The sequence below is a fragment of the Lagenorhynchus albirostris genome, chromosome 4 (genome assembly GCF_949774975.1).
Source record: "Lagenorhynchus albirostris chromosome 4, mLagAlb1.1, whole genome shotgun sequence".
NCBI classification, from domain to species: Eukaryota; Metazoa; Chordata; class Mammalia; order Artiodactyla; family Delphinidae; genus Lagenorhynchus; species Lagenorhynchus albirostris.
In genome coordinates, this window is record NC_083098.1 from 53,949,641 (window position 1) to 54,093,819 (window position 144,179).

Genomic DNA, 144,179 nt, shown 5'->3' on the forward strand with positions numbered 1-144,179 from the left:
ATTTTATACATATAAATGTATACATGCCAATCCCAGTCTCTCAACTCCTCCCACCACCCCCCCCAACAGCTTTCCCCCCTTGTTGTCCATACGTTTGTTGTCTACATCTGTTGCTCTATTTATGCCTCACAAAATGGTTAATCTGTACAGGTTTTCTAGGTTCCACATATATGCATGAATATACAAGATTTGTTTTTCTCTTTCTGACTTACTTCACTCTGTATGACAGTCTCTAGATGCATCGACGTCTCTACAAATGACCCAATTTCATTCCTTTTCATGGCTTAGTAATATTCCGTTTTATATATGTACCACGGCTTTATGCATTCGTCTGTCTGTGGGCATTTAGGTTGCTTCCATTACCTCGATATTGTAAATAGTGATGCAATGAACATTGCGGTGAATGTCTCTTTTTGATTTATGGTTTTGTCTGGGTATATGTCCAGTACTGGGATTGCTGTATCATATGGTAATTCTATTGTTAGTTTCTTAAGAAATTCCATATTGTTCTCCATAGTGACTGTATCAATTTATATTCCCAACAATAGTGGAAGAGGGTTCCTTTTCTCCACACCCTTTCCAGCATTTTTTGCTTGTAGATTTTCTATGATGCCTATTCTACCAGGTGTGAGGTGATACCTCATTGTTGAATCCATTTCGTTGAGCAAGGGGTAGGTCTTGTCTATTCCATATTTGGCTTATGGAACGGTATCTGTGCTAATTTCAAACTCTGGTTTAATGCAGCACCCCAACTCACCTTCCCCCTTAAGCAAGCATAAGTTAGTTTTCTAAACTTGAGACCCTGTTCTGTTTTGGAATTCAGTTCATGTGTAGCCAAGTTCCATTCCGTGTATTAGTGATACCTTATGATGTTTCTTTTTCTGTGTGACTTATTTCAGTTAGAATCATCGTGCCTCAATCCACTCATTATGCTGGTACGGGCCTGGTGACATAGATTTCATTGCTGAGTGGTATTCTGTTGTACATAAGTACCGCAACTTCTTTATCCATTATTTGCTCTCTGGGATATTTAACTTGTGCCGTAGAAGAGATTCCAGTAAAAAGAACCGTCCCAACCTTTGGGGTGGCTGTGTCTTTTTGATTTTAAATTAACTAAGCTATAGGACCATAAGTGGAAGTGCCCTAGGCTCTGTTGCTTTGTTTTTTAGATGTTTCAGGAAACACCATACACTTCTCCCGAGTGGCTGTTGGCAATTTACATCCCGCCCATCAGCATAACAAGGCTCCCAGTTCTCCATGGCCTGTCCTGCCTTTCTGGATTTTACACTTTTTTCAGATGGCCCTTTTGACCGGGGGGAAGTGAGACTTCATTGTAGTGCAGATTTCCTTTGCAAGCTTGCTTGGTTGGCCAAAAAGGGCGTATGCGTTTTTTCCTGAATATATTCAGGAAAAAACGCATACGCCCTTTTTGGCCAAGTGCATCATTGTGGACGTTCTGCCTCTTTTCCTATGCTTTCAATGCAATTCCAGTCTACCTCCTGAAATCGGTTTCCTGCAATTCTGCCCCGCTTTCAAGTCCTCTTGGCAGCCTTACTTCAGTATATTTTTGGACGATAGCTGTCATTTATAACTCTGCAGGTTTGTGAATTACAGTGCCCCTGAGCTCCTTTCTTCAACTCGCTTTCTCGTGAGCTGGCCGCAACACCGCAGGATGGCTTCAGGCCCTAATCTGATTCCGGCACGGCACGCTGAGCCTTTGGTTAATTCCTCTTCCTGGTGCGAAATGAGAGTTAAATTTGCCCGTCCAGACACCTCCAGCTAGTCTGTCATTGGTTCTCCCTATTCCTGTTCATCTTCCGCAGAAATTGCAAACTGGGCCAAACAGGAGGTTAAAGGCACTGACTCTCCAAGTAGGGAGAGTGTTAGTAAAGCGTCTGGAATGTTGCACCCGAGTACCAGGGGACGAAAACTGAGACATATTGGAACACGTCTCCCGATCACACGGTTGATCATACTCTGGGTTCCACGTGCATGTTTAGCTGAAGGAAGAATACCTTAAACCTGGAGAGTTGAGACCCGTGGAATGGGTACCATGCAATATGACTTCAAAGGGTCTTCATTTGCTCACCGAACCTCTCCAATCCTATCACTGCTGCGTTTATGGCCCTGTACACACGCTTGATTCTCTTTCGGAGACATAGCAATCCATAGGTTTTAAGATACTTCCTAGTCAGGTACATTCTTAGGCCTTTAATATGGGGTGTTGAGTCCATTTCGTTGAGCAAGGAGTAGCTCTTGTCTATTCCATATTTGGCTTAAGGAACTTTATCTGTGCTCATTTCAATCTCTGGTTTTATGCAGCACCCCAACTCACCTTTCCCCTTAAGCAAGCATAAGTTGGGTTTCTAAATTTGAGACCCTGTTCTGTTTTGGAATTCAGTTCCTGTGTAGCCAAGGTTACATTCCGTGTATTAGTGATATCTTATGATGTTTCTTTTTCTGTGTGACTTATTTCAGCTAGAATCATCATACCTGAATCCACTCATTATGCTGCTACGGGCCTGATGACATAGATTTCATTGCTGAGTGATACTGCATTGTACGTAAGTACCACAACTTCTTTATCCATTTTTCACTTTCTGCGATATTGAACTTGTACCGTAAACCAGGTTCTTGTAAACAGAGCCGTCCCAACCTTTGGGGTGGCTGTGTCTTTTTGATTTTAATTTCCCTAAGCTATAGGACCATAAGTGGAAGTGCCCTAGGCTCTGTTGCTTTGTTTTTTAGATGTTTCAGGAAACACCATACACTTCTCCAGAGTGGCTGTTGGCAATTTACATCCCGCCCATCAGCATAACAAGGCTCCCAGTTCTCCATGGCCTGTCCTGCCTTTCTGGATTTTACACTTTTTTCAGATGGCCCTTTTGACCGGGGGGAAGTGAGACTTCATTGTAGTGCAGATTTCCTTTGCAAGCTTGCTTGGTTGGCCAAAAAGGGCGTATGCGTTTTTTCCTGAATATATTCAGGAAAAAACGCATACGCCCTTTTTGGGCAAGTCAGGTTTTTGAATTGCAGTGGCCCTTAGCTCCATTTTTCAGCTCTTAGTTTTGTGATCTTGCCCCATAACCACAGGATTCCTTGAAGCCCTATTCTTCTTCCGGGGCACCTTGCTGTGCCTTTGGTTCATTCTTCTTACTGATGTGAAATTAGAGTGACATGTGCCCATTGAAACCGCTACAGCTAGTTTCTCACTGGTTCCCCCTATTCCCATTCATCCTCCGCACTAACTGAAGACTGTGCGATACCAGAACTTAAAGGCATTGACTCTCCTTGTGGGGATGTTGTTAGTAAAGCGGCTGGAATGTCGATCCGGAGCCCCAGGAGAGGAAAAATGTGGTGCGTTTTAGAAACCTTTCCCGATCATATGGTATACCAGTCGCTGGGTTTCCCAAGCATGGTTTAGCTGTAGGAAGATTCCCTTCAACCTGGAGTGTTGGGACCCTTGGAATGAGTAGCATGAAGTATTGCATTAAACTTTCGGCAGTTGCTCACCGAAGCTCACCAATCCTCTCAGCCCCAAGTGTCCAGCCTTATGTCTTATCCAGCTGTGGGTTTATATGTGGTCAATCCAGGTTGCATCACAGCCCCTGAGCGAATTTTGTAAGAATTTTTCTCTCTTTCATTGTTTCTGCGTTTTGTTTTTAAAATTTATTTCTATAATGGGGTTTAGCTCATTTTCACTGCTGTGTTTGTGCCGCTCTGCACACACTTGATTCCCTTATGGAGATATATCAATACATGGGTTTTAAGATTCTTATTACTCAGATATATTTCTCTGCGGTGTATAGGGTGTGTTGAGGCCAGTTCATTGAGCAAGGTGTAGATCTTGTCTAATACCTATTTGGTTTCTTGAACGGTATCTGTGCTAATTTCAAACTCTGGTTTTATGCATCACCCCACCTCTCCTTTCCCCTTAAGCTGACATAAGTGTGTTTTCTAAATGTGAGACACTGTTCTGTTCTGTAATTCATTTCTTGTGCAGCCATATTTACCCTCCCTCTATAAGTGATATCTTATGATATGTTTCTTTTTCTGTTTGACTTATTTCAAGTAGTATTATCGGACCTAAATCCACTCTTTATCCTTCTACTAGCCTTATTACATTGATTTCATGGTGAAGAGATATTCCATTGTACATAAGTACCACATCTTCTTTATCCATTGTTCTCTTTCCTGGGATATTTAAGGTGTACTGAAGTTGAGGTTCTTGTAAACAGAGTAGCCCTAAACTGTGGTGTGCTTGTGTCTTGTTGATTTTTAGACTTCCCTAGATATACTCCCATGATTGGAAGTGTCCTATGCTCTGTAGCTCTGTTTTTAGATGATTTAGGAACCACCATACACTTCTCCAGAGTGGCTCTCGGCAGTTCACACACTGCCCATCAGCGTATAAAGGCTCCCTGTTCTCCATGGCCTGTCCTGCATTTCTGGTTTTTACAATTTTTTAGGATGGCCCTTTTGACCGGTGGGAAATGAGACTTCTTTGTTGTGCACATTTGCATTGCTTGCTTGCTTCGTTGCCCATAAAGTGCGTATGCGTTTTTTCCTGGATATAATCAGGAAAAATCGCATACGCCCTTTTGGGCCAACTGCATCATTGTCGAAATTCTGCCGCTTTTCATGTGCGTTAAAGACGAGTCCAATCTATCTCTTGAAATCTGTTTCTTGCAATTCTGTCTTGCATTCAGATCCTCTTCTTTGCCTTACCTCAACATATTTTTGGACGTTAGTTTTCATTTATAACTCTGCAGGTTTGTGAATTGCAGTGACCCTGAGCTCCATGTTTTAAGTTGCTCTTTTGTGAGCTGGCCTCAAACCCGCAGGATTGCTTCAGGCCCTATTTTGGCTCCGGCGAGGCAGGCTGAGCCTTTTTTTAATTCTTATTCTTAATGGGAAATTAGAGTGATATGTGCCCGTCCAAACCCCTACAACTCTTCTCTCATTGGTTCCCCCTCTTCCCGTTCATCCTCCTCACAATTTGCAAAATGTGTGAAACAGAAGTTTAAATGTGCTGATTCTCCAAGTGGGGAGCTTCTAAGTAACGTGGCTGGAATGGTGAACAGGAGCACCAGGAGAGGATAAATGAGGTGCATTTTAGACACATCTCCCGATCACATGGTGTACAGTCCTCTGGGTTTTCCATGCATGTTTTAGCTGTAGGAAGATCCCTTGAACCTGCAGATTTGGGACCCATTGAATGGGTACCAGGTAGTATTACTTTAAAGGGTGTGCATTTCCTCACCCAACCTCACATTTCTCTTAGCGCAAACAGTTTCCAGCCTTATGTCTCATCCTGCTGTGGGTCTAGATGTGTTCAATCCATGTTGCATCACCGTCCCTGAGGAAAAGTTGTAAGAGGTTTTCTCTGTCTCTCTGTCGTTTATTTTTTTCAATTTATTACTACATTGGTTACAGCTGATTTTCAAAGCTCTGTTTCTTGCTGCTGTACATCCACTTGATTCACGTACAGAGAGACATCAATAAATTCTTTTTCAGATTCTTACCAGTCGTATATATTCTTTTCCGGTGACTTGAGTGTGCTGAGTGCAGTTCTTTTAGCTACCGTGTAGGCCTTGTTGATTATCAGTTTGGTATTTGGAATGGTATCTTTGCTAATTTCAACCTCCTGGATGATGCCTCACCCCTCCCCACCTTTCCCGTTTAGCAGCCTTATGTGTGTTTTCTACATATTTGACTATGTTTTTGTTTTGTAATTTATTTCATGTGTAGCCATTTTGGATTCCACCTTTAAGTGATATCTTATGATATGTGTCTTCTTCTTTTTGAATTCTGTCACTTAGAATGATCATACGTAACTCCTCCGGAGTTGTTACAGCTGGCCATATTTCATTGATTTCCAGGCTGAATAATATTCCACTCTACCTAAGTACCACATCTCTATCCATTTTTTCCCTCCAGAGACATTTAAGTTATATCCTAGTCGAGGATCTTTTAAACAGAGAGGGGGTAAACATTGGGGTGCCTGTGTCCTCTCGATTTTTGTTTTTCCCAAGATATACGCCCATGAGTGCAAGTGCCCTATGCTCTGTAGCTCATTGTTTAGATGCTTTAGTAAACACAATACACTTCTCCAGAATGGCCGTTGGCAATATACATTTCCACTATAAGTCTCACAGGGCTCCCTCTTCTCCTTGCCCTGTCCTGCATTTCTGTTGTTTACGCTTTATGAGGATGGCTCTTCTGACTGATGCGAAGTGATGTCTTTTGTAGTATTGACTTCCAGTGCCCACCTGTTTGGTTGGCTAAAAAGGTGTACGCTCTTTTCTTGAATATATACACAAAAAAACGCATACACCCTTTTTGGCCAACTGCAATGTTGGCAATGTTCAGCTCCTTTTCTTGTGCTTAATGGCGAGTCCTTTCTACCTCCTCAAATCCCTTTCCTGCCATTCTCCCTTGCTTACAAGTCCTTTTCTCTGACTTTCCTCAAGACATTTTTCAGTGATGGATATTTTCAACTCTGCAGTTTTGTGAATTTTACTGCCCCTGAGTTCTATTGTTCAACTTGTGTTTATGGGAACTGGCCACAAAGCAGCGGGATTTCCTCAAGCCCTATACTGTTTCCATGGGCAACCCTAGCCTTTGGTCAATTCGTCTTCCTGATTGGAAATTAGAGTGACATGTGCCTGTCTGAACACGTAGGACCTGCCTCTCATTGTTCCTCATCCTTCCGCTTCATCCTCTGGACAAATTCCAAACTGTACGCAACAGGATGTTGACAGTGCTGACATCTCCAAGTGGGGAGACTGTTAGTAAAGACGCTGGAGGGGTGAACCCGAGCACCAGGAGATGAGGAGATGAGATGCCTTTTCCAAACTCTTCCCGATCAGACGGTATACCATCCTCTGGGTGTGACAGACATGTTTTAGCAGTAGGAAGAGTCCCATTCATGTAAGGAGAACACCAGGGCTTTTTCAAAATCAGTGTCTCCCCGAAACCCAAACTGGGGAATTTTTTAAGCTACGGCTACACATATGTTCATTAAGGGCCTTGGGAAGTAGGCAGAGTCCAAACTTTAGATGATTGAAGTCTTCAGGGTCAGAAGCACTCACCACCAGCTTCCCTTAGGTTACACTTTAACTGTCATTGATAGATGATGTCAATAAAAATATCTATTCTTTTTCAGATTATTTCCCCTTATAGGTTATTGCAAAATGTTGAGTGTAGTTCCCTGTGCTATACAGTAGTTCCTTGTTGATGATCTATTTTATACATAGCAGTGTGTATGTGTTAATCCCAAACTGTTAATTTATCCCTCCTCCCACCTTTCCCCTTTGGTAATAATAAATTATAAGATTTTATACTTCTCAGAAATGGGGGAGCTGAAAGAGAGGTATCATTTTCAATGGAAAAGCATTTAAAACAAGATTGAAGGTTTAACCAAGATTATTAGATGTACATCCTTGGAAAGAAATCACTTCATTTCTCTAATATTGAGCTGACAAATAAGACAAACCTTTTCACTGAACTTGCTTATAATAAAGTGATGGAAATATCCAATGGAAGTGTTAGAAACATCTTATTTTACCCGAGCCTTATACACTGTTCTATGTTAACTACACTTTGGCTCACACATCTGTTCATTGAGGTTACAATAGTCTCAATTTCTGTTACTGATCCTCCAGAGTGGACCCCAACAAGTGTCCCCCTGCCCAGTGTCATTGGGGCCAACAGATCGAGACTGAGTTTGGTTCACAAGCAAAGGAAACTTTATATTTTGATCAGAGAATGGAGAGGTGAGAGCATGTACTACCCCGTGGGCTGTGGGCTGGGCTGCTGTGTAGAGATCCTGTCAGAGTCAGTGGGAGGGAGGGGGCGGAGCTCTCGAGGGCCGGGTTGGCTGTAGCTCAGGCTCTATATCGCGGAGTCTGCACTGGGCCCCAGGAGCTGAGGTGTCGACCCAGCCATTCTGCACTAGGAAATCTGGTCTGAAGTGCCGGGTGTGGAACCTCTGCATGCGGGACCCTAGGAGCACGTGAAATTAGACAAAGCACAAAGGATAAAAAAGGTTAGACTTGACTTTATTGCCCAGATTCTATTTTTATCTCCCAGGGATTTTTAATGGGCTTTGCTGGGGACAAACCCCCCCCTCTGCCTTTTGTCCCGTTCCTCATTCTTGGAGTGCTGAGGGTGCAGACCCTTCTTCTGTAACTGCTGAGTGCTGAGTTGGGAGCCCTCATACCCTGGGGCGAGGGTCAGAGCTTCTCCCCAGCAGCCTCCAGGTGACGTTGATTGTCCCCAGGCCCCCTGCCTCCCTGCTCGTCCACCTGAGCACCAGCATTGGAAGTGTTATAGATTCTAATGACCTTCAAGGGTCCAGGAAAGAGATGTGCAGAGACGCTGTGGGGGCCGGTTTCACCCCGCCCCACATTTGTTCGGCCACCTTAGGCCGACCGTTTCTGCCAGCCTAGATGCTCTGACCAGTAGTCTGCGCTTTCTTCAATTAGGCCCCTGAATTAACGTACAAACAGCACCAGGTGTCAGAGCCCTGCCCGCTCAACTCCCAGACAGTCCAGGGTCAGTGGTGATCAAGGACCATGATGGCCACTGAGTCAACAGCCTTTTGAAGTAAACAAGAGTCCAGCCGGTCTTACTGGCCACCATCATCACGGTGTCTGTAGGCTTTTCTATGGTGACAGTGTGATATACGGTTCCCCCGCCAAGATTATTAGCTCCCCTCTGGGTGCAGTAAGTCCTGCAAGCAGTAGTCTACTCTTTTGGGACACACTCTTGTTGTTTTATGAGAGAAAGTCCAGGTCAAGTGATGTTCACACGAGTCGTCATGGTGCCCTGTTGCCCCCGGTTATCTCTCTGGATGTTGGAGTTGGAGGGCCTCCTCACTCGAGGTCGGTGTGCCCACGGAGCGAACCCTGCAACTTCAGGGCATGGTTGGTGGTTAGGATCACCACGTGGGGTCCTTTTCCCTTAGGAGGGAGGTGGCCTTTTGGGCTGCTGATTTCCAGGTTTTTAGATACCGCCAGTATCTTGGCCAGATGTGGCAGTGGGCCAAGCCCCTTGGTGACCATAGTTTATCCTACCTGGATGGCATTCTTGCATTGTTCCATTTCAAGTGGTCCCAGGTTTTGCACTAATTCTCCAATGGCGATTCACCTTTCACCGGGAATGTAAAGGTCAAAGGGTTTAGCTAAATTAGGGAGTTCCAGGGCAAGGGTCTGAATTGACTGCTCTTTCCATTCTTGAAAGGCCACTTCTGGATTCTATTCAAAAGGATCATCATCTTTTCCTTTCAGTGTTTCATATAGAGGCCCAGCTAGTAGACTGTAGTTAGGGATCCAGAAGCAGCAAACCCTGGCCTCCCCAGGAACCCCTAAGCTGTCTTCTAGTTTTAGAAAGGGGTAAGGCTGAAAATGGTTTCTTCCCTTTCCTGGGATGGACTTCTCCAACCTTCTGTGAGAATGAAGCCCAGGCAGGTCACGGCAGTCTGTGATATTTGAGCTTTTTCTTGGACAACTTCTATCCTTTATTGGCTTGGTAGTTCAGAGGCCTCCTTAGTAGGGCTGGCGATCAGAATGTCGTCTGCATATTGAAGGAGGGTTTCCTTTTCCAGAGGTAGAACTTTTAGGTCTTTAGCTAAGCTTTCCCCAAAGATGGTGTGGGAATTTTTGCACCCTTGGGGCCAGACGGCCCGGAAGTATTGTTTTCGTTGTATGTTGAGTCCTGCCACTCACAAGCCAAAATTTCTTGTGACTCTGGGACTAATGGAATACAAAAGAAGGCATCATTGAAGACTAATACAGAATACCATGTCCTGGTGGTTGGTAGAATGACCAGCAGGGTGTAGGAATTAGGAGCAACTGGAGGTATATCCTCGGTGGCTTCACTGACTGTCCTGACATCCTTTACCAGGTCCCCAGCAGCCCATGGGGCTCTCGTGGTCAGACCAATCCCAGAATATGGAGCTCACCTGGGCAGGTACCCCACCCCCACCCCAGGCCACAGGGCTCTCGTGGTCAGGCCCCTCCCAGGATACAGAGCTACCCTTGCAGGTACTGTGGCAGGGCTGGGCACACAGGAACCGTGCACATAGCCCTCATTGCAGAGCACCCCCAGCTCACCTGTCGCTCAGAGCTGACACAGAGCACCTCAGAGCAGGACTTGAACTAACAAACAGCAGCTGCGACAGGTCTGTGACCCTGGGCATCACTCCGTGAGGCCTCCCTCCACCTGGTCTTCCAGAGACTTCCACTGCACCCGGGGCACCAGGCCTCTGTCTCCAACCACCACCCACCCCTCCTCTCCCTGACTCCTGGGTTCCTCTCATTAGGAGAGGGTTTTCTTGAAGTTGTCTCCCACTCATGGGCCAGATAAAATGATTAGAAAACAAGCCAAAGCTGCAGCCCCTTGTCTATCCTGACTCTCAGGAGCCCACACCTGTTCCTTGGACCTGGCCAGTTCAGCAAGTTCCATTTTCTGCAACTGTGAGCCCCTGAGGGGTGATGATTGGCTGACCTGGGCAGCCTTACCGTGCCGGCCAGCCCTCCCCAGGTGTGCCTGGGTTGAGATCACTATAAATACCACTCCAGGCAGCAAGAGCCCCTGCAGCCGTGCCTGACGCCATTTTCTCTGCCCTGTCAGCAGTCTCGGGGCTGGGCTGGTGGGAGGGAGTGAGAGGCCACGGCTTTGTGGGTGGCCCAGTGTGAGTGGGGCTCTGCTGGACTTTCTGCAGCAGTTGCCAGGCTGCCACCTGCTAAAGAAGAAGATGTGTCACCCATACCTGCTGCTGGAATTTCTCCCTGGGCAGAGGTGAGGAAGGAAAAAAGCAGTGGGGGCAGGGACAGGACGGGTATCTCAGGCAGGGAAATGGAAATCTTCCAGAAGAGCACCCAGGGCCAGGACCATCCTGGCTGGCCTGCAGGCACCAAGTCGGCCGGCATGCTGTCACTCGTGTGGCTCTATGGCCCTCCCTCTAGGCTTTCAAGTCCTTGTATATATTCAGGTGTTTTACCTGGGATGGGTGGGAATAGTTCAGCAGCAACTGGCCTGGGGCTCAGCTCACGTTTACTCACAGATGCCTCGGCACGGTGCCCCAGCTTTGCAATGAGGACGCTTGTTGCGTGGGGGCTGCTGGCTGAATGGGAGACGATTCCCCACCACTGACCAACTTCAGAATTGTTTACAACTGGAGCAAGTGCCCTGATACGGTTTTCCTCTGTGGAACTGGTGGGTTCTGTGTTTTTTTTCTCTTTTTCGTTTTGGGTTCAAGGTAGATTTTATTCCTCTTTTTTGTATTTACAGATATAAGCATGGAAATAATTTATTCATATAAATACATGTATGTGAAGGGAATAATTGTTTTTTCTATTGTTTAAATTTTATTTCTTTTTAATTTTGAATTTTATTTTATATTTTTATACAGCAGGTTCTTATTGGTTATCTATTTTATACATATAAATGTATACATGCCAATCCCAGTCTCTCAACTCCTCCCACCACCCCCCCCAACAGCTTTCCCCCCTTGTTGTCCATACGTTTGTTGTCTACATCTGTTGCTCTATTTATGCCTCGCAAAATGGTTAATCTGTACAGGTTTTCTAGGTTCCACATATATGCATGAATATACAAGATTTGTTTTTCTCTTTCTGACTTACTTCACTCTGTATGACAGTCTCTAGATGCATCGACGTCTCTACAAATGACCCAATTTCATTCCTTTTCATGGCTTAGTAATATTCCGTTTTATATATGTACCACGGCTTTATGCATTCGTCTGTCTGTGGGCATTTAGGTTGCTTCCATTACCTCGATATTGTAAATAGTGATGCAATGAACATTGCGGTGAATGTCTCTTTTTGATTTATGGTTTTGTCTGGGTATATGTCCAGTACTGGGATTGCTGTATCATATGGTAATTCTATTGTTAGTTTCTTAAGAAATTCCATATTGTTCTCCATAGTGACTGTATCAATTTATATTCCCAACAATAGTGGAAGAGGGTTCCTTTTCTCCACACCCTTTCCAGCATTTTTTGCTTGTAGATTTTCTATGATGCCTATTCTACCAGGTGTGAGGTGATACCTCATTGTTGAATCCATTTCGTTGAGCAAGGGGTAGGTCTTGTCTATTCCATATTTGGCTTATGGAACGGTATCTGTGCTAATTTCAAACTCTGGTTTAATGCAGCACCCCAACTCACCTTCCCCCTTAAGCAAGCATAAGTTAGTTTTCTAAACTTGAGACCCTGTTCTGTTTTGGAATTCAGTTCATGTGTAGCCAAGTTCCATTCCGTGTATTAGTGATACCTTATGATGTTTCTTTTTCTGTGTGACTTATTTCAGTTAGAATCATCGTGCCTCAATCCACTCATTATGCTGGTACGGGCCTGGTGACATAGATTTCATTGCTGAGTGGTATTCTGTTGTACATAAGTACCGCAACTTCTTTATCCATTATTTGCTCTCTGGGATATTTAACTTGTGCCGTAGAAGAGATTCCAGTAAAAAGAACCGTCCCAACCTTTGGGGTGGCTGTGTCTTTTTGATTTTAAATTAACTAAGCTATAGGACCATAAGTGGAAGTGCCCTAGGCTCTGTTGCTTTGTTTTTTAGATGTTTCAGGAAACACCATACACTTCTCCCGAGTGGCTGTTGGCAATTTACATCCCGCCCATCAGCATAACAAGGCTCCCAGTTCTCCATGGCCTGTCCTGCCTTTCTGGATTTTACACTTTTTTCAGATGGCCCTTTTGACCGGGGGGAAGTGAGACTTCATTGTAGTGCAGATTTCCTTTGCAAGCTTGCTTGGTTGGCCAAAAAGGGCGTATGCGTTTTTTCCTGAATATATTCAGGAAAAAACGCATACGCCCTTTTTGGCCAAGTGCATCATTGTGGACGTTCTGCCTCTTTTCCTATGCTTTCAATGCAATTCCAGTCTACCTCCTGAAATCGGTTTCCTGCAATTCTGCCCCGCTTTCAAGTCCTCTTGGCAGCCTTACTTCAGTATATTTTTGGACGATAGCTGTCATTTATAACTCTGCAGGTTTGTGAATTACAGTGCCCCTGAGCTCCTTTCTTCAACTCGCTTTCTCGTGAGCTGGCCGCAACACCGCAGGATGGCTTCAGGCCCTAATCTGATTCCGGCACGGCACGCTGAGCCTTTGGTTAATTCCTCTTCCTGGTGCGAAATGAGAGTTAAATTTGCCCGTCCAGACACCTCCAGCTAGTCTCTCATTGGTTCTCCCTATTCCTGTTCATCTTCCGCAGAAATTGCAAACTGGGCCAAACAGGAGGTTAAAGGCACTGACTCTCCAAGTAGGGAGAGTGTTAGTAAAGCGTCTGGAATGTTGCACCCGAGTACCAGGGGACGAAAACTGACACATATTGGAACACGTCTCCCGATCACACGGTTGATCATACTCTGGGTTCCACGTGCATGTTTAGCTGAAGGAAGAATACCTTAAACCTGGAGAGTTGAGACCCGTGGAATGGGTACCATGCAATATGACTTCAAAGGGTCTTCATTTGCTCACCGAACCTCTCCAATCCTATCACTGCTGCGTTTATGCCCCTGTACACACGCTTGATTCTCTTTCGGAGACATAGCAATCCATAGGTTTTAAGATACTTCCTAGTCAGGTACATTCTTAGGCCTTTAATATGGGGTGTTGAGTCCATTTCGTTGAGCAAGGAGTAGCTCTTGTCTATTCCATATTTGGCTTAAGGAACTTTATCTGTGCTCATTTCAATCTCTGGTTTTATGCAGCACCCCAACTCACCTTTCCCCTTAAGCAAGCATAAGTTGGGTTTCTAAATTTGAGACCCTGTTCTGTTTTGGAATTCAGTTCCTGTGTAGCCAAGGTTACATTCCGTGTATTAGTGATATCTTATGATGTTTCTTTTTCTGTGTGACTTATTTCAGTTAGAATCATCATACCTGAATCCACTCATTATGCTGCTACGGGCCTGATGACATAGATTTCATTGCTGAATGATACTGCATTGTACGTAAGTACCACAACTTCTTTATCCATTTTTCACTTTCTGCGACTTTGAACTTGTACCGTAAACCAGGTTCTTGTAAACAGAGCTGTCCCAACTTTTGGGGTGGCTGTGTCTTTTTGATTTTAATTTCCCTAAGCTATAGGACCATAAGTGGAAGTGCCCTAGGCTCTGTTGCTTTGTTTTTTAGATGTTTCAGGAAACACCATACACTTCTCCCGAGTGGCTGTTGGCAATTGACATCCCGCCCATCAGCATAACAAGGCTCCCAGTTCTCCATGGCCTGTCCTGCCTTTCTGGATTTTACACTTTTTTCAGATGGCCCTTTTGACCGGGGGGAAGTGAGACTTCATTGTAGTGCAGATTTCCTTTGCAAGCTTGCTTGGTTGGCCAAAAAGGGCGTATGCGTTTTTTCCTGAATATATTCAGGAAAAAACGCATACGCCCTTTTTGGCCAAGTGCATCATTGTGGACGTTCTGCCTCTTTTCCTATGCTTTAAATGCAATTCCAGTCTACCTCCTGAAATCAGTTTCCTGCAATTCTGCCCCGCTTTCAAGTCCTCTTGGCAGCCTTACTTCAGTATATTTTTGGACGATAGCTGTCATTTATAACTCTGCAGCTTTGTGAATTACAGTGCCCCTGAGCTCCTTTCTTCAACTCGCTTTCTCGTGAGCTGGCCGCAACACCGCAGGATGGCTTCAGGCCCTAATCTGGTTCCGGCACGGCACGCTGAGCCTTTGGTTAATTCCTCTTCCTGGTGGGAAATGAGAGTTAAATTTGCCCGTCCAGACACCTCCAGCTAGTCTCTCATTGGTTCTCCCTATTCCTGTTCATCTTCCGCAGAAATTGCAAACTGGGCCAAACAGGAGGTTAAAGGCACTGACTCTCCAAGTCGGGAGAGTGTTAGTAATGCGTCTGGCATGTTGCACCCGAGTACCAGGGAACGAAAAGTGAGACACATTTGAACATTTTTCTCGATCACATGGTGGATCATACTCTGGGTTCCACATGCATGTTTTAGCTGAAGGAAGTATCCCTTAAACCTGGAGAGTTGAGACCCATGGAATGGGTACCATGCAATATGACTTCAAAGGTCTTCATTTGCTCACCGAACCTCACCAATCTTATGAGCCCCAAGTGTCCAGCCTTATGTGTCATCCAGCTCTGGGTGTAGATGTGGTAAATGCAGGTTGCATCAGAAGCCTTGAATGAATTACTTAAGTATTTCTCTCTATTTCACTGTCATTGTGTTTTGTTTAAGAAATTTATTTTTATTATGGGATTTACCTGATTTTCACTGCTTTAATGCCGCTGTACACACTCTTGATTCTCTTACAGAGATATATAAATCCATAGGTTTTATGATTCTTACTAGTCAGGTATATTCCTAGGCGTTGAATATGGTGTGTTGAGTCCATTTCGTTGAGCAAGGAGTAGCTCTTGTCTATTCCATATTTGGCTTAAGGAACTTTATCTGTGCTCATTTCAATCTCTGGTTTTATGCAGCACCCCAACTCACCTTTCCCCTTAAGCAAGCATAAGTTGGTTTTCTAAATTTGAGACCCTGTTCTGTTTTGGAATTCAGTTCCTGTGTAGCCAAGTTTACATTCCGTGTATTAGTGATACCTTATGATGTTTCTTTTTCTGTGTGACTTATTTCAGTTAGATTCATCGTACTTAGTCCACTCATTATGCTGCTACGGGCCTGATGACATAGATTTCATTGCTGAGTGATATTGCATTGTACGTAAGTACCACAACTTCTTTATCCATTTTTCACTTTCTGCGATATTGAACTTGTACCGTATATGAGGTTCTTGTAAACAGAGCCGTCCCAACCTTTGGGGTGGCTGTGTCTTTTTGATTTTAATTGTCCTAAACTATAGTACCATAAGTGGAAGTGCCCTAGGCTCTGTTGCTTTGTTTTTTAGATGTTTCAGGAAACACCAAACACTTCTCCAGAGTGGCTGTTGGCAATTTACATCCTGCCCATCAGCATAAGATGGCTCCCAGTTCTCCATGGCCTGTCATGCCTTTATGGATTTTACACTTTTTTCAGATGGCCCTTTTGAGCAGGGGGAATTGAGACTTCATTGTAGTGCAGATTTCCTTTGCAAGCTTGCTTGGTTGGCCAAAAAGGGCGTATGCGTTTTTTCCTGAATATATTCAGGAAAAAACACATACGCCCTTTTTGGGCAAGTCAGGTTTTTGAATTGCAGTGGCCCTTAGCTCCATTTTTCAGCTCTTAGTTTTGTGATCTTGCCCCATAACCACAGGATTCCTTGAAGCCCTATTCTTCTTCTGGGGCACCTTGCTGTGCCTTTGGTTCATTCTTCTTACTGATGTGAAATTAGAGTGACATCTGCCCATTGAAACCGCTACAGCTAGTTTCTCACTGGTTCCCCCTATTCCCATTCATCCTCCGCACTAACTGAAGACTGTGCGATACCAGGACTTAAAGGCATTGACTCTCCATGTGGGGATGTTGTTAGTAAAGCGGCTGGAATGTCGATCCGGAGCCCCAGGAGAGGAAAAATGTGGTGCGTTTTAGAAACCTTTCCCGATCATATGGTATACCAGTCGCTGGGTTTCCCAAGCATGGTTTAGCTGTAGGAAGATTCCCTTCAACCTGGAGTGTTGGGACCCTTGGAATGAGTAGCATGAAGTATTGCATTAAACTTTCGGCAGTTGCTCACCGAAGCTCACCAATCCTCTCAGCCCCAAGTGTCCAGCCTTATGTCTTATCCAGCTGTGGGTTTATATGTGGTCAATCCAGGTTGCATCACAGCCCCTGAGCGAATTTTGTAAGAATTTTTCTCTCTTTCATTGTTTCTGCGTTTTGTTTTTAAAATTTATTTCTATAATGGGGTTTAGCTCATTTTCACTGCTGTGTTTGTGCCGCTCTGCACACACTTGATTCCCTTATGGAGATATATCAATACATGGGTTTTAAGATTCTTATTACTCAGATATATTTCTCTGCGGTGTATAGGGTGTGTTGAGGCCAGTTCATTGAGCAAGGTGTAGATCTTGTCTAATACTTATTTGGTTTCTTGAACGGTATCTGTGCTAATTTCAAACTCTGGTTTTATGCATCACCCCACCTCTCCTTTCCCCTTAAGCTGACATAAGTGTGTTTTCTAAATGTGAGACACTGTTCTGTTCTGTAATTCATTTCTTGTGCAGCCATATTTACCCTCCCTCTATAAGTGATATCTTATGATATGTTTCTTTTTCTGTTTGACTTATTTCAAGTAGTATTATCGGACCTAAGTCCACTCTTTATCCTTCTACTAGCCTTATTACATTGATTTCATGGTGAAGAGATATTCCATTGTACATAAGTACCACATCTTCTTTATCCATTGTTCTCTTTCCTGGGATATTTAAGGTGTACTGAAGTTGAGGTTCTTGTAAACAGAGTAGCCCTAAACTGTGGTGTGCTTGTGTCTTGTTGATTTTTAGACTTCCCTAGATATACTCCCATGATTGGAAGTGTCCTATGCTCTGTAGCTCTGTTTTTAGATGATTTAGGAACCACCATACACTTCTCCAGAGTGGCTCTCGGCAGTTCACACACTGCCCATCAGCGTATAAAGGCTCCCTGTTCTCCATGGCCTGTCCTGCATTTCTGGTTTTTACAATTTTTTAGGATGGCCCTTTTGACCGGTGGGAAATGAGACTTCTTTGTTGTGCACATTTGCATTGCTTGCTTGCTTCGTTGCCCATAAAGTGCGTATGCGTTTTTTCCTGGATATAATCAGGAAAAATCGCATACGCCCTTTTGGGCCAACTGCATCATTGTCGAAATTCTGCCGCTTTTCATGTGCGTTAAAGACGAGTCCAATCTATCTCTTGAAATCTGTTTCTTGCAATTCTGTCTTGCATTCAGATCCTCTTCTTTGCCTTACCTCAACATATTTTTGGACGTTAGTTTTCATTTATAACTCTGCAGGTTTGTGAATTGCAGTGACCCTGAGCTCCATGTTTTAAGTTGCTCTTTTGTGAGCTGGCCTCAAACCCGCAGGATTGCTTCAGGCCCTATTTTGGCTCCGGCGAGGCAGGCTGAGCCTTTTTTTAATTCTTATTCTTAATGGGAAATTAGAGTGATATGTGCCCGTCCAAACCCCTACAACTCTTCTCTCATTGGTTCCCCCTCTTCCCGTTCATCCTCCTCACAATTTGCAAAATGTGTGAAACAGAAGTTTAAATGTGCTGATTCTCCAAGTGGGGAGCTTCTAAGTAACGTGGCTGGAATGGTGAACAGGAGCACCAGGAGAGGATAAATGAGGTGCATTTTAGACACATCTCCCGATCACATGGTGTACAGTCCTCTGGGTTTTCCATGCATGTTTTAGCTGTAGGAAGATCCCTTGAACCTGCAGATTTGGGACCCATTGAATGGGTACCAGGTAGTATTACTTTAAAGGGTGTGCATTTCCTCACCCAACCTCACATTTCTCTTAGCGCAAACAGTTTCCAGCCTTATGTCTCATCCTGCTGTGGGTCTAGATGTGTTCAATCCATGTTGCATCACCGTCCCTGAGGAAAAGTTGTAAGAGGTTTTCTCTGTCTCTCTGTCGTTTATTTTTTTCAATTTATTACTATATTGGTTACAGCTGATTTTCAAAGCTCTGTTTCTTGCTGCTGTACATCCACTTGATTCACGTACAGAGAGACATCAATAAATTCTTTTTCAGATTCTTACCAGTCGTATATATTCTTTTCCGGTGACTTGAGTGTGCTGAGTGCAGTTCTTTTAGCTACCGTGTAGGCCTTGTTGATTATCAGTTTGGTATTTGGAATGGTATCTTTGCTAATTTCAACCTCCTGGATGATGCCTCACCCCTCCCCACCTTTCCCGTTTAGCAGCCTTATGTGTGTTTTCTACATATTTGACTATGTTTTTGTTTTGTAATTTATTTCATGTGTAGCCATTTTGGATTCCACCTTTAAGTGATATCTTATGATATGTGTCTTCTTCTTTTTGAATTCTGTCACTTAGAATGATCATACGTAACTCCTCCGGAGTTGTTACAGCTGGCCATATTTCATTGATTTCCAGGCTGAATAATATTCCACTCTACCTAAGTACCACATCTCTATCCATTTTTTCCCTCCAGAGACATTTAAGTTATATCCTAGTCGAGGATCTTTTAAACAGAGAGGGGGTAAACATTGGGGTGCCTGTGTCCTCTCGATTTTTGTTTTTCCCAAGATATACGCCCATGAGTGCAAGTGCCCTATGCTCTGTAGCTCATTGTTTAGATGCTTTAGTAAACACAATACACTTCTCCAGAATGGCCGTTGGCAATATACATTTCCACTATAAGTCTCACAGGGCTCCCTCTTCTCCTTGCCCTGTCCTGCATTTCTGTTGTTTACGCTTTATGAGGATGGCTCTTCTGACTGATGCGAAGTGATGTCTTTTGTAGTATTGACTTCCAGTGCCCACCTGTTTGGTTGGCTAAAAAGGTGTACGCTCTTTTCTTGAATATATACACAAAAAAAACGCATACACCCTTTTTGGCCAACTGCAATGTTGGCAATGTTCAGCTCCTTTTCTTGTGCTTAATGGCGAGTCCTTTCTACCTCCTCAAATCCCTTTCCTGCCATTCTCCCTTGCTTACAAGTCCTTTTCTCTGACTTTCCTCAAGACATTTTTCAGTGATGGATATTTTCAACTCTGCAGTTTTGTGAATTTTACTGCCCCTGAGTTCTATTGTTCAACTTGTGTTTATGGGAACTGGCCACAAAGCAGCGGGATTTCCTCAAGCCCTATACTGTTTCCATGGGCAACCCTAGCCTTTGGTCAATTCGTCTTCCTGATTGGAAATTAGAGTGACATGTGCCTGTCTGAACACGTAGGACCTGCCTCTCATTGTTCCTCATCCTTCCGCTTCATCCTCTGGACAAATTCCAAACTGTACGCAACAGGATGTTGACAGTGCTGACATCTCCAAGTGGGGAGACTGTTAGTAAAGACGCTGGAGGGGTGAACCCGAGCACCAGGAGATGAGGAGATGAGATGCCTTTTCCAAACTCTTCCCGATCAGACGGTATACCATCCTCTGGGTGTGACAGACATGTTTTAGCAGTAGGAAGAGTCCCATTCATGTAAGGAGAACACCAGGGCTTTTTCAAAATCAGTGTCTCCCCGAAACCCAAACTGGGGAATTTTTTAAGCTACGGCTACACATATGTTCATTAAGGGCCTTGGGAAGTAGGCAGAGTCCAAACTTTAGATGATTGAAGTCTTCAGGGTCAGAAGCACTCACCACCAGCTTCCCTTAGGTTACACTTTAACTGTCATTGATAGATGATGTCAATAAAAATATCTATTCTTTTTCAGATTATTTCCCCTTATAGGTTATTGCAAAATGTTGAGTGTAGTTCCCTGTGCTATACAGTAGTTCCTTGTTGATGATCTATTTTATACATAGCAGTGTGTATGTGTTAATCCCAAACTGTTAATTTATCCCTCCTCCCACCTTTCCCCTTTGGTAATAATAAATTATAAGATTTTATACTTCTCAGAAATGGGGGAGCTGAAAGAGAGGTATCATTTTCAATGGAAAAGCATTTAAAACAAGATTGAAGGTTTAACCAAGATTATTAGATGTACATCCTTGGAAAGAAATCACTTCGTTTCTCTAATATTGAGCTGACAAATAAGACAAACCTTTTCACTGAACTTGCTTATAATAAAGTGATGGAAATATCCAATGGAAGTGTTAGAAACATCTTATTTTACCCGAGCCTTATACACTGTTCTATGTTAACTACACTTTGGCTCACACATCTGTTCATTGAGGTTACAATAGTCTCAATTTCTGTTACTGATCCTCCAGAGTGGACCCCAACAAGTGTCCCCCTGCCCAGTGTCATTGGGGCCAACAGATCGAGACTGAGTTTGGTTCACAAGCAAAGGAAACTTTATATTTTGATCAGAGAATGGAGAGGTGAGAGCATGTACTACCCCGTGGGCTGTGGGCTGGGCTGCTGTGTAGAGATCCTGTCAGAGTCAGTGGGAGGGAGGGGGCGGAGCTCTCGAGGGCCGGGTTGGCTGTAGCTCAGGCTCTATATCGCGGAGTCTGCACTGGGCCCCAGGAGCTGAGGTGTCGACCCAGCCATTCTGCACTAGGAAATCTGGTCTGAAGTGCCGGGTGTGGAACCTCTGCATGCGGGACCCTAGGAGCACGTGAAATTAGACAAAGCACAAAGGATAAAAAAGGTTAGACTTGACTTTATTGCCCAGATTCTATTTTTATCTCCCAGGGATTTTTAATGGGCTTTGCTGGGGACAAACCCCCCCTCTGCCTTTTGTCCCGTTCCTCATTCTTGGAGTGCTGAGGGTGCAGACCCTTCTTCTGTAACTGCTGAGTGCTGAGTTGGGAGCCCTCATACCCTGGGGCGAGGGTCAGAGCTTCTCCCCAGCAGCCTCCAGGTGACGTTGATTGTCCCCAGGCCCCCTGCCTCCCTGCTCGTCCACCTGAGCACCAGCATTGGAAGTGTTATAGATTCTAATGACCTTCAAGGGTCCAGGAAAGAGATGTGCAGAGACGCTGTGGGGGCCGGTTTCACCCCGCCCCACATTTGTTCGGCCACCTTAGGCCGACCGTTTCTGCCAGCCTAGATGCTCTGACCAGTAGTCTGCGCTTTCTTCAATTAGGCCCCTGAATTAACGTACAAACAGCACCAGGTGTCAGAGCCCTGCCCGCTCAACTCCCAGACAGTCCAGGGTCAGTGGTGATCAAGGACCATGATGGCCACTGAGTCAACAGCCTTTTGAAGTAAACAAGAGTCCAGCCGGTCTTACTGGCCACCATCATCACGGTGTCTGTAGGCTTTTCTATGGTGACAGTGTGATATACGGTTCCCCCGCCAAGATTATTAGCTCCCCTCTGGGTGCAGTAAGTCCTGCAAGCAGTAGTCTACTCTTTTGGGACACACTCTTGTTGTTTTATGAGAGAAAGTCCAGGTCAAGTGATGTTCACACGAGTCGTCATGGTGCCCTGTTGCCCCCGGTTATCTCTCTGGATGTTGGAGTTGGAGGGCCTCCTCACTCGAGGTCGGTGTGCCCACGGAGCGAACCCTGCAACTTCAGGGCATGGTTGGTGGTTAGGATCACCACGTGGGGTCCTTTTCCCTTAGGAGGGAGGTGGCCTTTTGGGCTGCTGATTTCCAGGTTTTTAGATACCGCCAGTATCTTGGCCAGATGTGGCAGTGGGCCAAGCCCCTTGGTGACCATAGTTTATCCTACCTGGATGGCATTCTTGCATTGTTCCATTTCAAGTGGTCCCAGGTTTTGCACTAATTCTCCAATGGCGATTCACCTTTCACCGGGAATGTAAAGGTCAAAGGGTTTAGCTAAATTAGGGAGTTCCAGGGCAAGGGTCTGAATTGACTGCTCTTTCCATTCTTGAAAGGCCACTTCTGGATTCTATTCAAAAGGATCATCATCTTTTCCTTTCAGTGTTTCATATAGAGGCCCAGCTAGTAGACTGTAGTTAGGGATCCAGAAGCAGCAAACCCTGGCCTCCCCAGGAACCCCTAAGCTGTCTTCTAGTTTTAGAAAGGGGTAAGGCTGAAAATGGTTTCTTCCCTTTCCTGGGATGGACTTCTCCAACCTTCTGTGAGAATGAAGCCCAGGCAGGTCACGGCAGTCTGTGATATTTGAGCTTTTTCTTGGACAACTTCTATCCTTTATTGGCTTGGTAGTTCAGAGGCCTCCTTAGTAGGGCTGGCGATCAGAATGTCGTCTGCATATTGAAGGAGGGTTTCCTTTTCCAGAGGTAGAACTTTTAGGTCTTTAGCTAAGCTTTCCCCAAAGATGGTGTGGGAATTTTTGCACCCTTGGGGCCAGACGGCCCGGAAGTATTGTTTTCGTTGTATGTTGAGTCCTGCCACTCACAAGCCAAAATTTCTTGTGACTCTGGGACTAATGGAATACAAAAGAAGGCATCATTGAAGACTAATACAGAATACCATGTCCTGGTGGTTGGTAGAATGACCAGCAGGGTGTAGGAATTAGGAGCAACTGGAGGTATATCCTCGGTGGCTTCACTGACTGTCCTGACATCCTTTACCAGGTCCCCAGCAGCCCATGGGGCTCTCGTGGTCAGACCAATCCCAGAATATGGAGCTCACCTGGGCAGGTACCCCACCCCCACCCCAGGCCACAGGGCTCTCGTGGTCAGGCCCCTCCCAGGATACAGAGCTACCCTTGCAGGTACTGTGGCAGGGCTGGGCACACAGGAACCGTGCACATAGCCCTCATTGCAGAGCACCCCCAGCTCACCTGTCGCTCAGAGCTGACACAGAGCACCTCAGAGCAGGACTTGAACTAACAAACAGCAGCTGCGACAGGTCTGTGACCCTGGGCATCACTCCGTGAGGCCTCCCTCCACCTGGTCTTCCAGAGACTTCCACTGCACCCGGGGCACCAGGCCTCTGTCTCCAACCACCACCCACCCCTCCTCTCCCTGACTCCTGGGTTCCTCTCATTAGGAGAGGGTTTTCTTGAAGTTGTCTCCCACTCATGGGCCAGATAAAATGATTAGAAAACAAGCCAAAGCTGCAGCCCCTTGTCTATCCTGACTCTCAGGAGCCCACACCTGTTCCTTGGACCTGGCCAGTTCAGCAAGTTCCATTTTCTGCAACTGTGAGCCCCTGAGGGGTGATGATTGGCTGACCTGGGCAGCCTTACCGTGCTGGCCAGCCCTCCCCAGGTGTGCCTGGGTTGAGATCACTATAAATACCACTCCAGGCAGCAAGAGCCCCTGCAGCCGTGCCTGACGCCATTTTCTCTGCCCTGTCAGCAGTCTCGGGGCTGGGCTGGTGGGAGGGAGTGAGAGGCCACGGCTTTGTGGGTGGCCCAGTGTGAGTGGGGCTCTGCTGGACTTTCTGCAGCAGTTGCCAGGCTGCCACCTGCTAAAGAAGAAGATGTGTCACCCATACCTGCTGCTGGAATTTCTCCCTGGGCAGAGGTGAGGAAGGAAAAAAGCAGTGGGGGCAGGGACAGGACGGGTATCTCAGGCAGGGAAATGGAAATCTTCCAGAAGAGCACCCAGGGCCAGGACCATCCTGGCTGGCCTGCAGGCACCAAGTCGGCCGGCATGCTGTCACTCGTGTGGCTCTATGGCCCTCCCTCTAGGCTTTCAAGTCCTTGTCTATATTCAGGTGTTTTACCTGGGATGGGTGGGAATAGTTCAGCAGCAACTGGCCTGGGGCTCAGCTCACGTTTACTCACAGATGCCTCGGCACGGTGCCCCAGCTTTGCAATGAGGACGCTTGTTGCGTGGGGGCTGCTGGCTGAATGGGAGACGATTCCCCACCACTGACCAACTTCAGAATTGTTTACAACTGGAGCAAGTGCCCTGATACGGTTTTCCTCTGTGGAACTGGTGGGTTCTGTGTTTTTTTTCTCTTTTTCGTTTTGGGTTCAAGGTAGATTTTATTCCTCTTTTTTGTATTTACAGATATAAGCATGGAAATAATTTATTCATATAAATACATGTATGTGAAGGGAATAATTGTTTTTTCTATTGTTTAAATTTTATTTCTTTTTAATTTTGAATTTTATTTTATATTTTTATACAGCAGGTTCTTATTGGTTATCTATTTTATACATATAAATGTATACATGCCAATCCCAGTCTCTCAACTCCTCCCACCACCCCCCCCAACAGCTTTCCCCCCTTGTTGTCCATACGTTTGTTGTCTACATCTGTTGCTCTATTTATGCCTCGCAAAATGGTTAATCTGTACAGGTTTTCTAGGTTCCACATATATGCATGAATATACAAGATTTGTTTTTCTCTTTCTGACTTACTTCACTCTGTATGACAGTCTCTAGATGCATCGACGTCTCTACAAATGACCCAATTTCATTCCTTTTCATGGCTTAGTAATATTCCATTTTATATATGTACCACGGCTTTATGCATTCGTCTGTCTGTGGGCATTTAGGTTGCTTCCATTACCTCGATATTGTAAATAGTGATGCAATGAACATTGCGGTGAATGTCTCTTTTTGATTTATGGTTTTGTCTGGGTATATGTCCAGTACTGGGATTGCTGTATCATATGGTAATTCTATTGTTAGTTTCTTAAGAAATTCCATATTGTTCTCCATAGTGACTGTATCAATTTATATTCCCAACAATAGTGGAAGAGGGTTCCTTTTCTCCACACCCTTTCCAGCATTTTTTGCTTGTAGATTTTCTATGATGCCTATTCTACCAGGTGTGAGGTGATACCTCATTGTTGAATCCATTTCGTTGAGCAAGGGGTAGGTCTTGTCTATTCCATATTTGGCTTATGGAACGGTATCTGTGCTAATTTCAAACTCTGGTTTAATGCAGCACCCCAACTCACCTTCCCCCTTAAGCAAGCATAAGTTAGTTTTCTAAACTTGAGACCCTGTTCTGTTTTGGAATTCAGTTCATGTGTAGCCAAGTTCCATTCCGTGTATTAGTGATACCTTATGATGTTTCTTTTTCTGTGTGACTTATTTCAGTTAGAATCATCGTGCCTCAATCCACTCATTATGCTGGTACGGGCCTGGTGACATAGATTTCATTGCTGAGTGGTATTCTGTTGTACATAAGTACCGCAACTTCTTTATCCATTATTTGCTCTCTGGGATATTTAACTTGTGCCGTAGAAGAGATTCCAGTAAAAAGAACCGTCCCAACCTTTGGGGTGGCTGTGTCTTTTTGATTTTAAATTAACTAAGCTATAGGACCATAAGTGGAAGTGCCCTAGGCTCTGTTGCTTTGTTTTTTAGATGTTTCAGGAAACACCATACACTTCTCCCGAGTGGCTGTTGGCAATTTACATCCCGCCCATCAGCATAACAAGGCTCCCAGTTCTCCATGGCCTGTCCTGCCTTTCTGGATTTTACACTTTTTTCAGATGGCCCTTTTGACCGGGGGGAAGTGAGACTTCATTGTAGTGCAGATTTCCTTTGCAAGCTTGCTTGGTTGGCCAAAAAGGGCGTATGCGTTTTTTCCTGAATATATTCAGGAAAAAACGCATACGCCCTTTTTGGCCAAGTGCATCATTGTGGACGTTCTGCCTCTTTTCCTATGCTTTCAATGCAATTCCAGTCTACCTCCTGAAATCGGTTTCCTGCAATTCTGCCCCGCTTTCAAGTCCTCTTGGCAGCCTTACTTCAGTATATTTTTGGACGATAGCTGTCATTTATAACTCTGCAGGTTTGTGAATTACAGTGCCCCTGAGCTCCTTTCTTCAACTCGCTTTCTCGTGAGCTGGCCGCAACACCGCAGGATGGCTTCAGGCCCTAATCTGATTCCGGCACGGCACGCTGAGCCTTTGGTTAATTCCTCTTCCTGGTGCGAAATGAGAGTTAAATTTGCCCGTCCAGACACCTCCAGCTAGTCTGTCATTGGTTCTCCCTATTCCTGTTCATCTTCCGCAGAAATTGCAAACTGGGCCAAACAGGAGGTTAAAGGCACTGACTCTCCAAGTAGGGAGAGTGTTAGTAAAGCGTCTGGAATGTTGCACCCGAGTACCAGGGGACGAAAACTGAGACATATTGGAACACGTCTCCCGATCACACGGTTGATCATACTCTGGGTTCCACGTGCATGTTTAGCTGAAGGAAGAATACCTTAAACCTGGAGAGTTGAGACCCGTGGAATGGGTACCATGCAATATGACTTCAAAGGGTCTTCATTTGCTCACCGAACCTCTCCAATCCTATCACTGCTGCGTTTATGGCCCTGTACACACGCTTGATTCTCTTTCGGAGACATAGCAATCCATAGGTTTTAAGATACTTCCTAGTCAGGTACATTCTTAGGCCTTTAATATGGGGTGTTGAGTCCATTTCGTTGAGCAAGGAGTAGCTCTTGTCTATTCCATATTTGGCTTAAGGAACTTTATCTGTGCTCATTTCAATCTCTGGTTTTATGCAGCACCCCAACTCACCTTTCCCCTTAAGCAAGCATAAGTTGGGTTTCTAAATTTGAGACCCTGTTCTGTTTTGGAATTCAGTTCCTGTGTAGCCAAGGTTACATTCCGTGTATTAGTGATATCTTATGATGTTTCTTTTTCTGTGTGACTTATTTCAGCTAGAATCATCATACCTGAATCCACTCATTATGCTGCTACGGGCCTGATGACATAGATTTCATTGCTGAGTGATACTGCATTGTACGTAAGTACCACAACTTCTTTATCCATTTTTCACTTTCTGCGATATTGAACTTGTACCGTAAACCAGGTTCTTGTAAACAGAGCCGTCCCAACCTTTGGGGTGGCTGTGTCTTTTTGATTTTAATTTCCCTAAGCTATAGGACCATAAGTGGAAGTGCCCTAGGCTCTGTTGCTTTGTTTTTTAGATGTTTCAGGAAACACCATACACTTCTCCAGAGTGGCTGTTGGCAATTTACATCCCGCCCATCAGCATAACAAGGCTCCCAGTTCTCCATGGCCTGTCCTGCCTTTCTGGATTTTACACTTTTTTCAGATGGCCCTTTTGACCGGGGGGAAGTGAGACTTCATTGTAGTGCAGATTTCCTTTGCAAGCTTGCTTGGTTGGCCAAAAAGGGCGTATGCGTTTTTTCCTGAATATATTCAGGAAAAAACGCATACGCCCTTTTTGGGCAAGTCAGGTTTTTGAATTGCAGTGGCCCTTAGCTCCATTTTTCAGCTCTTAGTTTTGTGATCTTGCCCCATAACCACAGGATTCCTTGAAGCCCTATTCTTCTTCCGGGGCACCTTGCTGTGCCTTTGGTTCATTCTTCTTACTGATGTGAAATTAGAGTGACATGTGCCCATTGAAACCGCTACAGCTAGTTTCTCACTGGTTCCCCCTATTCCCATTCATCCTCCGCACTAACTGAAGACTGTGCGATACCAGAACTTAAAGGCATTGACTCTCCTTGTGGGGATGTTGTTAGTAAAGCGGCTGGAATGTCGATCCGGAGCCCCAGGAGAGGAAAAATGTGGTGCGTTTTAGAAACCTTTCCCGATCATATGGTATACCAGTCGCTGGGTTTCCCAAGCATGGTTTAGCTGTAGGAAGATTCCCTTCAACCTGGAGTGTTGGGACCCTTGGAATGAGTAGCATGAAGTATTGCATTAAACTTTCGGCAGTTGCTCACCGAAGCTCACCAATCCTCTCAGCCCCAAGTGTCCAGCCTTATGTCTTATCCAGCTGTGGGTTTATATGTGGTCAATCCAGGTTGCATCACAGCCCCTGAGCGAATTTTGTAAGAATTTTTCTCTCTTTCATTGTTTCTGCGTTTTGTTTTTAAAATTTATTTCTATAATGGGGTTTAGCTCATTTTCACTGCTGTGTTTGTGCCGCTCTGCACACACTTGATTCCCTTATGGAGATATATCAATACATGGGTTTTAAGATTCTTATTACTCAGATATATTTCTCTGCGGTGTATAGGGTGTGTTGAGGCCAGTTCATTGAGCAAGGTGTAGATCTTGTCTAATACCTATTTGGTTTCTTGAACGGTATCTGTGCTAATTTCAAACTCTGGTTTTATGCATCACCCCACCTCTCCTTTCCCCTTAAGCTGACATAAGTGTGTTTTCTAAATGTGAGACACTGTTCTGTTCTGTAATTCATTTCTTGTGCAGCCATATTTACCCTCCCTCTATAAGTGATATCTTATGATATGTTTCTTTTTCTGTTTGACTTATTTCAAGTAGTATTATCGGACCTAAATCCACTCTTTATCCTTCTACTAGCCTTATTACATTGATTTCATGGTGAAGAGATATTCCATTGTACATAAGTACCACATCTTCTTTATCCATTGTTCTCTTTCCTGGGATATTTAAGGTGTACTGAAGTTGAGGTTCTTGTAAACAGAGTAGCCCTAAACTGTGGTGTGCTTGTGTCTTGTTGATTTTTAGACTTCCCTAGATATACTCCCATGATTGGAAGTGTCCTATGCTCTGTAGCTCTGTTTTTAGATGATTTAGGAACCACCATACACTTCTCCAGAGTGGCTCTCGGCAGTTCACACACTGCCCATCAGCGTATAAAGGCTCCCTGTTCTCCATGGCCTGTCCTGCATTTCTGGTTTTTACAATTTTTTAGGATGGCCCTTTTGACCGGTGGGAAATGAGACTTCTTTGTTGTGCACATTTGCATTGCTTGCTTGCTTCGTTGCCCATAAAGTGCGTATGCGTTTTTTCCTGGATATAATCAGGAAAAATCGCATACGCCCTTTTGGGCCAACTGCATCATTGTCGAAATTCTGCCGCTTTTCATGTGCGTTAAAGACGAGTCCAATCTATCTCTTGAAATCTGTTTCTTGCAATTCTGTCTTGCATTCAGATCCTCTTCTTTGCCTTACCTCAACATATTTTTGGACGTTAGTTTTCATTTATAACTCTGCAGGTTTGTGAATTGCAGTGACCCTGAGCTCCATGTTTTAAGTTGCTCTTTTGTGAGCTGGCCTCAAACCCGCAGGATTGCTTCAGGCCCTATTTTGGCTCCGGCGAGGCAGGCTGAGCCTTTTTTTAATTCTTATTCTTAATGGGAAATTAGAGTGATATGTGCCCGTCCAAACCCCTACAACTCTTCTCTCATTGGTTCCCCCTCTTCCCGTTCATCCTCCTCACAATTTGCAAAATGTGTGAAACAGAAGTTTAAATGTGCTGATTCTCCAAGTGGGGAGCTTCTAAGTAACGTGGCTGGAATGGTGAACAGGAGCACCAGGAGAGGATAAATGAGGTGCATTTTAGACACATCTCCCGATCACATGGTGTACAGTCCTCTGGGTTTTCCATGCATGTTTTAGCTGTAGGAAGATCCCTTGAACCTGCAGATTTGGGACCCATTGAATGGGTACCAGGTAGTATTACTTTAAAGGGTGTGCATTTCCTCACCCAACCTCACATTTCTCTTAGCGCAAACAGTTTCCAGCCTTATGTCTCATCCTGCTGTGGGTCTAGATGTGTTCAATCCATGTTGCATCACCGTCCCTGAGGAAAAGTTGTAAGAGGTTTTCTCTGTCTCTCTGTCGTTTATTTTTTTCAATTTATTACTACATTGGTTACAGCTGATTTTCAAAGCTCTGTTTCTTGCTGCTGTACATCCACTTGATTCACGTACAGAGAGACATCAATAAATTCTTTTTCAGATTCTTACCAGTCGTATATATTCTTTTCCGGTGACTTGAGTGTGCTGAGTGCAGTTCTTTTAGCTACCGTGTAGGCCTTGTTGATTATCAGTTTGGTATTTGGAATGGTATCTTTGCTAATTTCAACCTCCTGGATGATGCCTCACCCCTCCCCACCTTTCCCGTTTAGCAGCCTTATGTGTGTTTTCTACATATTTGACTATGTTTTTGTTTTGTAATTTATTTCATGTGTAGCCATTTTGGATTCCACCTTTAAGTGATATCTTATGATATGTGTCTTCTTCTTTTTGAATTCTGTCACTTAGAATGATCATACGTAACTCCTCCGGAGTTGTTACAGCTGGCCATATTTCATTGATTTCCAGGCTGAATAATATTCCACTCTACCTAAGTACCACATCTCTATCCATTTTTTCCCTCCAGAGACATTTAAGTTATATCCTAGTCGAGGATCTTTTAAACAGAGAGGGGGTAAACATTGGGGTGCCTGTGTCCTCTCGATTTTTGTTTTTCCCAAGATATACGCCCATGAGTGCAAGTGCCCTATGCTCTGTAGCTCATTGTTTAGATGCTTTAGTAAACACAATACACTTCTCCAGAATGGCCGTTGGCAATATACATTTCCACTATAAGTCTCACAGGGCTCCCTCTTCTCCTTGCCCTGTCCTGCATTTCTGTTGTTTACGCTTTATGAGGATGGCTCTTCTGACTGATGCGAAGTGATGTCTTTTGTAGTATTGACTTCCAGTGCCCACCTGTTTGGTTGGCTAAAAAGGTGTACGCTCTTTTCTTGAATATATACACAAAAAAACGCATACACCCTTTTTGGCCAACTGCAATGTTGGCAATGTTCAGCTCCTTTTCTTGTGCTTAATGGCGAGTCCTTTCTACCTCCTCAAATCCCTTTCCTGCCATTCTCCCTTGCTTACAAGTCCTTTTCTCTGACTTTCCTCAAGACATTTTTCAGTGATGGATATTTTCAACTCTGCAGTTTTGTGAATTTTACTGCCCCTGAGTTCTATTGTTCAACTTGTGTTTATGGGAACTGGCCACAAAGCAGCGGGATTTCCTCAAGCCCTATACTGTTTCCATGGGCAACCCTAGCCTTTGGTCAATTCGTCTTCCTGATTGGAAATTAGAGTGACATGTGCCTGTCTGAACACGTAGGACCTGCCTCTCATTGTTCCTCATCCTTCCGCTTCATCCTCTGGACAAATTCCAAACTGTACGCAACAGGATGTTGACAGTGCTGACATCTCCAAGTGGGGAGACTGTTAGTAAAGACGCTGGAGGGGTGAACCCGAGCACCAGGAGATGAGGAGATGAGATGCCTTTTCCAAACTCTTCCCGATCAGACGGTATACCATCCTCTGGGTGTGACAGACATGTTTTAGCAGTAGGAAGAGTCCCATTCATGTAAGGAGAACACCAGGGCTTTTTCAAAATCAGTGTCTCCCCGAAACCCAAACTGGGGAATTTTTTAAGCTACGGCTACACATATGTTCATTAAGGGCCTTGGGAAGTAGGCAGAGTCCAAACTTTAGATGATTGAAGTCTTCAGGGTCAGAAGCACTCACCACCAGCTTCCCTTAGGTTACACTTTAACTGTCATTGATAGATGATGTCAATAAAAATATCTATTCTTTTTCAGATTATTTCCCCTTATAGGTTATTGCAAAATGTTGAGTGTAGTTCCCTGTGCTATACAGTAGTTCCTTGTTGATGATCTATTTTATACATAGCAGTGTGTATGTGTTAATCCCAAACTGTTAATTTATCCCTCCTCCCACCTTTCCCCTTTGGTAATAATAAATTATAAGATTTTATACTTCTCAGAAATGGGGGAGCTGAAAGAGAGGTATCATTTTCAATGGAAAAGCATTTAAAACAAGATTGAAGGTTTAACCAAGATTATTAGATGTACATCCTTGGAAAGAAATCACTTCATTTCTCTAATATTGAGCTGACAAATAAGACAAACCTTTTCACTGAACTTGCTTATAATAAAGTGATGGAAATATCCAATGGAAGTGTTAGAAACATCTTATTTTACCCGAGCCTTATACACTGTTCTATGTTAACTACACTTTGGCTCACACATCTGTTCATTGAGGTTACAATAGTCTCAATTTCTGTTACTGATCCTCCAGAGTGGACCCCAACAAGTGTCCCCCTGCCCAGTGTCATTGGGGCCAACAGATCGAGACTGAGTTTGGTTCACAAGCAAAGGAAACTTTATATTTTGATCAGAGAATGGAGAGGTGAGAGCATGTACTACCCCGTGGGCTGTGGGCTGGGCTGCTGTGTAGAGATCCTGTCAGAGTCAGTGGGAGGGAGGGGGCGGAGCTCTCGAGGGCCGGGTTGGCTGTAGCTCAGGCTCTATATCGCGGAGTCTGCACTGGGCCCCAGGAGCTGAGGTGTCGACCCAGCCATTCTGCACTAGGAAATCTGGTCTGAAGTGCCGGGTGTGGAACCTCTGCATGCGGGACCCTAGGAGCACGTGAAATTAGACAAAGCACAAAGGATAAAAAAGGTTAGACTTGACTTTATTGCCCAGATTCTATTTTTATCTCCCAGGGATTTTTAATGGGCTTTGCTGGGGACAAACCCCCCCTCTGCCTTTTGTCCCGTTCCTCATTCTTGGAGTGCTGAGGGTGCAGACCCTTCTTCTGTAACTGCTGAGTGCTGAGTTGGGAGCCCTCATACCCTGGGGCGAGGGTCAGAGCTTCTGCCCAGCAGCCTCCAGGTGACGTTGATTGTCCCCAGGCCCCCTGCCTCCCTGCTCGTCCACCTGAGCACCAGCATTGGAAGTGTTATAGATTCTAATGACCTTCAAGGGTCCAGGAGAGAGATGTGCAGAGACGCTGTGGGGGCCGGTTTCACCCCGCCCCACATTTGTTCGGCCACCTTAGGCCGACCGTTTCTGCCAGCCTAGATGCTCTGACCAGTAGTCTGCGCTTTCTTCAATTAGGCCCCTGAATTAACGTACAAACAGCACCAGGTGTCAGAGCCCTGCCCGCTCAACTCCCAGACAGTCCAGGGTCAGTGGTGATCAAGGACCATGATGGCCACTGAGTCAACAGCCTTTTGAAGTAAACAAGAGTCCAGCCGGTCTTACTGGCCACCATCATCACGGTGTCTGTAGGCTTTTCTATGGTGACAGTGTGATATACGGTTCCCCCGCCAAGATTATTAGCTCCCCTCTGGGTGCAGTAAGTCCTGCAAGCAGTAGTCTACTCTTTTGGGACACACTCTTGTTGTTTTATGAGAGAAAGTCCAGGTCAAGTGATGTTCACACGAGTCGTCATGGTGCCCTGTTGCCCCCGGTTATCTCTCTGGATGTTGGAGTTGGAGGGCCTCCTCACTCGAGGTCGGTGTGCCCACGGAGCGAACCCTGCAACTTCAGGGCATGGTTGGTGGTTAGGATCACCACGTGGGGTCCTTTTCCCTTAGGAGGGAGGTGGCCTTTTGGGCTGCTGATTTCCAGGTTTTTAGATACCGCCAGTATCTTGGCCAGATGTGGCAGTGGGCCAAGCCCCTTGGTGACCATAGTTTATCCTACCTGGATGGCATTCTTGCATTGTTCCATTTCAAGTGGTCCCAGGTTTTGCACTAATTCTCCAATGGCGATTCACCTTTCACCGGGAATGTAAAGGTCAAAGGGTTTAGCTAAATTAGGGAGTTCCAGGGCAAGGGTCTGAATTGACTGCTCTTTCCATTCTTGAAAGGCCACTTCTGGATTCTATTCAAAAGGATCATCATCTTTTCCTTTCAGTGTTTCATATAGAGGCCCAGCTAGTAGACTGTAGTTAGGGATCCAGAAGCAGCAAACCCTGGCCTCCCCAGGAACCCCTAAGCTGTCTTCTAGTTTTAGAAAGGGGTAAGGCTGAAAATGGTTTCTTCCCTTTCCTGGGATGGACTTCTCCAACCTTCTGTGAGAATGAAGCCCAGGCAGGTCACGGCAGTCTGTGATATTTGAGCTTTTTCTTGGACAACTTCTATCCTTTATTGGCTTGGTAGTTCAGAGGCCTCCTTAGTAGGGCTGGCGATCAGAATGTCGTCTGCATATTGAAGGAGGGTTTCCTTTTCCAGAGGTAGAACTTTTAGGTCTTTAGCTAAGCTTTCCCCAAAGATGGTGTGGGAATTTTTGCACCCTTGGGGCCAGACGGCCCGGAAGTATTGTTTTCGTTGTATGTTGAGTCCTGCCACTCACAAGCCAAAATTTCTTGTGACTCTGGGACTAATGGAATACAAAAGAAGGCATCATTGAAGACTAATACAGAATACCATGTCCTGGTGGTTGGTAGAATGACCAGCAGGGTGTAGGAATTAGGAGCAACTGGAGGTATATCCTCGGTGGCTTCACTGACTGTCCTGACATCCTTTACCAGGTCCCCAGCAGCCCATGGGGCTCTCGTGGTCAGACCAATCCCAGAATATGGAGCTCACCTGGGCAGGTACCCCACCCCCACCCCAGGCCACAGGGCTCTCGTGGTCAGGCCCCTCCCAGGATACAGAGCTACCCTTGCAGGTACCGTGGCAGGGCTGGGCACACAGGAACCGTGCACATAGCCCTCATTGCAGAGCACCCCCAGCTCACCTGTCGCTCAGAGCTGACACAGAGCACCTCAGAGCAGGACTTGAACTAACAAACAGCAGCTGCGACAGGTCTGTGACCCTGGGCATCACTCCGTGAGGCCTCCCTCCACCTGGTCTTCCAGAGACTTCCACTGCACCCGGGGCACCAGGCCTCTGTCTCCAACCACCACCCACCCCTCCTCTCCCTGACTCCTGGGTTCCTCTCATTAGGAGAGGGTTTTCTTGAAGTTGTCTCCCACTCATGGGCCAGATAAAATGATTAGAAAACAAGCCAAAGCTGCAGCCCCTTGTCTATCCTGACTCTCAGGAGCCCACACCTGTTCCTTGGACCTGGCCAGTTCAGCAAGTTCCATTTTCTGCAACTGTGAGCCCCTGAGGGGTGATGATTGGCTGACCTGGGCAGCCTTACCGTGCCGGCCAGCCCTCCCCAGGTGTGCCTGGGTTGAGATCACTATAAATACCACTCCAGGCAGCAAGAGCCCCTGCAGCCGTGCCTGACGCCATTTTCTCTGCCCTGTCAGCAGTCTCGGGGCTGGGCTGGTGGGAGGGAGTGAGAGGCCACGGCTTTGTGGGTGGCCCAGTGTGAGTGGGGCTCTGCTGGACTTTCTGCAGCAGTTGCCAGGCTGCCACCTGCTAAAGAAGAAGATGTGTCACCCATACCTGCTGCTGGAATTTCTCCCTGGGCAGAGGTGAGGAAGGAAAAAAGCAGTGGGGGCAGGGACAGGACGGGTATCTCAGGCAGGGAAATGGAAATCTTCCAGAAGAGCACCCAGGGCCAGGACCATCCTGGCTGGCCTGCAGGCACCAAGTCGGCCGGCATGCTGTCACTCGTGTGGCTCTATGGCCCTCCCTCTAGGCTTTCAAGTCCTTGTATATATTCAGGTGTTTTACCTGGGATGGGTGGGAATAGTTCAGCAGCAACTGGCCTGGGGCTCAGCTCACGTTTACTCACAGATGCCTCGGCACGGTGCCCCAGCTTTGCAATGAGGACGCTTGTTGCGTGGGGGCTGCTGGCTGAATGGGAGACGATTCCCCACCACTGACCAACTTCAGAATTGTTTACAACTGGAGCAAGTGCCCTGATACGGTTTTCCTCTGTGGAACTGGTGGGTTCTGTGTTTTTTTTCTCTTTTTCGTTTTGGGTTCAAGGTAGATTTTATTCCTCTTTTTTGTATTTACAGATATAAGCATGGAAATAATTTATTCATATAAATACATGTATGTGAAGGGAATAATTGTTTTTTCTATTGTTTAAATTTTATTTCTTTTTAATTTTGAATTTTATTTTATATTTTTATACAGCAGGTTCTTATTGGTTATCTATTTTATACATATAAATGTATACATGCCAATCCCAGTCTCTCAACTCCTCCCACCACCCCCCCCAACAGCTTTCCCCCCTTGTTGTCCATACGTTTGTTGTCTACATCTGTTGCTCTATTTATGCCTCGCAAAATGGTTAATCTGTACAGGTTTTCTAGGTTCCACATATATGCATGAATATACAAGATTTGTTTTTCTCTTTCTGACTTACTTCACTCTGTATGACAGTCTCTAGATGCATCGACGTCTCTACAAATGACCCAATTTCATTCCTTTTCATGGCTTAGTAATATTCCGTTTTATATATGTACCACGGCTTTATGCATTCGTCTGTCTGTGGGCATTTAGGTTGCTTCCATTACCTCGATATTGTAAATAGTGATGCAATGAACATTGCGGTGAATGTCTCTTTTTGATTTATGGTTTTGTCTGGGTATATGTCCAGTACTGGGATTGCTGTATCATATGGTAATTCTATTGTTAGTTTCTTAAGAAATTCCATATTGTTCTCCATAGTGACTGTATCAATTTATATTCCCAACAATAGTGGAAGAGGGTTCCTTTTCTCCACACCCTTTCCAGCATTTTTTGCTTGTAGATTTTCTATGATGCCTATTCTACCAGGTGTGAGGTGATACCTCATTGTTGAATCCATTTCGTTGAGCAAGGGGTAGGTCTTGTCTATTCCATATTTGGCTTATGGAACGGTATCTGTGCTAATTTCAAACTCTGGTTTAATGCAGCACCCCAACTCACCTTCCCCCTTAAGCAAGCATAAGTTAGTTTTCTAAACTTGAGACCCTGTTCTGTTTTGGAATTCAGTTCATGTGTAGCCAAGTTCCATTCCGTGTATTAGTGATACCTTATGATGTTTCTTTTTCTGTGTGACTTATTTCAGTTAGAATCATCGTGCCTCAATCCACTCATTATGCTGGTACGGGCCTGGTGACATAGATTTCATTGCTGAGTGGTATTCTGTTGTACATAAGTACCGCAACTTCTTTATCCATTATTTGCTCTCTGGGATATTTAACTTGTGCCGTAGAAGAGATTCCAGTAAAAAGAACCGTCCCAACCTTTGGGGTGGCTGTGTCTTTTTGATTTTAAATTAACTAAGCTATAGGACCATAAGTGGAAGTGCCCTAGGCTCTGTTGCTTTGTTTTTTAGATGTTTCAGGAAACACCATACACTTCTCCCGAGTGGCTGTTGGCAATTTACATCCCGCCCATCAGCATAACAAGGCTCCCAGTTCTCCATGGCCTGTCCTGCCTTTCTGGATTTTACACTTTTTTCAGATGGCCCTTTTGACCGGGGGGAAGTGAGACTTCATTGTAGTGCAGATTTCCTTTGCAAGCTTGCTTGGTTGGCCAAAAAGGGCGTATGCGTTTTTTCCTGAATATATTCAGGAAAAAACGCATACGCCCTTTTTGGCCAAGTGCATCATTGTGGACGTTCTGCCTCTTTTCCTATGCTTTCAATGCAATTCCAGTCTACCTCCTGAAATCGGTTTCCTGCACTTCTGCCCCGCTTTCAAGTCCTCTTGGCAGCCTTACTTCAGTATATTTTTGGACGATAGCTGTCATTTATAACTCTGCAGGTTTGTGAATTACAGTGCCCCTGAGCTCCTTTCTTCAACTCGCTTTCTCGTGAGCTGGCCGCAACACCGCAGGATGGCTTCAGGCCCTAATCTGATTCCGGCACGGCACGCTGAGCCTTTGGTTAATTCCTCTTCCTGGTGCGAAATGAGAGTTAAATTTGCCCGTCCAGACACCTCCAGCTAGTCTGTCATTGGTTCTCCCTATTCCTGTTCATCTTCCGCAGAAATTGCAAACTGGGCCAAACAGGAGGTTAAAGGCACTGACTCTCCAAGTAGGGAGAGTGTTAGTAAAGCGTCTGGAATGTTGCACCCGAGTACCAGGGGACGAAAACTGACACATATTGGAACACGTCTCCCGATCACACGGTTGATCATACTCTGGGTTCCACATGCATGTTTTAGCTGAAGGAAGAATGCCTTAAACCTGGAGAGTTGAGACCCGTGGAATGGGTACCATGCAATATGACTTCAAAGGGTCTTCATTTGCTCACCGAACTTCTCCAATCCTATCACTGCTGCGTTTATGACCCTGTACACGCTTGATTCTCTTTCGGAGACATAGCAATCCATAGGTTTTAAGATACTTCCTAGTCAGGTATATTCTTAGGTGTTTAATATGGGGTGTTGAGTCCATTTCGTTGAGCAAGGAGTAGCTCTTGTCTATTCCATATTTGGCTTAAGGAACTTTATCTGTGCTCATTTCAATCTCTGGTTTTATGCAGCACCCCAACTCACCTTTCCCCTTAAGCAAGCATAAGTTGGGTTTCTAAATTTGAGACCCTGTTCTGTTTTGTAATTCAGTTCCTATGTAGCCAAGTTTACATTCCTTGTATTAGTGATATCTTATGATGTTTCTTTTTCTGTGTGACTTATTTCAGTTAGAATCATCATACCTGAATCCACTCATTATGCTGCTACGGGCCTGATGACATAGATTTCATTGCTGAGTGATACTGCATTGTACGTAAGTACCACAACTTCTTTATCCATTTTTCACTTTCTGCAATATAGAACTTGTACCGTAAACCAGGTTCTTGTAAACAGAGCCGTCCCAACTTTTGGGGTGGCTGTGTCTTTTTGATTTTAATTTCCCTAAGCTATAGGACCATAAGTGGAAGTGCCCTAGGCTCTGTTGCTTTGTTTTTTAGATGTTTCAGGAAACACCATACACTTCTCCCGAGTGGCTGTTGGCAATTTACATCCCGCCCATCAGCATAACAAGGCTCCCAGTTCTCCATGGCCTGTCCTGCCTTTCTGGATTTTACACTTTTTTCAGATGGCCCTTTTGACCGGGGGGAAGTGAGACTTCATTGTAGTGCAGATTTCCTTTGCAAGCTTGCTTGGTTGGCCAAAAAGGGCGTATGCGTTTTTTCCTGAATATATTCAGGAAAAAACGCATACGCCCTTTTTGGCCAAGTGCATCATTGTGGACGTTCTGCCTCTTTTCCTATGCTTTAAATGCAATCCCAGTCTACCTCCTGAAATCGGTTTCCTGCAATTCTGCCCCGCTTTCAAGTCCTCTTGGCAGCCTTACTTCAGTATATTTTTGGACGATAGCTGTCATTTATAACTCTGCAGGTTTGTGAATTACAGTGCCCCTGAGCTCCTTTCTTCAACTCGCTTTCTCGTGAGATGGCCGCAACACCGCAGGATGGCTTCAGGCCCTAATCTGGTTCCGGCACGGCACGCTGAGCCTTTGGTTAATTCCTCTTCCTGGTGCGAAATGAGAGTTAAATTTGCCCGTCCAGACACCTCCATCTAGTCTGTCATTGGTTCTCCCTATTCCTGTTCATCTTCCGCAGAAATTGCAAACTGGGCAAAACAGGAGGTTAAAGGCACTGACTCTCCAAGTTGGGAGAGTGTTAGTAAAGCGTCTGGAATGTTGCACCCGAGTACCAGGGGACGAAAACTGAGACATATTGGAACACGTCTCCCGATCACACGGTTGATCATACTCTGGGTTCCACATGCATGTTTTAGCTGAAGGAAGTATACCTTAAACCTGGAGAGTTGAGACCCGTGGAATGGGTACCATGCAATATGACTTCAAAGGGTCTTCATTTGCTCACCGAACTTCTCCAATCCTATCACTGCTGCGTTTATGCCCCTGCACACACGCTTGATTCTCTTTCGGAGACATAGCAATCCATAGGTTTTAAGATACTTCCTAGTCAAGTATATTCTTAGGCGTTTAATATGGGGTGTTGAATACATTTCGTTGAGCAAGGAGTAGCTCTTGTCTATTCCATATTTGTCTTAAGGAACTTTATCTGTGCTCATTTCAATCTCTGGTTTTATGCAGCACACCAACTCACCTTTCCCCTTAAGCAAGCATAAGTTGGGTTTCTAAATATGAGACCCTGTTCTGTTTTGTAATTCAGTTCCTATGTACCCAAGTTTACATTCCGTGTATTAGTGATATCTTATGATGTTTCTTTTTCTGTGTGACTTATTTCAGTTAGAATCATCATACCTGAATCCACTCATTATGGTGCTACGGGCCTGATGACATAGATTTCCTTGCTGAGTGATATTGCATTGTACGTAAGTACCACAACTTCTTTATCCATTTTTCACTTTCTGCGATATAGAACTTGTACCGTAAACCAGGTTCTTGTAAACAGAGACGTCCCAACCTTTGGGGTGGCTGTGTCTTTTTGATTTTAATTTCCCTAAGCTATAGGACCATAAGTGGAAGTGCCCTAGGCTCTGTTGCTTTGTTTTTTAGATGTTTCAGGAAACACCATACACTTCTCCCGAGTGGCTGTTGGCAATTGACATCCCGCCCATCAGCATAACAAGGCTCCCAGTTCTCCATGGCCTGTCCTGCCTTTCTGGATTTTACACTTTTTTCAGATGGCCCTTTTGACCGGGGGGAAGTGAGACTTCATTGTAGTGCAGATTTCCTTTGCAAGCTTGCTTGGTTGGCCAAAAAGGGCGTATGCGTTTTTTCCTGAATATATTCAGGAAAAAACGCATACGCCCTTTTTGGCCAAGTGCATCATTGTGGACGTTCTGCCTCTTTTCCTATGCTTTAAATGCAATCCCAGTCTACCTCCTGAAATCGGTTTCCTGCAATTCTGCCCCGCTTTCAAGTCCTCTTGGCAGCCTTACTTCAGTATATTTTTGGACGATAGCTGTCATTTATAACTCTGCAGGTTTGTGAATTACAGTGCCCCTGAGCTCCTTTCTTCAACTCGCTTTCTCGTGAGATGGCCGCAACACCGCAGGATTGCTTCAGGCCCTAATCTGGTTCCGGCACGGCACGCTGAGCCTTTGGTTAATTCCTCTTCCTGGTGCGAAATGAGAGTTAAATTTGCCCATCCAGACACCTCCATCTAGTCTGTCATTGGTTCTCCCTATTCCTGTTCATCTTCCGCAGAAATGGCAAACTGGGCCAAACAGGAGGTTAAAGGCACTGACTCTCCAAGTCGGGAGAGTGTTAGTAAAGCGTCTGGAATGTTGCACCCGAGTACCAGGGGACGAAAACTGACACATATTGGAACACGTCTCCCGATCACACGGTTGATCATACTCTGGGTTCCACATGCATGTTTTAGCTGAAGGAAGAATACCTTAAACCTGGAGAGTTGAGACCCGTGGAATGGGTACCATGCAATATGACTTCAAAGGGTCTTCATTTGCTCACCGAACCTCTCCAATCCTATCACTCCTGCGTTTATGCCCCTGCACACACGCTTGATTCTCTTTCAGAGACATAGCAATCCATAGGTTTTAAGATACTTCCTAGTCAAGTATATTCTTAGGTGTTTAATATGGGGTGTTGAGTCCATTTCGTTGAGCAAGGAGTAGCTCTTGTCTATTCCATATTTGGCTTAAGGAACTTTATCTGTGCTCATTTCAATCTCTGGTTTTATGCAGCACCCCAACTCACCTTTCCCCTTAAGCAAGCATAAGTTGGGTTTCTAAATTTGAGACCCTGTTCTGTTTTGTAATTCAGTTCCTCTGTAGCCAAGTTTACATTCCGTGTATTAGTGATATCTTATGAGGTTTCTTTTTCTGTGTGACTTATTTCAGTTAGAATCATCATACCTGAATCCACTCATTATGCTGCTACGGGCCTGATGACATAGATTTCATTGCTGTGTGATACTGCATTGTACGTAATACCACAACTTCTTTATCCATTTTTCACTTTCTGCGATATAGAACTTGTACCGTAAACCAGGTTCTTGTAAACAGAGCCGTCCCAACTTTTGGGGTGGCTGTGTCTTTTTGATTTTAATTTCCCTAAGCTATAGGACCATAAGTGGAAGTGCCCTAGGCTCTGTTGCTTTGTTTTTTAGATGTTTCAGGAAACACCATACACTTCTCCCGAGTGGCTGTTGGCAATTTACATCCCGCCCATCAGCATAACAAGGCTCCCAGTTCTCCATGGCCTGTCCTGCCTTTCTGGATTTTACACTTTTTTCAGATGGCCCTTTTGACCGGGGGGAAGTGAGACTTCATTGTAGTGCAGATTTCCTTTGCAAGCTTGCTTGGTTGGCCAGAAAGGGCGTATGCGTTTTTTCCTGAATATATTCAGGAAAAAACGCATACGCCCTTTTTGGCCAAGTGCATCATTGTGGACGTTCTGCCTCTTTTCCTATGCTTTAAATGCAATCCCAGTCTACCTCCTGAAATCGGTTTCCTGCAATTCTGCCCCGCTTTCAAGTCCTCTTGGCAGCCTTACTTCAGTATATTTTTGGACGATAGCTGTCATTTATAACTCTGCAGGTTTGTGAATTACAGTGCCCCTGAGCTCCTTTCTTCAACTCGCTTTCTCGTGAGCTGGCCGCAACACCGCAGGATGGCTTCAGGCCCTAATCTGGTTCCGGCACGGCACGCTGAGCCTTTGGTTAATTCCTCTTCCTGGTGGGAAATGAGAGTTCAATTTGCCCGTCCAGACACCTCCAGCTAGTCTGTCATTGGTTCTCCCTATTCCTGTTCATCTTCCTCAGAAATTGCAAACTGGGCCAAACAGGAGGTTAAAGGCACTGCCTCTCCAAGTCGGGAGAGTGTTAGTAAAGCGTCTGGAATGTTGCACCCGAGTACCAGGGGACGAAAACTGACACATATTGGAACACGTCTCCCGATCACACGGTTGATCATACTCTGGGTTCCACATGCATGTTTTAGCTGAATGAAGAATACCTTAAACCTGGAGAGTTGAGACCCGTGGAATGGGTACCATGCAATATGACTTCAAAGGGTCTTCATTTGCTCACCGAACTTCTCCAATCCTATCACTGCTGCGTTTATGCCCCAGTACACACGCTTGATTCTCTTTCGGAGACATAGCAATCCATAGGTTTTAAGATACTTCCTAGTCAGGTACACTCTTAGGCATTTAATATGGGGTGTTGAGTCCATTTCGTTGAGCAAGGAGTAGCTCTTGTCTATTCCATATTTGGCTTAAGGAACTTTATCTGTGCTCATTTCAATCTCTGGTTTTATGCAGCACCCCAACTCACCTTTCCCCTTAAGCAAGCATAAGTTGGGTTTCTAAATTTGAGACCCTGTTCTGTTTTGTAATTCAGTTCCTGTGTAGCCAAGTTTACATTCCGTGTATTAGTGATATCTTATGATGTTTCTTTTTCTGTGTGACTTATTTCAGTTAGAATCATCATACCTGAATCCACTCATTATGCTGCTACGGGCCTGATGACATAGATTTCATTGCTGAGTGATACTGCATTGTACGTAAGTACCAAAACTTCTTTATCCATTTTTCACTTTCTGCGATATAGAACTTGTACCGTAAACCAGGTTCTTGTAAACAGAGCCGTCCCAACCTTTGGGGTGGCTGTGTCTTTTTGATTTTAATTTCCCTAAGCTATAGGACCATAAGTGGAAGTGCCCTAGGCTCTGTTGCTTTGTTTTTTAGATGTTTCAGGAAACACCATACACTTCTCCCGAGTGGCTGTTGGCAATTGACATCCCGCCCATCAGCATAACAAGGCTCCCAGTTCTCCATGGCCTGTCCTGCCTTTCTGGATTTTACACTTTTTTCAGATGGCCCTTTTGACCGGGGGGAAGTGAGACTTCATTGTAGTGCAGATTTCCTTTGCAAGCTTGCTTGGTTGGCCAAAAAGGGCGTATGCGTTTTTTCCTGAATATATTCAGGAAAAAACGCATACGCCCTTTTTGGCCAAGTGCATCATTGTGGACGTTCTGCCTCTTTTCCTATGCTTTAAATGCAATTCCAGTCTACCTCCTGAAATCGGTTTCCTGCAATTCTGCCCCGCTTTCAAGTCCTCTTGGCAGCCTTACTTCAGTATATTTTTGGACGATAGCTGTCATTTATAACTCTGCAGGTTTGTGAATTACAGTGCCCCTGAGCTCCTTTTTTCAACTCGCTTTCTCGTGAGATGGCCGCAACACCGCAGGATTGCTTCAGGCCCTAATCTGGTTCCGGCACGGCACGCTGAGCCTTTGGTTAATTCCTCTTCCTGGTGCGAAATGAGAGTTAAATTTGCCCATCCAGACACCTCCATCTGGTCTGTCATTGGTTCTCCCTATTCCTGTTCATCTTCCGCAGAAATTGCAAACTGGGCCAAACAGGAGGTTAAAGGCACTGACTCTCCAAGTCGGGAGAGTGTTAGTAAAGCGTCTGGAATGTTGCACCCGAGTACCAGGGGACGAAAACTGAGACATATTGGAACACGTCTCCCGATCACACGGTTGATCATACTCTGGGTTCCACATGCATGTTTTAGCTGAAGGAAGAATACCTTAAACCTGGAGAGTTGAGACCCGTGGAATGGGTACCATGCAATATGACTTCAAAGGGTCTTCATTTGCTCACCGAACTTCTCCAATCCTATCACTGCTGCGTTTATGCCCCAGTACACACGCTTGATTCTCTTTCGGAGACATAGCAATCCATAGGTTTTAAGATACTTCCTAGTCAGGTACACTCTTAGGCATTTAATATGGGGTGTTGAGTCCATTTCGTTGAGCAAGGAGTAGCTCTTGTCTATGCCATATTTGGCTTAAGGAACTTTATCTGTGCTCATTTCAATCTCTGGTTTTATGCAGCACCCCAACTCACCTTTCCCCTTAAGCCAGCATATGTTGATTTTCTACATTTGAGACCCTGTTCTGTTTTGTAATTCAGTTCCTATGTAGCCAAGTTTACATTCCGTGTATTAGTGATATCTTATGAGGTTTCTTTTTCTGTGTGACTTATTTCAATTAGAATCATCATACCTGAATCCACTCATTATGCTGCTACGGGCCTGATGACATAGATTTTATTGCTGAGTGATATTGCATGGTACGTAAGTACCACAACTTCGTTATCCATTTTTCACTTTCTGCGATATTGAACTTGTACCGTAAACCAGGTTCTTGTAAACAGAGCCGTCCCAACTTTTGGGGTGGCTGTGTCTTTTTGATTTTAATTTCCCTAAGCTATAGGACCATAAGTGGAAGTGCCCTAGGCTCTGTTGCTTTGTTTTTTAGATGTTTCAGGAAACACCATACACTTCTCCAGAGTGGCTGTTGGCAATTTACATCCCACCCATCAGCATAACAAGGCTCCCAGTTTTCCATGGCCTGTCCTGCCTTTCTGGATTTTACACTTTTTTCAGATGGCCCTTTTGACCGGGGGGAAGTGAGACTTCATTGTAGTGCAGATTTCCTTTGCAAGCTTGCTTGGTTGGCCAAAAAGGGCGTATGCGTTTTTTCCTGAATATATTCAGGAAAAAACGCATACGCCCTTTTTGGCCAAGTGCATCATTGTGGACGTTCTGCCTCTTTTCCTATGCTTTAAATGCAATTCCAGTCTACCTCCTGAAATCGGTTTCCTGCAATTCTGCCCCGCTTTCAAGTCCTCTTGGCAGCCTTACTTCAGTATATTTTTGGACGATAGCTGTCATTTATAACTCTGCAGGTTTGTGAATTACAGTGCCCCTGAGCTCCTTTCTTCAACTCGCTTTCTCGTGAGCTGGCCGTAACACCGCAAGATGGCTTCAGGCCCTAATCTGGTTCCGATACGGCACACTGAGCCTTTGGTTAATTCCTCTTCCTGGTGGGAAATGAGAGTTAAATTTGCCCGTCCAGACACCTCCAGCTAGTCTGTCATTGGTTCTCCCTATTCCTGTTCATCTTCCGCAGAAATTGCAAACTGGGCCAAACAGGAGGTTAAAGGCACTGACTCTCCAAGTCGGGAGAGTGTTAGTAAAGCGTCTGGAATGTTGCACCCGAGTACCAGGGGACGAAAACTGACACATATTGGAACACGTCTCCCGATCACACGGTTGATCATACTCTGGGTTCCACATGCATGTTTTAGCTGAAGGAAGAATGCCTTAAACCTGGAGAGTTGAGACCCGTGGAATGGGTACCATGCAATATGACTTCAAAGGGTCTTCATTTGCTCACCGAACTTCTCCAATCCTATCACTGCTGCGCTTATGACCCTGTACACACGCTTGATTCTCTTTCGGAGACATAGCAATCCATAGGTTTTAAGATACTTCCTAGTCAGGTATATTCTTAGGTGTTTAATATGGGGTGTTGAGTCCATTTCGTTGAGCAAGGAGTAGCTCTTGTCTATTCCATATTTGGCTTAAGGAAATTTATCTGTGCTCATTTCAATCTCTGGTTTTATGCAGCACCCCAACTCAACTTTCCCCTTAAGCAAGCATAAGTTGGGTTTCTAAATTTGAGACCCTGTTCTGTTTTGTAATTCAGTTCCTATGTAGCCAAGTTTACATTCCTTGTATTAGTGATATCTTATGATGTTCCTTTTTCTGTGTGACTTATTTCAGTTAGAATCATCATACCTGAATCCACTCATTATGCTGCTACAGGCCTGATGACATAGATTTCATTGCTGAGTGATACTGCATTGTACGTAAGTACCACAACTTCTTTATCCATTTTTCACTTTCTGCGATATAGAACTTGTACCGTAAACCAGGTTCTTGTAAACAGAGCCGTCCCAACTTTTGGGGTGGCTGTGTCTTTTTGATTTTAATTTCCCTAAGCTATAGGACCATAAGTGGAAGTGCCCTAGGCTCTGTTGCTTTGTTTTTTAGATGTTTCAGGAAACACCATACACTTCTCCCGAGTGGCTGTTGGCAATTTACATCCCGCCCATCAGCATAACAAGGCTCCCAGTTCTCCATGGCCTGTCCTGCCTTTCTGGATTTTACACTTTTTTCAGATGGCCCTTTTGACCGGGGGGAAGTGAGACTTCATTGTAGTGCAGATTTCCTTTGCAAGCTTGCTTGGTTGGCCAGAAAGGGCGTATGCGTTTTTTCCTGAATATATTCAGGAAAAAACGCATACGCCCTTTTTGGCCAAGTGCATCATTGTGGACGTTCTGCCTCTTTTCCTATGCTTTAAATGCAATTCCAGTCTACCTCCTGAAATCGGTTTCCTGCAATTCTGCCCCGCTTTCAAGTCCTCTTGGCAGCCTTACTTCAGTATATTTTTGGACGATAGCTGTCATTTATAACTCTGCAGGTTTGTGAATTACAGTGCCCCTGAGCTCCTTTCTTCAACTCGCTTTCTCGTGAGATGGCCGCAACACCGCAGGATGGCTTCAGGCCCTAATCTGGTTCCGGCACGGCACGCTGAGCCTTTGGTTAATTCCTCTTCCTGGTGCGAAATGAGAGTTAAATTTGCCCGTCCAGACACCTCCATCTAGTCTGTCATTGGTTCTCCCTATTCCTGTTCATCTTCCGCAGAAATTGCAAACTGGGCCAAACAGGAGGTTAAAGGCACTGACTCTCCAAGTTGGGAGAGTGTTAGTAAAGCGTCTGGAATGTTGCACCCGAGTACCAGGGGACGAAAACTGAGACATATTGGAACACGTCTCCCGATCACACGGTTGATCATACTCTGGGTTCCACATGCATGTTTTAGCTGAAGGAAGTATACCTTAAACCTGGAGAGTTGAGACCCGTGGAATGGGTACCATGCAATATGACTTCAAAGGGTCTTCATTTGCTCACCGAACTTCTCCAATCCTATCACTGCTGCGTTTATGCCCCTGCACACACGCTTGATTCTCTTTCGGAGACATAGCAATCCATAGGTTTTAAGATACTTCCTAGTCAAGTATATTCTTAGGCGTTTAATATGGGGTGTTGAATACATTTCGTTGAGCAAGGAGTAGCTCTTGTCTATTCCATATTTGTCTTAAGGAACTTTATCTGTGCTCATTTCAATCTCTGGTTTTATGCAGCACCCCAACTCACCTTTCCCCTTAAGCAAGCATAAGTTGGGTTTCTAAATATGAGACCCTGTTCTGTTTTGTAATTCAGTTCCTATGTACCCAAGTTTACATTCCGTGTATTAGTGATATCTTATGATGTTTCTTTTTCTGTGTGACTTATTTCAGTTAGAATCATCATACCTGAATCCACTCATTATGGTGCTACGGGCCTGATGACATAGATTTCCTTGCTGAGTGATATTGCATTGTACGTAAGTACCACAACTTCTTTATCCATTTTTCACTTTCTGCGATATAGAACTTGTACCGTAAACCAGGTTCTTGTAAACAGAGACGTCCCAACCTTTGGGGTGGCTGTGTCTTTTTGATTTTAATTTCCCTAAGCTATAGGACCATAAGTGGAAGTGCCCTAGGCTCTGTTGCTTTGTTTTTTAGATGTTTCAGGAAACACCATACACTTCTCCCGAGTGGCTGTTGGCAATTGACATCCCGCCCATCAGCATAACAAGGCTCCCAGTTCTCCATGGCCTGTCCTGCCTTTCTGGATTTTACACTTTTTTCAGATGGCCCTTTTGACCGGGGGGAAGTGAGACTTCATTGTAGTGCAGATTTCCTTTGCAAGCTTGCTTGGTTGGCCAAAAAGGGCGTATGCGTTTTTTCCTGAATATATTCAGGAAAAAACGCATACGCCCTTTTTGGCCAAGTGCATCATTGTGGACGTTCTGCCTCTTTTCCTATGCTTTAAATGCAATCCCAGTCTACCTCCTGAAATCGGTTTCCTGCAATTCTGCCCCGCTTTCAAGTCCTCTTGGCAGCCTTACTTCAGTATATTTTTGGACGATAGCTGTCATTTATATCTCTGCAGGTTTGTGAATTACAGTGCCCCTGAGCTCCTTTCTTCAACTCGCTTTCTCGTGAGCTGGCCGCAACACCGCAGGATGGCTTCAGGCCCTAATCTGGTTCCGGCACGGCACGCTGAGCCTTTGGTTAATTCCTCTTCCTGGTGGGAAATGAGAGTTAAATTTGCCCGTCCAGACACCTCCAGCTAGTCTCTCATTTGTTCTCCGTATTCCTGTTCATCTTCCGCAGAAATTGCAAACTGGGCCAAACAGGAGGTTAAAGGCACTGACTCTCCAAGTCGGGAGAGTGTTAGTAAAGCGTCTGGAATGTTGCACCCGAGTACCAGGGGACGAAAACTGACACATATTGGAACACGTCTCCCGATCACACGGTTGATCATACTCTGGGTTCCACATGCATGTTTTAGCTGAAGGAAGAATACCTTAAACCTGGAGAGTTGAGACCCGTGGAATGGGTACCATGCAATATGACTTCAAAGGGTCTTCATTTGCTCACCGAACTTCTCCAATCCTATCACTGCTGCATTTATGCCCCTGTACACCCGCTTGATTCTCTTTCGGAGACATAGCAATCCATAGGTTTTAAGATACTTCCTAGTCAGGTATATTCTTAGGTGTTTAATATGGGGTGTTGAGTCCATTTCGTTGAGCAAGGAGTAGCTCTTGTCTATTCCATATTTGGCTGAAGGAACTTTATCTGTGCTCATTTCAATCTCTGGTTTTATGCAGCACCCCAACTCACCTTTCCCCTTAAGCAAGCATAAGTTTGTTTTCTAAATTTGAGAACCTGTTCTGTTTTGTAATTCAGTTCCTATGTAGCCAAGTTTACATTCCGTGTATTAGTGATATCTTATGATGTTTCTTTTTCTGTGTGACTTATTTCAGTTAGAATCATCATACCTGAATCCACTCATTATGCTGCTACGGGCCTGATGACATAGATTTCATTGCTGAGTGATACTGCATTGTACGTAAGTACCACAACTTCTTTATCCATTTTTCACTTTCTGCGATATAGAACTTGTACCGTAAACCAGGTTCTTGTAAACAGAGCCGTCCCAACCTTTGGGGTGGCTGTGTCTTTTTGATTTTAATTTCCCTAAGCTATAGGACCATAAGTGGAAGTGCCCTAGGCTCTGTTGCTTTGTTTTTTAGATGTTTCAGGAAACACCATACACTTCTCCCGAGTGGCTGTTGGCAATTGACATCCCGCCCATCAGCATAACAAGGCTCCCAGTTCTCCATGGCCTGTCCTGCCTTTCTGGATTTTACACTTTTTTCAGATGGCCCTTTTGACCGGGGGGAAGTGAGACTTCATTGTAGTGCAGATTTCCTTTCCCAGCTTGCTTGGTTGGCCAAAAAGGGCGTATGCGTTTTTTCCTGAATATATTCAGGAAAAAACGCATACGCCCTTTTTGGCCAAGTGCATCATTGTGGACGTTCTGCCTCTTTTCCTATGCTTTAAATGCAATTCCAGTCTACCTCCTGAAATCGGTTTCCTGCAATTCTGCCCCGCTTTCAAGTCCTCTTGGCAGCCTTACTTCAGTATATTTTTGGACGATAGCTGTCATTTATAACTCTGCAGGTTTGTGAATTACAGTGCCCCTGAGCTCCTTTCTTCAACTCGCTTTCTCGTGAGATGGCCGCAACACCGCAGGATTGCTTCAGGCCCTAATCTGGTTCCGGCACGGCACGCTGAGCCTTTGGTTAATTCCTCTTCCTGGTGCGAAATGAGAGTTAAATTTGCCCATCCAGACACCTCCATCTAGTCTGTCATTGGTTCTGCCTATTCCTGTTCATCTTCCGCAGAAATGGCAAACTGGGCCAAACAGGAGGTTAAAGGCACTGACTCTCCAAGTCGGGAGAGTGTTAGTAAAGCGTCTGGAATGTTGCACCCGAGTACCAGGGGACGAAAACTGACACATATTGGAACACGTCTCCCGATCACACGGTTGATCATACTCTGGGTTCCACATGCATGTTTTAGCTGAAGGAAGAATACCTTAAACCTGGAGAGTTGAGACCCGTGGAATGGGTACCATGCAATATGACTTCAAAGGGTCTTCATTTGCTCACCGAACCTCTCCAATCCTATCACTCCTGCGTTTATGCCCCTGCACACACGCTTGATTCTCTTTCAGAGACATAGCAATCCATAGGTTTTAAGATACTTCCTAGTCAAGTATATTCTTAGGTGTTTAATATGGGGTGTTGAGTCCATTTCGTTGAGCAAGGAGTAGCTCTTGTCTATTCCATATTTGGCTTAAGGAACTTTATCTGTGCTCATTTCAATCTCTGGTTTTATGCAGCACCCCAACTCACCTTTCCCCTTAAGCAAGCATAAGTTGGGTTTCTAAATTTGAGACCCTGTTCTGTTTTGTAATTCAGTTCCTCTGTAGCCAAGTTTACATTCCGTGTATTAGTGATATCTTATGAGGTTTCTTTTTCTGTGTGACTTATTTCAGTTAGAATCATCATACCTGAATCCACTCATTATGCTGCTACGGGCCTGATGACATAGATTTCATTGCTGTGTGATACTGCATTGTACGTAAGTACCACAACTTCTTTATCCATTTTTCACTTTCTGCGATATAGAACTTGTACCGTAAACCAGGTTCTTGTAAACAGAGCCGTCCCAACTTTTGGGGTGGCTGTGTCTTTTTGATTTTAATTTCCCTAAGCTATAGGACCATAAGTGGAAGTGCCCTAGGCTCTGTTGCTTTGTTTTTTAGATGTTTCAGGAAACACCATACACTTCTCCCGAGTGGCTGTTGGCAATTTACATCCCGCCCATCAGCATAACAAGGCTCCCAGTTCTCCATGGCCTGTCCTGCCTTTCTGGATTTTACACTTTTTTCAGATGGCCCTTTTGACCGGGGGGAAGTGAGACTTCATTGTAGTGCAGATTTCCTTTGCAAGCTTGCTTGGTTGGCCAGAAAGGGCGTATGCGTTTTTTCCTGAATATATTCAGGAAAAAACGCATACGCCCTTTTTGGCCAAGTGCATCATTGTGGACGTTCTGCCTCTTTTCCTATGCTTTAAATGCAATCCCAGTCTACCTCCTGAAATCGGTTTCCTGCAATTCTGCCCCGCTTTCAAGTCCTCTTGGCAGCCTTACTTCAGTATATTTTTGGACGATAGCTGTCATTTATAACTCTGCAGGTTTTGTGAATTACAGTGCCCCTGAGCTCCTTTCTTCAACTCGCTTTCTCGTGAGCTGGCCGCAACACCGCAGGATGGCTTCAGGCCCTAATCTGGTTCCGGCACGGCACGCTGAGCCTTTGGTTAATTCCTCTTCCTGGTGGGAAATGAGAGTTAAATTTGCCCGTCCAGACACCTCCAGCTAGTCTGTCATTGGTTCTCCCTATTCCTGTTCATCTTCCTCAGAAATTGCAAACTGGGCCAAACAGGAGGTTAAAGGCACTGCCTCTCCAAGTCGGGAGAGTGTTAGTAAAGCGTGTGGAATGTTGCACCCGAGTACAAGGGGACGAAAACTGACACATATTGGAACACGTCTCCCGATCACACGGTTGATCATACTCTGGGTTCCACATGCATGTTTTAGCTGAATGAAGAATACCTTAAACCTGGAGAGTTGAGACCCGTGGAATGGGTACCATGCAATATGACTTCAAAGGGTCTTCATTTGCTCACCGAACTTCTCCAATCCTATCACTGCTGCGTTTATGCCCCAGTACACACGCTTGATTCTCTTTCGGAGACATAGCAATCCATAGGTTTTAAGATACTTCCTAGTCAGGTACACTCTTAGGCATTTAATATGGGGTGTTGAGTCCATTTCGTTGAGCAAGGAGTAGCTCTTGTCTATTCCATATTTGGCTTAAGGAACTTTATCTGTGCTCATTTCAATCTCTGGTTTTATGCAGCACCCCAACTCACCTTTCCCCTTAAGCAAGCATAAGTTGGGTTTCTAAATTTGAGACCCTGTTCTGTTTTGTAATTCAGTTCCTCTGTAGCCAAGTTTACATTCCGTGTATTAGTGATATCTTATGAGGTTTCTTTTTCTGTGTGACTTATTTCAGTTAGAATCATCATACCTGAATCCACTCATTATGCTGCTACGGGCCTGATGACATAGATTTCATTGCTGTGTGATACTGCATTGTACGTAAGTACCACAACTTCTTTATCCATTTTTCACTTTCTGCGATATAGAACTTGTACCGTAAACCAGGTTCTTGTAAACAGAGCCGTCCCAACCTTTGGGGTGGCTGTGTCTTTTTGATTTTAATTTCCCTAAGCTATAGGACCATAAGTGGAAGTGCCCTAGGCTCTGTTGCTTTGTTTTTTAGATGTTTCAGGAAACACCATACACTTCTCCCGAGTGGCTGTTGGCAATTGACATCCCGCCCATCAGCATAACAAGGCTCCCAGTTCTCCATGGCCTGTCCTGCCTTTCTGGATTTTACACTTTTTTCAGATGGCCCTTTTGACCGGGGGGAAGTGAGACTTCATTGTAGTGCAGATTTCCTTTGCAAGCTTGCTTGGTTGGCCAAAAAGGGCGTATGCGTTTTTTCCTGAATATATTCAGGAAAAAACGCATACGCCCTTTTTGGCCAAGTGCATCATTGTGGACGTTCTGCCTCTTTTCCTATGCTTTAAATGCAATTCCAGTCTACCTCCTGAAATCGGTTTCCTGCAATTCTGCCCCGCTTTCAAGTCCTCTTGGCAGCCTTACTTCAGTATATTTTTGGACGATAGCTGTCATTTATAACTCTGCAGGTTTGTGAATTACAGTGCCCCTGAGCTCCTTTTTTCAACTCGCTTTCTCGTGAGATGGCCGCAACACCGCAGGATTGCTTCAGGCCCTAATCTGGTTCCGGCACGGCACGCTGAGCCTTTGGTTAATTCCTCTTCCTGGTGCGAAATGAGAGTTAAATTTGCCCATCCAGACACCTCCATCTGGTCTGTCATTGGTTCTCCCTATTCCTGTTCATCTTCCGCAGAAATTGCAAACTGGGCCAAACAGGAGGTTAAAGGCACTGACTCTCCAAGTCGGGAGAGTGTTAGTAAAGCGTCTGGAATGTTGCACCCGAGTACCAGGGGACGAAAACTGAGACATATTGGAACACGTCTCCCGATCACACGGTTGATCATACTCTGGGTTCCACATGCATGTTTTAGCTGAAGGAAGAATACCTTAAACCTGGAGAGTTGAGACCCGTGGAATGGGTACCATGCAATATGACTTCAAAGGGTCTTCATTTGCTAACCGAACCTCTCCAATCCTATCACTGCTGCGTTTATGCCCCAGTACACACGCTTGATTCTCTTTCGGAGACATAGCAATCCATAGGTTTTAAGATACTTCCTAGTCAGGTACACTCTTAGGCATTTAATATGGGGTGTTGAGTCCATTTCGTTGAGCAAGGAGTAGCTCTTGTCTATGCCATATTTGGCTTAAGGAACTTTATCTGTGCTCATTTCAATCTCTGGTTTTATGCAGCACCCCAACTCACCTTTCCCCTTAAGCCAGCATATGTTGATTTTCTACATTTGAGACCCTGTTCTGTTTTGTAATTCAGTTCCTATGTAGCCAAGTTTACATTCCGTGTATTAGTGATATCTTATGATGTTTCTTTTTCTGTGTGACTTATTTCAATTAGAATCATCATACCTGAATCCACTCATTATGCTGCTACGGGCCTGATGACATAGATTTTATTGCTGAGTGATATTGCATGGTACGTAAGTACCACAACTTCGTTATCCATTTTTCACTTTCTGCGATATTGAACTTGTACCGTAAACCAGGTTCTTGTAAACAGAGCCGTCCCAACTTTTGGGGTGGCTGTGTCTTTTTGATTTTAATTTCCCTAAGCTATAGGACCATAAGTGGAAGTGCCCTAGGCTCTGTTGCTTTGTTTTTTAGATGTTTCAGGAAACACCATACACTTCTCCAGAGTGGCTGTTGGCAATTTACATCCCGCCCATCAGCATAACAAGGCTCCCAGTTTTCCATGGCCTGTCCTGCCTTTCTGGATTTTACACTTTTTTCAGATGGCCCTTTTGACCGGGGGGAAGTGAGACTTCATTGTAGTGCAGATTTCCTTTGCAAGCTTGCTTGGTTGGCCAAAAAGGGCGTATGCGTTTTTTCCTGAATATATTCAGGAAAAAACGCATACGCCCTTTTTGGCCAAGTGCATCATTGTGGACGTTCTGCCTCTTTTCCTATGCTTTCAATGCAATTCCAGTCTACCTCCTGAAATCGGTTTCCTGCAATTCTGCCCCGCTTTCAAGTCCTCTTGGCAGCCTTACTTCAGTATATTTTTGGACGATAGCTGTCATTTATAACTCTGCAGGTTTGTGAATTACAGTGCCCCTGAGCTCCTTTCTTCAACTCGCTTTCTCGTGAGCTGGCCGTAACACCGCAAGATGGCTTCAGGCCCTAATCTGGTTCCGGTACGGCACGCTGAGCCTTTGGTTAATTCCTCTTCCTGGTGGGAAATGAGAGTTAAATTTGCCCGTCCAGACACCTCCAGCTAGTCTGTCATTGGTTCTCCCTATTCCTGTTCATCTTCCGCAGAAATTGCAAACTGGGCCAAACAGGAGGTTAAAGGCACTGACTCTCCAAGTCGGGAGAGTGTTAGTAAAGCGTCTGGAATGTTGCACCCGAGTACCAGGGGACGAAAACTGACACATATTGGAACACGTCTCCCGATCACACGGTTGATCATACTCTGGGTTCCACATGCATGTTTTAGCTGAAGGAAGAATGCCTTAAACCTGGAGAGTTGAGACCCGTGGAATGGGTACCATGCAATATGACTTCAAAGGGTCTTCATTTGCTCACCGAACTTCTCCAATCCTATCACTGCTGCGCTTATGACCCTGTACACACGCTTGATTCTCTTTCGGAGACATAGCAATCCATAGGTTTTAAGATACTTCCTAGTCAGGTATATTCTTAGGTGTTTAATATGGGGTGTTGAGTCCATTTCGTTGAGCAAGGAGTAGCTCTTGTCTATTCCATATTTGGCTTAAGGAAATTTATCTGTGCTCATTTCAATCTCTGGTTTTATGCAGCACCCCAACTCAACTTTCCCCTTAAGCAAGCATAAGTTGGGTTTCTAAATTTGAGACCCTGTTCTGTTTTGTAATTCAGTTCCTATGTAGCCAAGTTTACATTCCTTGTATTAGTGATATCTTATGATGTTCCTTTTTCTGTGTGACTTATTTCAGTTAGAATCATCATACCTGAATCCACTCATTATGCTGCTACAGGCCTGATGACATAGATTTCATTGCTGAGTGATACTGCATTGTACGTAAGTACCACAACTTCTTTATCCATTTTTCACTTTCTGCGATATAGAACTTGTACCGTAAACCAGGTTCTTGTAAACAGAGCCGTCCCAACTTTTGGGGTGGCTGTGTCTTTTTGATTTTAATTTCCCTAAGCTATAGGACCATAAGTGGAAGTGCCCTAGGCTCTGTTGCTTTGTTTTTTAGATGTTTCAGGAAACACCATACACTTCTCCCGAGTGGCTGTTGGCAATTTACATCCCGCCCATCAGCATAACAAGGCTCCCAGTTCTCCATGGCCTGTCCTGCCTTTCTGGATTTTACACTTTTTTCAGATGGCCCTTTTGACCGGGGGGAAGTGAGACTTCATTGTAGTGCAGATTTCCTTTGCAAGCTTGCTTGGTTGGCCAGAAAGGGCGTATGCGTTTTTTCCTGAATATATTCAGGAAAAAACGCATACGCCCTTTTTGGCCAAGTGCATCATTGTGGACGTTCTGCCTCTTTTCCTATGCTTTAAATGCAATCCCAGTCTACCTCCTGAAATCGGTTTCCTGCAATTCTGCCCCGCTTTCAAGTCCTCTTGGCAGCCTTACTTCAGTATATTTTTGGACGATAGCTGTCATTTATAACTCTGCAGGTTTGTGAATTACAGTGCCCCTGAGCTCCTTTCTTCAACTCGCTTTCTCGTGAGATGGCCGCAACACCGCAGGATGGCTTCAGGCCCTAATCTGGTTCCGGCACGGCACGCTGAGCCTTTGGTTAATTCCTCTTCCTGGTGCGAAATGAGAGTTAAATTTGCCCGTCCAGACACCTCCATCTAGTCTGTCATTGGTTCTCCCTATTCCTGTTCATCTTCCGCAGAAATTGCAAACTGGGCCAAACAGGAGGTTAAAGGCACTGACTCTCCAAGTTGGGAGAGTGTTAGTAAAGCGTCTGGAATGTTGCACCCGAGTACCAGGGGACGAAAACTGAGACATATTGGAACACGTCTCCCGATCACACGGTTGATCATACTCTGGGTTCCACATGCATGTTTTAGCTGAAGGAAGTATACCTTAAACCTGGAGAGTTGAGACCCGTGGAATGGGTACCATGCAATATGACTTCAAAGGGTCTTCATTTGCTAACCGAACCTCTCCAATCCTATCACTGCTGCGTTTATGCCCCAGTACACACGCTTGATTCTCTTTCGGAGACATAGCAATCCATAGGTTTTAAGATACTTCCTAGTCAGGTACACTCTTAGGCATTTAATATGGGGTGTTGAGTCCATTTCGTTGAGCAAGGAGTAGCTCTTGTCTATGCCATATTTGGCTTAAGGAACTTTATCTGTGCTCATTTCAATCTCTGGTTTTATGCAGCACCCCAACTCACCTTTCCCCTTAAGCCAGCATATGTTGATTTTCTACATTTGAGACCCTGTTCTGTTTTGTAATTCAGTTCCTATGTAGCCAAGTTTACATTCCGTGTATTAGTGATATCTTATGATGTTTCTTTTTCTGTGTGACTTATTTCAATTAGAATCATCATACCTGAATCCACTCATTATGCTGCTACGGGCCTGATGACATAGATTTTATTGCTGAGTGATATTGCATGGTACGTAAGTACCACAACTTCGTTATCCATTTTTCACTTTCTGCGATATTGAACTTGTACCGTAAACCAGGTTCTTGTAAACAGAGCCGTCCCAACTTTTGGGGTGGCTGTGTCTTTTTGATTTTAATTTCCCTAAGCTATAGGACCATAAGTGGAAGTGCCCTAGGCTCTGTTGCTTTGTTTTTTAGATGTTTCAGGAAACACCATACACTTCTCCAGAGTGGCTGTTGGCAATTTACATCCCGCCCATCAGCATAACAAGGCTCCCAGTTTTCCATGGCCTGTCCTGCCTTTCTGGATTTTACACTTTTTTCAGATGGCCCTTTTGACCGGGGGGAAGTGAGACTTCATTGTAGTGCAGATTTCCTTTGCAAGCTTGCTTGGTTGGCCAAAAAGGGCGTATGCGTTTTTTCCTGAATATATTCAGGAAAAAACGCATACGCCCTTTTTGGCCAAGTGCATCATTGTGGACGTTCTGCCTCTTTTCCTATGCTTTCAATGCAATTCCAGTCTACCTCCTGAAATCGGTTTCCTGCAATTCTGCCCCGCTTTCAAGTCCTCTTGGCAGCCTTACTTCAGTATATTTTTGGACGATAGCTGTCATTTATAACTCTGCAGGTTTGTGAATTACAGTGCCCCTGAGCTCCTTTCTTCAACTCGCTTTCTCGTGAGCTGGCCGTAACACCGCAAGATGGCTTCAGGCCCTAATCTGGTTCCGGTACGGCACACTGAGCCTTTGGTTAATTCCTCTTCCTGGTGGGAAATGAGAGTTAAATTTGCCCGTCCAGACACCTCCAGCTAGTCTGTCATTGGTTCTCCCTATTCCTGTTCATCTTCCGCAGAAATTGCAAACTGGGCCAAACAGGAGGTTAAAGGCACTGACTCTCCAAGTCGGGAGAGTGTTAGTAAAGCGTCTGGAATGTTGCACCCGAGTACCAGGGGACGAAAACTGACACATATTGGAACACGTCTCCCGATCACACGGTTGATCATACTCTGGGTTCCACATGCATGTTTTAGCTGAAGGAAGAATGCCTTAAACCTGGAGAGTTGAGACCCGTGGAATGGGTACCATGCAATATGACTTCAAAGGGTCTTCATTTGCTCACCGAACTTCTCCAATCCTATCACTGCTGCGCTTATGACCCTGTACACACGCTTGATTCTCTTTCGGAGACATAGCAATCCATAGGTTTTAAGATACTTCCTAGTCAGGTATATTCTTAGGTGTTTAATATGGGGTGTTGAGTCCATTTCGTTGAGCAAGGAGTAGCTCTTGTCTATTCCATATTTGGCTTAAGGAAATTTATCTGTGCTCATTTCAATCTCTGGTTTTATGCAGCACCCCAACTCAACTTTCCCCTTAAGCAAGCATAAGTTGGGTTTCTAAATTTGAGACCCTGTTCTGTTTTGTAATTCAGTTCCTATGTAGCCAAGTTTACATTCCTTGTATTAGTGATATCTTATGATGTTCCTTTTTCTGTGTGACTTATTTCAGTTAGAATCATCATACCTGAATCCACTCATTATGCTGCTACAGGCCTGATGACATAGATTTCATTGCTGAGTGATACTGCATTGTACGTAAGTACCACAACTTCTTTATCCATTTTTCACTTTCTGCGATATAGAACTTGTACCGTAAACCAGGTTCTTGTAAACAGAGCCGTCCCAACTTTTGGGGTGGCTGTGTCTTTTTGATTTTAATTTCCCTAAGCTATAGGACCATAAGTGGAAGTGCCCTAGGCTCTGTTGCTTTGTTTTTTAGATGTTTCAGGAAACACCATACACTTCTCCCGAGTGGCTGTTGGCAATTTACATCCCGCCCATCAGCATAACAAGGCTCCCAGTTCTCCATGGCCTGTCCTGCCTTTCTGGATTTTACACTTTTTTCAGATGGCCCTTTTGACCGGGGGGAAGTGAGACTTCATTGTAGTGCAGATTTCCTTTGCAAGCTTGCTTGGTTGGCCAGAAAGGGCGTATGCGTTTTTTCCTGAATATATTCAGGAAAAAACGCATACGCCCTTTTTGGCCAAGTGCATCATTGTGGACGTTCTGCCTCTTTTCCTATGCTTTAAATGCAATCCCAGTCTACCTCCTGAAATCGGTTTCCTGCAATTCTGCCCCGCTTTCAAGTCCTCTTGGCAGCCTTACTTCAGTATATTTTTGGACGATAGCTGTCATTTATAACTCTGCAGGTTTGTGAATTACAGTGCCCCTGAGCTCCTTTCTTCAACTCGCTTTCTCGTGAGATGGCCGCAACACCGCAGGATGGCTTCAGGCCCTAATCTGGTTCCGGCACGGCACGCTGAGCCTTTGGTTAATTCCTCTTCCTGGTGCGAAATGAGAGTTAAATTTGCCCGTCCAGACACCTCCATCTAGTCTGTCATTGGTTCTCCCTATTCCTGTTCATCTTCCGCAGAAATTGCAAACTGGGCCAAACAGGAGGTTAAAGGCACTGACTCTCCAAGTTGGGAGAGTGTTAGTAAAGCGTCTGGAATGTTGCACCCGAGTACCAGGGGACGAAAACTGAGACATATTGGAACACGTCTCCCGATCACACGGTTGATCATACTCTGGGTTCCACATGCATGTTTTAGCTGAAGGAAGTATACCTTAAACCTGGAGAGTTGAGACCCGTGGAATGGGTACCATGCAATATGACTTCAAAGGGTCTTCATTTGCTCACCGAACTTCTCCAATCCTATCACTGCTGCGTTTATGCCCCTGCACACACGCTTGATTCTCTTTCGGAGACATAGCAATCCATAGGTTTTAAGATACTTCCTAGTCAAGTATATTCTTAGGCGTTTAATATGGGGTGTTGATTACATTTCGTTGAGCAAGGAGTAGCTCTTGTCTATTCCATATTTGTCTTAAGGAACTTTATCTGTGCTCATTTCAATCTCTGGTTTTATGCAGCACCCCAACTCACCTTTCCCCTTAAGCAAGCATAAGTTGGGTTTCTAAATATGAGACCCTGTTCTGTTTTGTAATTCAGTTCCTATGTACCCAAGATTACATTCCGTGTATTAGTGATATCTTATGATGTTTCTTTTTCTGTGTGACTTATTTCAGTTAGAATCATCATACCTGAATCCACTCATTATGGTGCTACGGGCCTGATGACATAGATTTCCTTGCTGAGTGATATTGCATTGTACGTAAGTACCACAACTTCTTTATCCATTTTTCACTTTCTGCGATATAGAACTTGTACCGTAAACCAGGTTCTTGTAAACAGAGACGTCCCAACCTTTGGGGTGGCTGTGTCTTTTTGATTTTAATTTCCCTAAGCTATAGGACCATAAGTGGAAGTGCCCTAGGCTCTGTTGCTTTGTTTTTTAGATGTTTCAGGAAACACCATACACTTCTCCCGAGTGGCTGTTGGCAATTGACATCCCGCCCATCAGCATAACAAGGCTCCCAGTTCTCCATGGCCTGTCCTGCCTTTCTGGATTTTACACTTTTTTCAGATGGCCCTTTTGACCGGGGGGAAGTGAGACTTCATTGTAGTGCAGATTTCCTTTGCAAGCTTGCTTGGTTGGCCAAAAAGGGCGTATGCGTTTTTTCCTGAATATATTCAGGAAAAAACGCATACGCCCTTTTTGGCCAAGTGCATCATTGTGGACGTTCTGCCTCTTTTCCTATGCTTTAAATGCAATCCCAGTCTACCTCCTGAAATCGGTTTCCTGCAATTCTGCCCCGCTTTCAAGTCCTCTTGGCAGCCTTACTTCAGTATATTTTTGGACGATAGCTGTCATTTATATCTCTGCAGGTTTGTGAATTACAGTGCCCCTGAGCTCCTTTCTTCAACTCGCTTTCTCGTGAGCTGGCCGCAACACCGCAGGATGGCTTCAGGCCCTAATCTGGTTCCGGCACGGCACGCTGAGCCTTTGGTTAATTCCTCTTCCTGGTGGGAAATGAGAGTTAAATTTGCCCGTCCAGACACCTCCAGCTAGTCTGTCATTGGTTCTCCCTATTCCTGTTCATCTTCCGCAGAAATTGCAAACTGGGCCAAACAGGAGGTTAAAGGCACTGACTCTCCAAGTCGGGAGAGTGTTAGTAAAGCGTCTGGAATGTTGCACCCGAGTACCAGGGGACGAAAACTGACACATATTGGAACACGTCTCCCGATCACACGGTTGATCATACTCTGGGTTCCACATGCATGTTTTAGCTGAAGGAAGAATGCCTTAAACCTGGAGAGTTGAGACCCGTGGAATGGGTACCATGCAATATGACTTCAAAGGGTCTTCATTTGCTCACCGAACTTCTCCAATCCTATCACTGCTGCGCTTATGACCCTGTACACACGCTTGATTCTCTTTCGGAGACATAGCAATCCATAGGTTTTAAGATACTTCCTAGTCAGGTATATTCTTAGGTGTTTAATATGGGGTGTTGAGTCCATTTCGTTGAGCAAGGAGTAGCTCTTGTCTATTCCATATTTGGCTTAAGGAAATTTATCTGTGCTCATTTCAATCTCTGGTTTTATGCAGCACCCCAACTCAACTTTCCCCTTAAGCAAGCATAAGTTGGGTTTCTAAATTTGAGACCCTGTTCTGTTTTGTAATTCAGTTCCTATGTAGCCAAGTTTACATTCCTTGTATTAGTGATATCTTATGATGTTCCTTTTTCTGTGTGACTTATTTCAGTTAGAATCATCATACCTGAATCCACTCATTATGCTGCTACAGGCCTGATGACATAGATTTCATTGCTGAGTGATACTGCATTGTACGTAAGTACCACAACTTCTTTATCCATTTTTCACTTTCTGCGATATAGAACTTGTACCGTAAACCAGGTTCTTGTAAACAGAGCCGTCCCAACTTTTGGGGTGGCTGTGTCTTTTTGATTTTAATTTCCCTAAGCTATAGGACCATAAGTGGAAGTGCCCTAGGCTCTGTTGCTTTGTTTTTTAGATGTTTCAGGAAACACCATACACTTCTCCCGAGTGGCTGTTGGCAATTTACATCCCGCCCATCAGCATAACAAGGCTCCCAGTTCTCCATGGCCTGTCCTGCCTTTCTGGATTTTACACTTTTTTCAGATGGCCCTTTTGACCGGGGGGAAGTGAGACTTCATTGTAGTGCAGATTTCCTTTGCAAGCTTGCTTGGTTGGCCAGAAAGGGCGTATGCGTTTTTTCCTGAATATATTCAGGAAAAAACGCATACGCCCTTTTTGGCCAAGTGCATCATTGTGGACGTTCTGCCTCTTTTCCTATGCTTTAAATGCAATCCCAGTCTACCTCCTGAAATCGGTTTCCTGCAATTCTGCCCCGCTTTCAAGTCCTCTTGGCAGCCTTACTTCAGTATATTTTTGGACGATAGCTGTCATTTATAACTCTGCAGGTTTGTGAATTACAGTGCCCCTGAGCTCCTTTCTTCAACTCGCTTTCTCGTGAGATGGCCGCAACACCGCAGGATGGCTTCAGGCCCTAATCTGGTTCCGGCACGGCACGCTGAGCCTTTGGTTAATTCCTCTTCCTGGTGCGAAATGAGAGTTAAATTTGCCCGTCCAGACACCTCCATCTAGTCTGTCATTGGTTCTCCCTATTCCTGTTCATCTTCCGCAGAAATTGCAAACTGGGCCAAACAGGAGGTTAAAGGCACTGACTCTCCAAGTTGGGAGAGTGTTAGTAAAGCGTCTGGAATGTTGCACCCGAGTACCAGGGGACGAAAACTGAGACATATTGGAACACGTCTCCCGATCACACGGTTGATCATACTCTGGGTTCCACATGCATGTTTTAGCTGAAGGAAGTATACCTTAAACCTGGAGAGTTGAGACCCGTGGAATGGGTACCATGCAATATGACTTCAAAGGGTCTTCATTTGCTCACCGAACTTCTCCAATCCTATCACTGCTGCGTTTATGCCCCTGCACACACGCTTGATTCTCTTTCGGAGACATAGCAATCCATAGGTTTTAAGATACTTCCTAGTCAAGTATATTCTTAGGCGTTTAATATGGGGTGTTGATTACATTTCGTTGAGCAAGGAGTAGCTCTTGTCTATTCCATATTTGTCTTAAGGAACTTTATCTGTGCTCATTTCAATCTCTGGTTTTATGCAGCACCCCAACTCACCTTTCCCCTTAAGCAAGCATAAGTTGGGTTTCTAAATATGAGACCCTGTTCTGTTTTGTAATTCAGTTCCTATGTACCCAAGATTACATTCCGTGTATTAGTGATATCTTATGATGTTTCTTTTTCTGTGTGACTTATTTCAGTTAGAATCATCATACCTGAATCCACTCATTATGGTGCTACGGGCCTGATGACATAGATTTCCTTGCTGAGTGATATTGCATTGTACGTAAGTACCACAACTTCTTTATCCATTTTTCACTTTCTGCGATATAGAACTTGTACCGTAAACCAGGTTCTTGTAAACAGAGACGTCCCAACCTTTGGGGTGGCTGTGTCTTTTTGATTTTAATTTCCCTAAGCTATAGGACCATAAGTGGAAGTGCCCTAGGCTCTGTTGCTTTGTTTTTTAGATGTTTCAGGAAACACCATACACTTCTCCCGAGTGGCTGTTGGCAATTGACATCCCGCCCATCAGCATAACAAGGCTCCCAGTTCTCCATGGCCTGTCCTGCCTTTCTGGATTTTACACTTTTTTCAGATGGCCCTTTTGACCGGGGGGAAGTGAGACTTCATTGTAGTGCAGATTTCCTTTGCAAGCTTGCTTGGTTGGCCAAAAAGGGCGTATGCGTTTTTTCCTGAATATATTCAGGAAAAAACGCATACGCCCTTTTTGGCCAAGTGCATCATTGTGGACGTTCTGCCTCTTTTCCTATGCTTTAAATGCAATCCCAGTCTACCTCCTGAAATCGGTTTCCTGCAATTCTGCCCCGCTTTCAAGTCCTCTTGGCAGCCTTACTTCAGTATATTTTTGGACGATAGCTGTCATTTATATCTCTGCAGGTTTGTGAATTACAGTGCCCCTGAGCTCCTTTCTTCAACTCGCTTTCTCGTGAGCTGGCCGCAACACCGCAGGATGGCTTCAGGCCCTAATCTGGTTCCGGCACGGCACGCTGAGCCTTTGGTTAATTCCTCTTCCTGGTGGGAAATGAGAGTTAAATTTGCCCGTCCAGACACCTCCAGCTAGTCTCTCATTTGTTCTCCCTATTCCTGTTCATCTTCCGCAGAAATTGCAAACTGGGCCAAACAGGAGGTTAAAGGCACTGACTCTCCAAGTCGGGAGAGTGTTAGTAAAGCGTCTGGAATGTTGCACCCGAGTACCAGGGGACGAAAACTGACACATATTGGAACACGTCTCCCGATCACACGGTTGATCATACTCTGGGTTCCACATGCATGTTTTAGCTGAAGGAAGAATACCTTAAACCTGGAGAGTTGAGACCCGTGGAATGGGTACCATGCAATATGACTTCAAAGGGTCTTCATTTGCTCACCGAACTTCTCCAATCCTATCACTGCTGCGTTTATGCCCCTGTACACCCGCTTGATTCTCTTTCGGAGACATAGCAATCCATAGGTTTTAAGATACTTCCTAGTCAGGTATATTCTTAGGTGTTTAATATGGGGTGTTGAGTCCATTTCGTTGAGCAAGGAGTAGCTCTTGTCTATTCCATATTTGGCTGAAGGAACTTTATCTGTGCTCATTTCAATCTCTGGTTTTATGCAGCACCCCAACTCACCTTTCCCCTTAAGCAAGCATAAGTTTGTTTTCTAAATTTGAGAACCTGTTCTGTTTTGTAATTCAGTTCCTATGTAGCCAAGTTTACATTCCGTGTATTAGTGATATCTTATGATGTTTCTTTTTCTGTGTGACTTATTTCAGTTAGAATCATCATACCTGAATCCACTCATTATGCTGCTACGGGCCTGATGACATAGATTTCATTGCTGAGTGATACTGCATTGTACGTAAGTACCACAACTTCTTTATCCATTTTTCACTTTCTGCGATATAGAACTTGTACCATAAACCAGGTTCTTGTAAACAGAGCCGTCCCAACCTTTGGGGTGGCTGTGTCTTTTTGATTTTAATTTCCCTAAGCTATAGGACCATAAGTGGAAGTGCCCTAGGCTCTGTTGCTTTGTTTTTTAGATGTTTCAGGAAACACCATACACTTCTCCCGAGTGGCTGTTGGCAATTGACATCCCGCCCATCAGCATAACAAGGCTCCCAGTTCTCCATGGCCTGTCCTGCCTTTCTGGATTTTACACTTTTTTCAGATGGCCCTTTTGACCGGGGGGAAGTGAGACTTCATTGTAGTGCAGATTTCCTTTCCCAGCTTGCTTTGTTGGCCAAAAAGGGCGTATGCGTTTTTTCCTGAATATATTCAGGAAAAAACGCATACGCCCTTTTTGGCCAAGTGCATCATTGTGGACGTTCTGCCTCTTTTCCTATGCTTTAAATGCAATTCCAGTCTACCTCCTGAAATCGGTTTCCTGCAATTCTGCCCCGCTTTCAAGTCCTCTTGGCAGCCTTACTTCAGTATATTTTTGGACGATAGCTGTCATTTATAACTCTGCAGGTTTGTGAATTACAGTGCCCCTGAGCTCCTTTCTTCAACTCGCTTTCTCGTGAGCTGGCCGCAACACCGCAGGATTGCTTCAGGCCCTAATCTGGTTCCGGCACGGCACGCTGAGCCTTTGGTTAATTCCTCTTCCTGGTGCGAAATGAGAGTTAAATTTGCCCATCCAGACACCTCCATCTAGTCTGTCATTGGTTCTCCCTATTCCTGTTCATCTTCCGCAGAAATGGCAAACTGGGCCAAACAGGAGGTTAAAGGCACTGACTCTCCAAGTCGGGAGAGTGTTAGTAAAGCGTCTGGAATGTTGCACCCGAGTACCAGGGGACGAAAACTGACACATATTGGAACACGTCTCCCGATCACACGGTTGATCATACTCTGGGTTCCACATGCATGTTTTAGCTGAAGGAAGAATACCTTAAACCTGGAGAGTTGAGACCCGTGGAATGGGTACCATGCAATATGACTTCAAAGGGTCTTCATTTGCTCACCGAACCTCTCCAATCCTATCACTCCTGCGTTTATGCCCCTGCACACACGCTTGATTCTCTTTCAGAGACATAGCAATCCATAGGTTTTAAGATACTTCCTAGTCAAGTATATTCTTAGGTGTTTAATATGGGGTGTTGAGTCCATTTCGTTGAGCAAGGAGTAGCTCTTGTCTATTCCATATTTGGCTTAAGGAACTTTATCTGTGCTCATTTCAATCTCTGGTTTTATGCAGCACCCCAACTCACCTTTCCCCTTAAGCAAGCATAAGTTGGGTTTCTAAATTTGAGACCCTGTTCTGTTTTGTAATTCAGTTCCTCTGTAGCCAAGTTTACATTCCGTGTATTAGTGATATCTTATGAGGTTTCTTTTTCTGTGTGACTTATTTCAGTTAGAATCATCATACCTGAATCCACTCATTATGCTGCTACGGGCCTGATGACATAGATTTCATTGCTGTGTGATACTGCATTGTACGTAAGTACCACAACTTCTTTATCCATTTTTCACTTTCTGCGATATAGAACTTGTACCGTAAACCAGGTTCTTGTAAACAGAGCCGTCCCAACTTTTGGGGTGGCTGTGTCTTTTTGATTTTAATTTCCCTAAGCTATAGGACCATAAGTGGAAGTGCCCTAGGCTCTGTTGCTTTGTTTTTTAGATGTTTCAGGAAACACCATACACTTCTCCCGAGTGGCTGTTGGCAATTTACATCCCGCCCATCAGCATAACAAGGCTCCCAGTTCTCCATGGCCTGTCCTGCCTTTCTGGATTTTACACTTTTTTCAGATGGCCCTTTTGACCGGGGGGAAGTGAGACTTCATTGTAGTGCAGATTTCCTTTGCAAGCTTGCTTGGTTGGCCAGAAAGGGCGTATGCGTTTTTTCCTGAATATATTCAGGAAAAAACGCATACGCCCTTTTTGGCCAAGTGCATCATTGTGGACGTTCTGCCTCTTTTCCTATGCTTTAAATGCAATCCCAGTCTACCTCCTGAAATCGGTTTCCTGCAATTCTGCCCCGTTTTCAAGTCCTCTTGGCAGCCTTACTTCAGTATATTTTTGGACGATAGCTGTCATTTATAACTCTGCAGGTTTTGTGAATTACAGTGCCCCTGAGCTCCTTTCTTCAACTCGCTTTCTCGTGAGCTGGCCGCAACACCGCAGGATGGCTTCAGGCCCTAATCTGGTTCCGGCACGGCACGCTGAGCCTTTGGTTAATTCCTCTTCCTGGTGGGAAATGAGAGTTAAATTTGCCCGTCCAGACACCTCCAGCTAGTCTGTCATTGGTTCTCCCTATTCCTGTTCATCTTCCTCAGAAATTGCAAACTGGGCCAAACAGGAGGTTAAAGGCACTGCCTCTCCAAGTCGGGAGAGTGTTAGTAAAGCGTCTGGAATGTTGCACCCGAGTACCAGGGGACGAAAACTGACACATATTGGAACACGTCTCCCGATCACACGGTTGATCATACTCTGGGTTCCACATGCATGTTTTAGCTGAATGAAGAATACCTTAAACCTGGAGAGTTGAGACCCGTGGAATGGGTACCATGCAATATGACTTCAAAGGGTCTTCATTTGCTCACCGAACTTCTCCAATCCTATCACTGCTGCGTTTATGCCCCAGTACACACGCTTGATTCTCTTTCGGAGACATAGCAATCCATAGGTTTTAAGATACTTCCTAGTCAGGTACACTCTTAGGCATTTAATATGGGGTGTTGAGTCCATTTCGTTGAGCAAGGAGTAGCTCTTGTCTATTCCATATTTGGCTTAAGGAACTTTATCTGTGCTCATTTCAATCTCTGGTTTTATGCAGCACCCCAACTCACCTTTCCCCTTAAGCAAGCATAAGTTGGGTTTCTAAATATGAGACCCTGTTCTGTTTTGTAATTCAGTTCCTGTGTAGCCAAGTTTACATTCCGTGTATTAGTGATATCTTATGATGTTTCTTTTTCTGTGTGACTTATTTCAGTTAGAATCATCATACCTGAATCCACTCATTATGCTGCTACGGGCCTGATGACATAGATTTCATTGCTGAGTGATACTGCATTGTACGTAAGTACCACAACTTCTTTATCCATTTTTCACTTTCTGCGATATTGAACTTGTACCGTAAACCAGGTTCTTGTAAACAGAGCCGTCCCAACCTTTGGGGTGGCTGTGTCTTTTTGATTTTAATTTCCCTAAGCTATAGGACCATAAGTGGAAGTGCCCTAGGCTCTGTTGCTTTGTTTTTTAGATGTTTCAGGAAACACCATACACTTCTCCCGAGTGGCTGTTGGCAATTGACATCCCGCCCATCAGCATAACAAGGCTCCCAGTTCTCCATGGCCTGTCCTGCCTTTCTGGATTTTACACTTTTTTCAGATGGCCCTTTTGACCGGGGGGAAGTGAGACTTCATTGTAGTGCAGATTTCTTTTGCAAGCTTGCTTGGTTGGCCAAAAAGGGCGTATGCGTTTTTTCCTGAATATATTCAGGAAAAAACGCATACGCCCTTTTTGGCCAAGTGCATCATTGTGGACGTTCTGCCTCTTTTCCTATGCTTTAAATGCAATTCCAGTCTACCTCCTGAAATCGGTTTCCTGCAATTCTGCCCCGCTTTCAAGTCCTCTTGGCAGCCTTACTTCAGTATATTTTTGGACGATAGCTGTCATTTATAACTCTGCAGGTTTGTGAATTACAGTGCCCCTGAGCTCCTTTTTTCAACTCGCTTTCTCGTGAGATGGCCGCAACACCGCAGGATTGCTTCAGGCCCTAATCTGGTTCCGGCACGGCACGCTGAGCCTTTGGTTAATTCCTCTTCCTGGTGCGAAATGAGAGTTAAATTTGCCCATCCAGACACCTCCATCTGGTCTGTCATTGGTTCTCCCTATTCCTGTTCATCTTCCGCAGAAATTGCAAACTGGGCCAAACAGGAGGTTAAAGGCACTGACTCTCCAAGTCGGGAGAGTGTTAGTAAAGCGTCTGGAATGTTGCACCCGAGTACCAGGGGACGAAAACTGAGACATATTGGAACACGTCTCCCGATCACACGGTTGATCATACTCTGGGTTCCACATGCATGTTTTAGCTGAAGGAAGAATACCTTAAACCTGGAGAGTTGAGACCCGTGGAATGGGTACCATGCAATATGACTTCAAAGGGTCTTCATTTGCTCACCGAACCTCTCCAATCCTATCACTGCTGCGTTTATGCCCCAGTACACACGCTTGATTCTCTTTCGGAGACATAGCAATCCATAGGTTTTAAGATACTTCCTAGTCAGGTACACTCTTAGGCATTTAATATGGGGTGTTGAGTCCATTTCGTTGAGCAAGGAGTAGCTCTTGTCTATGCCATATTTGGCTTAAGGAACTTTATCTGTGCTCATTTCAATCTCTGGTTTTATGCAGCACCCCAACTCACCTTTCCCCTTAAGCCAGCATATGTTGATTTTCTACATTTGAGACCCTGTTCTGTTTTGTAATTCAGTTCCTATGTAGCCAAGTTTACATTCCGTGTATTAGTGATATCTTATGATGTTTCTTTTTCTGTGTGACTTATTTCAATTAGAATCATCATACCTGAATCCACTCATTATGCTGCTACGGGCCTGATGACATAGATTTTATTGCTGAGTGATATTGCATGGTACGTAAGTACCACAACTTCGTTATCCATTTTTCACTTTCTGCGATATTGAACTTGTACCGTAAACCAGGTTCTTGTAAACAGAGCCGTCCCAACTTTTGGGGTGGCTGTGTCTTTTTGATTTTAATTTCCCTAAGCTATAGGACCATAAGTGGAAGTGCCCTAGGCTCTGTTGCTTTGTTTTTTAGATGTTTCAGGAAACACCATACACTTCTCCAGAGTGGCTGTTGGCAATTTACATCCCGCCCATCAGCATAACAAGGCTCCCAGTTTTCCATGGCCTGTCCTGCCTTTCTGGATTTTACACTTTTTTCAGATGGCCCTTTTGACCGGGGGGAAGTGAGACTTCATTGTAGTGCAGATTTCCTTTGCAAGCTTGCTTGGTTGGCCAAAAAGGGCGTATGCGTTTTTTCCTGAATATATTCAGGAAAAAACGCATACGCCCTTTTTGGCCAAGTGCATCATTGTGGACGTTCTGCCTCTTTTCCTATGCTTTCAATGCAATTCCAGTCTACCTCCTGAAATCGGTTTCCTGCAATTCTGCCCCGCTTTCAAGTCCTCTTGGCAGCCTTACTTCAGTATATTTTTGGACGATAGCTGTCATTTATAACTCTGCAGGTTTGTGAATTACAGTGCCCCTGAGCTCCTTTCTTCAACTCGCTTTCTCGTGAGCTGGCCGTAACACCGCAAGATGGCTTCAGGCCCTAATCTGGTTCCGGTACGGCACACTGAGCCTTTGGTTAATTCCTCTTCCTGGTGGGAAATGAGAGTTAAATTTGCCCGTCCAGACACCTCCAGCTAGTCTGTCATTGGTTCTCCCTATTCCTGTTCATCTTCCGCAGAAATTGCAAACTGGGCCAAACAGGAGGTTAAAGGCACTGACTCTCCAAGTCGGGAGAGTGTTAGTAAAGCGTCTGGAATGTTGCACCCGAGTACCAGGGGACGAAAACTGACACATATTGGAACACGTCTCCCGATCACACGGTTGATCATACTCTGGGTTCCACATGCATGTTTTAGCTGAAGGAAGAATGCCTTAAACCTGGAGAGTTGAGACCCGTGGAATGGGTACCATGCAATATGACTTCAAAGGGTCTTCATTTGCTCACCGAACTTCTCCAATCCTATCACTGCTGCGCTTATGACCCTGTACACACGCTTGATTCTCTTTCGGAGACATAGCAATCCATAGGTTTTAAGATACTTCCTAGTCAGGTATATTCTTAGGTGTTTAATATGGGGTGTTGAGTCCATTTCGTTGAGCAAGGAGTAGCTCTTGTCTATTCCATATTTGGCTTAAGGAAATTTATCTGTGCTCATTTCAATCTCTGGTTTTATGCAGCACCCCAACTCACCTTTCCCCTTAAGCAAGCATAAGTTGGGTTTCTAAATTTGAGACCCTGTTCTGTTTTGTAATTCAGTTCCTCTGTAGCCAAGTTTACATTCCTTGTATTAGTGATATCTTATGATGTTCCTTTTTCTGTGTGACTTATTTCAGTTAGAATCATCATACCTGAATCCACTCATTATGCTGCTACGGGCCTGATGACATAGATTTCATTGCTGAGTGATACTGCATTGTACGTAAGTACCACAACTTCTTTATCCATTTTTCACTTTCTGCGATATAGAACTTGTACCGTAAACCAGGTTCTTGTAAACAGAGCCGTCCCAACTTTTGGGGTGGCTGTGTCTTTTTGATTTTAATTTCCCTAAGCTATAGGACCATAAGTGGAAGTGCCCTAGGCTCTGTTGCTTTGTTTTTTAGATGTTTCAGGAAACACCATACACTTCTCCCGAGTGGCTGTTGGCAATTTACATCCCGCCCATCAGCATAACAAGGCTCCCAGTTCTCCATGGCCTGTCCTGCCTTTCTGGATTTTACACTTTTTTCAGATGGCCCTTTTGACCGGGGGGAAGTGAGACTTCATTGTAGTGCAGATTTCCTTTGCAAGCTTGCTTGGTTGGCCAGAAAGGGCGTATGCGTTTTTTCCTGAATATATTCAGGAAAAAACGCATACGCCCTTTTTGGCCAAGTGCATCATTGTGGACGTTCTGCCTCTTTTCCTATGCTTTAAATGCAATCCCAGTCTACCTCCTGAAATCGGTTTCCTGCAATTCTGCCCCGCTTTCAAGTCCTCTTGGCAGCCTTACTTCAGTATATTTTTGGACGATAGCTGTCATTTATAACTCTGCAGGTTTTGTGAATTACAGTGCCCCTGAGCTCCTTTCTTCAACTCGCTTTCTCGTGAGCTGGCCGCAACACCGCAGGATGGCTTCAGGCCCTAATCTGGTTCCGGCACGGCACGCTGAGCCTTTGGTTAATTCCTCTTCCTGGTGGGAAATGAGAGTTAAATTTGCCCGTCCAGACACCTCCAGCTAGTCTGTCATTGGTTCTCCCTATTCCTGTTCATCTTCCTCAGAAATTGCAAACTGGGCCAAACAGGAGGTTAAAGGCACTGCCTCTCCAAGTCGGGAGAGTGTTAGTAAAGCGTGTGGAATGTTGCACCCGAGTACAAGGGGACGAAAACTGACACATATTGGAACACGTCTCCCGATCACACGGTTGATCATACTCTGGGTTCCACATGCATGTTTTAGCTGAATGAAGAATACCTTAAACCTGGAGAGTTGAGACCCGTGGAATGGGTACCATGCAATATGACTTCAAAGGGTCTTCATTTGCTCACCGAACTTCTCCAATCCTATCACTGCTGCGTTTATGCCCCAGTACACACGCTTGATTCTCTTTCGGAGACATAGCAATCCATAGGTTTTAAGATACTTCCTAGTCAGGTACACTCTTAGGCATTTAATATGGGGTGTTGAGTCCATTTCGTTGAGCAAGGAGTAGCTCTTGTCTATTCCATATTTGGCTTAAGGAACTTTATCTGTGCTCATTTCAATCTCTGGTTTTATGCAGCACCCCAACTCACCTTTCCCCTTAAGCAAGCATAAGTTGGGTTTCTAAATTTGAGACCCTGTTCTGTTTTGTAATTCAGTTCCTGTGTAGCCAAGTTTACATTCCGTGTATTAGTGATATCTTATGATGTTTCTTTTTCTGTGTGACTTATTTCAGTTAGAATCATCATACCTGAATCCACTCATTATGCTGCTACGGGCCTGATGACATAGATTTCATTGCTGAGTGATACTGCATTGTACGTAAGTACCAAAACTTCTTTATCCATTTTTCACTTTCTGCGATATAGAACTTGTACCGTAAACCAGGTTCTTGTAAACAGAGCCGTCCCAACCTTTGGGGTGGCTGTGTCTTTTTGATTTTAATTTCCCTAAGCTATAGGACCATAAGTGGAAGTGCCCTAGGCTCTGTTGCTTTGTTTTTTAGATGTTTCAGGAAACACCATACACTTCTCCCGAGTGGCTGTTGGCAATTGACATCCCGCCCATCAACATAACAAGGCTCCCAGTTCTCCATGGCCTGTCCTGCCTTTCTGGATTTTACACTTTTTTCAGATGGCCCTTTTGACCGGGGGGAAGTGAGACTTCATTGTAGTGCAGATTTCCTTTGCAAGCTTGCTTGGTTGGCCAAAAAGGGTGTATGCGTTTTTTCCTGAATATATTCAGGAAAAAACGCATACGCCCTTTTTGGCCAAGTGCATCATTGTGGACGTTCTGCCTCTTTTCCTATGCTTTAAATGCAATCCCAGTCTACCTCCTGAAATCGGTTTCCTGCAATTCTGCCCCGCTTTCAAGTCCTCTTGGCAGCCTTACTTCAGTATATTTTTGGACGATAGCTGTCATTTATAACTCTGCAGGTTTTGTGAATTACAGTGCCCCTGAGCTCCTTTCTTCAACTCGCTTTCTCGTGAGCTGGCCGCAACACCGCAGGATGGCTTCAGGCCCTAATCTGGTTCCGGCACGGCACGCTGAGCCTTTGGTTAATTCCTCTTCCTGGTGGGAAATGAGAGTTAAATTTGCCCGTCCAGACACCTCCAGCTAGTCTGTCATTGGTTCTCCCTATTCCTGTTCATCTTCCTCAGAAATTGCAAACTGGGCCAAACAGGAGGTTAAAGGCACTGCCTCTCCAAGTCGGGAGAGTGTTAGTAAAGCGTCTGGAATGTTGCACCCGAGTACCAGGGGACGAAAACTGACACATATTGGAACACGTCTCCCGATCACACGGTTGATCATACTCTGGGTTCCACATGCATGTTTTAGCTGAATGAAGAATACCTTAAACCTGGAGAGTTGAGACCCGTGGAATGGGTACCATGCAATATGACTTCAAAGGGTCTTCATTTGCTCACCGAACTTCTCCAATCCTATCACTGCTGCGTTTATGCCCCAGTACACACGCTTGATTCTCTTTCGGAGACATAGCAATCCATAGGTTTTAAGATACTTCCTAGTCAGGTACACTCTTAGGCATTTAATATGGGGTGTTGAGTCCATTTCGTTGAGCAAGGAGTAGCTCTTGTCTATTCCATATTTGGCTTAAGGAACTTTATCTGTGCTCATTTCAATCTCTGGTTTTATGCAGCACCCCAACTCACCTTTCCCCTTAAGCAAGCATAAGTTGGGTTTCTAAATTTGAGACCCTGTTCTGTTTTGTAATTCAGTTCCTGTGTAGCCAAGTTTACATTCCGTGTATTAGTGATATCTTATGATGTTTCTTTTTCTGTGTGACTTATTTCAGTTAGAATCATCATACCTGAATCCACTCATTATGCTGCTACGGGCCTGATGACATAGATTTCATTGCTGAGTGATACTGCATTGTACGTAAGTACCAAAACTTCTTTATCCATTTTTCACTTTCTGCGATATAGAACTTGTACCGTAAACCAGGTTCTTGTAAACAGAGCCGTCCCAACCTTTGGGGTGGCTGTGTCTTTTTGATTTTAATTTCCCTAAGCTATAGGACCATAAGTGGAAGTGCCCTAGGCTCTGTTGCTTTGTTTTTTAGATGTTTCAGGAAACACCATACACTTCTCCCGAGTGGCTGTTGGCAATTGACATCCCGCCCATCAGCATAACAAGGCTCCCAGTTCTCCATGGCCTGTCCTGCCTTTCTGGATTTTACACTTTTTTCAGATGGCCCTTTTGACCGGGGGGAAGTGAGACTTCATTGTAGTGCAGATTTCCTTTGCAAGCTTGCTTGGTTGGCCAAAAAGGGCGTATGCGTTTTTTCCTGAATATATTCAGGAAAAAACGCATACGCCCTTTTTGGCCAAGTGCATCATTGTGGACGTTCTGCCTCTTTTCCTATGCTTTAAATGCAATTCCAGTCTACCTCCTGAAATCGGTTTCCTGCAATTCTGCCCCGCTTTCAAGTCCTCTTGGCAGCCTTACTTCAGTATATTTTTGGACGATAGCTGTCATTTATAACTCTGCAGGTTTGTGAATTACAGTGCCCCTGAGCTCCTTTTTTCAACTCGCTTTCTCGTGAGATGGCCGCAACACCGCAGGATTGCTTCAGGCCCTAATCTGGTTCCGGCACGGCACGCTGAGCCTTTGGTTAATTCCTCTTCCTGGTGCGAAATGAGAGTTAAATTTGCCCATCCAGACACCTCCATCTGGTCTGTCATTGGTTCTCCCTATTCCTGTTCATCTTCCGCAGAAATTGCAAACTGGGCCAAACAGGAGGTTAAAGGCACTGACTCTCCAAGTCGGGAGAGTGTTAGTAAAGCGTCTGGAATGTTGCACCCGAGTACCAGGGGACGAAAACTGAGACATATTGGAACACGTCTCCCGATCACACGGTTGATCATACTCTGGGTTCCACATGCATGTTTTAGCTGAAGGAAGAATACCTTAAACCTGGAGAGTTGAGACCCGTGGAATGGGTACCATGCAATATGACTTCAAAGGGTCTTCATTTGCTCACCGAACCTCTCCAATCCTATCACTGCTGCGTTTATGCCCCAGTACACACGCTTGATTCTCTTTCGGAGACATAGCAATCCATAGGTTTTAAGATACTTCCTAGTCAGGTACACTCTTAGGCATTTAATATGGGGTGTTGAGTCCATTTCGTTGAGCAAGGAGTAGCTCTTGTCTATGCCATATTTGGCTTAAGGAACTTTATCTGTGCTCATTTCAATCTCTGGTTTTATGCAGCACCCCAACTCACCTTTCCCCTTAAGCCAGCATATGTTGATTTTCTACATTTGAGACCCTGTTCTGTTTTGTAATTCAGTTCCTATGTAGCCAAGTTTACATTCCGTGTATTAGTGATATCTTATGATGTTTCTTTTTCTGTGTGACTTATTTCAATTAGAATCATCATACCTGAATCCACTCATTATGCTGCTACGGGCCTGATGACATAGATTTTATTGCTGAGTGATATTGCATGGTACGTAAGTACCACAACTTCGTTATCCATTTTTCACTTTCTGCGATATTGAACTTGTACCGTAAACCAGGTTCTTGTAAACAGAGCCGTCCCAACTTTTGGGGTGGCTGTGTCTTTTTGATTTTAATTTCCCTAAGCTATAGGACCATAAGTGGAAGTGCCCTAGGCTCTGTTGCTTTGTTTTTTAGATGTTTCAGGAAACACCATACACTTCTCCAGAGTGGCTGTTGGCAATTTACATCCCGCCCATCAGCATAACAAGGCTCCCAGTTTTCCATGGCCTGTCCTGCCTTTCTGGATTTTACACTTTTTTCAGATGGCCCTTTTGACCGGGGGGAAGTGAGACTTCATTGTAGTGCAGATTTCCTTTGCAAGCTTGCTTGGTTGGCCAAAAAGGGCGTATGCGTTTTTTCCTGAATATATTCAGGAAAAAACGCATACGCCCTTTTTGGCCAAGTGCATCATTGTGGACGTTCTGCCTCTTTTCCTATGCTTTCAATGCAATTCCAGTCTACCTCCTGAAATCGGTTTCCTGCAATTCTGCCCCGCTTTCAAGTCCTCTTGGCAGCCTTACTTCAGTATATTTTTGGACGATAGCTGTCATTTATAACTCTGCAGGTTTGTGAATTACAGTGCCCCTGAGCTCCTTTCTTCAACTCGCTTTCTCGTGAGCTGGCCGTAACACCGCAAGATGGCTTCAGGCCCTAATCTGGTTCCGGTACGGCACACTGAGCCTTTGGTTAATTCCTCTTCCTGGTGGGAAATGAGAGTTAAATTTGCCCGTCCAGACACCTCCAGCTAGTCTGTCATTGGTTCTCCCTATTCCTGTTCATCTTCCGCAGAAATTGCAAACTGGGCCAAACAGGAGGTTAAAGGCACTGACTCTCCAAGTCGGGAGAGTGTTAGTAAAGCGTCTGGAATGTTGCACCCGAGTACCAGGGGACGAAAACTGACACATATTGGAACACGTCTCCCGATCACACGGTTGATCATACTCTGGGTTCCACATGCATGTTTTAGCTGAAGGAAGAATGCCTTAAACCTGGAGAGTTGAGACCCGTGGAATGGGTACCATGCAATATGACTTCAAAGGGTCTTCATTTGCTCACCGAACTTCTCCAATCCTATCACTGCTGCGCTTATGACCCTGTACACACGCTTGATTCTCTTTCGGAGACATAGCAATCCATAGGTTTTAAGATACTTCCTAGTCAGGTATATTCTTAGGTGTTTAATATGGGGTGTTGAGTCCATTTCGTTGAGCAAGGAGTAGCTCTTGTCTATTCCATATTTGGCTTAAGGAACTTTATCTGTGCTCATTTCAATCTCTGGTTTTATGCAGCACCCCAACTCAACTTTCCCCTTAAGCAAGCATAAGTTGGGTTTCTAAATTTGAGACCCTGTTCTGTTTTGTAATTCAGTTCCTATGTAGCCAAGTTTACATTCCTTGTATTAGTGATATCTTATGATGTTCCTTTTTCTGTGTGACTTATTTCAGTTAGAATCATCATACCTGAATCCACTCATTATGCTGCTACAGGCCTGATGACATAGATTTCATTGCTGAGTGATACTGCATTGTACGTAAGTACCACAACTTCTTTATCCATTTTTCACTTTCTGCGATATAGAACTTGTACCGTAAACCAGGTTCTTGTAAACAGAGCCGTCCCAACTTTTGGGGTGGCTGTGTCTTTTTGATTTTAATTTCCCTAAGCTATAGGACCATAAGTGGAAGTGCCCTAGGCTCTGTTGCTTTGTTTTTTAGATGTTTCAGGAAACACCATACACTTCTCCCGAGTGGCTGTTGGCAATTTACATCCCGCCCATCAGCATAACAAGGCTCCCAGTTCTCCATGGCCTGTCCTGCCTTTCTGGATTTTACACTTTTTTCAGATGGCCCTTTTGACCGGGGGGAAGTGAGACTTCATTGTAGTGCAGATTTCCTTTGCAAGCTTGCTTGGTTGGCCAGAAAGGGCGTATGCGTTTTTTCCTGAATATATTCAGGAAAAAACGCATACGCCCTTTTTGGCCAAGTGCATCATTGTGGACGTTCTGCCTCTTTTCCTATGCTTTAAATGCAATCCCAGTCTACCTCCTGAAATCGGTTTCCTGCAATTCTGCCCCGCTTTCAAGTCCTCTTGGCAGCCTTACTTCAGTATATTTTTGGACGATAGCTGTCATTTATAACTCTGCAGGTTTGTGAATTACAGTGCCCCTGAGCTCCTTTCTTCAACTCGCTTTCTCGTGAGATGGCCGCAACACCGCAGGATGGCTTCAGGCCCTAATCTGGTTCCGGCACGGCACGCTGAGCCTTTGGTTAATTCCTCTTCCTGGTGCGAAATGAGAGTTAAATTTGCCCGTCCAGACACCTCCATCTAGTCTGTCATTGGTTCTCCCTATTCCTGTTCATCTTCCGCAGAAATTGCAAACTGGGCCAAACAGGAGGTTAAAGGCACTGACTCTCCAAGTTGGGAGAGTGTTAGTAAAGCGTCTGGAATGTTGCACCCGAGTACCAGGGGACGAAAACTGAGACATATTGGAACACGTCTCCCGATCACACGGTTGATCATACTCTGGGTTCCACATGCATGTTTTAGCTGAAGGAAGTATACCTTAAACCTGGAGAGTTGAGACCCGTGGAATGGGTACCATGCAATATGACTTCAAAGGGTCTTCATTTGCTCACCGAACTTCTCCAATCCTATCGCTGCTGCGTTTATGCCCCTGCACACACGCTTGATTCTCTTTCGGAGACATAGCAATCCATAGGTTTTAAGATACTTCCTAGTCAAGTATATTCTTAGGCGTTTAATATGGGGTGTTGAATACATTTCGTTGAGCAAGGAGTAGCTCTTGTCTATTCCATATTTGTCTTAAGGAACTTTATCTGTGCTCATTTCAATCTCTGGTTTTATGCAGCACCCCAACTCACCTTTCCCCTTAAGCAAGCATAAGTTGGGTTTCTAAATATGAGACCCTGTTCTGTTTTGTAATTCAGTTCCTATGTACCCAAGTTTACATTCCGTGTATTAGTGATATCTTATGATGTTTCTTTTTCTGTGTGACTTATTTCAGTTAGAATCATCATACCTGAATCCACTCATTATGGTGCTACGGGCCTGATGACATAGATTTCCTTGCTGAGTGATATTGCATTGTACGTAAGTACCACAACTTCTTTATCCATTTTTCACTTTCTGCGATATAGAACTTGTACCGTAAACCAGGTTCTTGTAAACAGAGACGTCCCAACCTTTGGGGTGGCTGTGTCTTTTTGATTTTAATTTCCCTAAGCTATAGGACCATAAGTGGAAGTGCCCTAGGCTCTGTTGCTTTGTTTTTTAGATGTTTCAGGAAACACCATACACTTCTCCCGAGTGGCTGTTGGCAATTGACATCCCGCCCATCAGCATAACAAGGCTCCCAGTTCTCCATGGCCTGTCCTGCCTTTCTGGATTTTACACTTTTTTCAGATGGCCCTTTTGACCGGGGGGAAGTGAGACTTCATTGTAGTGCAGATTTCCTTTGCAAGCTTGCTTGGTTGGCCAAAAAGGGCGTATGCGTTTTTTCCTGAATATATTCAGGAAAAAACGCATACGCCCTTTTTGGCCAAGTGCATCATTGTGGACGTTCTGCCTCTTTTCCTATGCTTTAAATGCAATCCCAGTCTACCTCCTGAAATCGGTTTCCTGCAATTCTGCCCCGCTTTCAAGTCCTCTTGGCAGCCTTACTTCAGTATATTTTTGGACGATAGCTGTCATTTATATCTCTGCAGGTTTGTGAATTACAGTGCCCCTGAGCTCCTTTCTTCAACTCGCTTTCTCGTGAGCTGGCCGCAACACCGCAGGATGGCTTCAGGCCCTAATCTGGTTCCGGCACGGCACGCTGAGCCTTTGGTTAATTCCTCTTCCTGGTGGGAAATGAGAGTTAAATTTGCCCGTCCAGACACCTCCAGCTAGTCTCTCATTTGTTCTCCCTATTCCTGTTCATCTTCCGCAGAAATTGCAAACTGGGCCAAACAGGAGGTTAAAGGCACTGACTCTCCAAGTCGGGAGAGTGTTAGTAAAGCGTCTGGAATGTTGCACCCGAGTACCAGGGGACGAAAACTGACACATATTGGAACACGTCTCCCGATCACACGGTTGATCATACTCTGGGTTCCACATGCATGTTTTAGCTGAAGGAAGAATACCTTAAACCTGGAGAGTTGAGACCCGTGGAATGGGTACCATGCAATATGACTTCAAAGGGTCTTCATTTGCTCACCGAACTTCTCCAATCCTATCACTGCTGCGTTTATGCCCCTGTACACCCGCTTGATTCTCTTTCGGAGACATAGCAATCCATAGGTTTTAAGATACTTCCTAGTCAGGTATATTCTTAGGTGTTTAATATGGGGTGTTGAGTCCATTTCGTTGAGCAAGGAGTAGCTCTTGTCTATTCCATATTTGGCTGAAGGAACTTTATCTGTGCTCATTTCAATCTCTGGTTTTATGCAGCACCCCAACTCACCTTTCCCCTTAAGCAAGCATAAGTTTGTTTTCTAAATTTGAGAACCTGTTCTGTTTTGTAATTCAGTTCCTATGTAGCCAAGTTTACATTCCGTGTATTAGTGATATCTTATGATGTTTCTTTTTCTGTGTGACTTATTTCAGTTAGAATCATCATACCTGAATCCACTCATTATGCTGCTACGGGCCTGATGACATAGATTTCATTGCTGAGTGATACTGCATTGTACGTAAGTACCACAACTTCTTTATCCATTTTTCACTTTCTGCGATATAGAACTTGTACCATAAACCAGGTTCTTGTAAACAGAGCCGTCCCAACCTTTGGGGTGGCTGTGTCTTTTTGATTTTAATTTCCCTAAGCTATAGGACCATAAGTGGAAGTGCCCTAGGCTCTGTTGCTTTGTTTTTTAGATGTTTCAGGAAACACCATACACTTCTCCCGAGTGGCTGTTGGCAATTTACATCCCGCCCATCAGCATAACAAGGCTCCCAGTTCTCCATGGCCTGTCCTGCCTTTCTGGATTTTACACTTTTTTCAGATGGCCCTTTTGACCGGGGGGAAGTGAGACTTCATTGTAGTGCAGATTTCCTTTCCCAGCTTGCTTGGTTGGCCAAAAAGGGCGTATGCGTTTTTTCCTGAATATATTCAGGAAAAAACGCATACGCCCTTTTTGGCCAAGTGCATCATTGTGGACGTTCTGCCTCTTTTCCTATGCTTTAAATGCAATTCCAGTCTACCTCCTGAAATCGGTTTCCTGCAATTCTGCCCCGCTTTCAAGTCCTCTTGGCAGCCTTACTTCAGTATATTTTTGGACGATAGCTGTCATTTATAACTCTGCAGGTTTGTGAATTACAGTGCCCCTGAGCTCCTTTCTTCAACTCGCTTTCTCGTGAGATGGCCGCAACACCGCAGGATTGCTTCAGGCCCTAATCTGGTTCCGGCACGGCACGCTGAGCCTTTGGTTAATTCCTCTTCCTGGTGCGAAATGAGAGTTAAATTTGCCCATCCAGACACCTCCATCTAGTCTGTCATTGGTTCTCCCTATTCCTGTTCATCTTCCGCAGAAATGGCAAACTGGGCCAAACAGGAGGTTAAAGGCACTGACTCTCCAAGTCGGGAGAGTGTTAGTAAAGCGTCTGGAATGTTGCACCCGAGTACCAGGGGACGAAAACTGACACATATTGGAACACGTCTCCCGATCACACGGTTGATCATACTCTGGATTCCACATGCATGTTTTAGCTGAAGGAAGAATACCTTAAACCTGGAGAGTTGAGACCCGTGGAATGGGTACCATGCAATATGACTTCAAAGGGTCTTCATTTGCTCACCGAACCTCTCCAATCCTATCACTCCTGCGTTTATGCCCCTGCACACACGCTTGATTCTCTTTCAGAGACATAGCAATCCATAGGTTTTAAGATACTTCCTAGTCAAGTATATTCTTAGGTGTTTAATATGGGGTGTTGAGTCCATTTCGTTGAGCAAGGAGTAGCTCTTGTCTATTCCATATTTGGCTTAAGGAACTTTATCTGTGCTCATTTCAATCTCTGGTTTTATGCAGCACCCCAACTCACCTTTCCCCTTAAGCAAGCATAAGTTGGGTTTCTAAATTTGAGACCCTGTTCTGTTTTGTAATTCAGTTCCTCTGTAGCCAAGTTTACATTCCGTGTATTAGTGATATCTTATGAGGTTTCTTTTTCTGTGTGACTTATTTCAGTTAGAATCATCATACCTGAATCCACTCATTATGCTGCTACGGGCCTGATGACATAGATTTCATTGCTGTGTGATACTGCATTGTACGTAAGTACCACAACTTCTTTATCCATTTTTCACTTTCTGCGATATAGAACTTGTACCGTAAACCAGGTTCTTGTAAACAGAGCCGTCCCAACTTTTGGGGTGGCTGTGTCTTTTTGATTTTAATTTCCCTAAGCTATAGGACCATAAGTGGAAGTGCCCTAGGCTCTGTTGCTTTGTTTTTTAGATGTTTCAGGAAACACCATACACTTCTCCCGAGTGGCTGTTGGCAATTTACATCCCGCCCATCAGCATAACAAGGCTCCCAGTTCTCCATGGCCTGTCCTGCCTTTCTGGATTTTACACTTTTTTCAGATGGCCCTTTTGACCGGGGGGAAGTGAGACTTCATTGTAGTGCAGATTTCCTTTGCAAGCTTGCTTGGTTGGCCAGAAAGGGCGTATGCGTTTTTTCCTGAATATATTCAGGAAAAAACGCATACGCCCTTTTTGGCCAAGTGCATCATTGTGGACGTTCTGCCTCTTTTCCTATGCTTTAAATGCAATCCCAGTCTACCTCCTGAAATCGGTTTCCTGCAATTCTGCCCCGCTTTCAAGTCCTCTTGGCAGCCTTACTTCAGTATATTTTTGGACGATAGCTGTCATTTATAACTCTGCAGGTTTTGTGAATTACAGTGCCCCTGAACTCCTTTCTTCAACTCGCTTTCTCGTGAGCTGGCCGCAACACCGCAGGATGGCTTCAGGCCCTAATCTGGTTCCGGCATGGCACGCTGAGCCTTTGGTTAATTCCTCTTCCTGGTGGGAAATGAGAGTTAAATTTGCCCGTCCAGACACCTCCAGCTAGTCTGTCATTGGTTCTCCCTATTCCTGTTCATCTTCCGCAGAAATTGCAAACTGGGCCAAACAGGAGGTTAAAGGCACTGACTCTCCAAGTCGGGAGAGTGTTAGTAAAGCGTCTGGAATGTTGCACCCGAGTACCAGGGGACGAAAACTGACACATATTGGAACACGTCTCCCGATCACACGGTTGATCATACTCTGGGTTCCACATGCATGTTTTAGCTGAATGAAGAATACCTTAAACCTGGAGAGTTGAGACCCGTGGAATGGGTACCATGCAATATGACTTCAAAGGGTCTTCATTTGCTCACCGAACTTCTCCAATCCTATCACTGCTGCGTTTATGCCCCAGTACACACGCTTGATTCTCTTTCGGAGACATAGCAATCCATAGGTTTTAAGATACTTCCTAGTCAGGTACACTCTTAGGCATTTAATATGGGGTGTTGAGTCCATTTCGTTGAGCAAGGAGTAGCTCTTGTCTATTCCATATTTGGCTTAAGGAACTTTATCTGTGCTCATTTCAATCTCTGGTTTTATGCAGCACCCCAACTCACCTTTCCCCTTAAGCAAGCATAAGTTGGGTTTCTAAATTTGAGACCCTGTTCTGTTTTGTAATTCAGTTCCTGTGTAGCCAAGTTTACATTCCGTGTATTAGTGATATCTTATGATGTTTCTTTTTCTGTGTGACTTATTTCAGTTAGAATCATCATACCTGAATCCACTCATTATGCTGCTACGGGCCTGATGACATAGATTTCATTGCTGAGTGATACTGCATTGTACGTAAGTACCAAAACTTCTTTATCCATTTTTCACTTTCTGCGATATAGAACTTGTACCGTAAACCAGGTTCTTGTAAACAGAGCCGTCCCAACCTTTGGGGTGGCTGTGTCTTTTTGATTTTAATTTCCCTAAGCTATAGGACCATAAGTGGAAGTGCCCTAGGCTCTGTTGCTTTGTTTTTTAGATGTTTCAGGAAACACCATACACTTCTCCCGAGTGGCTGTTGGCAATTGACATCCCGCCCATCAGCATAACAAGGCTCCCAGTTCTCCATGGCCTGTCCTGCCTTTCTGGATTTTACACTTTTTTCAGATGGCCCTTTTGACCGGGGGGAAGTGAGACTTCATTGTAGTGCAGATTTCTTTTGCAAGCTTGCTTGGTTGGCCAAAAAGGGCGTATGCGTTTTTTCCTGAATATATTCAGGAAAAAACGCATACGCCCTTTTTGGCCAAGTGCATCATTGTGGACGTTCTGCCTCTTTTCCTATGCTTTAAATGCAATTCCAGTCTACCTCCTGAAATCGGTTTCCTGCAATTCTGCCCCGCTTTCAAGTCCTCTTGGCAGCCTTACTTCAGTATATTTTTGGACGATAGCTGTCATTTATAACTCTGCAGGTTTGTGAATTACAGTGCCCCTGAGCTCCTTTTTTCAACTCGCTTTCTCGTGAGATGGCCGCAACACCGCAGGATTGCTTCAGGCCCTAATCTGGTTCCGGCACGGCACGCTGAGCCTTTGGTTAATTCCTCTTCCTGGTGCGAAATGAGAGTTAAATTTGCCCATCCAGACACCTCCATCTGGTCTGTCATTGGTTCTCCCTATTCCTGTTCATCTTCCGCATAAATTGCAAACTGGGCCAAACAGGAGGTTAAAGGCACTGACTCTCCAAGTCGGGAGAGTGTTAGTAAAGCGTCTGGAATGTTGCACCCGAGTACCAGGGGACGAAAACTGAGACATATTGGAACACGTCTCCCGATCACACGGTTGATCATACTCTGGGTTCCACATGCATGTTTTAGCTGAAGGAAGAATACCTTAAACCTGGAGAGTTGAGACCCGTGGAATGGGTACCATGCAATATGACTTCAAAGGGTCTTCATTTGCTCACCGAACCTCTCCAATCCTATCACTCCTGCGTTTATGCCCCAGTACACACGCTTGATTCTCTTTCGGAGACATAGCAATCCATAGGTTTTAAGATACTTCCTAGTCAGGTACACTCTTAGGCATTTAATATGGGGTGTTGAGTCCATTTCGTTGAGCAAGGAGTAGCTCTTGTCTATGCCATATTTGGCTTAAGGAACTTTATCTGTGCTCATTTCAATCTCTGGTTTTATGCAGCACCCCAACTCACCTTTCCCCTTAAGCCAGCATATGTTGATTTTCTACATTTGAGACCCTGTTCTGTTTTGTAATTCAGTTCCTATGTAGCCAAGTTTACATTCCGTGTATTAGTGATATCTTATGATGTTTCTTTTTCTGTGTGACTTATTTCAATTATAATCATCATACCTGAATCCACTCATTATGCTGCTACGGGCCTGATGACATAGATTTTATTGCTGAGTGATATTGCATGGTACGTAAGTACCACAACTTCGTTATCCATTTTTCACTTTCTGCGATATTGAACTTGTACCGTAAACCAGGTTCTTGTAAACAGAGCCGTCCCAACTTTTGGGGTGGCTGTGTCTTTTTGATTTTAATTTCCCTAAGCTATAGGACCATAAGTGGAAGTGCCCTAGGCTCTGTTGCTTTGTTTTTTAGATGTTTCAGGAAACACCATACACTTCTCCAGAGTGGCTGTTGGCAATTTACATCCCGCCCATCAGCATAACAAGGCTCCCAGTTTTCCATGGCCTGTCCTGCCTTTCTGGATTTTACACTTTTTTCAGATGGCCCTTTTGACCGGGGGGAAGTGAGACTTCATTGTAGTGCAGATTTCCTTTGCAAGCTTGCTTGGTTGGCCAAAAAGGGCGTATGCGTTTTTTCCTGAATATATTCAGGAAAAAACGCATACGCCCTTTTTGGCCAAGTGCATCATTGTGGACGTTCTGCCTCTTTTCCTATGCTTTCAATGCAATTCCAGTCTACCTCCTGAAATCGGTTTCCTGCAATTCTGCCCCGCTTTCAAGTCCTCTTGGCAGCCTTACTTCAGTATATTTTTGGACGATAGCTGTCATTTATAACTCTGCAGGTTTGTGAATTACAGTGCCCCTGAGCTCCTTTCTTCAACTCGCTTTCTCGTGAGCTGGCCGTAACACCGCAAGATGGCTTCAGGCCCTAATCTGGTTCCGGTACGGCACACTGAGCCTTTGGTTAATTCCTCTTCCTGGTGGGAAATGAGAGTTAAATTTGCCCGTCCAGACACCTCCAGCTAGTCTGTCATTGGTTCTCCCTATTCCTGTTCATCTTCCGCAGAAATTGCAAACTGGGCCAAACAGGAGGTTAAAGGCACTGACTCTCCAAGTCGGGAGAGTGTTAGTAAAGCGTCTGGAATGTTGCACCCGAGTACCAGGGGACGAAAACTGACACATATTGGAACACGTCTCCCGATCACACGGTTGATCATACTCTGGGTTCCACATGCATGTTTTAGCTGAAGGAAGAATGCCTTAAACCTGGAGAGTTGAGACCCGTGGAATGGGTACCATGCAATATGACTTCAAAGGGTCTTCATTTGCTCACCGAACTTCTCCAATCCTATCACTGCTGCGCTTATGACCCTGTACACACGCTTGATTCTCTTTCGGAGACATAGCAATCCATAGGTTTTAAGATACTTCCTAGTCAGGTATATTCTTAGGTGTTTAATATGGGGTGTTGAGTCCATTTCGTTGAGCAAGGAGTAGCTCTTGTCTATTCCATATTTGGCTTAAGGAACTTTATCTGTGCTCATTTCAATCTCTGGTTTTATGCAGCACCCCAACTCAACTTTCCCCTTAAGCAAGCATAAGTTGGGTTTCTAAATTTGAGACCCTGTTCTGTTTTGTAATTCAGTTCCTATGTAGCCAAGTTTACATTCCTTGTATTAGTGATATCTTATGATGTTCCTTTTTCTGTGTGACTTATTTCAGTTAGAATCATCATACCTGAATCCACTCATTATGCTGCTACGGGCCTGATGACATAGATTTCATTGCTGAGTGATACTGCATTGTACGTAAGTACCACAACTTCTTTATCCATTTTTCACTTTCTGCGATATAGAACTTGTACCGTAAACCAGGTTCTTGTAAACAGAGCCGTCCCAACTTTTGGGGTGGCTGTGTCTTTTTGATTTTAATTTCCCTAAGCTATAGGACCATAAGTGGAAGTGCCCTAGGCTCTGTTGCTTTGTTTTTTAGATGTTTCAGGAAACACCATACACTTCTCCCGAGTGGCTGTTGGCAATTTACATCCCGCCCATCAGCATAACAAGGCTCCCAGTTCTCCATGGCCTGTCCTGCCTTTCTGGATTTTACACTTTTTTCAGATGGCCCTTTTGACCGGGGGGAAGTGAGACTTCATTGTAGTGCAGATTTCCTTTGCAAGCTTGCTTGGTTGGCCAGAAAGGGCGTATGCGTTTTTTCCTGAATATATTCAGGAAAAAACGCATACGCCCTTTTTGGCCAAGTGCATCATTGTGGACGTTCTGCCTCTTTTCCTATGCTTTAAATGCAATCCCAGTCTACCTCCTGAAATCGGTTTCCTGCAATTCTGCCCCGCTTTCAAGTCCTCTTGGCAGCCTTACTTCAGTATATTTTTGGACGATAGCTGTCATTTATAACTCTGCAGGTTTTGTGAATTACAGTGCCCCTGAGCTCCTTTCTTCAACTCGCTTTCTCGTGAGCTGGCCGCAACACCGCAGGATGGCTTCAGGCCCTAATCTGGTTCCGGCACGGCACGCTGAGCCTTTGGTTAATTCCTCTTCCTGGTGGGAAATGAGAGTTAAATTTGCCCGTCCAGACACCTCCAGCTAGTCTGTCATTGGTTCTCCCTATTCCTGTTCATCTTCCTCAGAAATTGCAAACTGGGCCAAACAGGAGGTTAAAGGCACTGCCTCTCCAAGTCGGGAGAGTGTTAGTAAAGCGTGTGGAATGTTGCACCCGAGTACAAGGGGACGAAAACTGACACATATTGGAACACGTCTCCCGATCACACGGTTGATCATACTCTGGGTTCCACATGCATGTTTTAGCTGAATGAAGAATACCTTAAACCTGGAGAGTTGAGACCCGTGGAATGGGTACCATGCAATATGACTTCAAAGGGTCTTCATTTGCTCACCGAACTTCTCCAATCCTATCACTGCTGCGTTTATGCCCCAGTGCACACGCTTGATTCTCTTTCGGAGACATAGCAATCCATAGGTTTTAAGATACTTCCTAGTCAGGTACACTCTTAGGCATTTAATATGGGGTGTTGAGTCCATTTCGTTGAGCAAGGAGTAGCTCTTGTCTATTCCATATTTGGCTTAAGGAACTTTATCTGTGCTCATTTCAATCTCTGGTTTTATGCAGCACCCCAACTCACCTTTCCCCTTAAGCAAGCATAAGTTGGGTTTCTAAATTTGAGACCCTGTTCTGTTTTGTAATTCAGTTCCTGTGTAGCCAAGTTTACATTCCGTGTATTAGTGATATCTTATGATGTTTCTTTTTCTGTGTGACTTATTTCAGTTAGAATCATCATACCTGAATCCACTCATTATGCTGCTACGGGCCTGATGACATAGATTTCATTGCTGAGTGATACTGCATTGTACGTAAGTACCAAAACTTCTTTATCCATTTTTCACTTTCTGCGATATAGAACTTGTACCGTAAACCAGGTTCTTGTAAACAGAGCCGTCCCAACCTTTGGGGTGGCTGTGTCTTTTTGATTTTAATTTCCCTAAGCTATAGGACCATAAGTGGAAGTGCCCTAGGCTCTGTTGCTTTGTTTTTTAGATGTTTCAGGAAACACCATACACTTCTCCCGAGTGGCTGTTGGCAATTGACATCCCGCCCATCAACATAACAAGGCTCCCAGTTCTCCATGGCCTGTCCTGCCTTTCTGGATTTTACACTTTTTTCAGATGGCCCTTTTGACCGGGGGGAAGTGAGACTTCATTGTAGTGCAGATTTCCTTTGCAAGCTTGCTTGGTTGGCCAAAAAGGGTGTATGCGTTTTTTCCTGAATATATTCAGGAAAAAACGCATACGCCCTTTTTGGCCAAGTGCATCATTGTGGACGTTCTGCCTCTTTTCCTATGCTTTCAATGCAATTCCAGTCTACCTCCTGAAATCGGTTTCCTGCAATTCTGCCCCGCTTTCAAGTCCTCTTGGCAGCCTTACTTCAGTATATTTTTGGACGATAGCTGTCATTTATAACTCTGCAGGTTTGTGAATTACAGTGCCCCTGAGCTCCTTTCTTCAACTCGCTTTCTCGTGAGATGGCCGCAACACCGCAGGATTGCTTCAGGCCCTAATCTGGTTCCGGCACGGCACGCTGAGCCTTTGGTTAATTCCTCTTCCTGGTGCGAAATGAGAGTTAAATTTGCCCATCCAGACACCTCCATCTGGTCTGTCATTGGTTCTCCCTATTCCTGTTCATCTTCCGCAGAAATTGCAAACTGGGCCAAACAGGAGGTTAAAGGCACTGACTCTCCAAGTCGGGAGAGTGTTAGTAAAGCGTCTGGAATGTTGCACCCGAGTACCAGGGGACGAAAACTGACACATATTGGAACACGTCTCCCGATCACACGGTTGATCATACTCTGGGTTCCACATGCATGTTTTAGCTGAAGGAAGAATACCTTAAACCTGGAGAGTTGAGACCCGTGGAATGGGTACCATGCAATATGACTTCAAAGGGTCTTCATTTGCTCACCGAACCTCTCCAATCCTATCACTGCTGCGTTTATGCCCCAGTACACACGCTTGATTCTCTTTCGGAGACATAGCAATCCATAGGTTTTAAGATACTTCCTAGTCAGGTACACTCTTAGGCATTTAATATGGGGTGTTGAGTCCATTTCGTTGAGCAAGGAGTAGCTCTTGTCTATGCCATATTTGGCTTAAGGAACTTTATCTGTGCTCATTTCAATCTCTGGTTTTATGCAGCACCCCAACTCACCTTTCCCCTTAAGCAAGCATAAGTTGGTTTTCTAAATTTGAGACCCTGTTCTGTTTTCTAATTCAGTTCCTGTGTAGCCAAGTTTACATTCCGTGTATTAGTGATATGTTATGATGTTTCTTTTTCTGTGTGACTTATTTCAGTTAGAATCATCATACCTGAATCCACTCATTATGCTGCTACGGGCCTGATGACATAGATTTCATTGCTGAGTGATACTGCATTGTACGTAAGTACCAAAACTTCTTTATCCATTTTTCACTTTCTGCGATATAGAACTTGTACCGTAAACCAGGTTCTTGTAAACAGAGCTGTCCCAACATTTGGGGTGGCTGTGTCTTTTTGATTTTAATTTCCCTAAGCTATAGGACCATAAGTGGAAGTGCCCTAGGCTCTGTTGCTTTGTTTTTTAGATGTTTCAGGAAACACCATACACTTCTCCCGAGTGGCTGTTGGCAATTGACATCCCGCCCATCAGCATAACAAGGCTCCCAGTTCTCCATGGCCTGTCCTGCCTTTCTGGATTTTACACTTTTTTCAGATGGCCCTTTTGACCGGGGGGAAGTGAGACTTCATTGTAGTGCAGATTTCCTTTGCAAGCTTGCTTGGTTGGCCAAAAAGTGCGTATGCGTTTTTTCCTGAATATATTCAGGAAAAAACGCATACGCCCTTTTTGGCCAAGTGCATCATTGTGGACGTTCTGCCTCTTTTCCTATGCTTTAAATGCAATTCCAGTCTACCTCCTGAAATCGGTTTCCTGCAATTCTGCCCCGCTTTCAAGTCCTCTTGGCAGCCTTACTTCAGTATATTTTTGGACGATAGCTGTCATTTATAACTCTGCAGGTTTGTGAATTACAGTGCCCCTGAGCTCCTTTCTTCAACTCGCTTTCTTGTGAGCTGGCTGCAACACCGCAGGATGGCTTCAGGCCCTAATCTGGTTCCGGCACGGCACGCTGAGCCTTTGGTTAATTCCTCTTCCTGGTGGGAAATGAGAGTTAAATTTGCCCGTCCAGACACCTCCATCTGGTCTGTCATTGGTTCTCCCTATTCCTGTTCATCTTCCGCAGAAATTGCAAACTGGGCCAAACAGGAGGTTAAAGGCACTGACTCTCCAAGTCGGGAGAGTGTTAGTAAAGCGTCTGGAATGTTGCACCCGAGTACCAGGGGACGAAAACTGACACATATTGGAACACGTCTCCCGATCACACGGTTGATCATACTCTGGGTTCCACATGCATGTTTTAGCTGAAGGAAGAATGCCTTAAACCTGGAGAGTTGAGACCCGTGGAATGGGTACCATGCAATATGACTTCAAAGGGTCTTCATTTGCTCACCGAACTTCTCCAATCCTATCACTACTGTGTTTATGCCCCTGTACACACGCTTGATTCTCTTTCGGAGACATAGCAATCCATAGGTTTTAAGATACTTCCTAGTCAGGTACACTCTTAGGCATTTAATATGGGGTGTTGAGTCCATTTCGTTGAGCAAGGAGTAGCTCTTGTCTAATCCATATTTGGCTTAAGGAACTTTATCTGTGCTCATTTCAATCTCTGGTTTTATGCAGCACCCCAACTCACCTTTCCCCTTAAGCAAGCATAAGTTGGTTTTCTAAATTTGAGACCCTGTTCTTTTTTGTAATTCAGTTCCTATGTAGCCAAGTTTACATTCCGTGTATTAGTGATATCTTATGATGTTTCTTTTCCTGTGTGACTTATTTCAGTTAGAATCATCATACCTGAATCCACTCATTATGGTGCTACGGGCCTGATGACATAGATTTCATTGCTGAGTGATATTGCATTGTACGTAAGTACCACAACTTCTTTATCCATTTTTCACTTTCTGCGATATTGAACTTGTACCGTAAACCAGGTTCTTGTAAACAGAGCCGTCCCAACTTTTGGGGTGGCTGTGTCTTTTTGATTTTAATTTCCCTAAGCTATAGGACCATAAGTGGAAGTGCCCTAGGCTCTGTTGCTTTGTTTTTTAGATGTTTCAGGAAACACCATACACTTCTCCCGAGTGGCTGTTGGCAATTTACATCCCGCCCATCAGCATAACAAGGCTCCCAGTTCTCCATGGCCTGTCCTGCCTTTCTGGATTTTACACTTTTTTCAGATGGCCCTTTTGACCGGGGGGAAGTGAGACTTCATTGTAGTGCAGATTTCCTTTGCAAGCTTGCTTGGTTGGCCAAAAAGGGCGTATGCGTTTTTTCCTGAATATATTCAGGAAAAAACGCATACGCCCTTTTTGGCCAAGTGCATCATTGTGGACGTTCTGCCTCTTTTCCTATGCTTTCAATGCAATTCCAGTCTACCTCCTGAAATCGGTTTCCTGCAATTCTGCCCCGCTTTCAAGTCCTCTTGGCAGCCTTACTTCAGTATATTTTTGGAAGATAGCTGTCATTTATAACTCTGCAGGTTTGTGAATTACAGTGCCCCTGAGCTCCTTTCTTCAACTCGCTTTCTCGTGAGATGGCCGCAACACCGCAGGATTGCTTCAGGCCCTAATCTGGTTCCGGCACGGCACGCTGAGCCTTTGGTTAATTCCTCTTCCTGGTGCGAAATGAGAGTTAAATTTGCCCATCCAGACACCTCCATCTACTCTGTCATTGGTTCTCCCTATTCCTGTTCATCTTCCGCAGAAATTGCAAACTGGGCCAAACAGGAGGTTAAAGGCACTGACTCTCCAAGTCGGGAGAGTGTTAGTAAAGCGTCTGGAATGTTGCACCCGAGTACCAGGGGACGAAAACTGACACATATTGGAACACGTCTCCCGATCACACGGTTGATCATACTCTGGGTTCCACATGCATGTTTTAGCTGAATGAAGAATACCTTAAACCTGGAGAGTTGAGACCCGTGGAATGGGTACCATGCAATATGACTTCAAAGGGTCTTCATTTGCTCACCGAACTTCTCCAATCCTATCACTGCTGCGTTTATGCCCCTGTACACACGCTTGATTCTCTTTCGGAGACATAGCAATCCATAGGTTTTAAGATACTTCCTAGTCAGGTATATTCTTAGGTGTTTAATATGGGATGTTGAGTCCATTTCGTTGAGCAAGGAGTAGCTCTTGTCTATTCCATATTTGGCTTAAGGAACTTTATCTGTGCTCATTTCAATCTCTGGTTTTATGCAGCACCCCAACTCACCTTTCCCCTTAAGCAAGCATAAGTTGGGTTTCTAAATTTGAGACCCTGTTCTGTTTTGTAATTCAGTTCCTATGTAGCCAAGTTTACATTCCGTGTATTAGTGATATCTTATGATGTTTCTTTTCCTGTGTGACTTATTTCAGTTAGAATCATCATACCTGAATCCAGTCATTATGCTGCTACGGGCCTGATGACATAGATTTCATTGCTGAGTGATACTGCATTGTACGTAAGTACCACAACTTCTTTATCCATTTTTCACTTTCTGCGATATTGAACTTGTACCGTAAACCAGGTTCTTGTAAACAGAGCCGTCCCAACTTTTGGGGTGGCTGTGTCTTTTGATTTTAATTTCCCTAAGCTATAGGACCATAAGTGGAAGTGCCCTAGGCTCTGTTGCTTTGATTTTTAGATGTTTCAGGAAACACCATACACTTCTCCCGAGTGGCTGTTGGCAATTTACATCCCGCCATCAGCATAACAAGGCTCCCAGTTCTCCATGGCCTGTCCTGCCTTTCTGGATTTTACACTTTTTTCAGATGGCCCTTTTGACCGGGGGGAAGTGAGACTTCATTGTAGTGCAGATTTATTTGCAAGCTTGCTTGGTTGGCCAAAAAGGGCGTATGCGTTTTTTCCTGAATATATTCAGGAAAAAACGCATACACCCTTTTTGGCCAAGTGCATCATTGTGGACGTTCTGCCTCTTTTCCTATGCTTTAAATGCAATTCCAGTCTACCTCCTGAAATCGGTTTCCTGCAATTCTGCCCCGCTTTCAAGTCCTCTTGGCAGCCTTACTTCAGTATATTTTTGGAAGATAGCTGTCATTTATAACTCTGCAGGTTTGTGAATTACAGTGCCCCTGAGCTCCTTTCTTCAACTCGCTTTCTCGGGAGCTGGCTGCAACACCGCAGGATGGCTTCAGGCCCTAATCTGGTTCCGGCACGGCACGCTGAGCCTTTGGTTAATTCCTCTTCCTGGTGGGAAATGAGAGTTAAATTTGCCCGTCCAGACACCTCCAGCTAGTCTCTCATTGGTTCTCCCTATTCCTGTTCATCTTCTGCAGAAATTGCAAACTGGGCCAAACAGGAGGTTAAAGGCACTGACTCTCCAAGTCGGAAGAGTGTTAGTAAAGCGTCTGGAATGTTGCACCCGAGTAACTAGGGACGAAAACTGACACATATTGGAACACGTCTCCCGATCACACTGTTGATCATACTCTGGGTTCCACATGCATGTTTTAGCTGAAGGAAGAATACCTTAAACCTGGAGAGTTGAGACCCATGGAATGGGTACCATGCAATATGACTTCAAAGGGTCTTCATTTGCTCACCGAACTTCTCCAATCCTATCACTGCTGCGTTTATGCCCCTGTACACACGCTTGATTCTCTTTCGGAGACATAGCAATCCATAGGTTTTAAGATACTTCCTATCAGGTACACTCTTAGGCATTTAATATGGGGTGTTGAGTCCATTTCGTTGAGCAAGGAGTAGCTCTTGTCTATTCCATATTTGGCTTAAGGAACTTTATCTGTGCTCATTTCAATCTCTGGTTTTATGCAGCACCCCAACTCACCTTTCCCCTTAAGCAAGCATAAGTTGATTTTCTAAATTTGAGACCCTGTTCTGTTTTGTAATTCAGTTCCTAAGTAGCCAAGGTTACATTCCGTGTATTAGTGATATCTTATGATGTTTCTTTTCCTGTGTGACTTATTTCAGTTAGAATCATCATACCTGAATCCACTCATTATGCTGCTACGGGCCTGATGACATAGATTTCATTGCTGAGTGATACTACATTGTACGTAAGTACCACAACTTCTTTATCCATTTTTCACTTTCTGCGATATTGAACTTGTACCATAAACCAGGTTCTTGTAAACAGAGCCGTCCCAACCTTTGGGGTGGCTGTGTCTTTTTGATTTTAATTTCCCTAAGCTATAGGACCATAAGTGGAAGTGCCCTAGGCTCTGTTGCTTTGTTTTTTAGATGTTTCAGGAAACACCATACACTTCTCCCGAGTGGCTGTTGGCAATTGACATCCCGCCCATCAGCATAACAAGGCTCCCAGTTCTCCATGGCCTGTCCTGCCTTTCTGGATTTTACACTTTTTTCAGATGGCCCTTTTGACCGGGGGGAAGTGAGACTTCATTGTAGTGCAGATTTCCTTTGCAAGCTTGCTTGGTTGGCCAAAAAGGGCGTATGCGTTTTTTCCTGAATATATTCAGGAAAAAATGCATACGCCCTTTTTGGCCAAGTGTATCATTGTGGACGTTCTGCCTCTTTTCCTATGCTTTCAATGCAATTCCAGTCTACCTCCTGAAATCGGTTTCCTGCAATTCTGCCCCGCTTTCAAGTCCTCTTGGCAGCCTTACTTCAGTATATTTTTGGACGATAGCTGTCATTTATAACTCTGCATGTTTGTGAATTACAGTGCCCCTGAGCTCCTTTCTTCAACTCGCTTTCTCGTGAGCTGGCCGCAACACCGCAGGATGGCTTCAGGCCCTAATCTGGTTCCGGCACGGCACGCTGAGCCTTTGGTTAATTCCTCTTCCTGGTGGGAAATGAGAGTTAAATTTGCCCGTCCAGACACCTCCAGCTAGTCTGTCATTGGTTCTCCCTATTCCTGTTCATCTTCCGCAGAAATTGCAAACTGGGCCAAACAGGAGGTTAAAGGCACTGACTCTCCAAGTCGGGAGAGTGTTAGTAAAGCGTCTGGAATGTTGCACCCGAGTACCAGGGGACGAAAACTGACACATATTGGAACACGTCTCCCGATCACACGGTTGATCATATTCTGGGTTCCACATGCATGTTTTAGCTGAAGGAAGTATACCTTAAACCTGGAGAGTTGAGACCCGTGGAATGGGTACCATGCAATATGACTTCAAAGGGTCTTCATTTGCTCACCGAACCTCTCCAATCCTATCACTGCTGCGTTTATGCCCCTGCACACACGCTTGATTCTCTTTCGGAGACATAGCAATCCATAGGTTTTAAGATACTTCCTAGTCAAGTATATTCTTAGGCGTTTAATATGGGGTGTTGAATCCATTTCGTTGAGCAAGGAGTAGCTCTTGTCTATTCCATATTTGGCTTAAGGAACTTTATCTGTGCTCATTTCAATCTCTGGTTTTATGCAACACCCCAACTCACCTTTCCCCTTAAGGAAGCATAAGTTGGTTTTCTAAATTTGAGACCCTGTTCTGTTTTGTAATTCAGTTCCTATGTAGCCAAGTTTACATTCCGTGTATTAGTGATATCTTATGATGTTTCTTTTTCTGTGTGACTTATTTCAGTTAGAATCATCATACCTGAATCCACTCATTATGGTGCTACGGGCCTGATGACATAGATTTCCTTGCTGAGTGATATTGCATTGTACGTAAGTACCACAACTTCTTTATCCATTTTTCACTTTCTGCGATATAGAACTTGTACCGTAAACCAGGTTCTTGTAAACAGAGCCGTCCCAACCTTTGGGGTGGCTGTGTCTTTTTGATTTTAATTTCCCTAAGCTATAGGACCATAAGTGGAAGTGCCCTAGGCTCTGTTGCTTTGTTTTTTAGATGTTTCAGGAAACACCATACACTTCTCCCGAGTGGCTGTTGGCAATTTACATCCCGCCCATCAGCATAACAAGGCTCCCAGTTCTCCATGGCCTGGCCTGCCTTTCTGGATTTTACACTTTTTTCAGATGGCCCTTTTGACCGGGGGGAAGTGAGACTTCATTGTTGTGCGGATTTCCTTTCCCAGCTTGCTTGGTTGGCCAAAAAGGGCGTATGCGTTTTTTCCTGAATATATTCAGGAAAAAACGCATACGCCCTTTTTGGCCAAGTGCATCATTGTGGACGTTCTGCCTCTTTTCCTATGCTTTAAATGCAATTCCAGTCTACCTCCTGAAATTGGTTTCCTGCAATTCTGCCCCGCTTTCAAGTCCTCTTGGCAGCCTTACTTCAGTATATTTTTGGACGATAGCTGTCTTTTATAACTCTGCAGGTTTGTGAATTACAGTGCCCCTGAGCTCCTTTCTTCAACTCGCTTTCTCGTGAGCTGGCCGCAACACCGCAGGATGGCTTCAGGCCCTAATCTGGTTCCGGCACGGCACGCTGAGCCTTTGGTTAATTCCTCTTCCTGGTGGGAAATGAGAGTTAAATTTGCCCGTCCAGACACCTCCAGCTAGTCTCTCATTGGTTCTCCCTATTCCTGTTCATCTTCCGCAGAAATTGCAAACTGGGCCAAACAGGAGGTTAAAGGCACTGACTCTCCAAGTCGGGAGAGTGTTAGTAAAGCGTGTGGAATCTTGCACCCGAGTACCAGGGGACGAAAACTGACACATATTGGAACACGTCTCCCGATCACACGGTTGATCATACTCTGGGTTCCACATGCATGTTTTAGCTGAAGGAAGAATACCTTAAACCTGGAGAGTTGAGACCCGTGGAGTGGGTACCATGCAATATGACTTCAAAGGGTCTTCATTTGCTCACCGAACTTCTCCAATCCTATCACTGCTGCGTTTATGCCCCAGTACACACGCTTGATTCTCTTTCGGAGACATAGCAATCCATAGGTTTTAAGATACTTCCTATCAGGTACACTCTTAGGCATTTAATATGGGGTGTTGAGTCCATTTCGTTGAGCAAGGAGTAGCTCTTGTCTATTCCATATTTGGCTTAAGGAACTTTATCTGTGCTCATTTCAATCTCTGGTTTTAGGCAGCACCCCAACTCACCTTTCCCCTTAAGCAAGCATAAGTTGGTTTTCTAAATTTGAGACCCTGTTCTGTTTTGTAATTCAGTTCCTGTGTAGCCAAGTTTACATTCCGTGTATTAGTGATATGTTATGATGTTTCTTTTTCTGTGTGACTTATTTCAGTTAGAATCATCATACCTGAATCCACTCATTATGCTGCTACGGGCCTGATGACATAGATTTCATTGCTGAGTGATACTGCATTGTACGTAAGTACCACAACTTCTTTATCCATTTTTCACTTTCTGCGATATAGAACTTGTACCGTAAACCAGGTTCTTGTAAACAGAGCCGTCCCAACCTTTGGGGTGGCTGTGTCTTTTTGATTTTAATTTCCCTAAGCTATAGGACCATAAGTGGAAGTGCCCTAGGCTCTGTTGTTTTGTTTTTTAGATGTTTCAGGAAACACCATACACTTCTCCCGAGTGGCTCTTGGCAATTTACATCCCGCCCATCAGCATAACAAGGCTCCCAGTTCTCCATGGCCTGTCCTGCCTTTCTGGATTTTACACTTTTTTCAGATGGCCCTTTTGACCGGGGGGAAGTGAGACTTCATTGTAGTGCAGATTTTCTTTCCCAGCTTGCTTGGTTGGCCAAAAAGGGCGTATGCGTTTTTTCCTGAATATATTCAGGAAAAAACGCATACGCCCTTTTTGGCCAAGTGCATCATTGTGGACGTTCTGCCTCTTTTCCTATGCTTTAAATGCAATCCCAGTCTACCTCCTGAAATCGGTTTCCTGCAATTCTGCCCCGCTTTCAAGTCCTCTTGGCAGCCTTACTTCAGTATATTTTTGGACGATAGCTGTCATTTATAACTCTGCAGGTTTGTGAATTACAGTGCCCCTGAGCTCCTTTCTTCAACTCGCTTTCTTGTGAGCTGGCTGCAACACCGCAGGATGGCTTCAGGCCCTAATCTGGTTCCGGCACGGCACGCTGAGCCTTTGGTTAATTCCTCTTCCTGGTGCGAAATGAGAGTTAAATTTGCCCGTCCAGACACCTCCATCTGGTCTGTCATTGGTTCTCCCTGTTCCTGTTCATCTTCCGCAGAAATTGCAAACTGGGCCAAACAGGAGGTTAAAGGCACTGACTCTCCAAGTCGGGAGAGTGTTAGTAAAGTGTCTGGAATGTTGCACCCGAGTACCAGGGGACGAAAACTGACACATATTGGAACACGTCTCCCGATCACACGGTTGATCATACTCTGGGTTCCACATGCATGTTTTAGCTGAAGGAAGAATGCCTTAAACCTGGAGAGTTGAGACCCGTGGAATGGGTACCATGCAATATGACTTCAAAGGGTCTTCATTTGCTCACCGAACTTCTCCAATCCTATCACTGCTGTGTTTATGCCCCTGTACACACGCTTGATTCTCTTTCGGAGACATAGCAATCCATAGGTTTTAAGATACTTCCTAGTCAGGTACACTCTTAGGCATTTAATATGCGGTGTTGAGTCCATTTCGTTGAGCAAGGAGTAGCTCTTGTCTAATCCATATTTGGCTTAAGGAAGTTTATCTGTGCTCATTTCAATCTCTGGTTTTATGCAGCACCCCAACTCACCTTTCCCCTTAAGCAAGCATAAGTTGGTTTTCTAAATTTGAGACCCTGTTCTTTTTTGTAATTCAGTTCCTATGTAGCCAAGTTTACATTCCGTGTATTAGTGATATCTTATGATGTTTCTTTTCCTGTGTGACTTATTTCAGTTAGAATCATCATACCTGAATCCACTCATTATGCTGCTACGGGCCTGATGACATAGATTTCATTGCTGAGTGATATTGCATTGTACGTAAGTACCACAACTTCTTTATCCATTTTTCACTTTCTGCGATATTGAACTTGTACCGTAAACCAGGTTCTTGTAAACAGAGCCGTCCCAACTTTTGGGGTGGCTGTGTCTTTTTGATTTTAATTTCCCTAAGCTATAGGACCCTAAGTGGAAGTGCCCTAGGCTCTGTTGCTTTGTTTTTTAGATGTTTCAGGAAACACCATACACTTCTCCCGAGTGGCTGTTGGCAATTTACATCCCGCCCATCAGCATAACAAGGCTCCCAGTTCTCCATGGCCTGGCCTGCCTTTCTGGATTTTACACTTTTTTCAGATGGCCCTTTTGACCGGGGGGAAGTGAGACTTCATTGTATTGCAGATTTCCTTTGCAAGCTTGCTTGGTTGGCCAAAAAGGGCGTATGCGTTTTTTCCTGAATATATTCAGGAAAAAACGCATACGCCCTTTTTGGCCAAGTGCATCATTGTGGACGTTCTGCCTCTTTTCCTATGCTTTCAATGCAATTCCAGTCTACCTCCTGAAATCGGTTTCCTGCAATTCTGCCCCGCTTTCAAGTCCTCTTGGCAGCCTTACTTCAGTATATTTTTGGACGATAGCTGTCATTTATAACTCTGCAGGTTTGTGAATTACAGTGCCCCTGAGCTCCTTTCTTCAACTCGCTTTCTCGTGAGATGGCCGCAACACCGCAGGATTGCTTCAGGCCCTAATCTGGTTCCGGCACGGCACGCTGAGCCTTTGGTTAATTCCTCTTCCTGGTGCGAAATGAGAGTTAAATTTGCCCATCCAGAAACCTCCATCTACTCTGTCATTGGTTCTCCCTATTCCTGTTCATCTTCCGCAGAAATTGCAAACTGGGCCAAACAGGAGGTTAAAGGCACTGACTCTCCAAGTCGGGAGAGTGTTAGTAAAGCGTCTGGAATGTTGCACCCGAGTACCAGGGGACGAAAACTGACACATATTGGAACACGTCTCCCGATCACACGGTTGATCATACTCTGGGTTCCACATGCATGTTTTAGCTGAAGGAAGAATACCTTAAACCTGGAGAGTTGAGACCCGTGGAATGGGTACCATGCAATATGATTTCAAAGGGTCTTCATTTGCTCACCGAACCTCTCCAATCCTATCACTGCTGCATTTATGCCCCTGCACACACGCTTGATTCTCTTTCGGAGACATAGCAATCCATAGGTTTTAAGATACTTCCTAGTCAGATATATTCTTAGGTGTTTAATATGGGGTGTTGAGTCCATTTCGTTGAGCAAGGAGTAGCTCTTGTCTATTCCATATTTGGCTTAAGGAACTTTATCTGTGCTCATTTCAATCTCTGGTTTTATGCAGCACCCCAACTCACCTTTCCCCTTAAGCAAGCATAAGTTGGGTTTCTAAATTTGAGACCCTGTTCTGTTTTGTAATTCAGTTCCTCTGTAGCCAAGTTTACATTCCGTGTATTAGTGATATCTTATGAGGTTTCTTTTTCTGTGTGACTTATTTCAGTTAGAATCATCATACCTGAATCCACTCATTATGCTGCTACGGGCCTGATGACATAGATTTCATTGCTGAGTGATATTGCATTGTACGTAAGTACCACAACTTCTTTATCCATTTTTCACTTTCTGCGATATTGAACTTGTACCGTAAACCAGGTTCTTGTAAACAGAGCCGTCCCAACCTTTGGGGTGGCTGTGTCTTTTTGATTTTAATTTCCCTAAGCTATAGGACCATAAGTGGAAGTGCCCTAGGCTCTGTTGCTTTGTTTTTTAGATGTTTCAGGAAACACCATACACTTCTCCCGAGTGGCTGTTGGCAATTTACATCCCGCCCATCAGCATAACAAGGCTCCCAGTTCTCCATGGCCTGTCCTGCCTTTCTGGATTTTACACTTTTTTCAGATGGCCCTTTTGACCGGGGGGAAGTGAGACTTCATTGTAGTGCAGATTTCCTTTGCAAGCTTGCTTGGTTGTCCAAAAAGTGCGTATGCTTTTTTTCCTGAATATATTCAGGAAAAAACGCATATGCCCTTTTTGGCCAAGTGCATCATTGTGGACGTTCTGCCTCTTTTCCTATGCTTTCAATGCAATTCCAGTCTACCTCCTGAAATCGGTTTCCTGCAATTCTGCCCCGCTTTCAAGTCCTCTTGGCAGCCTTACTTCAGTATATTTTTGGACGATAGCTGTCATTTATAACTCTGCAGGTTTGTGAATTACAGTGCCCCTGAGCTCCTTTCTTCAACTCGCTTTCTCGTGAGCTGGCCGTAACACCGCAAGATGGCTTCAGGCCCTAATCTGGTTCCGGCACGGCACGCTGAGCCTTTGGTTAATTCCTCTTCCTGGTGGGAAATGAGAGTTAAATTTGCCCGTCCAGACACCTCCAGCTAGTCTGTCATTGGTTCTCCCTATTCCTGTTCATCTTCTGCAGAAATTGCAAACTGGGCCAAACAGGAGGTTAAAGGCACTGACTCTCCAAGTCGGGAGAGTGTTAGTAAAGCGTCTGGAATGTTGCACCCGAGTACCAGGGGACGAAAACTGACACATATTGGAACACGTCTCCCGATCACACGGTTGATCATACTCTGGGTTCCACATGCATGTTTTAGCTGAAGGAAGAATGCCTTAAACCTGGAGAGTTGAGACCCGTGGAATGGGTACCATGCAATATGACTTCAAAGGGTCTTCATTTGCTCACCGAACTTCTCCAATGCTATCACTGCTGCGTTTATGCCCCTGTACACACGCTTGATTCTCTTTCGGAGACATAGCAATCCATAGGTTTTAAGATACTTCCTAGTCAGGTATATTCTTAGGTGTTTAATATGGGGTGTTGAGTCCATTTCGTTGAGCAAGGAGTAGCTCTTGTCTATTCCATATTTGGCTTAAGGAACTTTATCTGTGCTCATTTCAATCTCTGGTTTTATGCAGCACCCCAACTCACCTTTCCCCTTAAGCAAGCATAAGTTGATTTTCTAAATTTGAGACCCTGTTCTGTTTTGTAATTCAGTTCCTGTGTAGCCAAGGTTACATTCCGTGTATTAGTGATATCTTATGATGTTTCTTTTCCTGTGTGACTTATTTCAGTTAGAATCATCATACCTGAATCCACTCATTATGCTGCTACGGGCCTGATGACATAGATTTCATTGCTGAGTGATACTACATTGTACGTAAGTACCACAACTTCTTTATCCATTTTTCACTTTCTGCGATATTGAACTTGTACCGTAAACCAGGTTCTTGTAAACAGAGCCGTCCCAACCTTTGGGGTGGCTGTGTCTTTTTGATTTTAATTTCCCTAAGCTATAGGACCATAAGTGGAAGTGCCCTAGGCTCTGTTGCTTTGTTTTTTAGATGTTTCAGGAAACACCATACACTTCTCCCGAGTGGCTGTTGGCAATTTACATCCCGCCCATCAGCATAACAAGGCTCCCAGTTCTCCATGGCCTGTCCTGCCTTTCTGGATTTTACACTTTTTTCAGATGGCCCTTTTGACCGGGGGGAAGTGAGACTTCATTGTAGTGCAGATTTCCTTTGCAAGCTTGCTTGGTTGGCCAAAAAGGGCGTATGCGTTTTTTCCTGAATATATTCAGGAAAAAACGCATACGCCCTTTTTGGCCAAGTGTATCATTGTGGACGTTCTGCCTCTTTTCCTATGCTTTAAATGCAATTCCAGTCTACCTCCTGAAATCGGTTTCCTGCAATTCTGCCCCGCTTTCAAGTCCTCTTGGCAGCCTTACTTCAGTATATTTTTGGACGATAGCTGTCATTTATAACTCTGCAGGTTTGTGAATTACAGTGCCCCTGAGCTCCTTTCTTCAACTCGCTTTCTCGTGAGCTGGCCGCAACACCGCAGGATGGCTTCAGGCCCTAATCTGGTTCCGGCACGGCACGCTGAGCCTTTGGTTAATTCCTCTTCCTGGTGGGAAATGAGAGTTAAATTTGCCCGTCCAGACACCTCCAGCTAGTCTCTCATTGGTTCTCCCTATTCCTGTTCATCTTCCGCAGCAATTGCAAACTGGGCCTAACAGGAGGTTAAAGGCACTGACTCTCCAAGTCAGGAGAGTGTTAGTAAAGCGTCTGGAATGTTGCACCCGAGTACCAGGGGACGAAAACTGACACATATTGGAACACGTCTCCCGATCACACGGTTGATCATACTCTGGGTTCCACATGCATGTTTTAGCTGAAGGAAGAATGCCTTAAACCTGGAGAGTTGAGACCCGTGGAATGGGTACCATGCAATATGACTTCAAAGGGTCTTCATTTGCTCACCGAACTTCTCCAATCCTATCACTGCTGCATTTATGCCCCTGTACACACGCTTGATTCTCTTTTGGAGACATAGCAATCCATAGGTTTTAAGATACTTCCTAGTCAGGTATATTCTTAGGTGTTTAATATGGGGTGTTGAGTCCATTTCGTTGAGCAAGGAGTAGCTCTTGTCTATTCCATATTTGGCTGAAGGAACTTTATCTGTGCTCATTTCAATCTCTGGTTTTATGCAGCACCCCAACTCACCTTTCCCCTTAAGCAAGCATAAGTTGGGTTTCTAAATTTGAGACACTGTTCTGTTTTGTAATTCAGTTCCTATGTAGCCAAGTTTACATTCCATGTATTAGTGATATCTTATGATGTTTCTTTTTCTGTGTGACTTATTTCAGTTAGAATCATCATACCTGAATCCACTCATTATGCTGCTACGGGCCTGATGACATAGATTTCCTTGCTGAGTGATATTGCATTGTACGTAAGTACCTCAACTTCTTTATCCATTTTTCACTTTCTGCGATATAGAACTTGTACAGTAAACCAGGTTCTTGTAAACAGAGCCGTCCCAACCTTTGGGGTGGCTGTGTCTTTTTGATTTTAATTTCCCTAAGCTATAGGACCATAAGTGGAAGTGCCCTAGGCTCTGTTGCTTTGTTTTTTAGATGTGTCAGGAAACACCATACACTTCTCCCGAGTGGCTGTTGGCCATTTACATCCCGCCCATCAGCATAACAAGGCTCCCAGTTCTCCATGGCCTGTCCTGCCTTTCTGGATTTTACACTTTTTTCAGATGGCCCTTTTGACAGGGGGGAAGTGAGACTTCATTGTAGTGCAGATTTCCTTTGCAAGCTTGCTTGGTTGGCCAAAAAGGGCGTATGCGTTTTTTCCTGAATATATTCAGGAAAAAACGCATATGCCCTTTTTGGCCAAGTGCATCATTGTGGACGTTCTGCCTCTTTTCCTATGCTTTAAATGCAATCCCAGTCTACCTCCTGAAATCGGTTTCCTGCAATTCTGCCCCGCTTTCAAGTCCTCTTGGCAGCCTTACTTCAGTATATTTTTGGACGATAGCTGTCATTTATAACTCTGCAGGTTTGTGAATTACAGTGCCCCTGAGCTCCTTTCTTCAACTCGCTTTCTCGTGAGCTGGCCGCAACACCGCAGGATGGCTTCAGGCCCTAATCTGGTTCCGGCACGGCACGCTGAGCCTTTGGTTAATTCCTCTTCCTGGTGGGAAATGAGAGTTAAATTTGCCCGTCCAGACACCTCCAGCTAGTCTGTCATTGGTTCTCCCTATTCCTGTTCATCTTCCGCAGAAATTGCAAACTGGGCCAAACAGGAGGTTAAAGGCACTGACTCTCCAAGTCGGGAGAGTGTTAGTAAAGCGTCTGGAATGTTGCACCCGAGTACCAGGGGACGAAAACTGACACATATTGGAACACGTCTCCCGATCACACGGTTGATCATACTCTGGGTTCCACATGCATGTTTTAGCTGAAGGAAGAATACCTTAAACCTGGAGAGTTGAGACCCGTGGAATGGGTACCATGCAATATGACTTCAAAGGGTCTTCATTTGCTCACCGAACTTCTCCAATCCTATCACTGCTGCGTTTATACCCCTGTACACACGCTTGATTCTCTTTTGGAGACATAGCAATCCATAGGTTTTAAGATACTTCCTAGTCAGGTATATTCTTAGGTGTTTAATATGGGGTGTTGAGTCCATTTCGTTGAGCAAGGAGTAGCTCTTGTCTATTCCATATTTGGCTTAAGGAACTTTATCTGTGCTCATTTCAATCTCTGGTTTTATGCAGCACCCCAACTCACCTTTCCCCTTAAGCAAGCATAAGTTGGGTTTCTAAATTTGAGACCCTGTTCTGTTTTGTAATTCAGTTCCTATGTAGCCAAGTTTACATTCCGTGTATTAGTGATATCTTATGATGTTTCTTTTTCTGTGTGACTTATTTCAGTTAGAATCATCATAACTGAATCCACTCATTATGCTGCTACGGGCCTGATGACATAGATTTCATTGCTGAGTGATACTGCATTGTACGTAAGTACCACAACTTCTTTATCCATTTTTCACTTTCTGCGATATAGAACTTCTACCATAAACCAGGTTCTTGTAAACAGAGCCGTCCCAACCTTTGGGGTGGCTGTGTCTTTTTGATTTTAATTTCCCTAAGCTATAGGACCATAAGTGGAAGTGCCCTAGGCTCTGTTGCTTTGTTTTTTAGATGTTTCAGGAAACACCATACACTTCTCCCGAGTGGCTGTTGGCAATTGACATCCCGCCCATCAGCATAACAAGGCTCCCAGTTCTCCATGGCCTGTCCTGCCTTTCTGGATTTTACACTTTTTTCAGATGGCCCTTTTGACCGGGGGGAAGTGAGACTTCATTGTAGTGCAGATTTCCTTTCCCAGCTTGCTTGGTTGGCCAAAAAGGGCGTATGCGTTTTTTCCTGAATATATTCAGGAAAAAACGCATACGCCCTTTTTGACCAAGTGCATCATTGTGGACGTTCTGCCTCTTTTCCTATGCTTTAAATGCAATTCAAGTCTACCTCCTGAAATCGGTTTCCTGCAATTCTGCCCCAGTTTCAAGTCCTCTTGGCAGCCTTACTTCAGTATATTTTTGGACGATAGCTGTCATTTATAACTCTGCAGGTTTGTGAATTACAGTGCCCCTGAGCTCCTTTCTTCAACTCGCTTTCTCGTGAGCTGGCTGCAACACCGCAGGATGGCTTCAGGCCCTAATCTGGTTCCGGCACGGCACGCTGAGCCTTTGGTTAATTCCTCTTCCTGGTGGGAAATGAGAGTTAAATTTGCCCGTCCAGACACCTCCATCTGGTCTGTCATTGGTTCTCCCTATTCCTGTTCATCTTCCGCAGAAATTGCAAACTGGGCCAAACAGGAGGTTAAAGGCACTGACTCTCCAAGTCGGGAGAGTGTTAGTAAAGCGTCTGGAATGTTGCACCCGAGTACCAGGGGACGAAAACTGACACATATTGGAACACGTCTCCCGATCACACGGTTGATCATACTCTGGTTCCACATGCATATTTTAGCTGAAGGAAGAATACCTTAAACCTGGAGAGTTGAGACCCGTGGAATGGGTACCATGCAATATGACTTCAAAGGGTCTTCATTTGCTCACCGAACTTCTCCAATCCTATCACTGCTGCATTTATGCCCCTGTACACACGCTTGATTCTCTTTCGGAGACATAGCAATCCATAGGTTTTAAGATACTTCCTAGTCAGGTACACTCTTAGGCATTTAATATGGGGTGTTGAGTCCATTTCGTTGAGCAAGGAGTAGCTCTTGTCTATTCCATATTTGGCTTAAGGAACTTTATCTGTGCTCATTTCAATCTCTGGTTTTATGCAGCACCCCAACCCACCTTTCCCCTTAAGCAAGCATAAGTTGGTTTTCTAAATTTGAGACCCTGTTCTGTTTTGTAATTCAGTTCCTGTGTAGCCAAGTTTACATTCCGTGTATTAGTGATATCTTATGATGTTTCTTTTTCTGTGTGACTTATTTCAGTTAGAATCATCATACCTGAATCCACTCATTATGGTGCTACGGGCCTGATGACATAGATTTCATTGCTGAGTGATATTCATTGTACGTAAGTACCACAAATTCTTTATCCATTTTTCACTTTCTGCGATATTGAACTTGTACCGTAAACCAGGTTCTTGTAAACAGAGCCGTCCCAACCTTTGGGGTGGCTGTGTCTTTTTGATTTTAATTTCCCTAAGCTATAGGACCATAAGTGGAAGTGCCCTAGGCTCTGTTGCTTTGTTTTTTAGATGTTTCAGGAAACACCATACACTTCTCCCGAGTGGCTGTTGGCAATTTACATCCCGCCCATCAGCATAGCAAGGCTCCCAGTTCTCCATGGCCTGTCCTGCCTTTCTGGATTTTACACTTTTTTCAGATGGCCCTTTTGACCGGGGGGAAGTGAGACTTCATTGTAGTGCAGATTTCCTTTCCCAGCTTGCTTGGTTGGCCAAAAAGGGCGTATGCGTTTTTTCCTGAATATATTCAGGAAAAAACGCATACGCCCTTTTTGGCCAAGTGCATCATTGTGGACGTTCTGCCTCTTTTCCTATGCTTTAAATGCAATCCCAGTCTACCTCCTGAAATCGGTTTCCTGCAATTCTGCCCCGCTTTCAAGTCCTCTTGGCAGCCTTACTTCAGTATATTTTTGGACGATAGCTGTCATTTATAACTCTGCAGGTTTGTGAATTACAGTGCCCCTGAGCTCCTTTCTTCAACTCGCTTTCTCGTGAGCTGGCCGCAACACCGCAGGATGGCTTCAGGCCCTAATCTGGTTCCGGCACGGCACGCTGAGCCTTTGGTTAATTCCTCTTCCTGGTGGGAAATGAGAGTTCAATTTGCCCGTCCAGACACCTCCAGCTAGTCTGTCATTGGTTCTCCCTATTCCTCTTCATCTTCCGCAGAAATTGCAAACTGGGCCAAACAGGAGGTTAAAGGCACTGACTCTCCAAGTCGGGAGAGTGTTAGTAAAGCGTCTGGAATGTTGCACCCGAGTACCAGGGGACGAAAACTGACACATATTGGAACACGTCTCCCGATCACACGGTTGATCATACTCTGGGTTCCACATGCATGTTTTAGCTGAAGGAAGAATGCCTTAAACCTGGAGAGTTGAGACCCGTGGAATGGGTACCATGCAATATGACTTCAAAGGGTCTTCATTTGCTCACCGAACTTCTCCAATCCTATCACTGCTGCGTTTATGCCCCTGTACACACGCTTGATTCTCTTTCGGAGACATAGCAATCCATAGGTTTTAAGATACTTCCTAGTCAGGTATATTCTTAGGTGTTTAATATGGGGTGTTGAGTCCATTTCGTTGAGCAAGGTGTAGCTCTTGTCTAATCCATATTTGGCTTAAGGAACTTTATCTGTGCTCATTTCAATCTCTGGTTTTATGCAGCACCCCAACTCACCTTTCCCCTTAAGCAAGCATAAGTTGGGTTTCTAAATTTGAGACCCTGTTCTGTTTTGTAATTCAGTTCCTATGTAGCCGAGTTTACATTCCGTGTATTAGTGATATCTTATGATGTTTCTTTTTCTGTGTGACTTATTTCAGTTAGAATCATCATACCTGAATCCACTCATTATGCTGCTACGGGCCTGATGACATAGATTTCCTTGCTGAGTGATATTGCATTGTACGTAAGTACCACAACTTCTTTATCCATTTTTCACTTTCTGCGATATTGAACTTGTACTGTAAACCAGGTTCTTGTAAACAGAGCCGGCCCAACTTTTGGGGTGGCTGTGTCTTTTTGATTTTAGTTTCCCTAAGCTATAGGACCATAAGTGGAAGTGCCCTAGGCTCTGTTGCTTTGTTTTTTAGATGTTTCAGGAAACACCATACACTTCTCCCGAGTGGCTGTTGGCAATTTACATCCCGCCCATCAGCATAACAAGGCTCCCAGTTCTCCATGGCCTGTCCTGCCTTTCTGGATTTTACACTTTTTCAGATGGCCCTTTTGACCGGGGGGAAGTGAGACTTCATTGTAGTGCAGATTTCCTTTCCCAGCTTGCTTGGTTGGCCAAAAAGGGCGTATGCGTTTTTTCCTGAATATATTCAGGAAAAAACGCATACGCCCTTTTTGGCCAAGTGCATCATTGTGGACGTTCTGCCTCTTTTCCTATGCTTTAAATGCAATCCCAGTCTACCTCCTGAAATCGGTTTCCTGCAATTCTGCCCCGCTTTCAAGTCCTCTTGGCAGCCTTACTTCAGTATATTTTTGGACGATAGCTGTCATTTATAACTCTGCAGGTTTGTGAATTACAGTGCCCCTGAGCTCCTTTCTTCAACTCGCTTTCTCGTGAGATGGCCGCAACACCGCAGGATGGCTTCAGGCCCTAATCTGGTTCCGGCACGGCACGCTGAGCCTTTGGTTAATTCCTCTTCCTGGTGGGAAATGAGAGTTAAATTTGCCCGTCCAGACACCTCCAGCTAGTCTGTCATTGGTTCTCCCTATTCCTGTTCATCTTCCGCAGAAATTGCAAACTGGGCCAAACAGGAGGTTAAAGGCACTGACTCTCCAAGTCGGGAGAGTGTTAGTAAAGCGTCTGGAATGTTGCACCCGAGTACCAGGGGACGAAAACTGACACATATTGGAACACGTCTCCCGATCACATGGTTGATCATACTCTGGGTTCCACATGCATGTTTTAGCTGAAGGAAGAATGCCTTAAACCTGGAGAGTTGAGACCCGTGGAATGGGTACCATGCAATATGACTTCAAAGGGTCTTCATTTGCTCACCGAACCTCTCCAATCCTATCACTGCTGCGTTTATGCCCCTGTACACACGCTTGATTCTCTTTTGGAGATATAGCAATCCATAGGTTTTAAGATACTTCCTAGTCAGGTATATTCTTAGGTGTTTAATATGGGGTGTTGAGTCCATTTCGTTGAGCAAGGAGTAGCTCTTGTCTATTCCATATTTGGCTTAAGGAACTTTATCTGTGCTCATTTCAATCTCTGGTTTTATGCAGCACCCCAACTCACCTTTCCCCTTAAGCAAGCATATGTTGGGTTTCTAAATTTGAGACCCTGTTCTGTTTTGTAATTCAGTTCCTATGTAGCCAAGTTTACATTCCGTGTATTAGTGATATCTTATGATGTTTTTTTTCTGTGTGACTTATTTCAGTTAGAATCATCATAACTGAATCCACTCATTATGCTGCTACGGGCCTGATGACATAGATTTCATTGCTGAGTGATACTGCATTGTACGTAAGTACCACAACTTCTTTATCCATTTTTCACTTTCTGCGATATAGAACTTCTACCATAAACCAGGTTCTTGTAACCAGAGCCGTCCCAACCTTTGGGGTGGCTGTGTCTTTTTGATTTTAATTTCCCTAAGCTATAGGACCATAAGTGGAAGTGCCCTAGGCTCTGTTGCTTTGTTTTTTAGATGTTTCAGGAAACACCATACACTTCTCCCGAGTGGCTGTTGGCAATTTACATCCCGCCCATCAGCATAACAAGGCTCCCAGTTCTCCATGGCCTGTCCTGCCTTTCTGGATTTTACACTTTTTTCAGATGGCCCTTTTGACCGGGGGGAAGTGAGACTTCATTGTAGTGCAGATTTCCTTTCCCAGCTTGCTTGGTTGGCCAAAAAGGGCGTATGCGTTTTTTCCTGAATATATTCAGGAAAAAACGCATACGCCCTTTTTGACCAAGTGCATCATTGTGGACGTTCTGCCTCTTTTCTTATGCTTTAAATGCAATTCCAGTCTACCTCCTGAAATCGGTTTCCTGCAATTCTGCCCCGCTTTCAAGTCCTCTTGGCAGCCTTACTTCAGTATATTTTTGGACGATAGCTGTCATTTATAACTCTGCAGGTTTGTGAATTACAGTGCCCCTGAGCTCCTTTCTTCAACTCGCTTTCTCGTGAGCTGGCTGCAACACCGCAGGATGGCTTCAGGCCCTAATCTGGTTCCGGCACGGCACGCTGAGCCTTTGGTTAATTCCTCTTCCTGGTGGGAAATGAGAGTTAAATTTGCCCGTCCAGACACCTCCATCTGGTCTGTCATTGGTTCTCCCTATTCCTGTTCATCTTCCGCAGAAATTGCAAACTGGGCCAAACAGGAGGTTAAAGGCACTGACTCTCCAAGTCGGGAGAGTGTTAGTAAAGCGTCTGGAATGTTGCACCCGAGTACCAGGGGACGAAAACTGACACATATTGGAACACGTCTCCCGATCACACGGTTGATCATACTCTGGGTTCCACATGCATGTTTTAGCTGAAGGAAGAATACCTTAAACCTGGAGAGTTGAGACCCGTGGAATGGGTACCATGCAATATGACTTCAAAGGGTCTTCATTTGCTCACCGAACTTCTCCAATCCTATCACTGCTGCATTTATGCCCCTGTACACACGCTTGATTCTCTTTCGGAGACATAGCAATCCATAGGTTTTAAGATACTTCCTAGTCAGGTACACTCTTAGGCATTTAATATGGGGTGTTGAGTCCATTTCGTTGAGCAAGGAGTAGCTCTTGTCTATTCCATATTTGGCTTAAGGAACTTTATCTGTGCTCATTTCAATCTCTGGTTTTATGCAGCACCCCAACCCACCTTTCCCCTTAAGCAAGCATAAGTTGGTTTTCTAAATTTGAGACCCTGTTCTGTTTTGTAATTCAGTTCCTGTGTAGCCAAGTTTACATTCCGTGTATTAGTGATATCTTATGATGTTTCTTTTTCTGTGTGACTTATTTCAGTTAGAATCATCATACCTGAATCCACTCATTATGGTGCTACGGGCCTGATGACATAGATTTCATTGCTGAGTGATATTCATTGTACGTAAGTACCACAACTTCTTTATCCATTTTTCACTTTCTGCGATATTGAACTTGTACCGTAAACCAGGTTCTTGTAAACAGAGCCGTCCCAACCTTTGGGGTGGCTGTGTCTTTTTGATTTTAATTTCCCTAAGCTATAGGACCATAAGTGGAAGTGCCCTAGGCTCTGTTGCTTTGTTTTTTAGATGTTTCAGGAAACACCATACACTTCTCCCGAGTGGCTGTTGGCAATTTACATCCCGCCCATCAGCATAACAAGGCTCCCAGTTCTCCATGGCCTGTCCTGCCTTTCTGGATTTTACACTTTTTTCAGATGGCCCTTTTGACCGGGGGGAAGTGAGACTTCATTGTAGTGCAGATTTCCTTTCCCAGCTTGCTTGGTTGGCCAAAAAGGGCGTATGCGTTTTTTCCTGAATATATTCAGGAAAAAACGCATACGCCCTTTTTGGCCAAGTGCATCATTGTGGACGTTCTGCCTCTTTTCCTATGCTTTAAATGCAATCCCAGTCTACCTCCTGAAATCGGTTTCCTGCAATTCTGCCCCGCTTTCAAGTCCTCTTGGCAGCCTTACTTCAGTATATTTTTGGACAATAGCTGTCATTTATAACTCTGCAGGTTTGTGAATTACAGTGCCCCTGAGCTCCTTTCTTCAACTCGCTTTCTCGTGAGCTGGCCGCAACACCGCAGGATGGCTTCAGGCCCTAATCTGGTTCCGGCACGGCACGCTGAGCCTTTGGTTAATTCCTCTTCCTGGTGGGAAATGAGAGTTAAATTTGCCCGTCCAGACACCTCCAGCTAGTCTGTCATTTGTTCTCCCTATTCCTGTTCATCTTCCGCAGAAATTGCAAACTGGGCCAAACAGGAGGTTAAAGGCACTGACTCTCCAAGTCGGGAGAGTGTTAGTAAAGCGTCTGGAATGTTGCACCCGAGTACCAGGGGACGAAACCTGACACATATTGGCACACGTCTCCCGATCACACGGTGGATCATACTCTGGGTTCCACATGCATGTTTTAGCTGAAGGAAGAATGCCTTAAACCTGGAGAGTTGAGACCCGTGGAATGGGTACCATGCAATATGACTTCAAAGGGTCTTCATTTGCTCACCGAACTTCTCCAATCCTATCACTGCTGCGTTTATGCCCCTGTACACACGCTTGATTCTCTTTCGGAGACATAGCAATCCATAGGTTTTAAGATACTTCCTAGTCATGTATATTCTTAGGTGTTTAATATGGGGTGTTGAGTCCATTTCGTTGAGCAAGGAGTAGCTCTTGTCTATTCCATATTTGGCTTAAGGAACTTTATCTGTGCTCATTTCAATCTCTGGTTTTATGCAGCACCCCAACTCACCTTTCCCCTTAAGCAAGCATAAGTTGGGTTTCTAAATTTGAGACCCTGTTCTGTTTTGTAATTCAGTTCCTATGTAGCCGAGTTTACATTCCGTGTATTAGTGATATCTTATGATGTTTCTTTTTCTGTGTGACTTATTTCAGTTAGAATCATCATACCTGAATCCACTCATTATGCTGCTACGGCCCTGATGACATAGATTTCATTGCTGAGTGATACTGCATTGTACGTAAGTACCACAACTTCTTTATCCATTTTTCACTTTCTGCGATATAGAACTTGTACCATAAACCAGGTTCTTGTAAACAGAGCCGTCCCAACCTTTGGGGTGGCTGTGTCTTTTTGATTTTAATTTCCCTAAGCTATAGGACCATAAGTGGAAGTGCCCTAGGCTCTGTTGCTTTGTTTTTTAGATGTTTCAGGAAACACCATACACTTCTCCCGAGTGGCTGTTGGCAATTTACATCCCGCCCATCAGCATAACAAGGCTCCCAGTTCTCCATGGCCTGTCCTGCCTTTCTGGATTTTACACTTTTTTCAGATGGCCCTTTTGACCGGGGGGAAGTGAGACTTCATTGTAGTGCAGATTTCCTTTGCAAGCTTGCTTGGTTGGCCAAAAAGGGCGTATGCGTTTTTTCCTGAATATATTCAGGAAAAAACGCATATGCCCTTTTTGGCCAAGTGCATCATTGTGGACGTTCTGCCTCTTTTCCTATGCTTTCAATGCAATTCCAGTCTACCTCCTGAAATCGGTTTCCTGCAATTCTGCACCGCTTTCAAGTCCTCTTGGCAGCCTTACTTCAGTATATTTTTGGACGATAGCTGTCATTTATAACTCTGCAGGTTTGTGAATTACAGTGCCCCTGAGCTCCTTTCTTCAACTCGCTTTCTGGTGAGCTGGCCGCAACACCGCAGGATGGCTTCAGGCCCTAATCTGGTTCCGGCACGGCACGCTGAGCCTTTGGTTAATTCCTCTTCCTGGTGCGAAATGAGAGTTAAATTTGCCCGTCCAGACACCTCCATCTGGTCTGTCATTGGTTCTCCCTATTCCTGTTCATCTTCCTCAGAAATTGCAAACTGGGCCAAACAGGAGGTTAAAGGCACTGACTCTCCAAGTCGGGAGAGTGTTAGTAAAGCGTCTGGAATGTTGCACCCGAGTACCAGGGGACGAAACCTGACACATATTGGCACACGTCTCCCGATCACACGGTTGATCATACTCTGGGTTCCACATGCATGTTTTAGCTGAAGGAAGAATGCCTTAAACCTGGAGAGTTGAGACCCGTGGAATGGGTACCATGCAATATGACTTCAAAGGGTCTTCATTTGCTCACCGAACTTCTCCAATCCTATCACTGCTGCGTTTATGCCCCAGTGCACACGCTTGATTCTCTTTCGGAGACATAGCAATCCATAGGTTTTAAGATACTTCCTACTCAGGTATATTCTTAGGTGTTTAATATGGGGTGTTGAGTCCATTTCGTTGAGCAAGGAGTAGCTCTTGTCTATTCCATATTTGGCTTAAGGAACTTTATCTGTGCTCATTTCAATCTCTGGTTTTATGCAGCACCCCAACTCACCTTTCCCCTTAAGCAAGCATAAGTTGGTTTTCTAAATTTGAGACCCTGTTCTGTTTTGTAATTCAGTTCCTGTGTAGCCAAGTTTACATTCCGTGTATTAGTGATATCTTATGAGGTTTCTTTTTCTGTGTGACTTATTTCAGTTAGAATCATCATACCTGAATCCACTCATTATGGTGCTACGGGCCTGATGACGTAGATTTCATTGCTGAGTGATATTGCATTGTACGTAATTACCACAACTTCTTTATCCATTTTTCACTTTCTGCGATATAGAACTTGTACCGTAAACCAGGTTCTTGTAAACAGAGCCGTCCCAACCTTTGGGGTGGCTGTGTCTTTTTGATTTTAATTTCCGTAAGCTATAGGACCATAAGTGGAAGTGCCCTAGGCTCTGTTGCTTTGTTTTTTAGATGTTTCAGGAAACACCATACACTTCTCCAGAGTGGCTGTTGGCAATTTACATCCCGCCCATCAGCATAACAAGGCTCCCAGTTCTCCATGGCCTGTCCTGCCTTTCTGGATTTTACACTTTTTTCAGATGGCCCTTTTGACCGGGGGGGAAGTGAGACTTCATTGTAGTGCAGATTTCCTTTCCCAGCTTGCTTGGTTGGCCAAAAAGGGCGTATGCGTTTTTTCCTGAATATATTCAGGAAAAAACGCATACGCCCTTTTTGGCCAAGTGCATCATTGTGGACGTTCTGCCTCTTTTCCTATGCTTTAAATGCAATCCCAGTCTACCTCCTGAAATCGGTTTCCTGCAATTCTGCCCCGCTTTCAAGTCCTCTTGGCAGCCTTACTTCAGTATATTTTTGGACAATAGCTGTCATTTATAACTCTGCAGGTTTGTGAATTACAGTGCCCCTGAGCTCCTTTCTTCAACTCGCTTTCTCGTGAGATGGCCGCAACACCGCCGGATGGTTTCAGGCCCTAATCTGGTTCCGGCACGGCACGCTGAGCCTTTGGTTAATTCCTCTTCCTGGTGGGAAATGAGAGTTAAATTTGCCCGTCCAGACACCTCCAGCTAGTCTGTCATTGGTTCTCCCTATTCCTGTTCATCTTCCGCAGAAATTGCAAACTGGGCCAAACAGGAGGTTAAAGGCACTGACTCTCCAAGTCGGGAGAGTGTTAGTAAAGCGTCTGGAATGTTGCACCCGAGTACCAGGGGATGAAACCTGACACATATTGGCACACGTCTCCCGATCACACGGTTGATCATACTCTGGGTTCCACATGCATGTTTTAGCTGAAGGAAGAATGCCTTAAACCTGGAGAGTTGAGACCCGTGGAATGGGTACCATGCAATATGACTTCAAAGGGTCTTCATTTGCTCACCGAACTTCTCCAATCCTATCACTGCTGCGTTTATGCCCCTGTACACACGCTTGATTCTCTTTCGGAGACATAGCAATCCATAGGTTTTAAGATACTTCCTAGTCAGGTATATTCTTAGGTGTTTAATATGGGGTGTTGAGTCCATTTCGTTGAGCAAGGAGTAGCTCTTGTCTATTCCATATTTGGCTTAAGGAACTTTATCTGTGCTCATTTCAATCTCTGGTTTTATGCAGCACCCCAACTCACCTTTCCCCTTAAGCAAGCATAAGTTGGGTTTCTAAATTTGAGACCCTGTTCTGTTTTGTAATTCAGTTCCTATGTAGCCGAGTTTACATTCCGTGTATTAGTGATATCTTATGATGTTTCTTTTTCTGTGTGACTTATTTCAGTTAGAATCATCATACCTGAATCCACTCATTATGCTGCTACGGCCCTGATGACATAGATTTCATTGCTGAGTGATACTGCATTGTACGTAAGTACCACAACTTCTTTATCCATTTTTCACTTTCTGCGATATAGAACTTGTACCATAAACCAGGTTCTTGTAAACAGAGCCGTCCCAACCTTTGGGGTGGCTGTGTCTTTTTGATTTTAATTTCCCTAAGCTATAGGACCATAAGTGGAAGTGCCCTAGGCTCTGTTGCTTTGTTTTTTAGATGTTTCAGGAAACACCATACACTTCTCCCGAGTGGCTGTTGGCAATTTACATCCCGCCCATCAGCATAACAAGGCTCCCAGTTCTCCATGGCCTGTCCTGCCTTTCTGGATTTTACACTTTTTTCAGATGGCCCTTTTGACCGGGGGGAAGTGAGACTTCATTGTAGTGCAGATTTCCTTTGCAAGCTTGCTTGGTTGGCCAAAAAGGGCGTATGCGTTTTTTCCTGAATATATTCAGGAAAAAACGCATACGCCCTTTTTGGCCAAGTGCATCATTGTGGACGTTCTGCCTCTTTTCCTATGCTTTCAATGCAATTCCAGTCTACCTCCTGAAATCGGTTTCCTGCAATTCTGCACCGCTTTCAAGTCCTCTTGGCAGCCTTACTTCAGTATATTTTTGGACGATAGCTGTCATTTATAACTCTGCAGGTTTGTGAATTACAGTGCCCCTGAGCTCCTTTCTTCAACTCGCTTTCTGGTGAGCTGGCCGCAACACCGCAGGATGGCTTCAGGCCCTAATCTGGTTCCGGCACGGCACGCTGAGCCTTTGGTTAATTCCTCTTCCTGGTGCGAAATGAGAGTTAAATTTGCCCGTCCAGACACCTCCATCTTGTCTGTCATTGGTTCTCCCTATTCCTGTTCATCTTCCGCAGAAATTGCAAACTGGGCCAAACAGGAGGTTAAAGGCACTGACTCTCCAAGTCGGGAGAGTGTTAGTAAAGCGTCTGGAATGTTGCACCCGAGTACCAGGGGACGAAACCTGACACATATTGGCACACGTCTCCCGATCACACGGTTGATCATACTCTGGGTTCCACATGCATGTTTTAGCTGAAGGAAGAATGCCTTAAACCTGGAGAGTTGAGACCCGTGGAATGGGTACCATGCAATATGACTTCAAAGGGTCTTCATTTGCTCACCGAACTTCTCCAATCCTATCACTGCTGCGTTTATGCCCCTGTACACACGCTTGATTCTCTTTTGGAGACATAGCAATCCATAGGTTTTAAGATACTTCCTAGTCAGGTATATTCTTAGGTGTTTAATATGGGGTGTTGAGTCCATTTCGTTGAGCAAGGAGTAGCTCTTGTCTATTCCATATTTGGCTTAAGGAACTTTATCTGTGCTCATTTCAATCTCTGGTTTTATGCAGCACCCCAACTCACCTTTCCCCTTAAGCAAGCATAAGTTGGTTTTCTAAATTTGAGACCCTGTTCTGTTTTGTAATTCAGTTCCTGTGTAGCCAAGTTTACATTCCGTGTATTAGTGATATCTTATGAGGTTTCTTTTTCTGTGTGACTTATTTCAGTTAGAATCATCATACCTGAATCCACTCATTATGGTGCTACGGGCCTGATGACGTAGATTTCATTGCTGAGTGATATTGCATTGTACGTAATTACCACAACTTCTTTATCCATTTTTCACTTTCTGCGATATAGAACTTGTACCGTAAACCAGGTTCTTGTAAACAGAGCCGTCCCAACCTTTGGGGTGGCTGTGTCTTTTTGATTTTAATTTCCGTAAGCTATAGGACCATAAGTGGAAGTGCCCTAGGCTCTGTTGCTTTGTTTTTTAGATGTTTCAGGAAACACCATACACTTCTCCAGAGTGGCTGTTGGCAATTTACATCCCGCCCATCAGCATAACAAGGCTCCCAGTTCTCCATGGCCTGTCCTGCCTTTCTGGATTTTACACTTTTTTCAGATGGCCCTTTTGACCGGGGGGGAAGTGAGACTTCATTGTAGTGCAGATTTCCTTTCCCAGCTTGCTTGGTTGGCCAAAAAGGGCGTATGCGTTTTTTCCTGAATATATTCAGGAAAAAACGCATACGCCCTTTTTGGCCAAGTGCATCATTGTGGACGTTCTGCCTCTTTTCCTATGCTTTCAATGCAATTCCAGTCTACCTCCTGAAATCGGTTTCCTGCAATTCTGCCCCGCTTTCAAGTCCTCTTGGCAGCCTTACTTCAGTATATTTTTGGACGATAGCTGTCATTTATAACTCTGCAGGTTTGTGAATTACAGTGCCCCTGAGCTCCTTTCTTCAACTCGCTTTCTTGTGAGCTGGCTGCAACACCGCCGGATGGTTTCAGGCCCTAATCTGGTTCCAGCACGGCACGCTGAGCCTTTGGTTAATTCCTCTTCCTGGTGGGAAATGAGAGTTAAATTTGCCCGTCCAAACACCTCCAGCTAGTCTCTCATTGGTTCTCCCTATTCCTGTTCATCTTCCGCAGAAATTGCAAACTGGGCCAAACAGGAGGTTAAAGGCACTGACTCTCCAAGTCGGGAGAGTGTTAGTAAAGCGTCTGGAATGTTGCACCCGAGTACCAGGGGACCAAAACTGACACATATTGGAACACGTCTCCTATCACACGGTTGATCATACTCTGGGTTCCACATGCATGTTTTAGCTGAAGGAAGAATGCCTTAAACCTGGAGAGTTGAGACCCGTGGAATGGGTACCATGCAATATGACTTCAAAGGGTCTTCATTTGCTCACCGAACTTCTCCAATCCTATCACTGCTGCGTTTATGCCCCTGTACACACGCTTGATTCTCTTTCGGAGTCATAGCAATCCATAGGTTTTAAGATACTTCCCAATCAGGTACACTCTTAGGCATTTAATATGGGGTGTTGAGTCCATTTCGTTGAGCAAGGAGTAGCTCTTGTCTATTCCATATTTGGCTTAAGGAACTTTATCTGTGCTCGTTTCAATCTCTGGTTTTATGCAGCACCCCAACTCACCTTTCCCCTTAAGCAAGCATAAGTTGGTTTTCTAAATTTGAGACCCTGTTCTGTTTTGTAATTCAGTTCCTGTGTAGCCAAGTTTACATTCCGTGTATTAGTGATATCTTATGATGTTTCTTTTTCTGTGTGACTTATTTCAGTTAGAATCATCATACCTGAATCCACTCATTATGCTGCTACGGGCCTGATGACATAGATTTCATTGCTGAGTGATACTGCATTGTACGTAAGTACCACAACTTCTTTATCCATTTTTCACTTTCTGCGATATTGAACTTGTACCATAAACCAGGTTCTTGTAAACAGAGCCGTCCCAACCTTTGGGGTGGCTGTGTCTTTTTGATTTTAATTTCCCTAAGCTATAGGACCATAAGTGGAAGTGCCCTAGGCTCTGTTGGTTTGTTTTTTAGATGTTTCAGGAAACACCATACACTTCTCCCGAGTGGCTGTTGGCAATTTACATCCCGCCCATCAGCATAACAAGGCTCCCAGTTCTCCATGGCCTGTCCTGCCTTTCTGGATTTTACACTTTTTCAGATGGCCCTTTTGACCGGGGGGAAGTGAGACTTCATTGTAGTGCAGATTTCCTTTGCAAGCTTGCTTGGTTGGCCAAAAAGGGCGTATGCGTTTTTTCCTGAATATATTCAGGAAAAAACGCATACGCCCTTTTTGGCCAAGTGCATCATTGTGGACGTTCTGCCTCTTTTCCTATGCTTTCAATGCAATTCCAGTCTACCTCCTGAAATCGGTTTCCTGCAATTCTGCCCCGCTTTCAAGTCCTCTTGGCAGCCTTACTTCAGTATATTTTTGGACGATAGCTGTCATTTATAACTCTGCAGGTTTGTGAATTACAGTGCCCCTGAGCTCCTTTCTTCAACTCGCTTTCTCGTGAGCTGGCCGCAACACCGCAGGATGGCTTCAGGCCCTAATCTGGTTCCGGCACGGCACGCTGAGCCTTTGGTTAATTCCTCTTCCTGGTGCGAAATGAGAGTTAAATTTGCCTGTCCAGACACCTCCATCTTGTCTGTCATTGGTTCTCCATATTCCTGTTCATCTTCCGCAGAAATTGCAAACTGGGCCAAACAGGAGGTTAAAGGCACTGACTCTCCAAGTCGGGAGAGCGTTAGTAAAGCGTCTGGAATGTTGTACCCGAGTACCAGGGGACGAAAACTGACACATATTGGAACACGTCTCCCGATCACACGGTTGATCATACTCTGGTTCCACATGCATGTTTTAGCTGAAGGAAGAATACCTTAAACCTGGAGAGTTGAGACCCGTGGAATGGGTACCATGCAATATGACTTCAAAGGGTCTTCATTTGCTCACCGAACTTCTCCAATCCTATCACTGCTGCGTTTATGCCCCTGTACACACGCTTGATTCTCTTTCGGAGACATAGCAATCCATAGGTTTTAAGATACTTCCTAGTCAGGTACACTCTTAGGCATTTAATATGGGGTGTTGAGTCCATTTCGTTGAGCAAGGAGTAGCTCTTGTCTATTCCATATTTGGCTTAAGGAACTTTATCTGTGCTCATTTCAATCTCTGGTTTTATGCAGCACCCCAACCCACCTTTCCCCTTAAGCAAGCATAAGTTGGTTTTCTAAATTTGAGACCCTGTTCTGTTTTGTAATTCAGTTCCTGTGTAGCCAAGTTTACATTCCGTGTATTAGTGATATCTTATGATGTTTCTTTTTCTGTGTGACTTATTTCAGTTAGAATCATCATACCTGAATCCACTCATTATGCTGCTACGGCCCTGATGACATAGATTTCATTGCTGAGTGATACTGCATTGTACGTAAGTACCACAACTTCTTTATCCATTTTTCACTTTCTGCGATATAGAACTTGTACCATAAACCAGGTTCTTGTAAACAGAGCCGTCCCAACCTTTGGGGTGGCTGTGTCTTTTTGATTTTAATTTCCCTAAGCTATAGGACCATAAGTGGAAGTGCCCTAGGCTCTGTTGCTTTGTTTTTTAGATGTTTCAGGAAACACCATACACTTCTCCCGAGTGGCTGTTGGCAATTTACATCCCGCCCATCAGCATAACAAGGCTCCCAGTTCTCCATGGCCTGTCCTGCCTTTCTGGATTTTACACTTTTTTCAGATGGCCCTTTTGACCGGGGGGAAGTGAGACTTCATTGTAGTGCAGATTTCCTTTGCAAGCTTGCTTGGTTGGCCAAAAAGGGCGTATGCGTTTTTTCCTGAATATATTCAGGAAAAAACGCATACGCCCTTTTTGGCCAAGTGCATCATTGTGGACGTTCTGCCTCTTTTCCTATGCTTTCAATGCAATTCCAGTCTACCTCCTGAAATCGGTTTCCTGCAATTCTGCCCCGCTTTCAAGTCCTCTTGGCAGCCTTACTTCAGTATATTTTTGGACGATAGCTGTCATTTATAACTCTGCAGGTTTGTGAATTACAGTGCCCCTGAGCTCCTTTCTTCAACTCGCTTTCTGGTGAGCTGGCCGCAACACCGCAGGATGGCTTCAGGCCCTAATCTGGTTCCGGCACGGCACGCTGAGCCTTTGTTTAATTCCTCTTCCTGGTGCGAAATGAGAGTTAAATTTGCCCGTCCAGACACCTCCATCTGGTCTGTCATTGGTTCTCCCTATTCCTGTTCATCTTCCGCAGAAATTGCAAACTGGGCCAAACAGGAGGTTAAAGGCACTGACTCTCCAAGTCGGGAGAGTGTTAGTAAAGCGTCTGGAATGTTGCACCCGAGTACCAGGGGACGAAACCTGACACATATTGGCACACGTCTCCCGATCACACGGTTGATCATACTCTGGGTTCCACATGCATGTTTTAGCTGAAGGAAGAATGCCTTAAACCTGGAGAGTTGAGACCCGTGGAATGGGTACCATGCAATATGACTTCAAAGGGTCTTCATTTGTCACCGAACTTCTCCAATCCTATCACTGCTGCATTTATGCCCCTGTACACACGCTTGATTCTCTTTCGGAGACATAGCAATCCATAGGTTTTAAGATACTTCCTAGTCAGGTATATTCTTAGGTGTTTAATATGGGGTGTTGAATCCATTTCGTTGAGCAAGGAGTAGCTCTTGTCTATTCCATATTTGGCTTAAGGAACTTTATCTGTGCTCATTTCAATCTCTGGTTTTATGCAGCACCCCAACTCACCTTTCCCCTTAAGCAAGCATAAGTTGGGTTTCTAAATTTGAGACCCTGTTCTGTTTTGTAATTCAGTTCCTATGTAGCCAAGTTTACATTCCGTGTATTAGTGATATCTTATGAGGTTTCTTTTTCTGTGTGACTTATTTCAGTTAGAATCATCATACCTGAATCCACTCATTATGCTGCTACGGGCCTGATGACATAGATTTCATTGCTGAGTGATATTGCATTGTACGTAAGTACCACAACTTCTTTATCCATTTTTCACTTTCTGCGATATTGAACTTGTACCGTAAACCAGGTTCTTGTAAACAGAGCCGTCCCAACCTTTGGGGTGGCTGTGTCTTTTTGATTTTAATTTCCCTAAGCTATAGGACCATAAGTGGAAGTGCCCTAAGCTCTGTTGCTTAGTTTTTTAGATGTTTCAGGAAACAGCATACACTTCTCCCGAGTGGCTGTTGGCAATTTACATCCCGCCCATCAGCATAACAAGGCTCCCAGTTCTCCATGGCCTGTCCTGCCTTTCTGGATTTTACACTTTTTTCAGATGGCCCTTTTGACCGGGGGGAAGTGAGACTTCATTGTAGTGCAGATTTCCTTTGCAAGCTTGCTTGGTTGGCCAAAAAGGGCGTATGCGTTTTTTTCCTGAATATATTCAGGAAAAAAACGCATACGCCCTTTTTGGCCAAGTGCATCATTGTGGACGTTCTGCCTCTTTTCCTATGCTTTCAATGCAATTCCAGTCTACCTCCTGAAATCGGTTTCCTGCAATTCTGCCCCGCTTTCAAGTCCTCTTGGCAGCCTTACTTCAGTATATTTTTGGACGATAGCTGTCATTTATAACTCTGCAGGTTTGTGAATTACAGTGCCCCTGAGCTCCTTTCTTCAACTCGCTTTCTGGTGAGCTGGCCGCAACACCGCAGGATGGCTTCAGGCCCTAATCTGGTTCCGGCACGGCACGCTGAGCCTTTGGTTAATTCCTCTTCCTGGTGGGAAATGAGAGTTAAATTTGCCCGTCCAGACACCTCCAGCTAGTCTCTCATTGGTTCTCCCTATTCCTGTTCATCTTCCGCAGAAATTGCAAACTGGGCCAAACAGGAGGTTAAAGGCACTGACTCTCCAAGTCGGGAGAGTGTTAGTAAAGCGTCTGGAATGTTGCACCCGAGTACCAGGGGACGAAAACTGACACATATTGGAACACGTCTCCCGATCACACGGTTGATCATACTCTGGGTTCCACATGCATGTTTTAGCTGAAGGAAGAATACCTTAAACCTGGAGAGTTGAGACCCGTGGAATGGGTACCATGCAATATGACTTCAAAGGGTCTTCATTTGCTCACCGAACCTCTCCAATCCTATCACTGCTGCGATTATGCCCCTGCACACACGCTTGATTCTCTTTCGGAGACATAGCAATCCATATGTTTTAAGATACTTCCTAGTCAGGTACATTCTTAGGTGTTTAATATGGGGTGTTGAATCCATTTCGTTGAGCTAGGAATAGCTCTTGTCTATTCCATATTTGGCTTAAGGAACTTTATCTGTGCTCATTTCAATCTCTGCTTTTATGCAGCACCCCAACTCACCTTTCCCCTTAAGCAAGCATAAGTTAGTTTTCTAAATTTGAGACCCTGTTCTGTTTTGTAATTCAGTTCCTGTGTAGCCAAGGTTACATTCCGTGTATTAGTGATATCTTATGATGTTTCTTTTTCTGTGTGACTTATTTCAGTTAGAATCATCATACCTGAATCCACTCATTATGCTGCTACGGGCCTGATGACATAGATTTCATTGCTGAGTGATACTGCATTGTACGTAAGTACCACAACTTCTTTATCCATTTTTCACTTTCTGCGATATAGAACTTGTACCGTAAACCAGGTTCTTGTAAACAGAGCCGTCCCAACCTTTGGGGTGGCTGTGTCTTTTTGATTTTAATTTCCCTAAGCTATAGGACCATAAGTGGAAGTGCCCTAGGCTCTGTTGCTTTGTTTTTTAGATGTTTCAGGAAACACCATACACTTCTCCCGAGTGGCTGTTGGCAATTTACATCCCGCCCATCAGCATAACAAGGCTCCCAGTTCTCCATGGCCTGTCCTGCCTTTCTGGATTTTACACTTTTTTCAGATGGCCCTTTTGACCGGGCGGAAGTGAGACTTCATTGTAGTGCAGATTTCCTTTGCAAGCTTGCTTGGTTGGCCAAAAAGGGCGTATGCGTTTTTTCCTGAATATATTCAGGAAAAAATGCATACGCCCTTTTTGGCCAAGTGCATCATTGTGGACGTTCTGCCTCTTTTCCTATGCTTTAAATGCAATTCAAGTCTACCTCCTGAAATCGGTTTCCTGCAATTCTGCCCCGCTTTCAAGTCCTCTTGGCAGCCTTACTTCAGTATATTTTTGGACGATAGCTGTCATTTATAACTCTGCAGGTTTGTGAATTACAGTGCCCCTGAGCTCCTTTCTTCAACTCGCTTTCTGGTGAGCTGGCCGCAACACCGCAGGATGGCTTCAGGCCCTAATCTGGTTCCGGCACGGCACGCTGAGCCTTTGGTTAATTCCTCTTCCTGGTGCGAAATGAGAGTTAAATTTGCCCGTCCAGACACCTCCATCTGGTCTGTCATTGGTTCTCCCTATTCCTGTTCATCTTCCGCAGAAATTGCAAATTGGGCCAAACAGGAGGTTAAAGGCACTGACTCTCCAAGTCGGGAGAGTGTTAGTAAAGCGTCTGGAATGTTGCACCCGAGTACCAGGGGACGAAAACTGACACATATTGGAACACGTCTCCCGATCACACGGTTGATCATACTCTGGGTTCCACATGCATGTTTTAGCTGAAGGAAGAATGCCTTAAACCTGGAGAGTTGAGACCCGTGGAATGGGTACCATGCAATATGACTTCAAAGGGTCTTCATTTGCTCACCGAACTTCTCCAATCCTATCACTGCTGCGTTTATGCCCCTGTACACACGCTTGATTCTCTTTCGGAGACATAGCAATCCATAGGTTTTAAGATACTTCCTAGTCAGGTATATTCTTAGGTGTTTAATATGGGGTGTTGAGTCCATTTCGTTGAGCAAGGAGTAGCTCTTGTCTATTCCATATTTGGCTTAAGGAACTTTATCTGTGCTCATTTCAATCTCTGGTTTTATGCAGCACCCCAACTCACCTTTCCCCTTAAGCAAGCATAAGTTGGGTTTCTAAATTTGAGACCCTGTTCTGTTTTGTAATTCAGTTCCTATGTAGCCAAGTTTACATTCCTTGTATTAGTGATATCTTATGATGTTTCTTTTTCTGTGTGACTTATTTCAGTTAGAATCATCATGCCTGAATCCACTCATTATGCTGCTACGGGCCTGATGACATAGATTTCATTGCTGAGTGATACTGCATTGTACGTAAGTACCACAACTTCTTTATCCATTTTTCACTTTCTGCGATATAGAACTTGTACCGTAAACCAGGTTCTTGTAAGCAGAGCCGTCCCAACCTTTGGGGTGGCTGTGTCTTTTTGATTTTAATTTCCCTAAGCTATAGGACCATAAGTGGAAGTGCCCTAGGCTCTGTTGCTTTGTTTTTTAGATGTTTCAGGAAACACCATACACTTCTCCCGAGTGGCTGTTGGCAATTTACATCCCGCCCATCAGCATAACAAGGCTCCCAGTTCTCCATGGCCTGTCCTGCCTTTCTGGATTTTACACTTTTTTCAGATGGCCCTTTTGACCGGGGGGAAGTGAGACTTCATTGTAGTGCAGATTTCCTTTGCAAGCTTGCTTGGTTGGCCAAAAAGGGCGTATGCGTTTTTTCCTGAATATATTCAGGAAAAAACGCATACGCCCTTTTTGGCCAAGTGCATCATTGTGGACGTTCTGCCTCATTTCCTATGCTTTCAATGCAATTCCAGTCTACCTCCTGAAATCGGTTTCCTGCAACTCTGCCCCGCTTTCAAGTCCTCTTGGCAGCCTTACTTCAGTATATTTTTGGACGATAGCTGTCATTTATAACTCTGCAGGTTTGTGAATTACAGTGCCCCTGAGCTCCTTTCTTCAACTCGCTTTCTTGTGAGCTGGCTGCAACACCGCAGGATTGCTTCAGGCCCTAATCTGGTTCCGGCACGGCACGCTGAGCCTTTGTTTAATTCCTCTTCCTGGTGCGAAATGAGAGTTAAATTTGCCCGTCCAGACACCTCCAGCTAGTCTGTCATTGGTTCTCCCTATTCCTGTTCATCTTCCGCAGAAATTGCAAACTGGGCCAAACAGGAGGTTAAAGGCACTGACTCTCCAAGTCGAGAGAGTGTTAGTAAAGCGTCTGGAATGTTGCACCCCAGTACCAGGGGACGAAAACTGACACATATTGGAACACGTCTCCCGATCACACGGTTGATCATACTCTGGGTTCCACATGCATGTTTTAGCTGAAGGAAGAATGCCTTAAACCTGGAGAGTTGAGACCCGTGGAATGGGTACCATGCAATATGACTTCAAAGGGTCTTCATTTGCTCACCGAACTTCTCCAATCCTATCACTGCTGCGTTTATGCCCCTGTACACACGCTTGATTCTCTTTTGGAGACATAGCAATCCATAGGTTTTAAGATACTTCCTAGTCAGGTATATTCTTAGGTGTATAATATGGGGTGTTGAGTCCATTTCGTTGAGCAAGGAGTAGCTCTTGTCTATTCCATATTTGGCTTAAGGAACTTTATCTGTGCTCATTTCAATCTCTGGTTTTATGCAGCACCCAACTCACCTTTCCCCTTAAGCAAGCATAAGTTGGGTTTCTAAATTTGAGACCCTGTTCTGTTTTGTAATTCAGTTCCTATGTAGCCAAGTTTACATTCCGTGTATTAGTGATATCTTATGATGTTTCTTTTTCTGTGTGACTTATTTCAGTTAGAATCATCATACCTGAATCCACTCATTATGATTCTACGGGCCTGATGACATAGATTTCATTGCTGAGTGATACTGCATTGTACGTAAGTACCACAACTTCTTTATCCATTTTTCACTTTCTGCGATATAGAACTTGTACCATAAACCAGGTTCTTGTAAACAGAGCCGTCCCAACCTTTGGGGTGGCTGTGTCTTTTTTATTTTAATTTCCCTAAGCTATAGGACCATAAGTGGAAGTGCCCTAGGCTCTGTTGCTTTGTTTTTTAGATGTTTCAGGAAACACCATACACTTCTCCCGAGTGGCTGTTGGCAATTGACATCCCGCCCATCAGCATAACAAGGCTCCCAGTTCTCCATGGCCTGTCCTGCCTTTCTGGATTTTACACTTTTTTCAGATGGCCCTTTTGACCGGGGGGAAGTGAGACTTCATTGTAGTGCAGATTTCCTTTGCAAGCTTGCTTGGTTGGCCAAAAAGGGCGTATGCGTTTTTTCCTGAATATATTCAGGAAAAAACGCATACGCCCTTTTTGGCCAAGTGCATCATTGTGGACGTTCTGCCTCTTTTCCTATGCTTCAAATGCAATTCCAGTCTACCTCCTGAAATCGGTTTCCTGCAATTCTGCCCCGCTTTCAAGTCCTCTTGGCAGCCTTACTTCAGTATATTTTTGGACGATAGCTGTCATTTATAACTCTGCAGGTTTGTGAATTACAGTGCCCCTGAGCTCCTTTCTTCAACTCGCTTTCTGGTGAGCTGGCCGCAACACCGCAGGATGGCTTCAGGCCCTAATCTGGTTCCGGCACGGCATGCTGAGCCTTTGTTTAATTCCTCTTCCTGGTGGGAAATGAGAGTTAAATTTGCCCGTCCAGACACCTCCAGCTAGTCTGTCATTGGTTCTCCCTATTCCTGTTCATCTTCCGCAGAAATTGCAAACTGGGCCAAACAGGAGGTTAAAGGCACTGACTCTCCAAGTCGGGAGAGTGTTAGTAAAGCGTCTGGAATGTTGCACCCGAGTACCAGGGGACGAAAACTGACACATATTGGAACACGTCTCCCGATCACACGGTTGATCATACTCTGGGTTCCACATGCATGTTTTAGCTGAAGGAAGAATGCCTTAAACCTGGAGAGTTGAGACCCGTGGAATGGGTACCATGCAATATGACTTCAAAGGGTCTTCATTTGCTCACCGAACTTCTCCAATCCTATCACTGCTGCGTTTATGCCCCTGTACACACGCTTGATTCTCTTTCGGAGACATAGCAATCCATAGGTTTTAAGATACTTCCTAGTCAGGTATATTCTTAGGTGTTTAATATGGGGTGTTGAGTCCATTTCGTTGAGCAAGGAGTAGCTCTTGTCTATTCCATATTTGGCTTAAGGAACTTTATCTGTGCTCATTTCAATCTCTGGTTTTATGCAGCACCCCAACTCACCTTTCCCCTTAAGCAAGCATAAGTTGGGTTTCTAAATTTGAGACCCTGTTCTGTTTTGTAATTCAGTTCCTCTGTAGCCAAGTTTACATTCCGTGTATTAGTGATATCTTATGAGGTTTCTTTTCCTGTGTGACTTATTTCAGTTAGAATCATCATACCTGAATCCCCTCATTATGGTGCTACGGGCCTGATGACATAGATTTCATTGCTGAGTGATATTGCATTGTACGTAAGTACCACAACTTCTTTATCATTTTTCACTTTCTGCGATATTGAACTTGTACCGTAAACCAGGTTCTTGTAAACAGAGCCGTCCCAACTTTTGGGGTGGCTGTGTCTTTTTGATTTTAATTTCCCTAAGCTATAGGACCATAAGTGGAAGTGCCCTATGCTCTGTTGCTTAGTTTTTTAGATGTTTCAGGAAACAGCATACACTTCTCCCGAGTGGCTGTTGGCAATTTACATCCCGCCCATCAGCATAACAAGGCTCCCAGTTCTCCATGGCCTGTCCTGCCTTTCTGGATTTTACACTTTTTTCAGATGGCCCTTTTGACCGGGGGGAAGTGAGACTTCATTGTAGTGCAGATTTCCTTTGCAAGCTTGCTTGGTTGGCCAAAAAGGGCGTATGCGTTTTTTCCTGAATATATTCAGGAAAAAACGCATACGCCCTTTTTGGCCAAGTGCATCATTGTGGACGTTCTGCCTCTTTTCCTATGCTTTCAATGCAATTCCAGTCTACCTCCTGAAATCGGTTTCCTGCAACTCTGCCCCGCTTTCAAGTCCTCTTGGCAGCCTTACTTCAGTATATTTTTGGACGATAGCTGTCATTTATAACTCTGCAGGTTTGTGAATTACAGTGCCCCTGAGCTCCTTTCTTCAACTCGCTTTCTTGTGAGCTGGCTGCAACACCGCAGGATTGCTTCAGGCCCTAATCTGGTTCCGGCACGGCACGCTGAGCCTTTGGTTAATTCCTCTTCCTGGTGCGAAATGAGAGTTAAATTTGCCCGTCCAGACACCTCCAGCTAGTCTGTCATTGGTTCTCCCTATTCCTGTTCATCTTCCGCAGAAATTGCAAACTGGGCCAAACAGGAGGTTAAAGGCACTGACTCTCCAAGTCGAGAGAGTGTTAGTAAAGCGTCTGGAATGTTGCACCCGAGTACCAGGGGACGAAAACTGACACATATTGGAACACGTCTCCCGATCACACGGTTGATCATACTCTGGGTTCCACATGCATGTTTTAGCTGAAGGAAGAATGCCTTAAACCTGGAGAGTTGAGACCCGTGGAATGGGTACCATGCAATATGACTTCAAAGGGTCTTCATTTGCTCACCGAACTTCTCCAATCCTATCACTGCTGCGTTTATGCCCCTGTACACACGCTTGATTCTCTTTTGGAGACATAGCAATCCATAGGTTTTAAGATACTTCCTAGTCAGGTATATTCTTAGGTGTATAATATGGGGTGTTGAGTCCATTTCGTTGAGCAAGGAGTAGCTCTTGTCTATTCCATATTTGGCTTAAGGAACTTTATCTGTGCTCATTTCAATCTCTGGTTTTATGCAGCACCCAACTCACCTTTCCCCTTAAGCAAGCATAAGTTGGGTTTCTAAATTTGAGACCCTGTTCTGTTTTGTAATTCAGTTCCTATGTAGCCAAGTTTACATTCCGTGTATTAGTGATATCTTATGATGTTTCTTTTTCTGTGTGACTTATTTCAGTTAGAATCATCATACCTGAATCCACTCATTATGCTTCTACGGGCCTGATGACATAGATTTCATTGCTGAGTGATACTGCATTGTACGTAAGTACCACAACTTCTTTATCCATTTTTCACTTTCTGCGATATAGAACTTGTACCATAAACCAGGTTCTTGTAAACAGAGCCGTCCCAACCTTTGGGGTGGCTGTGTCTTTTTTATTTTAATTTCCCTAAGCTATAGGACCATAAGTGGAAGTGCCCTAGGCTCTGTTGCTTTGTTTTTTAGATGTTTCAGGAAACACCATACACTTCTCCGGAGTGGCTGTTGGCAATTTACATCCCGCCCATCAGCATAACAAGGCTCCCAGTTCTCCATGGCCTGTCCTGCCTTTCTGGATTTTACACTTTTTTCAGATGGCCCTTTTGACCGGGGGGAAGTGAGACTTCATTGTAGTGCAGATTTCCTTTGCAAGCTTGCTTGGTTGGCCAAAAAGGGCGTATGCGTTTTTTCCTGAATATATTCAGGAAAAAACGCATACGCCCTTTTTGGCCAAGTGCATCATTGTGGACGTTCTGCCTCTTTTCCTATGCTTTCAATGCAATTCCAGTCTACCTCCTGAAATCGGTTTCCTGCAATTCTGCCCCGCTTTCAAGTCCTCTTGGCAGCCTTACTTCAGTATATTTTTGGACGATAGCTGTCATTTATAACTCTGCAGGTTTGTGAATTACAGTGCCCCTGAGCTCCTTTCTTCAACTCGCTTTCTGGTGAGCTGGCCGCAACACCGCAGGATGGCTTCAGGCCCTATTCTGGTTCCGGCACGGCATGCTGAGCCTTTGTTTAATTCCTCTTCCTGGTGGGAAATGAGAGTTAAATTTGCCCGTCCAGACACCTCCAGCTAGTCTGTCATTGGTTCTCCCTATTCCTGTTCATCTTCCGCAGAAATTGCAAACTGGGCCAAACAGGAGGTTAAAGGCACTGACTCTCCAAGTCGGGAGAGTGTTAGTAAAGCGTCTGGAATGTTGCACCCGAGTACCAGGGGACGAAAACTGACACATATTGGAACACGTCTCCCGATCACACGGTTGATCATACTCTGGGTTCCACATGCATGTTTTAGCTGAAGGAAGAATGCCTTAAACCTGGAGAGTTGAGACCCGTGGAATGGGTACCATGCAATATGACTTCAAAGGGTCTTCATTTGCTCACCGAACTTCTCCAATCCTATCACTGCTGCGTTTATGCCCCTGTACACACGCTTGATTCTCTTTCGGAGACATAGCAATCCATAGGTTTTAAGATACTTCCTAGTCAGGTATATTCTTAGGTGTTTAATATGGGGTGTTGAGTCCATTTCGTTGAGCAAGGAGTAGCTCTTGTCTATTCCATATTTGGCTTAAGGAACTTTATCTGTGCTCATTTCAATCTCTGGTTTTATGCAGCACCCCAACTCACCTTTCCCCCTAAGGAAGCATAAGTTGGGTTTCTAAATTTGAGACCCTGTTCTGTTTTGTAATTCAGTTCCTCTGTAGCCAAGTTTACATTCAGTGTATTAGTGATATCTTATGAGGTTTCTTTTCCTGTGTGACTTATTTCAGTTAGAATCATCATACCTGAATCCACTCATTATGGTGCTACGGCCCTGATGACATAGATTTCATTGCTGAGTGATATTGCATTGTACGTAAGTACCACAACTTCTTTATCCATTTTTCACTTTCTGCGATATTGAACTTGTACCGTAAACCAGGTTCTTGTAAACAGAGCCGTCCCAACCTTTGGGGTGGCTGTGTCTTTTTGATTTTAATTTCCCTAAGCTATAGGACCATAAGTGGAAGTGCCCTATGCTCTGTTGCTTAGTTTTTTAGATGTTTCAGGAAACAGCATACACTTCTCCCGAGTGGCTGTTGGCAATTTACATCCCGCCCATCAGCATAACAAGGCTCCCAGTTCTCCATGGCCTGTCCTGCCTTTCTGGATTTTACACTTTTTTCAGATGGCCCTTTTGACCGGGGGGAAGTGAGACTTCATTGTAGTGCAGATTTCCTTTGCAAGCTTGCTTGGTTGGCCAAAAAGGGCGTATGCGTTTTTTCCTGAATATATTCAGGAAAAAACGCATACGCCCTTTTTGGCCAAGTGCATCATTGTGGACGTTCTGCCTCTTTTCCTATGCTTTAAATGCAATTCCAGTCTACCTCCTGAAATCGGTTTCCTGCAATTCTGCCCCGCTTTCAAGTCCTCTTGGCAGCCTTACTTCAGTATATTTTTGGACGATAGCTGTCATTTATAACTCTGCAGGTTTGTGAATTAAAGTGCCCCTGAGCTCCTTTCTTCAACTCGCTTTCTCGTGAGCTGGCCGCAACACCGCAGGATGGCTTCAGGCCCTAATCTGGTTCCGGCACGGCACGCTGAGCCTTTGGTTAATTCCTCTTCCTGGTGGGAAATGAGAGTTCAATTTGCCCGTCCAGACACCTCCAGCTAGTCTGTCATTGGTTCTCCCTATTCCTGTTCATCTTCCGCAGAAATTGCAAACTGGGCCAAACAGGAGGTTAAAGGCACTGACTCTCCAAGTCGGGAGAGTGTTAGTAAAGCGTCTGGAATGTTGCACCCGAGTACCAGGGGACGAAAACTGACACATATTGGAACACGTCTCCCGATCACACGGTTGATCATACTCTGGGTTCCACATGCATGTTTTAGCTGAAGGAAGAATGCCTTAAACCTGGAGAGTTGAGACCCGTGGAATGGGTACCATGCAATATGACTTCAAAGGGTCTTCATTTGCTCACCGAACTTCTCCAATCCTATCACTGCTGCGTTTATGCCCCTGTACACACGCTTGATTCTCTTTCGGAGACATAGCAATCCATAGGTTTTAAGATACTTCCTAGTCAGGTATATTCTTAGGTGTTTAATATGGGGTGTTGAGTCCATTTCGTTGAGCAAGGAGTAGCTCTTGTCTATTCCATATTTGGCTTAAGGAACTTTATCTGTGCTCATTTCAATCTCTGGTTTTATGCAACACCCCAACTCACCTTTCCCCTTAAGCAAGCATAAGTTGGGTTTCTAAATTTGAGACCCTGTTCTGTTTTGTAATTCAGTTCCTATGTAGCCAAGTTTACATTCCGTGTATTAGTGATATCTTATGATGTTTCTTTTTCTGTGTGACTTATTTCAGTTAGAATCATCATACCTGAATCCACTCATTATGCTGCTACGGGCCTGATGACATAGATTTCATTGCTGAGTGATACTGCATTGTACGTAAGTACCACAACTTCTTTATCCATTTTTCACTTTCTGCGATATAGAACTTGTACCATAAACCAGGTTCTTGTAAACAGAGCCGTCCCAACCTTTGGGGTGGCTGTGTCTTTTTTATTTTAATTTCCCTAAGCTATAGGACCATAAGTGGAAGTGCCCTAGGCTCTGTTGCTTTGTTTTTTAGATGTTTCAGGAAACACCATACACTTCTCGGGAGTGGCTGTTGGCAATTTACATCCCGCCCATCAGCATAACAAGGCTCCCAGTTCTCCATGGCCTGTCCTGCCTTTCTGGATTTTACACTTTTTTCAGATGGCCCTTTTGACCGGGGGGAAGTGAGACTTCATTGTAGTGCAGATTTCCTTTGCAAGCTTGCTTGGTTGGCCAAAAAGGGCGTATGCGTTTTTTCCTGAATATATTCAGGAAAAAACGCATACGCCCTTTTTGGCCAAGTGCATCATTGTGGACGTTCTGCCTCTTTTCCTATGCTTTCAATGCAATTCCAGTCTACCTCCTGAAATCGGTTTCCTGCAATTCTGCCCCGCTTTCAAGTCCTCTTGGCAGCCTTACTTCAGTATATTTTTGGACGATAGCTGTCATTTATAACTCTGCAGGTTTGTGAATTACAGTGCCCCTGAGCTCCTTTCTTCAACTCGCTTTCTGGTGAGCTGGCCGCAACACCGCAGGATGGCTTCAGGCCCTAATGTGGTTCCGGCACGGCACGCTGAGCCTTTGTTTAATTCCTCTTCCTGGTGGGAAATGAGAGTTAAATTTGCCCGTCCAGACACCTCCAGCTAGTCTGTCATTGGTTCTCCCTATTCCTGTTCATCTTCCGCAGAAATTGCAAACTGGGCCAAACAGGAGGTTAAAGGCACTGACTCTCCAAGTCGGGAGAGTGTTAGTAAAGCGTCTGGAATGTTGCACCCGAGTACCAGGGGACGAAAACTGACACATATTGGAACACGTCTCCCGATCACACGGTTGATCATACTCTGGGTTCCACATGCATGTTTTAGCTGAAGGAAGAATGCCTTAAACCTGGAGAGTTGAGACCCGTGGAATGGGTACCATGCAATATGACTTCAAAGGGTCTTCATTTGCTCACCGAACTTCTCCAATCTTATCACTGCTGCGTTTATGCCCCTGTACACACGCTTGATTCTCTTTCGGAGACATAGCAATCCATAGGTTTTAAGATACTTCCTAGTCAGGTATATTCTTAGGTGTTTAATATGGGGTGTTGAGTCCATTTCGTTGAGCAAGGAGTAGCTCTTGTCTATTCCATATTTGGCTTAAGGAACTTTATCTGTGCTCATTTCAATCTCTGGTTTTATGCAGCACCCCAACTCACCTTTCCCCTTAAGCAAGCATAAGTTGGGTTTCTAAATTTGAGACCCTGTTCTGTTTTGTAATTCAGTTCCTGTGTAGCCAAGTTTACATTCCGTGTATTAGTGATATCTTATGATGTTTCTTTTTCTGTGTGACTTATTTCAGTTAGAATCATCATACCTGAATCCACTCATTATGCTGCTACGGGCCTGATGACATAGATTTCATTGCTGAGTGATACTGCATTGTACGTAAGTACCACAACTTCTTTATCCATTTTTCACTTTCTGCGATATAGAACTTGTACCATAAACCAGGTTCTTGTAAACAGAGCCGTCCCAACCTTTGGGGTGGCTGTGTCTTTTTGATTTTAATTTCCCTAAGCTATAGGACCATAAGTGGAAGTGCCCTAGGCTCTGTTGCTTTGTTTTTTAGATGTTTCAGGAAACACCATACACTTCTCCCGAGTGGCTGTTGGCAATTTACATCCCGCCCATCAGCATAACAAGGCTCCCAGTTCTCCATGGCCTGTCCTGCCTTTCTGGATTTTACACTTTTTTCAGATGGCCCTTTTGACCGGGGGGAAGTGAGACTTCATTGTAGTGCAGATTTCCTTTGCAAGCTTGCTTGGTTGGCCAAAAAGGGCGTATGCGTTTTTTCCTGAATATATTCAGGAAAAAACGCATACGCCCTTTTTGGCCAAGTGCATCATTGTGGACGTTCTGCCTCTTTTCCTATGCTTTCAATGCAATTCCAGTCTACCTCCTGAAATCGGTTTCCTGCAATTCTGCCCTGCTTTCAAGTCCTCTTGGCAGCCTTACTTCAGTATATTTTTGGACGATAGCTGTCATTTATAACTCTGCAGGTTTGTGAATTACAGTGCCCCTGAGCTCCTTTCTTCAACTCGCTTTCTGGTGAGCTGGCCGCAACACCGCAGGATGGCTTCAGGCCCTAATCTGGTTCCGGCACGGCACGCTGAGCCTTTGGTTAATTCCTCTTCCTGGTGGGAAATGAGAGTTAAATTTGCCCGTCCAGACACCTCCAGCTAGTCTGTCATTGGTTCTCCCTATTCCTGTTCATCTTCCGCAGAAATTGCAAACTGGGCCAAACAGGAGGTTAAAGGCACTGACTCTCCAAGTCGAGAGAGTGTTAGTAAAGCGTCTGGAATGTTGCACCCGAGTACCAGGGGACGAAAACTGACACATATTGGAACACGTCTCCCGATCACACGGTTGATCATACTCTGGGTTCCACATGCATGTTTTAGCTGAATGAAGAATGCCTTAAACCTGGAGAGTTGAGACCCGTGGAATGGGTACCATGCAATATGACTTCAAAGGGTCTTCATTTGCTCACCGAACTTCTCCAATCCTATCACTGCTGCGTTTATGCCCCTGTACACACGCTTGATTCTCTTTCGGAGACATAGCAATCCATAGGTTTTAAGATACTTCCTAGTCAGGTATATTCTTAGGTGTTTAATATGGGGTGTTGAGTCCATTTCGTTGAGCAAGGAGTAGCTCTTGTCTATTCCATATTTGGCTTAAGGAACTTTATCTGTGCTCATTTCAATCTCTGGTTTTATGCAGCACCCCAACTCACCTTTCCCCTTAAGCAAGCATAAGTTGGGTTTCTAAATTTGAGACCCTGTTCTGTTTTGTAATTCAGTTCCTGTGTAGCCAAGTTTACATTCCGTGTATTAGTGATATCTTATGATGTTTCTTTTTCTGTGTGACTTATTTCAGTTAGAATCATCATACCTGAATCCACTCATTATGCTGCTACGGGCCTGATGACATAGATTTCATTGCTGAGTGATACTGCATTGTACGTAAGTACCACAACTTCTTTATCCATTTTTCACTTTCTGCGATATAGAACTTGTACCATAAACCAGGTTCTTGTAAACAGAGCCGTCCCAACCTTTGGGGTGGCTGTGTCTTTTTGATTTTAATTTCCCTAAGCTATAGGACCATAAGTGGAAGTGCCCTAGGCTCTGTTGCTTTGTTTTTTAGATGTTTCAGGAAACACCATACACTTCTCCCGAGTGGCTGTTGGCAATTTACATCCCGCCCATCAGCATAACAAGGCTCCCAGTTCTCCATGGCCTGTCCTGCCTTTCTGGATTTTACACTTTTTTCAGATGGCCCTTTTGACCGGGGGGAAGTGAGACTTCATTGTAGTGCAGATTTCCTTTGCAAGCTTGCTTGGTTGGCCAAAAAGGGCGTATGCGTTTTTTCCTGAATATATTCAGGAAAAAACGCATACGCCCTTTTTGGCCAAGTGCATCATTGTGGACGTTCTGCCTCTTTTCCTATGCTTTCAATGCAATTCCAGTCTACCTCCTGAAATCGGTTTCCTGCAATTCTGCCCTGCTTTCAAGTCCTCTTGGCAGCCTTACTTCAGTATATTTTTGGACGATAGCTGTCATTTATAACTCTGCAGGTTTGTGAATTACAGTGCCCCTGAGCTCCTTTCTTCAACTCGCTTTCTGGTGAGCTGGCCGCAACACCGCAGGATGGCTTCAGGCCCTAATCTGGTTCCGGCACGGCACGCTGAGCCTTTGGTTAATTCCTCTTCCTGGTGGGAAATGAGAGTTAAATTTGCCCGTCCAGACACCTCCAGCTAGTCTGTCATTGGTTCTCCCTATTCCTGTTCATCTTCCGCAGAAATTGCAAACTGGGCCAAACAGGAGGTTAAAGGCACTGACTCTCCAAGTCGAGAGAGTGTTAGTAAAGCGTCTGGAATGTTGCACCCGAGTACCAGGGGACGAAAACTGACACATATTGGAACACGTCTCCCGATCACACGGTTGATCATACTCTGGGTTCCACATGCATGTTTTAGCTGAATGAAGAATGCCTTAAACCTGGAGAGTTGAGACCCGTGGAATGGGTACCATGCAATATGACTTCAAAGGGTCTTCATTTGCTCACCGAACTTCTCCAATCCTATCACTGCTGCGTTTATGCCCCTGTACACACGCTTGATTCTCTTTCGGAGACATAGCAATCCATAGGTTTTAAGATACTTCCTAGTCAGGTATATTCTTAGGTGTTTAATATGGGGTGTTGAGTCCATTTCGTTGAGCAAGGAGTAGCTCTTGTCTATTCCATATTTGGCTTAAGGAACTTTATCTGTGCTCATTTCAATCTCTGGTTTTATGCAGCACCCCAACTCACCTTTCCCCTTAAGCAAGCATAAGTTGGGTTTCTAAATTTGAGACCCTGTTCTGTTTTGTAATTCAGTTCCTGTGTAGCCAAGTTTACATTCCGTGTATTAGTGATATCTTATGATGTTTCTTTTTCTGTGTGACTTATTTCAGTTAGAATCATCATACCTGAATCCACTCATTATGCTGCTACGGGCCTGATGACATAGATTTCATTGCTGAGTGATACTGCATTGTACGTAAGTACCACAACTTCTTTATCCATTTTTCACTTTCTGCGATATAGAACTTGTACCATAAACCAGGTTCTTGTAAACAGAGCCGTCCCAACCTTTGGGGTGGCTGTGTCTTTTTGATTTTAATTTCCCTAAGCTATAGGACCATAAGTGGAAGTGCCCTAGGCTCTGTTGCTTTGTTTTTTAGATGTTTCAGGAAACACCGTACACTTCTCCCGAGTGGCTGTTGGCAATTTACATCCCGCCCATCAGCATAACAAGGCTCCCAGTTCTCCATGGCCTGTCCTGCCTTTCTGGATTTTACACTTTTTTCAGATGGCCCTTTTGACCGGGGGGAAGTGAGACTTCATTGTAGTGCAGATTTCCTTTGCAAGCTTGCTTGGTTGGCCAAAAAGCGCGTATGCGTTTTTTCCTGAATATATTCAGGAAAAAACGCATACGCCCTTTTTGGCCAAGTGCATCATTGTGGACGTTCTGCCTCTTTTCCTATGCTTTCAATGCAATTCCAGTCTACCTCCTGAAATCGGTTTCCTGCAATTCTGCCCCGCTTTCAAGTCCTCTTGGCAGCCTTACTTCAGTATATTTTTGGACGATAGCTGTCATTTATAACTCTGCAGGTTTGTGAATTACAGTGCCCCTGAGCTCCTTTCTTCAACTCGCTTTCTCGTGAGCTGGCCGCAACACCGCAGGATGGCTTCAGGCCCTAATCTGGTTCCGGCACGGCACGCTGAGCCTTTGTTTAATTCCTCTTCCTGGTGGGAAATGAGAGTTAAATTTGCCCGTCCAGACACCTCCAGCTAGTCTGTCATTGGTTCTCCCTATTCCTGTTCATCTTCCGCAGAAATTGCAAACTGGGCCAAACAGGAGGTTAAAGGCACTGACTCTCCAAGTCGGGAGAGTGTTAGTAAAGCGTCTGGAATGTTGCACCCGAGTACCAGGGGACGAAAACTGACACATATTGGAACACGTCTCCCGATCACACGGTTGATCATACTCTGGGTTCCACATGCATGTTTTAGCTGAAGGAAGAATGCCTCAAACCTGGAGAGTTGAGACCCGTGGAATGGGTACCATGCAATATGACTTCAAAGGGTCTTCATTTGCTCACCGAACTTCTCCAATCCTATCACTGCTGCGTTTATGCCCCTGTACACACGCTTGATTCTCTTTCGGAGACATAGCAATCCATAGGTTTTAAGATACTTCCTAGTCAGGTATATTCTTAGGTGTTTAATATGGGGTGTTGAGTCCATTTCGTTGAGCAAGGAGTAGCTCTTGTCTATTCCATATTTGGCTTAAGGAACTTTATCTGTGCTCATTTCAATCTCTGGTTTTATGCAGCACCCCAACTCACCTTTCCCCTTAAGGAAGCATAAGTTGGTTTTCTAAATTTGAGACCCTGTTCTGTTTTGTAATTCAGTTCCTCTGTAGCCAAGTTTACATTCCGTGTATTAGTGATATCTTATGAGGTTTCTTTTTCTGTGTGACTTATTTCAGTTAGAATCATCATACCTGAATCCACTCATTATGCTTCTACGGGCCTGATGACATAGATTTCATTGCTGAGTGATACTGCATTGTACGTAAGTACCACAACTTCTTTATCCATTTTTCACTTTCTGCGATATAGAACTTGTACCATAAACCAGGTTCTTGTAAACAGAGCCGTCCCAACCTTTGGGGTGGCTGTGTCTTTTTTATTTTAATTTCCCTAAGCTATAGGACCATAAGTGGAAGTGCCCTAGGCTCTGTTGCTTTGTTTTTTAGATGTTTCAGGAAACACCATACACTTCTCCCGAGTGGCTGTTGGCAATTTACATCCCGCCCATCAGCATAACAAGGCTCCCAGTTCTCCATGGCCTGTCCTGCCTTTCTGGATTTTACACTTTTTTCAGATGGCCCTTTTGACCGGGGGGAAGTGAGACTTCATTGTAGTGCAGATTTCCTTTGCAAGCTTGCTTGGTTGGCCAAAAAGGGCGTATGCGTTTTTTCCTGAATATATTCAGGAAAAAACGCATACGCCCTTTTTGGCCAAGTGCATCATTGTGGACGTTCTGCCTCTTTTCCTATGCTTTCAATGCAATTCCAGTCTACCTCCTGAAATCGGTTTCCTGCAATTCTGCCCCGCTTTCAAGTCCTCTTGGCAGCCTTACTTCAGTATATTTTTGGACGATAGCTGTCATTTATAACTCTGCAGGTTTGTGAATTACAGTGCCCCTGAGCTCCTTTCTTCAACTCGCTTTCTGGTGAGCTGGCCGCAACACCGCAGGATGGCTTCAGGCCCTAATCTGGTTCCGGCACGGCATGCTGAGCCTTTGTTTAATTCCTCTTCCTGGTGGGAAATGAGAGTTAAATTTGCCCGTCCAGACACCTCCAGCTAGTCTGTCATTGGTTCTCCCTATTCCTGTTCATCTTCCGCAGAAATTGCAAACTGGGCCAAACAGGAGGTTAAAGGCACTGACTCTCCAAGTCGGGAGAGTGTTAGTAAAGCGTCTGGAATGTTGCACCCGAGTACCAGGGGACGAAAACTGACACATATTGGAACACGTCTCCCGATCACACGGTTGATCATACTCTGGGTTCCACATGCATGTTTTAGCTGAAGGAAGAATGCCTTAAACCTGGAGAGTTGAGACCCGTGGAATGGGTACCATGCAATATGACTTCAAAGGGTCTTCATTTGCTCACCGAACTTCTCCAATCCTATCACTGCTGCGTTTATGCCCCTGTACACACGCTTGATTCTCTTTCGGAGACATAGCAATCCATAGGTTTTAAGATACTTCCTAGTCAGGTATATTCTTAGGTGTTTAATATGGGGTGTTGAGTCCATTTCGTTGAGCAAGGAGTAGCTCTTGTCTATTCCATATTTGGCTTAAGGAACTTTATCTGTGCTCATTTCAATCTCTGGTTTTATGCAGCACCCCAACTCACCTTTCCCCCTAAGGAAGCATAAGTTGGGTTTCTAAATTTGAGACCCTGTTCTGTTTTGTAATTCAGTTCCTCTGTAGCCAAGTTTACATTCAGTGTATTAGTGATATCTTATGAGGTTTCTTTTCCTGTGTGACTTATTTCAGTTAGAATCATCATACCTGAATCCACTCATTATGGTGCTACGGCCCTGATGACATAGATTTCATTGCTGAGTGATATTGCATTGTACGTAAGTACCACAACTTCTTTATCCATTTTTCACTTTCTGCGATATTGAACTTGTACCGTAAACCAGGTTCTTGTAAACAGAGCCGTCCCAACCTTTGGGGTGGCTGTGTCTTTTTGATTTTAATTTCCCTAAGCTATAGGACCATAAGTGGAAGTGCCCTATGCTCTGTTGCTTAGTTTTTTAGATGTTTCAGGAAACAGCATACACTTCTCCCGAGTGGCTGTTGGCAATTTACATCCCGCCCATCAGCATAACAAGGCTCCCAGTTCTCCATGGCCTGTCCTGCCTTTCTGGATTTTACACTTTTTTCAGATGGCCCTTTTGACCGGGGGGAAGTGAGACTTCATTGTAGTGCAGATTTCCTTTGCAAGCTTGCTTGGTTGGCCAAAAAGGGCGTATGCGTTTTTTCCTGAATATATTCAGGAAAAAACGCATACGCCCTTTTTGGCCAAGTGCATCATTGTGGACGTTCTGCCTCTTTTCCTATGCTTTAAATGCAATTCCAGTCTACCTCCTGAAATCGGTTTCCTGCAATTCTGCCCCGCTTTCAAGTCCTCTTGGCAGCCTTACTTCAGTATATTTTTGGACGATAGCTGTCATTTATAACTCTGCAGGTTTGTGAATTAAAGTGCCCCTGAGCTCCTTTCTTCAACTCGCTTTCTCGTGAGCTGGCCGCAACACCGCAGGATGGCTTCAGGCCCTAATCTGGTTCCGGCACGGCACGCTGAGCCTTTGGTTAATTCCTCTTCCTGGTGGGAAATGAGAGTTCAATTTGCCCGTCCAGACACCTCCAGCTAGTCTGTCATTGGTTCTCCCTATTCCTGTTCATCTTCCGCAGAAATTGCAAACTGGGCCAAACAGGAGGTTAAAGGCACTGACTCTCCAAGTCGGGAGAGTGTTAGTAAAGCGTCTGGAATGTTGCACCCGAGTACCAGGGGACGAAAACTGACACATATTGGAACACGTCTCCCGATCACACGGTTGATCATACTCTGGGTTCCACATGCATGTTTTAGCTGAAGGAAGAATGCCTTAAACCTGGAGAGTTGAGACCCGTGGAATGGGTACCATGCAATATGACTTCAAAGGGTCTTCATTTGCTCACCGAACTTCTCCAATCCTATCACTGCTGCGTTTATGCCCCTGTACACACGCTTGATTCTCTTTCGGAGACATAGCAATCCATAGGTTTTAAGATACTTCCTAGTCAGGTATATTCTTAGGTGTTTAATATGGGGTGTTGAGTCCATTTCGTTGAGCAAGGAGTAGCTCTTGTCTATTCCATA